This window comes from Nansenia antarctica, assembly GCF_963989245.1.
Source record: "Nansenia antarctica genome assembly, chromosome: 2".
In the NCBI taxonomy this organism is placed as follows: Eukaryota; Metazoa; Chordata; class Actinopteri; order Argentiniformes; family Microstomatidae; genus Nansenia; species Nansenia antarctica.
Genome location: NC_137675.1, coordinates 70,897,434 through 71,023,516, shown reverse-complemented (window position 1 = coordinate 71,023,516; position 126,083 = coordinate 70,897,434). Strand labels below are relative to the sequence as shown.

General features: G+C 45.5%; 7 protein-coding genes across 8 annotated transcripts; 2 read left to right on the top strand and 5 right to left on the bottom strand.

The window, feature by feature from the left end:
- Positions 1-6,652: 6,652 nt before the first annotated feature.
- LOC308150539 (N-myc-interactor-like) lies at positions 6,653-7,853 on the bottom strand (the record flags this gene model as incomplete). Its single annotated transcript, XM_080523357.1, has 3 exons — positions 6,653-7,257; positions 7,463-7,572; positions 7,664-7,853. 3 exons carry the CDS (start codon positions 7,851-7,853, stop codon positions 7,045-7,047), a joined length of 513 nt encoding a protein of 170 aa, XP_080379483.1. The 3' UTR covers positions 6,653-7,044.
- Positions 7,854-11,557: 3,704 nt separating this feature from the next.
- On the bottom strand, positions 11,558-16,285 carry phb (prohibitin). 2 transcript variants are annotated; one of them, XM_080523753.1, is made up of 7 exons: positions 16,224-16,285; positions 15,529-15,634; positions 13,539-13,700; positions 13,032-13,174; positions 12,822-12,938; positions 12,628-12,723; positions 11,558-12,532 (listed from the first exon to the last, which is right to left on the bottom strand). In XM_080523753.1, the coding sequence occupies exons 2-7, from the start codon at positions 15,611-15,613 to the stop codon at positions 12,320-12,322; spliced, it is 816 nt and encodes a 271-aa protein (XP_080379879.1). In that variant the 5' UTR covers positions 15,614-15,634; positions 16,224-16,285; the 3' UTR covers positions 11,558-12,319. The 2 variants fall into 2 exon arrangements, with proteins under 2 accessions (XP_080379879.1, XP_080379880.1); XM_080523754.1 differs by having other exon boundaries at positions 16,228-16,261.
- An 11,866-nt stretch (positions 16,286-28,151) lies between these two features.
- On the bottom strand, positions 28,152-51,038 carry LOC308150959 (synaptic vesicle membrane protein VAT-1 homolog; the record flags this gene model as incomplete). The annotated part of the gene is made up of 6 exons (XM_080523748.1): positions 28,152-28,442; positions 30,846-31,087; positions 32,381-32,470; positions 33,628-33,798; positions 43,368-43,575; positions 50,589-51,038. 6 exons carry the CDS (start codon positions 51,036-51,038, stop codon positions 28,152-28,154), a joined length of 1,452 nt encoding a protein of 483 aa, XP_080379874.1.
- Positions 51,039-56,209: 5,171 nt separating this feature from the next.
- LOC308150538 (lymphoid-specific helicase-like) lies at positions 56,210-85,336 on the bottom strand (the record flags this gene model as incomplete). The annotated part of the gene is made up of 19 exons (XM_080523356.1): positions 56,210-56,411; positions 60,289-60,385; positions 60,529-60,688; positions 64,679-64,732; positions 64,856-64,953; positions 66,121-66,248; positions 67,220-67,357; positions 68,143-68,313; positions 80,944-81,050; positions 81,197-81,293; positions 81,517-81,713; positions 81,881-82,024; positions 82,236-82,418; positions 82,561-82,661; positions 83,257-83,368; positions 83,737-83,784; positions 83,872-83,934; positions 83,979-84,100; positions 85,330-85,336. The coding sequence occupies 19 exons, from the start codon at positions 85,334-85,336 to the stop codon at positions 56,210-56,212; spliced, it is 2,229 nt and encodes a 742-aa protein (XP_080379482.1).
- Positions 75,802-78,247, bottom strand: LOC308150961 (nudC domain-containing protein 3-like; the record flags this gene model as incomplete). The annotated part of the gene is made up of 6 exons (XM_080523750.1): positions 75,802-75,993; positions 76,402-76,590; positions 76,738-76,881; positions 77,042-77,174; positions 77,458-77,777; positions 78,050-78,247. 6 exons carry the CDS (start codon positions 78,245-78,247, stop codon positions 75,883-75,885), a joined length of 1,095 nt encoding a protein of 364 aa, XP_080379876.1. The 3' UTR covers positions 75,802-75,882.
- Positions 78,464-80,588, top strand: LOC308150968 (small ribosomal subunit protein uS3m-like). The gene is made up of 4 exons (XM_080523758.1): positions 78,464-78,660; positions 78,803-78,883; positions 79,552-79,663; positions 79,868-80,588. The coding sequence occupies exons 1-4, from the start codon at positions 78,649-78,651 to the stop codon at positions 80,149-80,151; spliced, it is 489 nt and encodes a 162-aa protein (XP_080379884.1). The 5' UTR covers positions 78,464-78,648; the 3' UTR covers positions 80,152-80,588.
- Positions 85,337-101,028: 15,692 nt separating the features above from the next.
- rnd2 (Rho family GTPase 2) lies at positions 101,029-125,018 on the top strand. The gene is made up of 5 exons (XM_080523755.1): positions 101,029-101,265; positions 102,042-102,129; positions 119,887-119,996; positions 121,881-122,015; positions 124,607-125,018. Exons 1-5 carry the CDS (start codon positions 101,164-101,166, stop codon positions 124,874-124,876), a joined length of 705 nt encoding a protein of 234 aa, XP_080379881.1. The 5' UTR covers positions 101,029-101,163; the 3' UTR covers positions 124,877-125,018.
- The last annotated feature ends 1,065 nt before the right edge of the window (positions 125,019-126,083 follow it).

The following is a 126,083-nucleotide window of genomic DNA, read 5'->3' as shown; positions in this document are numbered from 1 at the left end:
CTCACCCACGGAGAGAGCGCCCTCTTTCTCATTTCGTGCAATCAGAGTTGCAGGGATTCAGGACTGCTGCAGACGCTTCTGTTTCTATTCAGCAGTGTTTGTTTGATAATCCTTGCATGCGCGACTGCGTATTTGTTTGACACTGTCAGTGTGTGTATTTGTAATTCTTGGGTAATACGTAGCTGATTTCAAATGTTTGCAGGAGACTCAGTCATGCCAGTAGGACCATCGCTACGTGGCCCGGGCCAAGGTCTCGCGCGCACCACCGTCCCGCGCTCTGGCCGCTGTCTGGTTTGGGTGGGCGCGCGGCGTGTCGCTATTTTTTTCGTCTTCGCTCCAAACCAGACAGGGCACGATGCGCGCGCTCGTGTCTGTCCCCGTGTTTAGTTGGGATTGATTGATTGATTGAAAACTTTATTAGAAGATTTGCAGAAGTAGGTACATGAAAGTACATATTACATACAAGGTCAACTAACAGGATAAAAACCCAAGAAAGCCACTGGCTTATTTCAATTGGGGTCCTTGATTCTCAATTCATCGTTACATGTAAGACAGACAAAAAACTAGTACTATCTACAAGATAATACAGACAAATAACTAGTACTATCTACAAGATAAACATACATCCAACATGGGAAGAACAATACAACAAAACATAAGGTATGTACAGCGGGTAGGACAGGTGGGGACATACACCACAGGTGGGGGCGGGGGACAAAACACAAAGTATGTACAGTGGGTAGTTCGGGCAGGGGGACAGACATATAATATGTACAATGGGTAGTTCGGGCGGGGGGACAAAACAACAAGTATGTACAGTGTGTGGTCATGGTGGGGGGGGGGGGGGGGTACAAAAACACCAGTAGATTTAGGCGGGGGGGAGGGGGGGGGGCGACATAATAACATTGCGTTTGCTCAGAATGTAGACCAGGTAGGGGGGTGGGACAAAACAACTAGTATGTGCAGAGGGTATTTCGGGTGGGGGGGGGTGTGTGGGAGACATAACAACAAAACAACAAGAATATATAGAGTGTAGTCCAGGTGGGGGTGTAGTCTTTTAATTTGATTTTTGATTTAGAGGGTCCAGTTACGGATTGCAGCCTCCTGTAAATGTTTTTTGAGAGTGGTTTTGAAGGTGGGCAGTGTTTTGCACTCCTTTAAGATTATAGGAAGGGCGTTCCACATTTTTACTGCATAGTTTGCAAACGAGTTTAACCCCTTGTTTGTGGTGCAACGCGGTTGAAAGTGGTTCGTGGAGCTTCCTCTGGTATTGTATGTGTGGACGTTGTTCACTTTTTGGAAGTATGTTGACAGGTACTTGGGTGTCTTTGTGGTGTAGCGTATCTTGAAGACCAGGCCCAGTGCAAGCTGCTGCACTCTGTCAACTACTCGTAGCCAATCAAGGCTCAAAAAATGAGCAGCGGTTAGATGTGTCCTAGGGTTGAGGCCTAGCAGAAGCCTAACCAGTTTATTTTGGGCTGTCTGGAGTCTTGTTTTTAGGGCCTTTGTGGTTCTATAGTACCATGATGTTACGGCATAGTCGAAGTGACATTGAATGAGAGCTCCTGATAGGGTCCTCAGTGTGTTTTTACTGACAAGTGAGGATATCCTGTACAAGAATCTAGTTCTATGGTTAACTTTTTTGATTACTTTTGCTGCCATTTTATCTCCGGAAAGATTTGCCTCTAAGATGGAGCCCAGGTAATATCCTCTTTTCTTGTGATAGTAATGTTACCCACTTTTATATTGTAATTTACAGGCTTTCTGAGTTTAGATGGGGATCCGTATAGGATGGTTTCAGTTTTACCTAGGTGTATTGATAGTTTATTGTCAGCTAGCCAGATGCAGATTCTAGGGGAGAATGACTGTATGAACAGTTGACAAGGGATCGATCAATCAAACAAACAAAACACTGTAAATGTGATGACCATACGACATGACCATACCAGATGTTGATGGAGATGTCTGTGGGATTGAGATTACATTTTTGACAATACTACCTTTGCACTACTGTATATTGCGCATTGTACCTGCCTCTTTATATATATATATATATATATATATATATAGCTTCTTGGTATTCATCTGCACATACGCTATCTCACTGTATAAGCTACCTTAACTGTACAACTTATATACAGTCATGGACAAGAATATTGGACTTCTGCACAAATACTGCACTTCTGTCAGATAATGCACCACTACTGAAAATTGTTGCAATTACAAATGCTTTGGTATTGACATGTTTATTTCTTTTATTTGCATTGGAACAACACCAAAAAAGCAAAGAAAAAAGGCAGAATCTGATATGATTCCACACAGAACCCCAAAAATGGACATGACAAAACGTAATATTTGGTAACACACCCTTTGGAAAAAAGTTATTTTTTCTGAGTGGGGCAGTCCCACTCTTATTTTTCATTTTATTAGACAGATGTAGTGAAGACAGACAGGAAAGTAAGAAGAAGAAGGGAGAGAGGGCATCTCAGCAGGGCATGGGCCGGATCTGAACCCATGCCAACATGGGCATATGTGTGCGCTGTAGACCATGGTGCTAGACCACTGGACCACCCCAGGCCACTTCTTACATCTCTCTACTGGAATTTTGGACTTTTGCCAACTGCTCCAGGTCTCACATCTGAAGGGTGCTTTCTCCCAACTGCTGTTTTGAGATCGCGTCACAGGTGTTCTATGGGATTTAGATCTCATTGCTGGCCACTTCAGAACTCTCCAGCGTTTTGTCTTAAACCATTTCTGAGTGCTTTTTGAAGTGTGCTTTGTGTCATTGTCCTGCTGGAAGACCCATGACCTCTGACAGAGACCCAGCTTTCTGACACAGGGCCCTACATTGCGCCCCAAAATTCTTTGGTAGTCTTCAGATTTCATGATGCCATGCACACAGAAAAAAGAAAAAACACAGTCAAGGCATCCGTGGCAGAAGCAGCAAAGCAACCCCAAAACATCTGTGAACCTCCGCCATGTTTGACTGTAGGGACTGTGTTCTTTTCTTTGAAGGCCTAATTTCATTTTCTGTAAACAGTAGAATGATGTGCCAAAAACCTCTATTTTGGTCTCATCTGTCCACAGATCATTCTCCCAGAAAGTTTTGCCAAACTCCAGTCTGGCTTTTTTATGTCTCTGTGTCAGCAGTGGGATCCTCCTGGGCATAGACGGATCATGAAAAATGGGCCCCTGGGCCTGGACGTGTAGAAAGGCCCCCCCCTCCCCAGCGCAAACATTTATTTATTTTACAGCGCAAGTAAACACAATGCCAACAGCATATAAGACATAGCCTACGTTCACCTGCATCTCAACAGGTTTTACAGCGGAGGAACACTCAAAGCCAACAGCACAATAACTAGAAAAAATTCACCTGTATTTCAACGACACAGGATTTACAACACAGGCATGCCACACTCAATTGAAGCCAACAACAGTACATGTACAGTAACAAAATACACCGCTTTCAACCAAAAACAATTGGCAACACTATGGTATCATATATAGCAACCACAGGATGGCTTTATAAGACTAAATTAATCATAAAATAGTCTTACCTTATGCAATGCATTTTTTCCTGGCTCTGCTTCGTGCAAAATCATCCACGATATCCTTAAAGTCCAGTGATTTGGTCAGTTCGCTCTCAATTGCCATGAGAGAAAGAGCCTTGAGACGGTGTTGCGTCATTTTAGTCCGCAATTCGTTTTTAATCCTGGACAGCACAGAGAATGACCGCTCCCCATCGCAATTGGTTACAGGCAGAGTCAAAAATAGCCGCAGCGCAACATAGACATTTGGAAACATAGATTGCAGGCCACAATCGATAATTACTCGGAGTAGTCCTTGTGGGCTTTTATCATCTTCAGCCTTAATAAAAGGTCTGTAAAGGCTGGCCAGCCTCCACTGCAGAGGAAGAAAGCTCTGTCAGTCAACCTTCATCAGGCGCGGGGATGGTGTTGCTTGCCATGGCGTTTTATTTCTTTAAGCGTCTTTATTTTATTTTTATTTTTACTTAGATCCCGCTTCTGACTCCATGTTTCAGTATGACTTTTATTAAACTGCGGTTCCTCCCGCGCACGCCCACATACAACATCCGGGTCTTACATGCAACATTATCAGGTCACCCCTAGGTGTCCCTGTAACACAGGCTACTAACATATGCCTATATGTAACAACTGCTGCCTTTTGCAACATCGTACCTGTGTGAGATAGGCTTTTCTGCTGTTGAAAAGCTGTTCAAAAGCAAATACAGGTCGAAGTTGAACATTGAGAATGAACTGAGTGTGGCAGTCTCAAAACAACAACCCCGCTTTGAGAAGATTTGCAAGGCAAAGCAAGCACACACAAGTCATTGATCGTAATTGTGATAGGAATGTGAGGAGTAAGAATAGTGATGCAGTAGAAATTAGTTAATGTTGATATTTTGAATATTTCAGTGGCACAGGATAATTTGCCAAGCACTTATGTTCCTTTTCAACCCATAATAAAATATAAAACTATAGTTGGATATATGTCTTGTTATTATTAGAAGAGAAAATGTAATGTTTTTACAACTTTATACAATTAATTATATCAATCTAGGTGGGGACCGGGTTAGGGGGGGCTCGAAAATATTTCCAATTACCCAAGGGGGGCCTGATTGAAAAAGTTTGGGAACCGCTGCCTTAACCTATTCATATATTCAGCGGATATCAAGAAACTGAGAAAACAAACAAACAATATGTAGTATATTTTACTTAACCACACACATACATGGATTGTGGGCCTGTATGCTATGAAGGGCCTGTTCTCCTGACAAGGGGGGTTATGACACCTTGTAAACACATCCTTTGTTGGAAAGCCAAATGGTTGAGACAAAATGGAACCTGAAGTGACTATTATAAAATGGCTCCTATTTTTTTTTTTTTTTTTCCTACCACCAGGGGAGCCCCCCCTCCCAAATGTCGTTGTTTGGTACCTGTACTATATCAATGACAATAAAGACCATTCATCTTCATCATCATCATCTATGATCTGTGACCTGCCCCCTGACTTTAGGCCATAGTGACATCACAGGTGACTGCCCCATTTTTACACTCAGGTCACCAACTTCAGTAAAGGTGATAGGCCATTGTTTACAACTGTATTTGCATACTAATGTTTATAAATAAGGGTGTGGGCCCACGGGGCTTTCTCTTCTCTTCTCTCCCCTCTTGACCACGCAGCTCCCCTCTCTCTCTCTCTCTCTCTCTCTCTCTCTCTCTCTCTCTCTCTCTCTCTCTCTCTCTCTCTCTCTCTCTCTCTCTCTCTCTCTCTCTCTCTCTCTCTCTCTCTCTCTCTCTCTCTCTCTCTCTCTCTCTCTCTCTCTCTCTCTCTCTCTCTCTCCCCTACGACCAGACCAGAATCCAGCTGTACCTGTACTTTGTTTCAATAAATAGTCTTAAACTACTCAGAATTATATTCTTCATTTTAGTATCCAACAAGTAACTTAATAAACAACAAATCCCTTTGTTCTTAACACAATCAAAGTCTGGTACGATGTGCGGAAATTTCTTGGGGAAACACAATCACTAACATGCTTTATATTACTCCTATTTGGGGAAACCAGTTTCACTCCAGGGAGAGAAGACTCGGGTTTCCAAATATGGGCCAGTAAGGATTAAGGAAAGTACAAGACTTGTATAAAGAAGGTACTTTCATGTCATTTGAAGAACTAATTGCAAAATATGATATTTCTAGATTTTTTTTCAAAAATATCTGCAGCTAAGGAGCTTCCTCACAACTGCCCAGAATGAACATTTAAAAGAACCCCCATTGTCCACTTTAGAAAGACAACTGTAATGGTAGGGGTAGAATATCCGCTATATATACCATGGTAGTGACTGGCTCACTGGACTCATGTATAGACAAACTAAACAAAGCCTGGAGGGAAGAATTTCAAGAGGATATCACTTTGGATGAATGGAGTAGTATTATGCACAAAGGCTCAGACACAGACTGTGAGTACACGGTTAAAGCTATTACAATACAACTGGCTGATGCAAACCTATGTGACCCCTGTTAAGTTAAATACGTTTAATAACACTAATTCAGATGTATGTTTCAAGTGCAATCAATTTAAAGGTACTCTATATCACGGTCCCAGAAGATATTCCAGATAACATCTGTTGCCTTACCTCTTACTCCCGAAGTGTTTATCCTGGGGATGTACCCATCCAATTCTCATCTACAGCAATATCAACAATCACTCATAAACATGAGCCTGTTGCAAGCAAAACGCTTGATAGCTTTGGCTTCGAAAAATGTGAACAGGCCCAGTATTGCCCAATGGCTTAAGGAAATGTCATCCTGCTTAACAATGGAAAGGATATCATAAATGATTACGGGTAAACAAGACTCCTTTAAAAAGGTATGGGGACCATTTTTGGAATAATATTATGTTCAGCAAAATGATGTGGGGAACGTTGTTTCTTCTTAATGTGTGTCTGACTTTCTCGTTGGATGTAGTGTTGTCGTTGTGCTCCATGTTTTACTTTCAAGAAAAACAATAAATATATTGATAAAAAAACAAAATCAAATGACACCTCAGCCAGTTTGACCAACTTTATTACACAAACTTTATCATGATTCTAGCTTATCACAATTATATATCATGGCTACATCACTATGAATATACAACAGAAAAACCACAATTTTAGAGTGAAACAAAATGAGTATAACATGATTGTATGAGGCTGATCACATTCACAACAGAGTAGAGATGTTACTCATCCCAAAGAAATATAACTTTTCATTGATAATTTTGTTCGTTCAGTTATCAAAGTTGATTGATTTCAAACAAGTAAAATGAATCAGTACAGACATACTGTCTGATACATACAATCAATCTTACTGATTTCTAACAATGATTTAAATTAGACAGGTTACAATGGAGGTCATATCTCTACAGTATCTGTAAACCAGGCCAGTATTAGATCCTCAGCCTAGATTTCTGATGTGACCCTGATCCATTGCTGAGATGGGGGTCAATGTGCAGCAATAGAAAGGTGTCATGGTTGGGTCTTCTCACTTACTGGAGCTTTCATTAGGGCAGTCGTCCTCAAACAGGGCCAGGAAGTTGTGACCCAGAGGGTTGTAGATGATTGCGTCCACCTCGCCACCACCGTTGCTGGCCTTCTGAAAGTGGATCTGCAGCAGGTCCTGGAGGGTTTCCTGCTCCATGATGATGGCAGGGATTCCCGTCAGGAGCACTGTGCAACCGCATATTGAGATGCAGGTCTGAGAGAGATGGAAGAGTGGGGGGATAGATTAGGCTGAAGGTTATCACCTTACCTACACACTGTAGACACAAATACTTGGGCTATACAGTCTTGATTTGTGTTTGTTAGTGACAAAATGTGTGGGATTTTGCAATATAGGGGTACTGGAAATGTGTATATGTTATTTTCCCTCTTCATGTAACAGGAACATAAAATCTGTTTACGTTGAAATTCGTGATCTCACCGGTCAGGAATGGAGTCACTTTTACTTTGTGTTTTTTTCCTTTGTCAAATTGCACGTCATGGTACTGCTTATCGGTCAAGCCTTTGGCAACTGTGTGGGAAGAGAGCATTGATGATGACTGATGAATTTGAGTCAAGATTAATACAATTAAATAAAATCATTTCAAATTTTCTTTGTGTACCATCGCTCTCTGTAAAAGTGATGACTACATTGCCAGAATCATGCAGCATGTCAGTCTCCTCCACATCCCCGCCTCCATTCCTCTTCCTGGAGAAGTGGATGTCCAGTTTGTCGAGCCGACTGTCCTCCTCAATCTTATTCTTGGGCAAGTTGGACACCAGGATACGCCGAGGACACACCTTGGTGTCCATCTGAGATAAAGACAGCCAGATATGCACTTGAGAATCACACACAGGAAATCAAATCTTCACTTGTGGCATTCATAGACGGATCATGAAAAAATGGGCCCCTGGGCCTGGACGTGTAGAAAGCCCCCCCCCCCCTCCCTCCCCAGCGCAAACATTTTTTTTTTTTACAGCGCAAGTAAACACAATGCCAACAGCATATAAGACATAGCCTACGTTCACCTGCATCTCAACAGGTTTTACAGCGGAGGAACACTCAAAGCCAACAGCACAATAACTAGAAAAAATTCACCTGTATTTCAACGACACAGGATTTACAACACAGGCATGCCACACTCAATTGAAGCCAACAACAGTACATGTACAGTAACAAAATACACCGCTTTCAACCAAAAACAATTGGCAACACTATGGTATCATATATAGCAACCACAGGATGGCTTTATAAGACTAAATTAATCATAAAATAGTCTTACCTTATGCAATGCATTTTTTCCTGGCTCTGCTTCGTGCAAAATCATCCACGATATCCTTAAAGTCCAGTGATTTGGTCAGTTCGCTCTCAATTGCCATGAGAGAAAGAGCCTTGAGACGGTGTTGCGTCATTTTAGTCCGCAATTCGTTTTTAATCCTGGACAGCACAGAGAATGACCGCTCCCCATCGCAATTGGTTACAGGCAGAGTCAAAAATAGCCGCAGCGCAACATAGACATTTGGAAACATAGATTGCAGGCCACAATCGATAATTACGCGGAGTAGTCCTTGTGGGCTTTTATCATCTTCAGCCTTAATAAAAGATCTGTAAAAGACCTGCACCAGTGTGACCTCGTGACCTGTCCCCAGTACACAAACTTTAATGGCGCCCTCTAGTGTCTAGTTTATATAGCCTACTCATTAATCTAATGGGAATGTAGCCTGTATTCGCATTAGAATCTGAGTAGGCTATAGAAACTATGTAGCCCACACAAGCTTCTCTTTTTTTTTTGCAAGACGTGGGCCCCTATAAATTATACAAATTATAAAATTATACAAAAGTATATTCAAAATAGTTTTTTTACGTTCATATAAGGAATCTCATTTGTCCCAGTTACAGTAGGACATTTTCTACCGGCATCCCTGCGACAAGAAATGCAAAGGGCCCCCTGATCTCTGGGGCCCCTGGGCCTGGTAGGCCCGTTCAGTAATATGTCTTTGCTCCTGGGTCTCCTACCATAGCGTCCCATTTCATTCAGATGGTGATGGATAGTGCGAGCTGACACTTGTACCCTGTGTCTGCAGGTCAGTTTGAGGTCCAATTTGTTTGGAAGTTGATCTAGGTTTTTTAACCACCATTCGAACAATCCTTTGTTGCAATCTTTCATCAATTCTTCTCTTCCATCCACGTCCAGGGAGGTTAGCGACAGTGCCATAGGCTGTAAAATTCTTGACGACATTGTGCAGTGGACACAAGAACATAAAGATCTCTGGAGATGGACTTGTAGCCTTGAGATTGTCCATGCTTTTCCACAATTTTGCTTCTCAATTCCTCAGACAATTCTTTGCTTTTCTTTCTTTTTTTCTTTCTTTCTTTCTTTCTTTCTTTCTTTCTTTCTTTCTTTCCTCCATGCTAAGCAGCATGCAAAGATGCTAACACAAAACACTAAGTTGAGTCAACTTTTCTCCATTTTAACTGGTTGCAAGTCTGATTTATATATTGCCAGCACCTGTGACTAATCACAGGAAATGTATTTAAATAAAAATTAAAGGAGCATTACATGCTTGAAATACAATTAATTGTTTAATAATAATACAATAACAATAATTTTGTCGAGTCCATTTTAGGAGTTCTGTGTGGAATGAATCATATGAGATTTGGCTTTTCTTCTCTGTTTTTTTGTGTTGTTCCAATGTAAACAAAATAAATAAACATGTGAATACCAAAGCATTTGTAATTGCAACAATTTTCGGGGAGAAGTGGTGCACATTACATTATTAACTGTACATAACTCATAACTGTATATACCTATAAACTACCGTACACACACACAGCTGAGGAAACTCAGGCTGCCGAGGTCCATGATGGTCCAGTTCTACACGGCCATCATAGAATCCATCCTCACCCACTCCATCATCACCTGGTTCCCTGCTGCAACGACCAAGGACAAGGCCAAGTTGCAGCGGGTGCGACGTTCAGCAGAGAGGGTGATCGGCTGTCCCTTGCCCTCCCTCAACTCCCTGCATGACACCAGGGCTCTGAGGAGGGCAAGGAAGATCATGGCTGACCCCTTCCACCCCGGCCACGGCCTCCTCACCCTGCTTCCCTCTGGAAGAAGGTTGCGGCTGCCTAAGGCACTTAAGGCCCGCCACAGGCTCAGCTTCTACCCCTCAGCCGCCAGGCTGTTAAATGACTCTGGCTTCCCCCGCCCCCAAGTCTGCCCAGGACTGAACTGGACTCACTGTAAAAAACTCTGCACTGCACTTTACTTTATACCGCACTATCCAATGCACTGTTGTCTGTCCTGTGTTGTTGTTGTGTTGTCCTGTTTTTTGATATGTGAAAAAAGTATAAACGCACTTGCTGTGGTGACGAAGCAAATTCCTATATGTGTAATGCATAGTGGCAATAAACGTTATCTCAATCTCAATCTCAACCTTACTGTACCTATCACTATCATTGTCATGTTTTTAATATCATGTTCTTATATCACTATTTGCACTTCTGGTTAGATGCTAAACTGCATTTTGTTGTATAGTACTTGTACTTTGCAATGACAACAAAATTGAATTATATCTAATTAAATTAATTGATTGTCCATTGACCTGAACATAAACCATTTTTGCATTTCTTGCTTTCTCTCTCTCTCTCTCTCTCTCTCTCTCTCTCTCTCTCTCACACACACACACACACAAACTGATATGGAAACATAACACAATTTTTAAAGTAGAAATCCCTCTCAACCAATATTTTTCAGTATTATTATATAAGTGCAACAGGATCATGAGCTTGTTCATTTATTTCTCTTTCAAGGTGTAGTGCCCACAACTGTTTGTGTGAGTGAGTGTGTGTAAAACAAACAGGAAACGGAGGCTTACATCCTGTATAGGATACAGAAAATAGTGCACTGTTTATAAAGCTAAATTCTGGAAATATCTTTGCTAAATGTGACTACCTTCAGATGTTTTAAGTGCAATAAAGGTTATTACAGGTGAAATATATTACATATCATGTATAGGAGGCTATTTGTACTTTACCCAAACCTCTGGGCTGGTATTCCCAAAGTGTGTCAGAGTAGGAGTGCTGATTTAGGATCAGTTTAGTATTGTAGATCATAATGAATAAGATTATATGGACAAGTGACACATGATTCTAGGTTAGCACTCCTACTCTGAGATGCTTTGTGAATCATGCCCTGATTTACAACCGTTTTTTTGAAAGACAAAATACAACAACAGATTACATACCATGACAGAGGCTAAATATCAATTATCTACTCTGATGCGTTTTGTTAAGTATTAAGCTTCCTTTCTAATTACTATGAAATTCTTTCTTATGAATGTTCAATTTCTTTATGAATCTACCATAGGGCCCTCTAGTGGCTATACATGGAAAAAACTATTCAATCTGATAAATTTACCCTGATAATAAGATTCTGTGTCTACATTTTTGTGACCTTTATCAAAGCATTCATAGGTCAGAGATCAAGATACAGTACACACAAAAAAGTCATCACTATACTGTAGAAATAAGACAATTTTATTGTTGAGACCTTTTGGTGGTATGGGGGGACTTGCATATCCTCTGAACAACATAAGACACAACCAAAATATGTAAAGAATGACGTATGATTACCACCCTCTACGATTTATGACAGGCATGTTTCATTCCACCAGAAAAGGGGACATATGGTATGTCACTGGGGAGGGAGGATTTGGGCTTGCTAGAAAAGCAACCGTGATTTTGTTGAGGATCCAACCCTCAAATCCTAGTACAGGAAATACAGCACTGGTATGACTAAATTGGCAGGATTTTAGATAAGCCAGTATATTTCAAATGCTACTGCTACACAAAAAACTCGGATCACTTCAAGTTTGTATACAGGCATATTAAATAATGTGAGAAATGTATGCACAGTCCTGAATTTGCCAAGACATATCAAAAACAAATCGAAGGAGAAATGTACTGCATCTCAAATGTGGTAAATCTGACACAAAGTACTATATAGTTCACAATAAATCAACTCCCTCAGCTTCCCCACACACTCCCCAGACTTCAGACCCTCATCATAGACCTCTCCTCACTCAGTCTCCCAAGCCGCCATAACGTCGCTTGTGACCAGTCTATAGTTAGTAGTGGGGGGAGTGGGAGGAGAGAGTGTGTGAAGATGCAAGGTGGAGACCCCCCCCCCCCCTACTGCCTTCTCCTCTACACACCCCGTCCAAGGCCCAGGTGGTAGCTGGTCACAGGGAGAGGGTGGTTAGCTTCTCAGTGGGGTTCACTGGGGCAGCTGGAGTAGCGTGCCCTGGCCTGAGGGCAGGTAGGTGATGTTGCGAGAACGGGACAGCTGGAAGGCGATGTCCTCGGCAGCCTCCAGCTTACGCAGCTCTACCAGACCATCACCAGCCTCTTGTAGGGAGTTAGCGATGAGCAGGGCGGCCTGGGAGTCACCCTCTGCTGAAATGATGGCTGCCTGCTTCTGTTGCTCTGCCTGGGGAAGAGAGGGGGAATACCTGTTGACTTCCATTCATCCTTTATTAAAGGTGTGCAATGCAAGACACACACAAAACAAACAAATACTCGTACCTTCTCCACGACAAACCTGGCCCTCTCTGCCTCCTGCTGGGCAACCTGCTTCATCTCAACAGCCTCTGTGAATTCCTTTCCGAACGTCAAGTGTGTCTGTGGGAGGACAAGATTTGGTCTTCCATCAGAAACACAGAAGACAAGTACACACTGAACATACTGAGACCCCTGTAGGGTAAATAGCAAAGACGTACCAGTGAGACATCGTCCAGGATGAGGCCGAAGGTGTTGGCTCTTTCTGTCAGGTCTTCACTGACTTGCCGAGACACCAGCTCTCTCTGGGTGATGAGCTCACCAGCATCGAAACGGGCCTGGGAGGAACAGAACCCACAAATCAACATGTATAGATAGAACATAGAAATAAGAGCACAAACCCCTAATGCTGCTCTTTATCCACTACTTACCACCACGGACTTGAGGACCTCAGTGGTAATGGATGGCAGCACCCTCTCATCATAGTCCTCCCCAATGCCGGTAAAGATACGTGGGAGCTGGTCAGTCACCGGCCGGAAGAGGATACGCAGTGTGATGTTTACATTCTGCAGATCTGTGGGGAAGAGTTTCAGGGGGAAAGGGAGGGATTATTGAGTGAGTATTACACACATACCGGTAATTAAGACATTACACAGGAGGAAAGAGGAAAAAGGACAACATTCAAGAATGGACTTTGAAATTAAAAGACACAAAGAAAAAAAACAAAGAAATGAGAGACTTAGTAGTCTGTGGAAAGGACAGTTGTGATTTTTCCATTGCCATGACAATTACCTGTCAAATTAGATGAGCCATCTAACAGGTAATTGACATGGCAATGCCATAATCACAACTCTTCTTTCAACAGATTCATTCCATTCCAATGCAAAACATTTAAGTACTGAGAGGGTATGTGATGTCCACTTGCATTCCCCATTTACCTTTGCTGCCTGTGATGACAGGCACGTTACGTGGACGGGAACGACAATCAAAGATGATTGGCTTCTGCACCCAGGGAATAAGGAAATGGGTGCCCTCGCCAACCACAAGGTCTTGCACCCCCCGGAACCTGTCGAATATCACTGCCCGATGTCCTGCATCAACTGAGACAAACGGAATACTTAGCACCACTTCAGGCTCACAGTAGAAACTCCCTGATAGACATGTACATAATGGTGCATATCTAAGATTTTGCCAATGAGTGTTTTGCTACAGGCAAGCAGTTATGGACATATCCTTATAGTGAGCAACTGATTATTCAATGACAGATGAGGTTCATTCAGTCACTCACCGTCAGGGTTGCCACCCGTCCCTTAAAATACGGAATCGTTCCGTATCTGACAGTTAAAAGATGCGTCCCGTTTTGAACCAATACGGAACGCTGTTTGTTCCGTATTTTCAATCCACCAGCATTGCGTGATTCCTCCAATATATCATACAGAGCTGCCAAGTCTTTTATTTGTGAAATTCCTTTAAATAAAGCTACCGGACACGAGTTTCGTGGCATCTTTCTGCACGCGCGTTAACTTGAGTCTGCAATCGAAGCGGGAGGCGCGCGCTGCTGGAAGAACCTGTGTTCACGCGAGCTGCACGTAAGTCTTAGAACGTAGCAAACAGTGTTGCCAGATTGGGCTACTTTTGGTCACACTGGACGGGTGGATTCGGCAGCTTTTAGACTGGTTGGGCTGGAAATGGTCAATTCCGTCTGGCAACCCTGGTAGCAAAATATGTGCATGTATACGTATCTGGTAGCCTGGTACTTTCAAATCGCAAGTTGTTTCATCCTCTGTTCTCTTTTTCGGGGTGATGGAGGAGAGATTGGCAGTGAAATATCCATGATGGGACTTTGCTCATCATCCTCCGTCCTCACACTCATGTTTTTCCCCCTCCATTAATCTTCTGTTATTCAACACGAGTGTGAAAACGGATTGTATCCTTTATCTCAAAGACACTATGGCATACCGTTTCTAAAATTCACTTAATATTCACTTAATTTGGGTGAGATGATAGGCCTACTTTGCAACTTTACAGTTTTGGTAACTGTTTTTTGTTTCTCTACTGTAACATAATATAACATTGTTATTATTATTATTATTGTTAAATACAATGTACAATACAAATACAACAATTGGGGGTCCCTCAAAAAAATAAATCTGGTATGTCCTGTATAACATGATAGCCATCTATGAGCAATGCACTGACACTTTAAATGAATGTGCAATAACACTATGTGCAATATGACAACCCTAGTCGTCTTATCTGTACAGTATAGTATAGTGGATAGTGTACATAGCCTTTATTTATGTAAACCAGCTCCTTTCCCTTCTTGTTTTTTTTAGTTCTTTTTTTCTTTCCTAGCACCAGGGGAGTCACCCCTCCCAAATTTCGTTGTTTGGTACCTGTACTATAGCAATGACAATAAAGACCATTCATTCATTCATAAGATGATGACCAAGGGTCTTTCTGCTGCTGACCAAGGGGCTGAGTCCTGTTGATGGGGCCCAATTTTCTTTTAGACTCTGTAGGCTACTGTATTTGTTTATTAAGACTTACATAAAATGATATATTGTCTGAATTTGTCTTGTTTTATCAAATGTTACAATAATTTTTATTTCTTGTGCTGGTTTATTATGAACAACATGTAAAATTGCAGGAAACTAGCACAAATAATTGTGTGGGAGAGAGGGGCCGCCGCTGCCAAAACGTGCACAGTTTTGGGTCGCTCCACCGCCAAAAAATCTCACTCCAAACTTTTGGTGAAACTTGGCAGCCCTTAAGGCTTTATTGAAACGATGTTTAACTTATGATTTACTAGCACTGGCGCCCCCACCCCACCCTTGGGCCCGTGGCGGTCGTGGTCCCGAGGAGCGGGGCCCCTACTGCGAGGGGTGTCCCTTATTTCTCTGACTGAAAGGTGGCAACCCTACTCACCGTTGAAGAGGGCGGAGTTTGCAACGCCACCACCAACGGCCAGGGCCAGCCCCAGCTTCCCGATAGTCTCAAACAGTTTGGCCATGACAGCAACAATGCAGCAATTCTGAATACAATAAATGGTTTAAATGTACAGCCACAGTTGTCTTAATACAGCCATCAAAATCTGTCAATGATTTCATGCCCTAAAAAAACATGAATGTCACAGTAATGGCTAACAGAAAGTATGTAGTATGGCAGACAAATCTGCTTCTGCTTGTGGGTTGGTAGCTTGTTTGTTTCCCCCCTTCCTGACATGACTGCATTGCCATTGGCCTTGGTCTAAAGTCAAGGCTGCACATCGGCTAACAAGCTAGCTAGCTGTCAAGCAAGCATGTTCTCTTGTATCCAACACAATGCTCTAACATCAATCCGAAACGAAACGTAGAAAACTCATCATTCCACCAACTTTGCCAAGAGGAAAACAAAATATGACAAGGATACATGTTGTATTACATGACAATGTTGTTCTAGCTCAACGCAGCTTGATGGACTTGATGGTCGCTCGTGTCCAATGCTACTCAAAGCTCTCGAACCTTCTCGTTTTACTGATTCACACATAGCTAGTCTACTCAATAGTTTAACCTCAACGTTAAGCTTATGAATACGCTATACTGGAAAAAGATATGGTTAGAACAAGTCATCATTCCACTCACCTACGGTTTGGTCAAATCTTATCTGTGACCTCCACCAGTGACGCCGTAGGAACACATGAATTTGTCTTTCTACAGGGCATGCGCGCAATATTTGTAACAACCACCTCCCTGATTGGATGGATTGTGCTTTTGGTGCTCTATATTGCTGTCATTCATTGGTTAGTCGGACTATCGCTGAGCATTTTTGTTCCTGAAGTTCATCAACAACTCGATTTAATATGTGCTCTAATCATTATCTGGGGTTGGCACGATTGAGAGTTAGTTCGTTCAATCTCTATTATGATAGAAATTGCCTTAGAACAACAAGTTCTACATTGCACATTATTCTCTCTTTCATCAAGAGGACAGTGTAGAATTGTACATTGGCAAAATTAAGGGCAAATGTCATCATTGCAGAGCCCACACGCACGCACGCGCGCGCGCGCGCACACACACACACACACACACACACACACACACACACACACACACACACACACACACACACACACACACACACTTGTGCTAGTCAGCTTGCGAATAAAAACGTCATTGCAGTACATATGACATTATGAACTGAACTAAAATGTCTCACTCAGTATGCTAGTAGTTAGTGCGAATTTGAAATGTAGTTCGCCATCTGGCGTTTGAAATCAAGGATTACACTGAAGTCAACCCATTAGTTTCACTTTTCATCCATGTTTTCAAGATCTTGCAACTACGTCCACGTCTTTGGTGCGAGACGAGCGATATGAGAGGCCTTTAAGGTAATCCCAACACTTTAGCATAAGGCGCTAGTAATATAGTTGCATATCGCTATCGACGTAAGAAGCGCGTGCCTTAGATTCATAGATACACAGATTTTAGAAACAGATTTGATCTACTGGATTTTGCACTTCCTTGAAGTTTCATTCTCTCTATACGCAGTCAGTCACTCCACTTGTTTATTTTATGTTACGGTATCACATAAGGCAATCTGTTTCTAGGGAAAGATCTGTGTGCAGTGCACCAATATCTTTCTGAATTCTTATTTATTACAATTGATGAAAGTCAAAGCACACTGATTGACGTTATCCTATTGTGGACCTGGAACCCACAAACAATTGGCTGCATGAGCCACACGTGTGCAATTTTCCAGACGATGTTTATTATTATGATTTTGTCATGAGAACAGGGCATCAACTTACACTTCCATTAAACTGTAGACCTCGACAGTTGACGTTTGTGTTTATGAGGTGTCCTGGCAACGTCCAGTAGAGGGTGTATCAAATAATCTAGGTTCTCTAGACCTGTTGTCAAGGCATGGCATTATAATGTATGATCAGATATAATTGAAAAGAGGAGAGGCTTGGCGACCAGGCCGTTATTGCCGAACTAATGCATGTTATTGTCTTTAAACACAAAAATGATCAAACAAATATGTATTTTGAATTGTCTCTGTAGTCCAGTTGTGCCCACCAGATGGCAGAACAGGGTCAGACCGTGAGGGTGAGTGGGCTGCCTACAGATATCGAGGATGACCGATTGACAGACAAACTTTGCATTCACTTCCTGAGGACCAAGAATGGGGGAGGGGAAATAGCATCCGTCACCATCGTCAAGGCAACGCCCGGCTCTGCCCTCATCACCTTTGAGGACAGCGAAGGTCAGCAGGGGTCGTGTGTGTGTGTGTGTGTGTGTGTGTGTGTGTGTATGTGTGTATGTGTGTGTGTCTGTGCTTGAAATGTATAGGGGGTAGGAATAGTTGGTGCATCATGTAGGGTCGGGATGGGTGAGAATGATGTATGATCCAAGATGTATGTAGATTAGAGAAGAGACAAGACACTCGGTGATGGTGATAAATATCATCTATTTTACTGTAACACAGGGGTATTCAAGTACTTATGATGCGTCACGGTATTTGTGCCTCTGCAAAGATATCCATCACTAGATTGCCTGGCTGTTTGACCACTGCCAACCCTGGACTTAATTTTGCATGCGTTTGCACAGTATGAAATGTAAGGTATAATGCTTTATCACCTGTCAACATTGATTTACCCTGAGCTGAAGTGTTGGCATACATTTCAATGGAGAGGCCAGGGGGTAGTAGTGCTTAGTCAGGATGTTCACAGACTGAAATTGATTTAATTCTGGTGACCTCACACAGTGGCCCAGAGTGTGCTTCAACATGGACGACACATTTTGGAAGTGAACAGGAAGAAGTATGAACTAACCCTAAGTGAGCACCACAAAGATCTGGACCCAAATAAGGTATCCTGACCCAATAGTGAGAACAATTCTATAAATAAAAAAAACATGTTTACTTAATTTAATACCTGACAAATATATGTACAGTATTTGTTTACTCTCTCTGTCTCTCTCTAGGTCATCTTGAGCATGTCTGTTACTGTAGATTACAGCCAGCTACCTCAAGGGAAGATTGCAGTGATGAGCCTGCACAGGAGCCACCCTGATGTCCAGATCAACTATAACCCACCAGAGGAGCTCTGCACCCTGAGGGGCCTTTACTCCGAGGTCCAGACTGCAGTGGCCCAGCTACTTGGGCTCCCGAGGTCTTCAGGCTCCCCAGACACACCCTCCGCTGGCTCAAACGGTTCAGAGAGAGTCTCTACATGCAGGGGGTCAACAGTCCATCGCAGGAGAGATGATGAACAGAGAGAGCGTACAGAGCAGGCATCTGGACTCATCTCAGGGGATCTGGGCTCAGGCCCATACACAGACTTAGCGTCCAGAGATCACGGTTGGGAGGTCTCAGGGGAGGAAGAAGAGGCTGGCGCTGTGGGTCTGCGGCTCCCCGAGGACCTCACCGTGGAAGAGGACCTGTCCCTGATCATGGATGCCGACATGTTCCTCTACCTGCAGAGGCACTGCAGAGAGGAGTATCAGCACATCCTTAGACAGCATGGGGTGGAGGTGGTGGACGAGACGTCCCAGGGGGTGACCACACTGTTCCTGCAGAGTGGGGCAGCAGTGGGGGAGGTGGGCCGCAAGCTGGAGCGTCTGAGGGGGGCCCGCGGGGACCTGAGCCGGCTCTACCAGGAGAACGAGGCCAGGCTTCGCCGAGCCCAGCTGCCCAAGAGCGTTCTCTGCCCCAGGGGAGGACTACAGAGGGCCATGGAGAACCTGCGGGTCAGGCTGCCCAAGCTGCTACTCAGTGAGGATGACAGAAACGTCTACATAGTAGGCAGCAGCAGTGACGTGTCAGATGCCAAGCAGTTTCTCCTTCTGGACGAGGGGGAGCGAGAGGAGGGGGGGGACGATGTCGCCAGCTTGTTGAGATCTCCTTCATACCCGTCTACTTCTTCAAGGCTAGCGCAGGAGGAGAGGCTTACGCCGACTCTATCCCCCACAGCAGGAGCACTGGACCCCAGGATAGATAAGATGCTGAAGGCATACGAGGCTGAGAGGAAGGCAGAGGGGGCCAGAGGGTATAAACTAGCAGCCAGGTTTAAGGACTCTGGGATGGGTGGGCTAGGTACCCGGCCTGGGGACACAGTGACAGCAGGGGTCCCATCTCCAAGTATTCGGTCAGGCCTTGGACCCATGTTGGGCCATGAGCCTCTGTTTGGCTCAGAGAGAGTAGGGTTAGGTATCGGAGGAGTCAAAACCCAAAACACTGGGGAGGACATCTTGTTCAAGAGAGGAGACCCTCTGGTCTCTGCTACCACTTTGGAGAATAGACCCTCCCTGAGCTCAATACCAGTGAGTAGTGGGCAGAGGGATGAGACATGCTCACTCACTACAACTCAGTACCTCTTGTCAGGGGGCACCAAAATTCCACCCTCTGGGTCTGGGACCACCCTAAAGCGGGCCAGTAGTTTCTCAGGGCGGGCCAGACCCAAGGCCCAGGATACAGGGCAGAGTGAGGCTGGAGAAGAGACAGGGAAGGCCATCACCAGAGTCAGGGCCAGGTCCAGTAGCTTTAGTAACCGAACCGGGAGGGACAGACAGGACATCTGTAGTGCAGAGGTGGCGGTTCCCACGGTGATGTGGAACTACATGAAGGAGGCCTATGCCACCCGTCTCCAGGACATGACCTCTGACCTGCAGATGAAGGATAGCCAACCAGAATCGAGCCGAGAATGTACTGTTACCTTGAGAGGGGCGGAGTCATCCGGGGTGCGGGCCTGTCAGCTGGAGCTACAGAAGCTGGTTACCATGGTTGCCACAGACTTTTGCGTGCAGGAGTTGCGCTTGGCTGAGTTGGGCGTGGCCAACTCGACAGATGAAACATTAGCGGTGTGCTGTGCAGAGGTGCGGTGCCGCTTTAAGAAAGTTTCCATACAAACATTGAAAGAGAGCGTCTTTCTTATTGGCCCCAAGCAGTTGTGCATCCAAGTGGGTGCAGCACTGAGGGAGGTGTTCTCTGGAGAGGCAGGGCAGAAGGAGGAACAGGATTTCTCTGTCCCCTCTACCTCCACTTTGAATCAGTCCATACCTCCCCAGGTAAATGGGGTCCAGAACCCCACACTGTTCCAGAATAATCGTCCTCAGCATAGGCCTGAGACCCAGAAAGGGGAAGAGGAGGGGACTGGTCAGAGCAGGGAGGAGAACAACGTCCAAAGGAATGATTCCACTAAGACGCAGAGGAACAGGGAGTCAGAAGGCAAAACTGGCGTGGTTAGCCAATCATCAGCCAGAAAAGAGCCTGTCATCGACGAGAAGGTGGAGAGGGGAGGGACCAGTGAGATGGATGGCAGCAAGACTGATAAATTCCTCAACCATTCAGCAAAAGGGAACAGAGGAGGGACAGGACCAGTGAATGGTGCGACCCCAAAAGATAGCAACCTCAAATCCAAAATGACCCAGAGGGACAACAGACAGTCCGCTGGAGCAGAGAAGCAGGAGGAGTCAGGGGGAGCTCTAACACGCCACAGCCCAGAGATGTCCAGTCTGTCCAGGAGACAGGGGAGGATCTGTGTGTGTGGAGAGAGTGGAGCTTCAGTGAAGAGGACAGGGTGTGGGGTGAGTCTGTGCCCACAGTGCCTGCTCGTTGTCCACGTCCACTGCAGGGTTTGCCCCAAAGCTGAGGCGATGCCACAGGGTATCCAGGGAAACATGACCTACTCCGAGATGGCCTTCACCCTGCAAGGTCACAGCAGGGACTCCACTGTGAAGATCACCTACTGCATTCCTGATGGCATTCAGGGGGTAAGGGCCATGGTATCTTTACTAGTTGTCTGTTGGGATATTGACATACTGCACGTCATCGTCCCCTTAATGTATCATCTGTTTAACGGTCAATTGACGTCCTAGTAGTATCTCCTTAGATAAAAAAATATTAAACAAATCAATTAATTGCATAACAGTGTGTATCTGTTTTTACAATTGTTCACTTCTCACTGTTGGAAACTACAATTCGAAACAAATGAACTGTTACCTTTGCTCCCTTCTGTGATAGGCTAGCCACCCCGCCCCTGGGGCCACCTTTCAGGGGGGCTTGTTTGAGGCCTACCTGCCCCACTGTGAACGGACCACGAGGCTGCTGCCAAGGTTGGAGAAGGCCTTCAGACTGGGGCTCACCTTCACTGTGACAGGCAAAGGGGATGAGGCCAGAGTCATCTGGGACTGCATCCCCCACAAGACAAGCCTTCAGGGGGGCAAGTCTGGGTGAGTAGAGTCACGATGAGTCAGAGTTCTATGCCTCTATTTGCCCTTTTAAGTCCCTTACTAGTGTTCTTCTTGGTCAACCCAGGAATGGTTACCCAGACTCCAGCTATTTGAGTCGACTGTCTGAAGTTCTGACGGCCCATGGGATTGAGGAACCTCCAGCCAAATCTCACCACACAAACAAGGCCTGACCAGGATCGTTTTATCTATTTTCTTTTTAAAGCTGGATACATCCTGTAATCCAGGTTTAAAGCAATTGAATCTGTATATATTGCATGTCCCTACACATTTTGCAGATTTGGTGTTCTCCCTCCCTGCATAAGCCAATGGTTTTTATTGCGGTTTATGACTCATACACATTTATATACTGTGGTCCGTTATTTGTACTGGCAGCTATTGTTGATTTTTATCTTGTCTTTTATCCTGATCTTGATGAATGTAATCAAGCTACCAACCCTTTCTCCTTCAGGTGAAAGCTCAAATTTCTTTAACAAGCGTGTGGTGTTCCCTAACATTCAACATTTAAAATAATAATAATGTTCATAAAACATGATAGTTTTGCATTTTGTTGTCCAACTCAACTCATGGAAACATCCAAATGATTGAAATAAAGACACCGCTCCAGGTCTGATGTTTTTTTGTTATGCTTTTTTATTAGTCCTGGAAAACATGTAAGGCATATGGTAACATTACACACTGAAGCGTTACAAGCTCTAGGGCCCATGTGGACAACATGGCACCACGCAGTAAACCCAGAGTCAAGCACAGAAGCAGCATCAATTCAAAGGGTTTAAAAAACAAAGTGGAGACAAGAAGAAGTGTTTGCAATTGGAAAACAACACTAAGAGAGAGTAGAGAACAGAGGGAAAAACTAGCATACAAATCAACCTGTACGATGCCTAGAGGAAAAATCACCTGTTGGAGACTGAACTGTCACTAGCAGGTGACAACCTGGACGGGTAATGAGAGTGAACCTGTTTCAACCTGTTTCACCCTGTTTCTCTGAGGCATTCCCAGATATTGGTTAATGGTTACTGGTCTTGTGAGACTGACCCGACAGTGCCAATTGGAGAGGACGGGGGGGCGGATGGCACAGGGGCAGTGATTTGGCTGCTGTTGGCACCTTGATTAGAGCAGAAGGGCAGCCCCCTCCCACCCCCCTGCACTAATCCAGTATGTGACTACTGAACTCTACTGTGAAAGAAATCGTTAACTACAGTGTACACATGTCTCTTTCCTGGTCATCTACACATGGATCCTGGTGTAATGTACATAACAAGCCCAGCCAAATGCACCAAGCACTATCTCAGCACTTCTGCTGCCGCATTGCAACAACTTAAAGTGAGTGCTAAGAGAGAACCAGTCGCAGCCAGAAGTGGTTGTTTTCTTTTAGGGAACTGTGTGTGTGGGTGTGGAGGGAGGCGGAGTGGGTGGGTGGGTGGGTGGTTGTGTGTGTGTGTGTGTGTGTGTTTTAGAGTGGATGAGTGAGGCCTGTAGCTCTGGATGTGGCAATGATCCTAAAGGCAGTCTTCGGATGCCTCTGTTAAAATAGTAATAACATACATCAAACACTGATATTAATACGACGGTGGAAAGCATAGAGAGCAAGTGAGTGAGATGCAGCAAATCAAAATTGAATTAATTACTCATGGATTCTCATGGATGAATGCAAAGTTAGTCATTTCTGATCAATGGAAAACTGCTGTTTGGACTGACCTGTGAGAAACCATCTAACATAACAGTTCAAACTGGATGGTGGTAGCCAGTAGGGGGTTTTCAGCTATTGGAATACTGTGCACATTACAATAGAACACTGATTCAGCCCTGGGGTCAAGCTGTTGATTGAATCCATTTAAAATCCTTGACTGCAAAGTCAATACAAAGAATGCCAATCAGCTGGCATTTGTTAGGTTTTTAACACAGCACTTTATTTAGCTCTATATGTTTTATGTTTTCCAATGCATAAAATTACTTGGTTTCTTTAAAGGAACATCTATGGTTTTTCTTGCATAAGAATGTCTGTCTGTCTGGAATAGCATTTCAAGCTGACATACAGTACAATGGAGATTCACCAAGCTGGAAAAGTAATCAGGCAGCAGGGGTGGGTTTTGACTCAGCCAACAGATTCATACTACTAGCCTCTCCTACACACAGTTACACCAGAGCCCTGGCCATGTGTTACACCCACCCCTGTGACTGAGTTCATCCAGAAGACATTTTGGTTCAATAAAATGAGCGAGAAAAAACATGAAATTAAATGACATACAATCTATTAACCACATACAATTGAATGCGTGCAATTTCATTCCAGATGTCAAAGTAATGTTTGTGCTCTATTAGAGTGTGTATGGCAATGGGGGAGGGTGGGGATTTTGGAAAACTGATAATTGACTACAACCACTACGGCAGCCAAGAAGCTCTTGAGGTGCGACGTAGGAAAAGTGGAATGTCTTAAATCGGAACTGAGATCAGCTTTAGAGGTTATAGGACATGTTGCATCTGGGACACCCCAGGCCTGAGCTGAGCTCAGCCATGAAGCTGGGTTACTGTGCAGCTGTGCCGTGGCAATGACATCCCTACACAGCTGTGTGAAAACATCTGCTCCCACACTCACTCACATAAATCATTTGAAATCTAGTTTAAAGAAGCAGGAATTTTGGAGCAGTTCTCATAAGGACAGACTGTAGAGAACCATGGAGGTCATTTATAATTTGATTGATCTATGTGCCTTTATAGTTGGGATTTTTTTTGTGTGTGTGCCAAACCTTTGATGCACTCGTCACTGCAATAGAGTATATAGTGACAGTATAGTTGTAAACGTTGTAAACGTATGTCTGAGGCCTGTAAACATATTTCACTGACCCACAATCAGCACAGTGAGAAGTTTGGATATGGAGGGAGGTGCCTCGTGACGAGGTAAACTGATGTGTGCTAAGATCTAGGCACAGTGAGCACATAATAGCAAGACTCCAACCAATCAGGAATGACTGTAGCCTTTCATAAACTGTAGCAAAACTATATCAGCACCAATAAGCATTTTGGATGAAAGTAATACACACAGTAACAACTTTTTTGTGTTTTTGTTTTTCTACAAGGTCATAGGAAAAGTATCCAGAAACAGATTTTTCTTTCGGTTTTTTTTCTTTTCATTGAATGCACTGTTGTAGTCAAGGCATTGACAGAGAAAAACAGTTTGGCACAAATGGTCAGGACCAACAGAAAAGCTTGTCACATTTAAAAGGAATGTAGTTAAGCAGGTCCCCACCTAAGAGTATGAACTTTGAACTTTAAACCCTTGGAAAACAAAAACGAAAAAAACAAAAAGGTAAAATAAAATAAAAACAAAGATAACATATTAAGTAAAACATCCTTTACTGAAGCATTTGTTTCTCACATGGCACTCGGAAAACAGAATCCACAGGTTCACAACGGGAGCCCGGCAGATCAGAACATAACACTAGCCAGAGCCTGACATGTCACAGTCACTCCCCCACACCAGCATGGCAGCGACACTCCTGCCCAGCTCACTCTAGGCCACCCGGGCTTTCCTTTTCACAGCAGTGGGGTGGATGAATGGCTTGATTTGAGCTGCTACCCAGAAAGAGTTGGCCTTGGCAGAGGATACAGGAGGGGATCTGTGTTTTCTGTGTGTGCCACCTTGAACAGATACAGTGTGGTCTCTTGCGTAGCAACAAATCGGAAAAACCCGGAGTGGATTCGAAGCTTGTAGGACCGGAGCGGGGCTGCCATGCTTGTAAGTGCATTAAGATCAGCGAGCGGAGTGCAAAAATACCAATACCGACTGTCCTCATGACATAGGCCTCTTATCAGAGAGGGGGAGAGAGAGAGAGAAAAAGAGAGCGAACAGAACAGGAGTGTGAGGGAGGTTGTAATGGGGGAGCAGGAGGGAGTGTAAGGTTGCTTTTTCTTTTTTAACCTGACAAACGACCTGAGGACACACACACATCTTCACACACAATGACACACCACACAACACACGAGGGAATCCACTCATGCTAACACAACAACTTCTGAACAAAGTCACTAGTCACCATCTGAGTCTCCACACAAAGGCCCGACCCACAGACAGACAGACAGATAGATGAGCCCTACCGTGAAAAAGTGTGTGAAGTGCTCGAAATCTAAACCTAAAGGGGATATGTGATATGTGCAGTGGTAGTTGGCCCAGCACCCTATTTAAGTATTGATCTCTGACTTGAGAAGGGATGTCAGAGTCATTCAATATAATTTAGAGGATGTGGAAAACAGACCCCTGCATCCATACACAGAGGTCCCCACTAATTTTGAAAACCAGTGTTGTAACAAATTATGGCCACTAGGGGCATCCGTGCACCCATTTAGGGAGAGGCCAACTATTGATAGGGGGCCTTGCTACTCCCCCCAAAAAAGAGACAAATGTCCCCAAAAGGACCCATGGTCAAGATTTAAATGTCCAGATTTTACATTGATGCTGGAGTTCAATACTAGGATGTTACCACCATTTAACTGCATGGTATTGTAGTTGAAGCCTGGATTTCATGAGACGCTTTACAGCTCTATAATACTGGTCAGAGAGAGACAGAGGCAGGGAGGGAGAAAGGGAGAGAGAGAGAGACCACATTGCCATCTCTGAATAGCCTCAGCCTGTTGCTATGCCGACCACAGAGACAGAGAATGAGAGGAAGAGAGAGTGGGAAAAGGAGAGAGGAGGGAGGGAGGGAGAGAGAGAGAGAGAGCAGAGTGGGTAGAGCAGAGAGAGGAGGGGTAGGCTGGGTATGTATGCCAATAGGAATGTTTATTTTTATTTTATTCCCCTCTTCCAGGTCACGGTGAACGACAGGCGACCGGTCACTGTGAAAGGAGTGGAATGCCTTGGAATGCCAGAGAAGGATCAGGGAGGAGTAGTGCCTGATCCCGAGGAACAGAAAGGCATTCACCTCTTTAGCTTACTCATTTCAAACGTTTTCCACATTCTGTGTGTATCTGTGTGTATGTGTCTGTGTGTGCCTGTGTGTTTTAAACAAAAAACGAATTCTCTCCTAATTGGCACAGTGCACTGCTTGCCAACAGTTGGTTCGTTAGGAAAATCTGTAACTATAGCACCAAGCGAAGCAATGATTCACCCTCCTCATTCAATACTGGACAAACTGGCTCATTAATTCACCACAATACTGGTAGTTCCATCCTCAGAGGAAAGCTGCCACACTATAGGCCCGTCTCTAGTGCGTCGCCTCTAATTGTTTATGGGAAATGTAGTGTGGTCTCAGCTTTAAGGTGATGCGCTCAATACGAATGCTTAAATCAAGACAGAGTAGTAATTAGCAGGGAATGCGGTTGGTTACCTGCATGCGACTCCACTGGCCGAGTGAGTCAAGCATCACACAACCATGCAAACCTGACCATGGAGCTGACAACCAATCGTGGACAACGCTGACTCATCCACAGTGACGTAACTAAGCACTGGACCTTATGGGCTTGTGGGTGGGTGTGGTTCTGTCTGTCTGTCTGTCTGTCTGTCAGTCCATCAGTCCGTCAGTCTGTCTGTCAGTCAGTCCGCCTGTCAGTCCATTTGTTAGTCCGTCTGTCAGTCCGTCTGTGGGCCTGGACCTTTGGGGTGGGGGGTGGGGGTGCGCTCAGTAGAGCGAGAGGGGAAGGGGAGGTGGCAGGTGGAAGTCAGCGCAGAGCAATCAAGCACAGTGGGAGTGGAGGTGGAGAGGGGCGTAGGGGTACTGTGCTAGTTAGAGTGGGAGTGGGATTATCGTTGTCACGGCAACAGCAATCCACCCCAGGCCTGAACATTACCCACAGTCCTCTGTGGCTCTCTGTCTCTGGGATCTCATTATGCACACCTTTGGACTATTTGCTATGAGTCAAAGGCGGGCGTAGTGGTTATTTTCCCATTCTTGTGAGGCAGGGAGCTGTTTTAAGAGCACAGCCATGGTTAAGGTGCACTGGGGATGAGGGGGTGTGAGGGATTGAAATAAAGTGACCCATGCCTGAGTGAGGGATGAGAGGGGGTGGAGGGGAGGGGATGGGGCCAGGCCTGAGTAATCGCTGCCAGAGTGGGATGGAGAGAGGGTTGAGAGGTGGTAGAGATGACATATTGACTGCTGTGAAATAAGACTGTAAAACCAAACCCCCTCCCCTTAATCCACCCCGGCTCCCCTGATCCCCCACAAACCCTACCACACCACCTCTACCCCCCCTTCCCATCCACCCCACCCCACCCCTGCCATTCCACCCCCCACCCCCCTTCCAACCCCCCAAACTCTCAAACCACACCCCTGCTCCCAGGACATGAGCACCCCGATGGTCTGCCTGACTATCCATCCCTCACTCTCACTTCGCCTCTTTCTTGGGCGCCTCCTTCTTCTCTTCCACTTTCTTGGCCTCCTCCTTCTTGGGCTCCTCCTTCTTGGGCTCCTCCTTCTTAGGCTCCTCCTTCTTGGGCTCCTCTTTTTTCTTCTTGTCCTTCTTCTCCTTCTTCTCCTCCTTCTTCTCCTCCTTCTTGGGCTCCTCCTTCTTCTCCTCCTCCTCCTCCTTCTTCTCCTCCTCCTTCATGGGCTCTGTGATGAGGATCACTTTGCCGATGTTGTTTCTCTCCTGCATCCTCCGCATGGCGTCGCCCACCTGGAGAGAAGGAGAACAAGAGGAAGACATTGTCAGAGAGAGAGAGAGAGAGAGAGAGAGAGAGAGAGAGAGACATGAGAGAATGGAAGGTGGATAGTAAGAGGGGGAGGAGGAGAGACTGAATCCATCTGCCAGGACAAAAATGTATCCAGGGCAGTCGATTTGTCTCCCTCACAACGCACACTATAACTCTTCCGGCCATTTTAAGGACATGATGCCAGGCCACCACGAACATAAATTGTCTTCCACTCTTTGAATATAATATAAGCTATAGAAAGGCATGCATCAGCGGGACAGGAAGAAGGGGGCCAAGTTGATTATTAGTATTTCAGTGGGGAGGATTGATGAATACTGTAGATGGAGGAGTTTAGGGGGAAACACAGAGAGAGAGAGAGAGGGAGGGAAGGAGAGTGAGAGAGGAAAAAGGAAAAACTACTGGAAATATCCTAAATGTGCTGCCATGAATGTTATAATGAAATATTCAAATGCATGCATCAATTATAAATGATGTTATCCAAAAATTAGGTATTCTCAATTGAGGATTCTTTATTTTAAAACTGCACTTGTCACCTCTATGTATAATTCAAACGCCAAGATACCAGGACGGGTTCTCATAGAGAGGTTGACAACATGACAGTTTCATGTCACATTTACATTATTGACTGGTTCCAAGGTGCCTGACCCCCCCCCTAGGGGGGTGACACCCCTATAGGGTTAACGACTGGTTGACCCACAAGTTCCTGCCTGTCCGTCATAGTGACAAGACGGGGAGGAGCCCAGCCGGGCAGGCCCCACCCTCCTCTGACCACTTAGGTCTGCTCAGTATCTGTGTCTGTCTCCATCCCATCCTTCCTCCCTCCCTCCGCCTCCGCTCCCCCTGCCCCCCACCCACACTAGCGCGCGCAGGCAGGCAGACCACCTAACGACTAATGCCACGGCAACAGAGGGCCATCTCCTAGCAACGCAAAGCCTTGCTGAAGCCTGGCCCTGACGACTGAGACACACACAGACACATGGGGAGAGGGGGAGTGTGGGAGTAGAAGAGGGGGAGAGATGGAGGAGCAACTGGTGCTCTTCAGATGGAGGGAACACTTATGACAAAAGGAGGAATAAGAGGGAGGCAGAGGAAAAGGGAGAGTAATTGAGTGAAAGGAGAGAGAGAGAGAGAGAGAGGCGCTAGGGAGTTGTAACTGTAGCTTGTGTGAACGAAAATCACAATGAGACCAATTACTGAAACACGGCTATTATTCCGTCCACTCCAGGATCCGGGCTTTATTCACAGACTCCCGTGTCTATTTGTTTGCCATGCTAACGTCTCACTGAGAGTGTCCTCTCCCACTGTGAGTGAGTGTCTACCTGCAGTGCACGCAGACAACTACAACGACGACAACTACAACAATAGCATATTGATATTGATATTGTACTATATGAGTGAATGAATCTACATGTTAGCGTAGAGCATAGTGCAGACGGGTGAGTCCAGGTGCCGTGATAGATGGCGTCAGGGCGTGGCGCCCGGAGCGCTCAGGTCACAGTCATACATACCATGTCCTCCATTCATGCTTTTTTAATTATTATTTGAGAGAAATACACATTAAGAGTTCTTATCGACAATGATGACATATCTGTTTCTGCTCACAACCTATATCTTCCCCACCAAACTTCATTCATCAAACGTCTCGACAGTCCTCCAATTCACTCTTGTTTAAATGGCTCACTCCTGCATCCCTCCCCCATCTCTCATTCTCGTAGAACGCGGCCCCTCCCAAAGACAGACGCACAGGCAGCCCGAGGTAGGTCTCCATAGCAACAAGAGAAGAGAGAAAAAGAGAAAAAGATACACTAAGAGGAGGGGAGGGAGGGAGAGAGCAGATAGGATAGAGAAATAGATAGATAGAGTACAGAGAGAGAGACAGAGAGAGAGAGAGAGACACACAGAGAGTCTGATGGAGGATACATCCAGGGTCAGATGGCAAAGGCAGACAGTGAAACGCTTCTCTCTGGTCACTCTCATAGGGCCTGCCATTGACCGGCTCTGGCATGGCAACTGAAGATGTCAGCCGTGTCTTTTTTGCTCCCTCGCTCTCTCCCTCTTTCTCTCTCCTTCTCTCAATCCCTGTCTTTCTACAGCATCTCTTTCTCCGGGACAATCTGATTTCTGTCTCTCGCTTAGTAAGAGATCTGTGTGTGTGTGAGAGAGTCAGTTGTCTTTTTTACTGACTCTGTCTGATAACTGAGTGTCGTCTCATGCAGCCATGGCCAAATCCCTCAGCCTCAACTACACGCACGCACACGCGCATGCACACTTGCACGCACACACACACACACACTCACACTCACACTCACACAGTACACACAGTACACACAGTACACCCACACACACTGTACACACTGTACACACACCTGCTCGAGGTGCCAGGTCGAGTCGATGCGGGGCTTGATCTTCCCCTGTCGGTAGAGGGCCAGGATGGTGTCCATTGCCTGGCTGATGAGCTCGATCTCCCCATCCAGGTAGCCCAGGTGGAAGCCACACACAGACTTGTTGCCCTGGATGAGGCTGAGTGTGTGGATGGAGAACTGGTGGTACCAGGTCTTAGCCACGGCCAGCAGGTTCTTCTTCTGACCCGCCAGCATGTTGGCAGCACCTGTCAGAGAAGGAGGGTGGAGGAGAGAGTTAAAGGCTGTCACCTCATCAACTCATGTGAAAACAAAGATTTATCTTCTGCCTAAGAGAGCTATGTTGTATGAGAGTGTGTGTGTGTGTGTGTGTGTGTGTGTGTGTGTGTGTGTGTGTAAAAGCGTGTGAGGGGGAAAGGAGGCTGGGGTCCAGAGGTCCTTTTGATTCCCAGTAGAGGGTCAGTTTGGGTCTCTGTATAATTGATTCACGGATCAGCCATTGTTCTGCAGTCAAGTTCATTTACTGTCACATTATCTTTTTCCCACTACCTCTCTTGTACCCTTGCCCTCTTTGCCCCTAACTTCAGTTTTTCCCCCACTGTGTCCCCCTCTTTTATCTCTTTCTAGAACTCAATCTCCCCTCTATTCAGTCTGGCCCATTTTCAGTGCCATGTCCAATGGACAGTTCTAATGCCAGCCTGAGGCCCAAACAGGTACCATGTACAATACCCACCCACCCTCTCTCTCTCCCTCACTTGCTCCCTCGCTCTTTCACTCCCTCTCTTCCCCCCCCCTCCCCCCCACCCTCTCTCTCACTCTCCTGCCGCAAACCAAGACACAAAGCGTGCTCAGAGAGAGGAGAGCGAGCTGGAGAGGGACCCAGTCTGCTACATTCAGACACATTCCAGGTTCCGTGTGGATAGAACGTCCATTGTTCCACCATGCATAGTTCTGATAAGCTGGAAGAGGAGCAGGAGGGAGCAGTATGGGGGGAGGGGGGGGGGTTAGCAGAGGCATTGTGGGGAGGGTGCAGTAGAGTGTGGGGCTGGTTGGGGGGGGGGAGCGGTTGAGTGGACGGGGGCGGGGGCGGGGGACACCATGCTGAGCAGTGTTTTTTTGAAACATGCAAAGGCAAGGCCCTGTTCCTCATGCATGCCGACCCAGCCCACTGGTGCATGCTTGCAGGCTTCCAGATTGGCATCATCACAGAGAGACCACCAAGGCCTTCCCACGGATGACACACAGCACACTGAGGACATGGACCTCTGCAGAGAGGCCAGCAATGTGCCCGTGGTGCAACAAGAGGACCCACTGCCTACTAGAAAATGACTGAACCAAAGTGCGCTGCAATCACACTTTTGTGTCTATCTACTCTTCTACTCTATATTTCTCTAGAATACAACTGCACACACAGTGTTGGAGAGTCGTGAGACAGTTAACCAAAACTAGACTAGACTATTCGTTATTTGTCTCTTTATGTTTGTATGTATGCTTTTCTGTTATATACTACTGTCGAAGGTATTTGGTCTCTGCTCTCTCACCGTAGGTGATGAGCTTGCCCATAGGCTTCAACAGGTTGTAGGCTTTGTGGGTGTCTGAGCCTCCGAGGGGGTCCAGAACAATGTCCAACCCTAGAGAAATGGAGAAAGAAAGAGAGAGAGAGAGAGAGAGACAGATTATTAGCATTGACTACACTCTGCATAGCAGATTCAGTCTGTCTCTGTAGTCCTGCCTGATCCCAGAATTCCAGGGTTCACTTGTTTTTCGAGGGAGTCGGCCAAACGCCAAGAAGAGGAGAGAATGCAGGAATTCAACTTATTTTCATGTCACAGATAAGATGAGGGGACAACATATTTGTCTTCTCCCATCCATGTCTGTTACGAGTTAAAACCATCCCATTCCAGGTAGTGATGTCCTCAAGAGAATAGCACACTGATGGTTGAGTCCAGCCATTCTATAGCCTTGCCCATAGAGTGGCTATGTGACTTGTTATAAATCTCTACCCATGCAGGCTCTCTCCTAATGATGTATTTTCTTATGCCTGAGGGGCTCCTTGAAGCCCTTCCCCTAGGCTACCCCTCCTCGGTCTGTTAGCCAGCGGTTCTATTGATTGAGGCTTCTCAGCAGGACACTGTTTCACCAACACCACAGACAAGCAGACAAGACTGACAGCCTGACATACTGACAGAGCGACAGCCGGCGAGCAAGGCTTCACATCGATCCACGGGCTCTAATTAGACATATTCTGTCTGAAGTGTCAGTTATATCTCTCTCTGTTCAGAAAAGGACATGGAGGATGGGGAGAGGGAGGGGGGGCAGGAGGGGGAGGGGGGGGGCTTGTACCAAGATGAGCCACTAGTATAACATTCACATCCTGCCATGAAAGCTGTTTTAAATGAGAAAAGAAACGGGAATTGGGAGGATGTTCTGTTTTTCTGATGAGTAACCAGGGTTGAGTCTTGAATACCAAAGCAGGGGCTTGATTTAAACCACCTTGGGGAGGTGCTGGGGGATCTGATCCCAAGTGAGTCATTGCCTACTCAGTGTTTTTCTCCTACTTTAACAAACCTGTCTATCTGCTAACATTCCCCACCATGGCTGATGGTGCACCATCAGCTAAATAGAATTAGCTGCACCCAGCAAAATAGAATTGAGTGAATTCAATTCAATGTATCAACTTTGTTATCTATTAACAAATATATCTAGTGTCAAAAGCTTCACAAATATAGCACTCAAGACCGTATCCTTCTTGGCCAATGGGTGAACGGCTCCGTCCCTGACCCCTCACCTTTGGGGCTGATCTTGCGGACCTCCTCCACGTAGTCTCGTGTGCGGTAGTCGATGGGGTGTGTGACTCCGCCCTGGCTGATGGTCTCGTGCTTACTGGCCGACGCCGTGCCGAACACAGTCACGTTCTGCACCGTCTGACACAGTTGGGTGGCCGCGATCCCCACACCACCTGCAGAAAAGGAGAGATGGGGGAGAGAGAGGGGGGAGGGGGGAGATGAGCATGAGTTCAGGTGTAATTCAGAGCCAACCCTGGGTGCATTTCCTTGTTTTTCCGGCATATTGGTTTCCCAATTGTTAACTCGAGAGAGATCGTAACTGTGAGAGACTGTCAGCTAAATTAACCTCAGCTGATATAGATACCCTTTAAGCAACCCAAAGAATCCCATTCCAGGGATGTATACCACATCAGGCAAATGTGATTTGTATATTTTGTTTACTGTCACAGACAGGCCACTCAATAAGAGTGGTGCTCAGGGGTAAGTAAGGAGAACATTACAAATACAATCACATTACCTCCGCTGGCCTGGGAAGAATGGGATGCCCACACACAGAGGTCTGGCACTGGAGAAAGCGCTCATTGTACCTCAGATGACTGGTTAACTTCACCCTGATACAAGGCGACCTGCTTTAGATTCCTCTAGGAATCCTCCATCCAGATTCCTGCGGTTCAGCTAAGGTACGTGTTTTTGTCAGGGCAGGAGAAATGGGAGGCCTTTTCTCGTTAGAGAATCTAAACCGAATCGTAACGTTGCCAGTTGTAATAAAACGTGTTAGAGACAATCAACAATGTATTGGCTGTGATGACCTTTGAAAACAAGGAGGCAGTTGTGTCAGAATATAGGTTTCTGTCGGTGTGTACCGGTATGGTGCATGTATGTGTGTTTTATACCATTCCTCATTCCATTCCATTCATTACAATAAGCCCGTCCTTCGATTTCTGCCTCCACCAGCCTCCCCTGATGTATGTGTGTCTAGGCATATCCAAGCAAACGTTTGCCAAAGCGGTTAAGCCAGGTTTCGCCTGGTGACTGATAAGCAGTAGGCTTGTGGACGGAGGTCGACCTGACGACTTGAACTGAAAGTCGTCTATAAAGGTCATTCAGGCCTGACCAAGTAAAGGGCACGTCTTATCTGACGCCAGAGAGAATAAAGCAATGCAAACAAGAGCCCTCACAACATGGGCATTTCAATGGAAATGGCGACCCCGTTCTCAAATCGCATAGTCAAGCTGCTAGACTGTGGTCATCAACATGTTTTTGGATTAATTTGTGGTCCACCAGTTTGGTCGCACACACACTCTCACACATGCCCGAGCACAATCACACAAAAGTAACCTAGGTGAAGTTTCCCCAAACAAAATGTACTGCCGGTGACTAGGTTTTACAGACAGAATCCTCTCCTTTTGACACTTGCGAGAGGATAGCGGAGAATAAGAACAAGTTCCCTCACAGTTCTCATCGGAGGAGACCTTGAGCTGACAGAAACTGAATAGACATTTCTCCCTCACTGTAACCAACCAAGCCTGAGAAAAAAGACGGAAAGACTTGATGAAATAACAAGAGCGCCGCTGTTGCTGTTGGATCGCACTGTCATCCAGTCTGCCTCTCTAACAGCACTATCTCTCCCTGTCCTCGGAGGAAAAGCAAGTTTGCGTTGCCAAGGAAACCCAGGCCAAATTGGCAGCGATGAGTGAGCAAAGGGAGCCATTTTGTTCCATTGGCTGTACTTCCCTCTGGCCTTTGGGAGACATTAGGTGGCAATCATACTCTAACATTTGATGGATTGGCTCTCATCATCCTCCCAATAACATACCAAGAGTTCGTTTTTGGGAGTGTTTGTGGGTACAGGGGTTTGTTCCAGTGTTGTGGGGTGAGCTAAGGCAAGAAAGCAATGTTTGATACTAGCTACTGAAACTTCAGCACACACATACTGTGTACGTTACTATGAACCAGTAACCACCAAACACGATCAATAAGCAGTGCTTATAGTGAGATGTACGACTTGGTGTGGAGTGTATGTTTGTAATGCTAGGTTTATTTCACCTATAAAAAATATGTTTGTCCACTTTGTCCCTCTACTCCATATGCATTGCGAGATGGAGAAAGGAGGGAGGACGGAGTAGGGAGGAGAGTGGAGGGGGGCACCTGGGTCTGGATCCCCCTGAGAACCAGGACCAGTCTGCAGGCCTTGTGACTGATCCCCCATCACAAGACCCAGGGTAGCACTGCCAAGGGCCCCCTTCCCCCACCTTTCTCACACACACACACACACACACACACACACACACACACAGCAGAGGAACGGGCGAGGTGGGAGGGAGACTGCAGTCTGGAAAATCTGTTCATGATCTGCTAATCTTAACAAATATGTGAAAAGATTAAACCATTAACCCATCATTAACCCATTGCTTTGGATCCCATTGCTCCTAGTATTTCTGCTGTGTCGTCGTCGTGCCCTCACTCCCCCCTAGCTAACAGTGAATACGGACCAGGAGGTTTCTCTCTCCCCTCCTTCTCTTGGCAGTGTGGTTTCAGATGATTCCTGAACACTAACCCATTGCCTGGATGAATATGGCAATTTAAACAAAATTCCCACAGCTAATTCCATTCGTTCTGCGCGGGATTCGATTGAATTGTTGACACTGGGAAATGTCTCTCTTTCTCTCTCACTTAGCCAGGGTGTGTGAGGAGGAACAGTGGCCTCTATTCCTTTCTGCCTTGTCACACACACACACACACACACACACACACATTTTGTCACCAAATTATACTCAACCTCAGTAACATGATTTTCTCCACAGTGAAGAGGAATTTTCAACAAAACACCGTGGAATTCAGTTTTGACATTCAGTCCAGGACTATCTGAGTCCACACCCAGGGTTCAACATGAGGAGAGGGTGGGGACTTTCAAAATGTTTTGGACATTTTGCCAAAAGAACTGACCATGGATCCAAGAATCCCTTCCAACCAAATCTCGCAAGGATCTCTGACAAGAGTTGGACGTGATTGTGGTCGAAACCTTAGTTAGTAGTAGCCCTGTCTAAGGCCAGCCTGTATCGACCTTGGTGTGTAGAAACTGAAAACCTTATGAGGCATGAGGGATCTTGAATGGGCATTGAAGGTGGCTGTTTGTGAATGTCTGCTAGATTGAGGGATTACTCTGTGTTACGTAACCTGGTGTTTTTCTCTGCTCTCTGTGCTGTGAGCTTGATGAGTGGTTTAATATGCGCTCTGCTATCGTTGGTGGCTCCCTGTGCCTCGTAGAGGAAGCTCATTTTTAGTTACTGGGGTGAGTGAATTAAAAAAACATCCTGTGCCCGTGTGAGAAGGCAGTCACTGCGATTTCCTGAGTGAAAATTCTCACAATGCTCTCAGACACACACACACAAACAGACAGAAACACACACACACACACACACACACACACATACACACACACACACACACACACACACACACAGGGAGACAAACATGATCTAAAAAAAAATCAGCTGATAAGCATGCACAAACAAACACATTCTTCCTACCATAAAACCTCACGCTGAAAAAATAAACACATACTGAAGTGCACTGCACACACACACACACACACACACACACACACTCACACACACACACACACACACACACACACATACACATACACAAACACACACCTGTGAATGTGTGCGTGGGGAGGGCAGTTGAATGGGGTCACGCAGCAACGGCTGCAGCCGTGCTGTGTGCAGCGAGAGAGTGATTCTGATTGGTGGGTCGCTTGGAGGTTGCCCTGGTTTCTCTTCTCCTATCAGTGCAGCTGATCTGCCTCTGGGTATGCCAGGGCCCGGGGAACACAGAGACGGTTCAACCTCACAGCCGGGACCCCTGTCTAGCGCTCAGGGTGCATTAGCATTCACAAAACTAGGATAAGACCTCCGGTAAGAAAATCATCAGACTATTATAAAAGACAGACAGCTTAATGGCTCCTCCTTGCTGTTACAGTAGTCGTAATTGGATCTTTGATCTGCTGTTTAAAAACAGCCGACGACTAGATCTCAAATTGAGTAACGAATGAAGATAATAATGAAAAAGAAAGTGAAATCTCCCCCCTTTTTACGTTCCTGTCATCGTATCTCTCCTCTCACTCTCTATAGCTCTATTTGGGTTTTGCTCTTTCTCTCCTCCTCACCCTGTCTCTCCTCATCCATCATACTTTCCCCTCATTCCCCCTGTTTTCTTCTCTTCACTCTCCTCTCACATACTCTTTCTTCTCTCTGGTCTTGGTGCAGTGGGCAGTGTTTGCCGGAACACACAGGCCATATTGTAGCCCATGAATACGTGTGTGTGTGTGTGTGTGTGTGTGTGTGTGTGTGTGTGTGTGTGCGTGCGTGTATGCATGCATATGTTAGTGAGTGAGTGAGTGAGTGAGTGAGTGAGTGTGTGTGTACAGTATGTGAGTGAGTGTGAGTGTGGGCGTGGTGGCTGGACTGCTGGACTGCTGGCCCAGGCTTATCCATAAACCCGGAGGCCAGTTCAGGGAGAGGTCAGAGGAAAGGCTCTTGGCTGGGCATAGTGGAAGCCCCCCCAAGACACATCCAAATGTCACTGCCCTTCCCCCCCGCCCCGTCCCACTGGAGAAAACAAAGAGGGAAACGTGCGCACGCTCCCTGATGACGAGGTGTCAATCGCGGATACACGAAGGTCACGAGGACCCGTCGCCTCCCCTCCCATGGGGTGGGGGGTGGGGGAGTCCTCTGTGTGTGGGGGGGGGGCTCTCAGGACGGAGGATGCAGATGTGCTGGCCCAGCGGAGAGAGGGGGCGGGATGGGAGGAGAACAATACGCCATTGTTTGGGGAGAGGGGACGGGAGTGGCCCGGCCCACGGGCCCACGAGAGAGGCAGCTGAGGACGGGTCAGCACCGGGGCTCGCACTAGGCAGACAGGACTGGCCGCTCGACACGCAACACCAGAACTCTCTACTACAGCTGTCCCTCTCTGGGTCTCTTGGAGGGGGTGGCGGCAGCCTAGAGGTCAGAGAGGCCGGCTAGCAAACGGAAGGTCTCGGGTTCGACCCCTGCCTCAGGAGGGAGCTGCATGTGCCCTTGAGCAAGGCACTTAACCCCTAATTGCTCCAGGGGTGCCGACTATGGCTGATCCTGTGCCGAGAGCAAAAAATACCAAATTCCAACAATTGACTGATAAATTGATAGCATGGCAATAAAACTATTATTATTATTATTATTATTATTATTATTATTTAGACTTTCACTTGGCTGAGGTCTCCTCAGTTGACTGTAGAAAGACAGCATGGGTTTGGAAAGTGAGTCGCTGAGAGTCACAGCGTCGGCAGTGGAGACACACCTGATACAGAGTCCACAACGTGGGAGACTGGTGGAGGTAGAAATCAGAAGACGGGCTCATTGTAATGCATGGTGAGCCCTGCATGGTGAGCCTCCACCAGCCTCTCCTGGTCCTCAGACATCCTAATATACCCTCCCTTATTCAGCAGCACGGCTCCACGGGTCGATGGAGGGGGGAACATTCACCATCATGTTCCACTGATGACGAGATTGATGACAGCGGAAGGAGAGAATTGCTTATTAAATAGAGTCCCTATGGTTGCTTTGATAAGAAGCCAGGCATTGATCCATGGGGCAGCCAATAAAAAGGCCTCCGGATAAAATCACATCTGTCAGGCCTTTCCCTGAGACTGCAAGTGAACAATTACTCCCCCCTGTACCTATACCACCCGCATCATAATGTTATTATTGAGCAGTACAAATGGATCCAGTGAATCTTATTGAAAGCTGACTGTCTCTTGTCTGTGTGCAATATGAACAGCATGCATCTTGATTCTAGGTACAGGGCAGTGCTGGACAGACAGTGTGAATGAGGAACTATGAGGTAGGCGAGGCTAGAGGTCTGAGCCAGTAGAGGGGTGTGTTGTGTTTAATTGGGGTGAGTGAGCCAGACACTTGCAGTAGCAGCAATAGTTGCAAAATCCACAACAAAATCCCGCATGACTCAAAGCCACACACACACACAGAGACACTCAATTATTTAAAAACACAATAACATTTACTGTGCATACACCTAAAACACTCACACAGCGTCGAGCTTCACGGGAAACACACTGATTCACACATTCGACTTGATCTCAGGATATTCTTCGGTGCCCATGTTAAACATGCGAGTAGCCATCACAATGGGTCCGCACACACAGACACACACACACACACACACACACACACACACACACACACACACACACACACGCACAGAAACACACACACAGAAACACACACACACACACACACCCTCTGTCTCTCTCCTGGCGTCTGTCACAGCAGATATCTCTGTTCTCTGACACTAATCAGAGCCTAAAACCAAAAACATGTTCTGACAGACTCCCAGGCAGAAGCTATATTACCCAACACCCCCTCCTCCATGTGAGGAGACGGCCACATGACTCTTGGCGAGGTGTTAGGGACAAAACAAGGGTTTGTGTTTATATCAGGTCCTGTTACTGCTGCTGTTTACTGCTAGCAGGACTAGTTCCTTTCTTTCTTTATATATTTTTAGGGCATTTCTGCTTTATTGGGATAGAGACAGTACAGATTGACAGAAAGGATGGGTGAGAGAGGAGGGATGACATGCAAGATATATCGCATCACACGTGTTTGATAGCATTCCTCATTGTCATACCTTTCCAAATCCCATCCCATGCATTACAATGAGCCTGCTACCTCCACCAGCCTCCACTGAGCTGCAGACACTTTTGGCGGCTGTGGCTCAGGAGGTAGAGCCGACGTTTAATGATCGCAAGGTCGGCCGTTCCGCGGCTGGCCAAGTGTCGAGGTGTCCTCGGGCTAGACACTGAACCCCAAATTGCTCCCAATGAGCAGGCCTGGCCTTGCATTGTAGTTTGCCGCCATCGGTGTGTGAACGTGTGTGTGAATGGGTGAATGAGAGGCCATTGTAAAGCGCTTTGGAATAAGGTGCTATATAAGTGCAGTCCATTTACCACAGCAACTGTAAAGCTGCTTCTACACAACCGTATTACTGCAACAGCAAGTAACAAGCAACTGCCTTCTACAAACGGTCAAGAATTGATGATTAATCTAGAGATTTTTCATGACCCTGTGTGGGCAAGAGTGTTTATCATGATGAATCTCAAAATAAAGAAAGAGCGAAACAATGATGCTTCAGGCAGAAGAGCTCTGAAGCAAATGTTTCTTGTCATAGATTCAATAATCCTCTGTTATAATCCTCATGTCCGGACAGCTGGAGAGCCCAGCCTGGCCACGTGCCATGAGAAACCAGAGGCTCTGCCTTGACTCAAACATGAGAAACCAGAGGCTCTGCCTTGACTCAACCAGGGGGACCGCTTAGACCGACGCACTCACTGGTCCTCAGCGATGGAACCCATTACACTCTCACTGGGTACAAAACACCCAGGCAAACTGAGTTACATTTTACATTTACATTTTAACCATTTTAGCTGACTTACAATTAGAGATTACAGGGACAGTCTCCCTGGAGTAACTTAGGGCTTAGTGCCTTACTCACGGGCACACTAGTGGTGGTGTTGCTCATGACCTTCTGATCACCAGTCCAACGTACTATCCACTACGCCACCACTACATGAAGCCCGCCAGATCCATGTCAATGGATGATATCAGCAAAATGATATTGAGGAAACCCAGTGGCACTGTGGCCTTTCATCAGCTGATAGAGACAAAGTGATCATGTTCCCATGAGACTGTGATAGACCAGAAACCCACTTGTGAATACTACAGTTGGTCATTATAATGAATTGAGTGATGCATTTCCTCTGCCTGACATCGCCAGATGTAGATGTATGGTTCATCTGAGCTTATTTGTCATGTCTCACCCACACACATTCTGAAATAAATAAATACCACTCTGATGACTCCCACCGCAAATGTCTTCTGACTGACACACACACACCAAGAGCACATACATTCTCTCTTTTGGATAACCCTTTCCCCATTCTCCCCATCTGGCCTGATCTTATACACACAGCCGAAGCATTCCCTTCTCTCATGCTTAACACTCCCTAACCCAGGTGCTTTCGCCCACTCACTCGCACTCCCCCACCTTCCCATACACCGTGCACTCTGACCCTCAACTGCAGGTGCCAGGTGGTCTCCAAATCCACCCTCTCTAAAGAAGACGAAGAAGACTACTACTACTACTACTACTACTACTACTACTACTACTACTACTACTACTACTACTACTACTACTACTACTACTACTACTACTACTACTACTACTACTACTACTACTACTACTACTACTACTACTACTACTACTACTACTACTACTACTACTACTACTACTACTACTACTACTACTACTACTACTACTACTACTACTACTACTACTACTACTACTACTACTACTACTACTACTACTACTACTACTACTACTACTACTACTACTACTACTACTACTACTACTACTACTACTACTACTACTACTACTACTACTACTACTACTACTACTACTACTACTACTACTACTACTACTACTACTACTACTACTACTACTACTACTACTACTACTACTACTACTACTACTACTACTACTACTACTACTACTACTACTACTACTACTACTACTACTACTACTACTACTACTACTACTACTACTACTACTACTACTACTACTACTACTACTACTACTACTACTACTACTACTACTACTACTACTACTACTACTACTACTACTACTACTACTACTACTACTACTACTACTACTACTACTACTACTACTACTACTACTACTACTACTACTACTACTACTACTACTACTACTACTACTACTACTACTACTACTACTACTACTACTACTACTACTACTACTACTACTACTACTACTACTACTACTACTACTACTACTACTACTACTACTACTACTACTACTACTACTACTACTACTACTACTACTACTACTACTACTACTACTACTACTACTACTACTACTACTACTACTACTACTACTACTACTACTACTACTACTACTACTACTACTACTACTACTACTACTACTACTACTACTACTACTACTACTACTACTACTACTACTACTACTACTACTACTACTACAGCAGGGGAGGCTGGTGGAGGTAGAAACCGGACAGGCTCACTGTAATGCCTAGAATGGATTCCTCATTTGATTCCATGCATTACAATGAGCCTGTCATCAAATGTCTACCTCCACCAGCCTCCGCTGTACTACAGTGTACTGTAGGCTTAGGATCTTAGTGTCTACTATGTCATAATCCACATGGTAACGATACAGCTTTCAACACATAATGGGATATTCAGCAACAGCTGTAACTCACTTTCGAAACAATGCAGACATAAACAGGAGCTATAGAACAATACATCTTGGCAAACAGGACAAGGCATTTCCTCATGACCATAATTCACACACAACAATTTTACTTGAGTCTGGACTAAGCTAGCTTAGATACACAGTGTAGCACTGTGTATCATTCAAAACGTTTCACAATGATTTCACAATGTATCCTCCCTGTTCTTTGGACCATTACAGACACCCTGAAGGTCTCAGTGTGTCCTCGGTAAAGGGTGTCTCAGGTTTCATTGTCATGCAATGCAAGGGAATGAGGAACGGTATCCGACACATTCATCGTTCCTCTTCCCATTCCATTGTGTTACAAAGAGCCTCGGGTGTCTATCTTCCGCTGGTGTGTGTTTCGTCCCCTTACCTGCGGCCGCATGGATCAGGATGCTCTGGTTGGGTCGCAGGTTGCCGAAGCCGAACAGCATCATGTAGGCGGTGACGTAGTTGACGGGAAGGGCGGCGGCCTCCTCGAAGCTCATCCCCTCTGGGATGGGGAAAGTGTGGGTAGCGGGCACCGCCACCACTTCCTGCCACATCCCACACCGGTTCAGCACCAGGACCGTGTCGCCGACCTGGAGGAAGACAGAATCACAACAGAGAGGGGAGGGGGAGGGGGAGTTGATGAGTCATGAGCTTTTTAACTGGGTTGGGTTCCTTTTACAGCTTTTGTCTGACCACAGGGGAGTTTACAACGAAAAGTGACAGTGAAGAATTCATTTCTTGTTTTATCACGACGGCTGCGACATTGTGTCGTTCCTCTTTGACCGCAACCACCACATACGGTCAAAGAGGTGAAAAACAACAGTCTGTGGTATGACCGCCACCACCACTGCTGCAGCTCACACCCACGCCTGGCTCGTCGTTTTTTGGCCGCCGAGCCGCCGTGTCCCGAGGTGCACTTATCAGAACAGGATCCTCCGATACGCTCTCGTGTGTCTTTCCAGGAGGAAGAGCCACACTGTAAACTTCCCCCACTGTTGCGAGACTGTCCAATTAGGGGAGGGCCCCACGAGGGACACAGGAAACACAACTGACCACTGCATTCTAATCCTTTTCCTGTTTTCTTCCTCCCCCCCCTCTACCCCACCTCTACATCTAATATAACTCCCTCCCTCGTCCTCTTCTACATCTAACTTTCCCCCTCCCCCCCTCCATCTACTCCCCCCCTCCTCTACATCTAACTCCCCCTGTACATCTACTCCCCCCCCTCCCCCTCTATATCTAACTCCCCTCCTCCTCCTCCTCTACATCCAACTCCCTCCCTCCTCTTACCCTTTCCCTCAATCTAAGTCACACTATCTCTCTTCCTGTCTCCCCCCCTCCCTCCCTCTCACACTTTCAGTCTCATCCTCTCTGTCTCCATCTCCCTCTCACTTTGATTGTACAGTATCTCCTCTCCCCCTTCGCTGACTCCCCCCCCCCCCCATGCTCTCCCTCTCTCTCCCTCTGACTCACTCTTTCAATCTAAACCCCCCCCCCCCACACACACACACTTATTTCTCCATCCATCTCTCTGTCTCACACTCCCTCTCTCCCTCCCTCCCTGTGAGGAGTCGGCCGTTTCCCCTCTTCCTCATCAGTGAGACAGGACAATGGAGCCCATCTTCTCCCCTGGCCGCTCTCCACTCGTCAGTGGCGCTGCCAGATTCTTCCCCATGGCTGAGCACAAGACAAGCTCTCTCCTCCTGGGAACAAACCCACTCCGCCCGGGCCTCTCTAATGGTCTGGAGGGAGCCGTGCGCCTCGCTGTCTATCCACTCCAATTAGAGACATCTCTCCTTTTTCACTCTCACTCCCTCTCTCTCTCTGTCTCTCAATCTTTCACTCTCTCGTTTTTTACCCCCCTCATCTCAAAGATGGCTCGTTTTTTTATTTCCTCCTTTTTATTTCCTTCTTCACTTTCACCCTCAGTTAACATCCTTCCTCTTTTTTTCTATTATAGTCCTTGAATTTTCTCTCTCTCTGTCTCTCTCTCAGTTGTGAGTTCATTGCCTTCGCTCTTCTAATTGGATGTACAGTGTTGTTGAGATCAATAGGCGGGGGTGTTGGAGCCTCACATGAAACACACTGATGACTCACAGATCACATTCAACTACTTCAGCAGTTAGTCTTCGGTGCCCACGTTAAGCATGTGATTGGCCATCACAATGCGCATGCGCGCGCGCGCACACACACACACACACACACACACACACACACACACACACACACACACACACACACATATTCAAGGCCAGACAAGCAAGCCTTGTGACAGGTCTGTCACAGCATCTGCCACTATGTGACCCCCCTCCTACATCTCTTGTGTTGCCGTCAGCCCCTTGACTCTACCACATCCAATGAAGTCACTATATGGGGGAGAACTTCTGCACAAAGAGATTTCCAGTTAGCTGGACTTAATAAGCTGGTGATTCAATGTTGGGATATGTGGGCAAGAAGTCAGTAGTTCTGTGGTTTGACCGTCTCAGCAAGAATCAAGGAGTTTTCACTCAAACGGTGAGTATGGAGCTATTGTACTGTGGCACCTAGTGCCCTCATGGGGTCCATCAATTTGATTAGGAAACAATTAACAATTCTACTGTGTCAGCAAGGCTGCCCACCAGTCTTTAATAGTGTTAGACGTGTGAAGGTCAGTCTGTGTCAGAGCCACACTGCCCCGCCCTGTTCACAAAGGGAATGTGTCATAAGCCTATATCACACACACATACATACACCCCCCCCCCCCCCGCTCCACACAGACACAGACACACATAGGGCTTACACACCGGCAGTTCCGAATGCCGGTTCCCTTTTGAGTGGAGAAATTGAGAGGACGTGCCCTATTGGCTGCCCTTCCAATGGTCTAAACTTGCCCATGTGCCCCCATAGTTGAAAACGGCACGCTAAAGTGCCCTTTTGAGTGGAGAAATTGAGAGGACGTGCCCTATTGGCTGCCCTTCCAATGGTCTAAACTTGACCATGTGCCCCCATAGTTGAAAACGGTGCGCTTAAGTGCCCTTTTGAGTGGAGAAATTGAGAGGACGTGCCCTATTGGCTGCCCTTCCAATGGTCTAAACTTGACCATGTGCCCCCATAGTTGAAAACGGTGCGCTTAAGTGCCCTTTTGAGTGGAGAAATTGAGAGGACGTGCCCTATTGGCTGCCCTTCCAATGGGAAAACATAGCATGAAAATGTATAATAATTAATGTGCCCCCATAGTTGAAAACGGTGCGCTAAAGTGCCCTTTTGAGTGGAGAAATTGAGAGGACGTGCCCTATTGGCTGCCATTCCAATGGTCTAAACTTGACCATGTGCCCCCATAGTTGAAAACGGTGCGCTTAAGTGCCCTTTTGAGTGGAGAAATTGAGAGGACGTGCCCTATTGGCTGCCCTTCCAATGGTCTAAACTTGACCATGTGCCCCCATAGTTGAAAACGGTGCGCTTAAGTGCCCTTTTGAGTGGAGAAATTGAGAGGACGTGCCCTATTGGCTGCCCTTCCAATGGGAAAACATAGCATGAAAATTAATAATAATTAATGCAACCCTTTTAATGCAGTCTGCTCTAACCTGGAAAAAGGACACATTTACATTTACATTTTTGGCATTTAGCAGACGCCTTATTCCAAAGCAACTTACAATCAATACATTTGAATACTAAGCATGTGAATCAGCAGTCCACCATTCGTTGCAGGAAGAGTACTCTAGCTCGGGCCGGGGGCCACTGATAGAAGGAAAAACCTTCTCCCTATTATCGCCTTCTACTAAACTTTTTATTTATTTATTTTTTATTTTTACTGGAGAAACTGAGAAACAGTACAAGGGGGGCAATAGAAGTTCTAGGGACACAGTAGAGGGGAAAGCGGGTGTCTTTAGGAGACGTAGAGGTGAGGGTCGGAAGATGTCTCAGGAGGAGCAGTTAAGATGTAAAGATGTTAAGATGACACCCTTTGTAATCCCCACTGCTACCTAGTTAACTAACACTACTTTACATTGTTAGCAGGCTCACAAAACAAGCTGTGGGTTGACTAGCGATGTGTCATTGATTTTCAACGTTTAGCTCGCGCTTTTATTTTGAAGTTGCGAAAACGAAAACAGAAGACTATAATGTCATAATGTGCCTCTTGTTGTCTTTCAGAGAACAGAAATGTTAAACTGCCGACATGTTTGCTGTAATTATATGACTTGGCAGTAGGCAGTAATCACTCAACGGTCGTCTCATTCACAAAACAGCATGGGGTGCAATGATACTAAATACAGTGTTTCGTCCAGGATTTTTCACATTAGTGGTGGAGCGGTTGCGTGCGATTTTTTTTTTCTGCGCGATTTTTTTTCGCGTGATGGGGTCCCATGTTGTGCAGTAGGTGCCCTTTTTTTCTTTTCGCCCCTGCCCTTCAAACAGCCTGAGTCCGCCACTGCACACACACACACACACACACACACACACCTCACTGTACTGCTGCTGCTTCAACTATGACCACTGAAGCAGAAGCAGCATGTCCTCAACTACCTTAACTAGGAGCGGCTATAACAACACAAAACAAATACTGGCTCCTGAAATAACCACAGTTGTCACAACAGTATACTGTTCCTACTGCCAGAGCTACTGTGCTGCAAGCATGAGTTCAGATTTAAATAAATATTATGGCTGACAAGAGTATCAAAAACCCATCAAGAGACCCACAGGGAACTGAACCCGAACCCGACAGACACACACACACACACACACACACACACACACAAAATAGAAAGCCTGTTCGTCTCCAATGTTCTCAGCGTCTGACTTTCTCCTCTCTTCATTTGTGGCTGACTGTCAACTCAGACTGTGCAAAAAGCATGCTCTCCGTCTGTAGCAGAAAGGACGAGAGGGATAGAGGGATAGAGGGAGGGAGGAGGGACGGAGGAAATACCAGACTGACAATGTGGGCCAGAGGGAGATAATTGAGAACATATGGGTCAGATCCGACTAGAGCTCAGCTAGAGCTAACTCACATAACGGAAAAAAGGTCGATGAAAAAAGTGCTGATGTTAAGTGTCATGGGTTAGTATCATTTTGTATATTTCCCCCTTATTCTCACTCACTACTAGATATTTCCCTTTTCCATGCACTACTCATGAGGACGTTCAGGTGATGTCACTGTATTGCTGTAACCCACTTCTAGCAATTTGACTTCTGACACTTCTGACACTGCAGCCTCTGCAAGAGAGAATGTGTGTGCATGTGCGTGTGCGTGTGTGTGTGTATGTGTGTATGTGTGTATGTGTACGCATTTATGTGACAGAGAGAATGTGTGTGTGTATGTATGTATGTATGTATGTGTGTATGTGTGTGTGTGTGTGTGTGTGTGTGTGTGTGTGTGTGAGAGAGAGGGAGCGAGAGACCGGCAGTAAGGACGGAAGCCTCCCAAAAACTGTCACTGCAACCAGGGTCAACACATTCCCTCCAAGCTGACTGCCTGCCAAAACACTGAGATCTCTATCCATTAGGAAGATTTGGTCTAATATTTGGAGTTGGGGGAAGGCAGGGAGAGTGTGAGGACTGAATAGGACTCTGTGTGTGTGTGTGTGTGTGTGTGTGTGTGTGTGTGTGTGTGTGTGACCTTTTAAATCCAATCTATGACTGACTAAGTGCAGTGGCCAGGCAAATATTAATAGGACCAGGTTCATAACCTATTATGTTGTCTCAGGGCTATTGGGCTGTCGAAGACCAATACCGAACCAATAACTCCACGCTCCTTCATATGCTCATTTGTCTCCACATCGTAAGGTCCATTGGTTAACCAAGTCAGGAATCTGACTAGACCACTCCCGATGAGATACTCTGATGCTGAACTCACACCAACAGAGCAGCCGTAGAACACAAATGCAGTCTCCAAGTAAATGCATTTTGCAATATACAATATACAATATACAAGGGTGTGAGCAGTTGCAATCAGTTAGGGCATACACAAATCTTGGACTGACTCTTTGCTATGCTTAAAATGGTGATGGAATGTTGTGCTTAGTGAACAATGCATTCTTCCTCATTGGGCCATTGTCATCAACCAGTACAGGACATCTCATAAGGAGCCCTAAATACCAAGAAAATAAATATATCAAGATGTAATATAATTAGGATAATCTATCTCTCCTATAATAAGGAGATGGGTGTGGTATAAGGTATAAGATTAGTTTGCTATTGCAATACGTCTGCATTGTCTGACTTGCTGATGGTGGTAATTGAATTGAAACGGCATGACTTTGCTTGGTGTTGCCATGGCTAAGCAGCCCAACTGACAGTCATACATGACTCATCACACTATTCAAACAAGGTAGAGGTAACAATGGCATCAAAGCTATACTTACCAATGATTCTAGAAATATTATAAGACATAACGGACATGATGTGCACATGTAGCCTATCATAGATAAGCAAAATAGGATGTTTTTTGAGTAATTGAAAATAGGCTATAGTGGGCTATGTTGAATGGGCGTTGTTACTGTAGGCGTAGCCTATAGGTTATTGTTAAGAATCGCTGAATTAGGAATTGCAATTAAAAACACATTGACTCGGTGGTTGGTGATGTGTGATTTCCCAGACACAAAGCGATGCCTGTTGACAAAGAGCGCGTGTAATCATTTACATGTCGTCTTCTCGTGGTCTCGCGCCTCGCCCTTTCCGTTCGGTGCGCGTGTCGCTCTCGGTAACAAAGGCAACGGTGACTGTCGCCACACCGTCGCTCTCACGTCAGCGCGCTATAGGCTACTCTGCATTGGGCTATTTATTTGATTTATAAAAATGTTTTTACAGGTTTAATAGTCCCTATATGAATCGTCCAAACGTAAGATATGCAATAAATCTGAATATCTCCAAACAGTGTAGAGGGAGTAACCTAAGCCTAATACACCCGTCACGGGAGGTCGCTGCCTGTCGCGACTCCCAACTTGGAGGTGTCAATCTCTGGCGCGCAAGGCAACAACGCATTTTGATTGCCCGGAGACGAGGGGCGCTGGCTTCTTTGAACTCATTGCCAATTAGACAATTGGTCTTCAGCTGGAAACATTTTTTTTTTTTTAATGCATTGCTAGCCTTGCAACTTTCCACGAGTAATGTGGTCTCCATTTATGCACCAGTGAATGGGCTGGCTCAATAACTCCCAAAAGAACAGGCTTGGAAATTAGGCTGCAGTATATAGCTTCATCATTGTTACAACTATCTGATCACTGTTAAACTGTGGACGAATGGCTTTGAAGGCATACTTCATACTGCAAATTGGATTGAAATTAATATTAAACCGATAGTGTCGATTAGCCTACATAGTGATAATGACAATTATGATGATGACATTAATGTTTAGATATCGCGAAATATAGGCTAGCCATATTTGTCTGGCTATCAATAGCAAAAATTGACACGCCCTAAATCAAACAGATAATGTAGGCTATCCAACTCCAATGCCACAATAAATGTAAAAAAAAAAAAAAAAAAAAAACTCAACACATTGGCATCGAAATTAACAAGCGTCTGGTATCACAGTTATAAGTGAATCGTTCTTAAGAGAATGGCTTCAGACTAGACAGATGCACTAAGTAATAATAGGGTGACGAAAGAGCTGAGAGGATGCGCTTACTTTTCTCTCCGTCACCTCTTCTCCCACGGCCTCGACCACCCCGGAGCACTCCATCCCCGGCGTGACGGGCGGAGACGGCAGCCGGTCGTACAGACCCTGCCGGGCCAGCAGGTCGGCGAAGTTCAGCCCGCATGCCTTGACACGCACCAACACTTCTCCGGCTTTGAGTGTCGGCTTCCCCTTCTTCACCTGCAGCTTCACTTTATCATAGCCCCCGTAGCCGGAGAGCACCAGGGACCGGTAGGTGAACACATCTTCTTCGGGGACCTTCTCCTCGGTCGCCGCGGGTGTAGCTGCCGCCTCGGCACTGGCACTGGCACTGGCGGGTGGAGGTGTCTCGGCTTTCGGCTTGGTCTCAGAGGCTTTCGCAGGCTCCTCACTGGGTTGTTTGGTCTCTTGCTTTTGTTCTTCGGCGTTTTGCTGCGGAGCAGGTGCGTCCTCGCCAGACATTGTGAAGAGTATTTAGTAGAGACAGTGACAAGTCTTGAGATTTTCCACTTCTTGTGTTTTTCCTTCTCTTTTAGCCTAGAAGGCTTTCTTGTTTTACCTTAACAGAGTAAAGGATAAGAAAAGCAAATGAAGTGAAAACCTAAATGTCAGAGGTTCTTTTCACCAGCCTTGCATTGGGGGATACAGACCAGAGACTGTGTGTGGGGCTTCAGCTGAGGAGAGAGCAGGCTGCCTCGCGACGGCTTCAGTGGCCAGAGGTTGTCAACTCCGCGCTCTGACAAAGAGTGTGTGGGACGAGACGGAGGCGAATTACAACACCCGGAAAGCAGAGTAGGAGGAGGAACGAAAAGAGGATAGGCAACACTTTTCTCTCGCGGGAGTGGTGGCCTGGGAAGGTAACTAGCCTATAGGACTAACCTAATAGGGGCGGGGGGGGGGGGGGTGGTTAATACAAAAACATGTTTGTTCCCAATCCAGAACAGCGTCATCACGCACACGCACACACACACACACACACACACACACACACACACACACACACACACACACACACACACACACACACACACACACACACACACACACACACACACACACACACACACACGCACGCGCACACACACACACACACACACACACACACACACACACACACACACATCTTATTTTAAACCCTTTCTCGTCTTCACTTCTCCAACTCAATACTCTCCTCATCTCTATATCTGAATTCCTTTTTTCTTTATTTTCCTTGCCAGCTATCCCCTTTCATCTACCCCTCTTCTCATCTGTAGTTCTCCTCTAGATTTTCTTCCAAAGCCTTAGCCTCTAGCAGAGAGTTATGGTTCTGGAACACAAGCAGTCCAGAGGAAATGTCTGTTTATGCCACCCATTCTACTGTATGATTGGCCGGAACCTACAGCATGTTCAGGACTCATTGTTGCAACTTCCCAGTACAGGCGGCTTATAAAAACTATAACTGCTTGTGTTGAGATCCTGACACTATTTGATGAAGTTCTGTACTCTACTCAGTTATGGTAGAGGAGATGGTACACCGTGATATCTTCCCCACTACATTGTGGGTGGAAAGCATGCAAATAGAGCTTTTCCACTCACATGTCACATTTCATTGATGACCTTAATAAAGTAACATTATTCTTATTTTTACAAATGACAAGGTGTGAAAGAGATGGCTCTGTTTCTCTCCATAATCAACACAGTAACAGACCAATAAAGGATGACAAGAAATTGAATCAGAAATAAACAACAGTAATACAAACTGATTGATTTATTGATCAGCTGTTGTGATATCCATACCATGTTGATTGAGATTCAGGGATGCTACTGATACCCTTAGGACGATTTAACATGACCGTGGGATTTCAAATATCTCAATCTGGGGACTTGTGTGGTGTTTTCCATGTTCTGCAATGCACATTATCACTTCATGCATTTACGTTGTGGGGAGCTCTAAGGTTTGCTGAGTGTCCAGATCTTGAGTATACGTACAACCATGTCAATTTGCACCAAAGTGACCACAGACAGCAGTGCGGTAAGGTCAGGGGAGGCTGGTGGAGGACAAAATTGGAGGACAGTCTCATTTTAATGCATGGAATGGAATGAGGAAGGGTATCCAACACACATATCAGATACCATTCTTCATTCTATTCCATGCATTACAATGAGCCTGTCCACCTTGTGGAAGTTAGGTGAAGAGATGTTCCTCTCGATCCACAGGATCTGTCCCGGGTTCCTTTAAGACAGCCAGAGTCAAGCCACTTCTCCCAAAAAGAACTCTTGACCCGTCTTCTGTCCACAACTACAGACCGGTATCCCTCCTCTCCTTCCTATCTAAAACTCTTGAACATGCTGTATCTAACCAACTATCTCACAATCTCCTTCAGAATACCCTCCTTGACCCTCACCAATCCGGCTTTAAAGCTGGGCATTCTACCGAAACTGCCCTCCTTGGTGTCACTGAGGCCATTCACTCTGCTCAAACTTCCCCCCTCTCCTCTGTTCTCATTCTCCTTGACCTGTCTGCTGCCTTCGACACAGTAAAACCATCTGACACTCCTCTCCTCCCTCTCAGAACTGGGCATCTCTGGCTCTGCATTCTCCTGGTTTGCATACTACCTTACCAGGTGATGTGGGGAGGATCGATGTCCTCTCCATGAGCCCTCACCACCGGTGTCCCCCAGGGCTCTGTCCTTTGACTTTATTGTTCTCCCTCTATACCAAATCTCTTGGCTCAGTAATCTCCTCACATGGTTTCTCCTACCACTGCTATGCAGATGACACTCATCTTTCCCCCCCTTCCGACTCACATGTGACAACACGTGTCTCTGCGTGTCTTGTAGCCATTTCTGCGTGGACGTCAGTCCACCACCTCAAGCTCAACCTGAACAAGACTGAGCTACTCTTCATCTCTCTGAAAGCCTGCCCTCGCCAAGACTCCGCTCCTCTACCCCTGCTGGACCACTGGCACCACCGCCTTATTTTGTCAGATCTTATATCCTACTTTTTAATATGTTACTGTTGTTTTGTCTTGATCGAGTACTCATTTTTATTTGATTAAAGTTCTTTATTGTTGTAAGTCGCTTTGGACAAAGGCGTCTGCTAAATGCCCTAAATGTAAATGTCATGGCATTCATTCACCTCAGTTGTCATGACGAGGGAACATTAGAAATCCCCCCTTTTCCTTTTTTAATTTTTATTTTCTCTAGCTTGCATTTATCTTTTAGATATAGGAACTCTTATATCTACGTGGTTGTTGATGGTGGTAATGCCCCCCCCCCTTCCCTCATTGCACACACATTTTTGTTTTATTTTTGTTTTTGTCTCTTTGTTGTGGGTTATTGTCTTGTTAGTTTGCTGTTGTGTTTTGTCTTTTAATTACTTTATTTTTCTTACTTTCTACTTTATGGAGTTATTTGTTTTCCCTTAATGTCTGTCCTTGTTGTGACGTCTAGATGTTTGTTGTTTGAAAATTTCCCAAAATAAATAATAAAAAAAAGAAATAAAAAAAGAAATCCCCCCTGTTGGATTTGTTACACAAGCACAGACTAATGGCACAGACAGGCTTGTCAAATGGGACTGTGGATGGCAAGATGAAAGTGATGAAAGTGAATACGAATAAGGTCGACCTAACTTCATGTAATGAGGGAGAGAGGGATGGTGTGATACAATAACACTTTTTTTTATTTTTTTCATTCAATGCTGAAATACAGGGCTAAATTGTTTAGACAGACACACCTCAGTAGGAAGGGCGAGAAAGCAATGTATAGCGAGGAACCTGAGGATGTATGAAGGACAAAATATATTGAAATGTGTAATCTACCATGTATTAGTATTGTGAAGAGGAGTGATAGCACTGTATTCTGAATCAAGATGAATTCCCCCAGGTTTCAATTCATAACATCAACGACTGTCTACTGATCAGTCTCCATCAGAATGGCCAGGATAGTATTGATCTTACCATAACGCGTCTGGCCTTGGTTTCCAGGGGAAACTCCTCGAACCACATCACTATCTGTTCAAAACAGGCTAGTTTGAAGTGTGCCGGGGCTTTGGCAATGGGCTGTGGATTGTTCTGAAGCCCAAGCGGACAAGGAAGGTATAAAGGAAGCTTTAAGCACACATGTAGGCTACAGTCATATTCACCTGCTCCTCTGGAGTTCACTGTGGTTGGAGGAGGAGGAATGCTAGAGTACCCTATACCACCTGGCTGAACCACTATCATGGGCACCATCTTGGGGGTCTCCGTTTTAGGAATAGATGTTGTTGGTGAAGCCATAGGAGGAGGTGGTGGAATTGTCTCTCTCTGAAAAATATCAACAATATGTTAAACCAATTTGGAAATATGACAGGATCAGCCTTGAAAAAAAGTAATACCTCGCCCTGGGGCTTGCTGGTGTCCACCCATCTGTCTATGTTCTTATCAAAGACGCACTAAGGAAGGACATTAAAGGGATGAGAATCAAACAACAAAGAAGAAAACCAGCAACCCCTGGCTTGCTGCTTTCAGCCTCTCTGGGTCCAGCTTGGCTGGCTAAGGGCTGCCTGCTGAGCTAGGAACACGAAATCAACATACAGTACCTGGTCCTTACATCTGAAAAGAAGGAAAACCTCTGCTCAGTACAGCATGACATAAAGCTCAGTTTCAGTATAGGACAGATAGTCTATTGCTATTGCCCTCTTTACCCCTCAGACGCACACTACTTTTGTTAGGAACTGTCCCTTCTCTTCACAGACACTCAGACACACTCTCAGCACACACTCAGACACACTCTCAGCACACACTCAGACACACTCAGACACATTCTCAGCAGCCAAAATAGGACACACTTTGATTAATAACATGACACTGTCACTGATACTTGGGCCCACCTTCTTTCCTATATTTTATGATTTATGATTTATTTGCATGAATTAATGTAAATGGTTGGATTTTCAAACTTAAAAAAAATTGTTCTTATATTTTATATGCACTATGCAGTATATTGCCATTAAATTAATCTTACTCTGGGAAGTCTGTGACGTCTTTAAAAATAGTCTTACATAATTTATGCAAAGTATGCTAATGAGGAAAGGTTGCATGATTTAGTTATTGGCAAGAGATGAATTTCTGGACAACACAAACATGGACTTAGACTCTTAGGGCCGGTTTCAGAGACAAGGCTTAAGCCTAGTCCTGGACTAAATCACACTTTCAATGTAAAATCTCCATTGAAGATGCTTTTTAGTCCAGGATTAGGCTTAAGCCATGTCTGTGAAACCGGCCCTTAGACTCTTAGAGGAAAAATTATTGCCTTTTCCAGTTTTTAGCGATTAATTAGCATAATATGTTAATTACTCAAATTGCCCAACATGCAACTCTTAGCAACCAAGTTGAATTTCATCCACTAGGCCTATAGATGACATTTCAATCATAAAAGTTCATAAGAATCACCATTTCTGGATCCAAAAGATTTCCAGTTGACTATCTGGGTAACTTTGTCAAAGAGGACTTTTTGGTCCTCCATGGGAGCTGCAGCTGCGGCTGCAGGGGGGACGCATCCATATCAATGGCTTCCGCATGGTCCCTCTGCGCGCACAGGCCCCCCTGCGGAGCACTTCCCTCAATGAGGACAGCCTTGTTGTGGTCCTCCTGGGGAGCTTTTTCAGGGAGGACATCATACTGGGGGAGCACACTCACAGTTCCGTCCTCCTGGGAGGGCACACACTTCGTCCCTCTGGGGAGCTGTCTCAAAGAGGACCTCCTGGGGAGCTGTAGCAATGGCGTTCTGCCTGCAAAGCAGGGCATGGAAACACCACTGGGCATGTTGCATTAGGGACTCCAGTGACATGGCCTGGGCCATAGCTCTCATCTCATCACTAGAACAGAGAAAACACACATTGTTTAACAGACAGGAGAAGCACATGTTTTAGTTTAGTTTTATTGACAATTTTAAACAAGCAAGCAAGCACACATGAATATAAAAACATATACTGTATGTTCTTAAAACTTAAACTTAAACTCAATTACAATCGCACGATATCTCTAGGTAGATGTTGTTAATTAATGTTGTGAAATGCCCCTACCTTGTCAGAGGGCCAATGGGGGATGATGAGGCAGCTCCCTGCCCCTGGAAACCTTGCTGTGGTGCAGGGCTCACTATGGAGGAAAGTAACCACAATTACCGAAATACCACATTATGACCAAAAGGAGGCAGTGGAAGCTTGCAGAAAAGGTAAACCAGTTTCCAGTTTTCCAGTTTCAGACCTCTCACTGCTCTTTTAATGCTATTATTAACTGACATTTTGGGGGCTAGACCCTAACTTACCTTAGGCCCAATGAGTGATAGCATCTAGTCATGTACGCAGGGTCTTGTACTGGCTTTAGCTACTACACTGTACTAAACACAAAAATGTTTGCTTTATGGTGTTTGGTTACTTTAAAACGTCACAATGCATGTTTGGCCACTGGATTCCGTCACAAATTAGGGTTATTTTGGGTTAATGTTATGATTATGACGTGAAATGATGTGCGTTTACTATGCACATATCGAAGTTATGATATGAACTATTGTACAGGTTATATCAATCTTTGTAGTGTCAATGGCCTGCAGTAAATGATGTTTATTGCTCAAATAAAGAACTTACCAACCACCACCTCTCGTGTTCCTTTCTCTTAACTGATGCACTGGCAACCCACAACCTCATCCAGTCCAGACTATTTCACTAGGAGCAATAGGATCAAGCTGAGCTTTGTGTAACAAACCTGTATGAGGCCCGATAGCAGCTCCACCAACAGAGTTAACTACTTTGGCATTGCTGTTAGTATGGCCGGTTGATAAGCGTTGTTAGGATTCAAGACCCGTTTGGGGCAAGTTACTCTCCCCTCCCATTTCGCTACATTGGTGGCAGTGGTGGGGTGGCGACTGTGAAGGTCATTGGAGAGGCGTGTCCACTTGAGGGACTTGGTATGGTGAAGTGTGAGGCCCTTCTCTCCCAAAAAGGGGGGTTAGTGTTTGTTTGTTTATTAGGATCCCCATTAGCTAATGCCATGACATTTGTCTGACACAAAAATCATATTTTAACAATTGTCAACATTATATACATAGACATTTTTAAACATGTTATACATACATACATCACAATAACAAAAGTTTAAATAAATAAATAAAAACCAAAGAAAATAAATGAAATACAACAGATCAGCAAACGAGATAAATCATCTGTAGATGTGAGATACTCAGAGGACTAGTGTTCCTGCATTTTGTATTCTCTAGTGTTCTTTGCATCTTCCTTTGTTAAATACCAAGTAGTGGCCTATTTTCCTTTGAACTGCATTCCCTCGTCTGGTCTCCTCTCTGTGCCTGGGTTTTACACCATACAACCTCACAATTTATTACAATCTATTATCTCATGTTACATAATGTCACGATGTCATGAATATCAGGTGTATAAATACCCGTTGTATAAACCCTATGTTCTGCAGAGTCATGGAATTGGGTGACACTTTTTTATTTCTTACTTGTCTGTGGAATAAACAATTGGCACCACCTACTGTTTGCTAACAATGGTTCACTGAAGGACAGATGAGACTGGCTTACCAAACACTAACCCAGCACTCATAAAAAGTATTTGTTGTAAAAACAACAAAAATGGTTTTGTAAAGTGCATTAGACAGTCACTGTCTGGATGTCATTTGTCGAACTTCACTGGGCCTACTGCTGTGGGGCAGCTACACTCAGGGGTGAAAGTGGTTTGAGTTTCTTACAGGAACTATAGGCTACTACCCCAACCTTCATCGTTTCATATTGTTCTCCTCCTGCCCCCAGCTTCATGCATCCCTGAACACACACATCGTGGTGTTGGTGTCGAAATTAGAAACACTTTAGGGCTGCCATGTTTCACCAAAAGTTTGGAGTGAGAGTTTTTGGTGGTGGAGCGACCCAAAACTGTGCACGTTTTGGTAGCGGCGGCCCCTCTCTCCCACACAATTATTTGTGCTAGTTTCCTGCAATTTTAAACCAGCACAAGAAATGAAAATAATTGGAACATTTGATAAAACAAGAGAAATTCAGATAATATATCTTAAGTCTTAATAAACGAATACAGTAGCCTACAGAGTCTAAAACAAAATTGGGCCTCATCAAGTGAACTCAACCCCTTGGTCAGCAGCAGAAAGACCCTTGGTCATCATCTTATATACAGTGCATAGATGGCTATCATGTTATACAGTACATACCAGGGTTTTTCCTGGGTCAGAATCAAGCCTTGGAGGTTGATGTTGTGCGCGCGCAGTGCGCCCACATTTTCTTTGAGGGACCCCCAATTGTTGTATTTGTATTGTAAATTGTAATTATTATTATTAATAATAATAATAATAATATGATGCGACTTGAAAGTACCAGTACCAGATACGTATGCACATATTTTGCTACCAGGGTTGCCAGATGGAATTGACAATTTCCAGCCCAACCAGTCTAAAAGCTTCCGAATCCACCCGTCCAGTGTGACCAAAAGTAGCCCAATCTGGCAACACGGCTTGCTTATGGAAGCATATAGTGGACTAAATTCAAATGTTAATGCAATTTGAGATTGCATTTGCATGTTCCACTTTTGCATGCATTCTTTCAGACAATATTCAAATTCAAATGCAATTCTAATGAGCGGATGTGTTTCCTAGAACATATAAATGCAATTGCTAATCACATTATTGCATTACAATTTGAATATTGACTCAAATAACACAGGCAAAAGTGGCAAATGAATATGCTATTTTGGGATTGCATAGTCATTTTCACATTAGAATGAAAATTTGAATTTTGTCAGCTACAAAGCGGATGTGTTTACTAGAACATGTAAATGCAATTGCGTATCACATTATTGCATTACAATTTGAATATTGACTCAAATAACGCAGGCAAAAGTGGCAAATGAATATGCTATTTTGGGATTGCATAGTAATTTTCACATTAGAATGAACTTTTGAATTTTGTCAGCTACAAAGCAGCGCATGACTTTGAAAATTAAATGTCAAATGGCTTTGCATTATCATTTTAATATTGACAGCGAATGTGCACATCAGGTACATGAAAATGGAAATGCAAATCATTAGAAATGCATTTGAATTTGAATATTGTCTGAAAGAATGCATGCAAAAGTGGAACATACAAATGCAATCTCAAATTGCATTAACATTTGAATAAAGTCCACTATATGCTTCCATACGGCGCGACTGTAATCCCGGTCGGACTGTCTCAGTGCCCAGTGCTGCCCACCCAACCACGTCGCGTCGCGTCGGGTCTACTGTAAAGCGGGTTAACATGTCCTTTTCAAAGGTATTAAAATAGACGCAACGAAACATAACGTCAGCCATGTGTTTCCTTGTTGGAAATTATGGATCGTGAATCGTGATTGCTTCTGCACTCTGCAGCAATCGGATTTTGATTGACAGGCAGCTGCATCTCTTCCCCCAACGGCGTTCCGGCACAGAAAGTCTTGCCGGAACGCAGCACCGGACCGTTCCGGCCCACTTTCACCTATGGTCCATACGTTATGACATTTTTATCATGGCTGTGGAGGTAAGAAAACGTCACGTGGCCTCATGTATTGTTGCTTAAATAATAGTATAGTCCTGACAAAAGTACATAACATCAATCTTATCTCTCAGAGTTTCATAATGAGAATATAGAAATACGAGATCCAATGCATGAAAAGGATTACTGACGCATCAAAAAGCAGTAGAAAAATTGTACAGTACTTCTCCAAGTCTCTGGATTTGAGAAGGTCCATCAGCTCAGAGACATCGACACAGCTTTTGTTCAGTTTGAGGTCAGCCTTCCCTCCTTTGAATTTCTCTGAGGAACAAAAAGGTAAAAACAAGTGAAACCCATGCACCGCGTTCGCTTAGCCTCCAACAACACACTCTACTACAGCACCGTGAGATATTTGGCTGTGCAACAAAGCCGTTTCAGTCCTTGATTAAAGGAATGGTCCTCACTCTTGTGAATGACCATCTTCTCCAGTTTCCTCTTGTCTGAGGCCCTCTCAAAGATCTTCTGGTCGATGGTGTTGGCGGTGACCAGGCGGTACACAACCACCGGTTTGGTTTGCCCGATGCGGTGGCACCGGTCCTGGGCCTGCAGGTCTCCCTGAGGGTTCTGAAAGCAGAAGAAATTGACTCAGTGTGGCACGAGAAACTTAAAATCCTAACATCTTCATGCGCACTCTCACAATAAATCAGAGGATGACAGTGGACTTTTTTGGAATTACAGCCATGCTGGATATTTGACCCCTCTAAAGCAACTGATGGGTTGAGCATCAGTTATTCTTGGGTGCCCCTGTATTCCTACCATGTACTTAACATGCTTCTACCAATCAGTCTAAAGCCTTTTCTCAACACGACTCCTCACATCCTGTCCTCCATCCTCCACTTGTCTTACTGAAAAAGCACTGGAGGAGCAGAGGTTCTAGGTTCCTCTACCAGTGTTTCCTCTATATGCATTTATTCGTGGCGGGCCGCCACGAATACATTTTCTCCGCCACTAATTGATTCAGTCCACTTTATGACCGGAGAACACAAAAAAATCAGATTGAAGCTAGTTTAGGCCGCTTTCAGACCGACATTTCGTTCCGATTTAGGATGTAGTAAGTTACAATATGTTACAATGTTGCAATTAACCTCGTCGGCGACGCGCTTGCAAAACAGTTTTGTGATTGGTCCGAATTTAGCGGTTCTGGAAATCCCTTCCCTCTCTCTTCGCCCGTCGCTTTAATCCCGTATGCGTATCCTAATCGAAAATGCAACATCATCAGCGACGACTGTGGGTTCTTGCATTTACTGCTGTTCTCTGGTTCATGTTCTTATACCAGTGCTCACTATAGAGTATTTTAAATGAACATTCGTAATGTAGTCTAGTCTCTGATGTTCATGGTCAACTAAATCAGGTTATTTTGTGAAACAAATAATGTTCCCGAGCAGCCTCGCATCTAACGCTAGCTTCGAACTATTCATAGCATAAACGTTGGTAAATGTCACAAACGACACAGTATTGGCAGGGGGGAAGAAGGGGAGTCGAATTTTTATTGACAACTTACATGCTGGAAAAACATGCAGCTAAAATTCAGGGAACATTTGGACAATAAGAGACACAACGTAGCTGTGGTCGCGTGGTCTAATTACAGGGCAATATGCGCGGGGCAAAAATTATCTATTGCCTCTCAAATCACCACGAACAGAACGGCGGAGGTACGGGTAAACAGGGCACTTTTTTTTTATTTTTATGTTGCCACCCTCTAGTTTTCGGTAAAATTACGTCTTTGTATTGAGCGCCAGTGCGTGTTTCATGCTTAAAGGGAATTATTTTCACCGGACATTATGACCGAAGAGGTTTAAATATGTCGGACTTCAACATATTTTACCGGACAAAGACCGGTAATTACCGGTTAACGGAAACCCAGGCTGGATTAGAATGAAGTTGCCCCTGGACACATACCTAAGGCCACACAGCCAGTGAGGATCAGTAGAAATAGACTGACCAATTGTCTTACAGTCATGTGAAGAAACTAGAACACCCCATGAAATATTTAGTTCTTTTTTAAAGAAATATGGACATATGAATATTAGGTCTTCTTTCAAATAATATCTATAGATAAAGGTGATGTAATTGAACCAAAAACAATGAACCACCCCATTACACAAATAATCAACCAATCAATACTTGAGGAAACAGTCCCTAGTACCTGGAAAACAGCTATTGTTTCTCCCATCTTCAAGTCAGGTGACCCCCAGGATGTTGGTAACTATAGGCCAATCAGTATTTTACCCATTATCTCCAAGGTCACTGAGGATTGGGTTACAGAGCAGCTCGTTCACTTTTTAAGCAATAGCCCATTTCCCCTTCATCCAATGCAGTTTGGCTTTAGGACCCTACACTCTACAGAAACGGCCAACTGCTACTTCCTAGAAAAGGTCAAAGGTATGGTTGATAGAGGAGGTGTTGTAGGTGCTGTGTTTTTAGATCTCCGCAAAGCCTTCGACACAGTCAATCACCAGGTCCTTATCACCAAGCTGTCTGCCTTTAACTTCTTGCCATCAGCCCTTAAATGGTTGGACTCATATCTCAGTGACAGAAATCAGCTAGTCCAGATAAACAATCAGCGCTCACCTACCATCATGTCTTGCACCGGGGTACCACAAGGCTCCATACTTGGCCCACTCTTGTTTAGCCTATATATCAACGACCTACCATCTGTCTGCCCAGAAGTGCATGTACAAATGTACGCTGATGACACTGTTTTATATGTGCATGTAAATTATATTTAAGTTATAGGTTGAAGTTAATCAAAATCGTTTGCTTTTTATCATTTGGTTAAGTGTTTTGAATTGATTTACCCATGGCTGCATACGGTGTGTAGTGCCCCTAGTGGTGGTTGGACTGGCCGCGTTTAATGTTTTGACGAAGGCCACCTTAGCTCACCCCTTTCGTCTTTGTGAGCGGTTGAGATGGTATGTTAAAGTTTGTGCTCCGGTCCCGTTTTATATTTCCTTTGATAAAGAGTTGCCACTAATATAAACCGAATGTATTATTTGAGATTAATGTTTACCATTGGTTTTTATGCCATTACTTTTGAGTTATGTTTTGTTTATTTGTATTTTATGGATGGATAAAGTTGTGAGCTAACTAGCTAACAGCTAGCTAACAGCCATCTTAGCGTGAGCTAAGATGGCGGCAATGTAGCGTGTTCTGAATGTATTGTTTTGCTGACATGCAGGGGCGAGAGCTGTTTTGTGCTGGAGCCTACCATTAAATAACCACCATTTTGTTTGCACATTCAGGTATGTTGTATGTATGTTGTATCCATGGGTATGGTTTAGTCTTGTGTGTTATAATGATATGAATGGTATGATAACTAATAATTATTTGATGTTATGACAAAGGCAGAGCCCTTTCGTCTTTGTGAGCGGTTGAGATGGGGCGAGAGCTGTTTTGTGCTGGAGCCTACCATTAAATAACCACCATTTTGTTTGCACATTCAGATAAATAAACAGCTTGAAAGTGAACCTGTGTGCCTGCCTGGTCTGTCCGGATTGTGAGGGGTTACAACTGGTGCCGCGACCCTGCGACTTCAAAGGATCAGCCCATCGCCGATCCAACATCCTACGGACCCCAGGCCGGCTGTCGAAGAGCCCCATAGATGTATTGAGGTTCCATGAATGATACAGTTATATGTATAGCAGACAAGTTTATCAGACACAACGCAGAACGAGTACTACAGTAATATTTAGCAGGCAATTGAATAGTTAGTCTAGTACTGATCTAGTAATTATTTAGCTTGGGTAGCAGTAGAAGTGATTTTAACTGCCATTTGCCATTTGCCTGTCACTAATGGTTTACAGTGAGTGTTTTTGTTTTGGGTCGGTCATTATTTTATACACTGAGTGATTTATTTTCTTTTGGCACAATTTATTCAGTCAATATTATGTCATACGATTTAGATACTAGTGAGTAGATATGGCAGAGGGTGCGAACATGGAGTTTTGTGATTCAGAACCTAATGGTAGGGGTGCAAGTCCCAAAGTGAGTTTTGGTAGAGGATTTATTACACCGATTAGCTCAGTATCCCTGCCTGGTTATGTGGGTTCTCTAGGGCGTGGTAGGGGGATTACTGACTTGGATGAGTACAGTAGGGCTAGTCTCTTGGTAGGCCAGAGTGCCCAGGGTCCTTACGTTTTACCCACTTCTACCCCTGCCTATCACCTGCCTAGTGAGGGTGACACTACTATCCCTGTTAATCATGAGCCTAGTGAGACAGACACCCCTACCCATGTCTATCGCCAGTCTGGTGGGACAGACAATACTCCTCCGATACATCCCCAGCCTAGTGAGACAGACAACACGTTGAGGGAACTAGGTGTTTTGATCACAGAGTTGGGGAGACACATTGGAGATTCAGTTACAGCTAGGCTTCTGTCAGAAAAGGAGAGTACCAGTAACCGTAGCGGATGTACACAGGCTTGTGGTGCGTCAGTGGACCTCACGCAGTTCAGCATGGCTATGAGGTCTAGTGCCAAGGAAATTCCCATCTTCCGAGGTGAGTCAACTGACAAATGCTCTGTCCACTATTGGATCGACTTGATGTCTATTTACCTGAGAAAGAGGAACGTTAACATTGGGGATCAGTCTGATGAGATTATGTCCAAGCTGATGGGGAGAGCCAGAGATGTGGTGAAGATAGGAATACGCAGTGACACATCTCTTGGAGCTGACCAGAAACCAGACGCCATCTATGCTATCCTGAAGCGGCATTTCAGTGACCTGACGTACTCGGGCATGCCACTTGCCGACTTCTACAGTACGCCCATGAGAGTCCCCTAGATTACTGGGTGCGCCTGAATAGGGCAGCTGATGTAGCAGAGGAGGGTCTGCAGCGCCAGGGGAAAGGGATGGGAGATCTCAATGGGGAGGTGGCTATGATGTTTGTTAGATACTGTGACGAGCCTTCCTTGTCTGTCGTGTTCAAGAGCAAGCTGGCTAGCAGCTGGACAGCCAAAGAGGTCCAGGAACGGAGTACCATAGAGAGTTGAAGGCCAGGCCCAGTAGGCCCGCAGCAGAACGTAGTACCAGGCAAGCCGTTGCTGTGATGACCGTTGATGCACAGGGGATGGAGAGACCGGTGCCGGATGTTGTGCAGTCCCACAAGCAGAGTGTGAGTCGCCCCCCACCGCGCCAGTGTGTGAGTCAGCCCCCACCACGACAACCAGAGCCAAGTGTGGAGCTCACCTCAATCCAGAACAGCATGGACAAGATGGCTGGGATGCTTGATGAGGTATTGAGCAGAATGGCGAGAAGTCCTGCCGCCAGGGGCCGCTACTACTCGTCCCGGGAAGGGGGAGCTTCAGGAGCCTGTACAGTCTGTGGTGACAGTTCTCACACTACCACTGCTCACTGTAGGCAGCACAACCTGTGTTTCTCATGCAAACAGCCAGGGCACATGAAGTTACAGTGCCCGAATGTACACCCCCTCCCTGCGCCTCTGTCTGCACCAAGTGCCCCAATCTTCTCGTCTAACCAGGAAAACTAGATAGCCTGCATTTGGAGAGGGGCAATGTGGGCTTAAGTGATAATACCCTCAGTGATGATCTACAGTCAGTATATGAGTCAGTCTGTGAGAGTGCTCCCAGTCGTCAGACAGTCATCCTTCAGAACATACAGCGTCTAAATGGTAGTGATAGTTTGTTTTACACACCTGTGGCTGTTAATGGATGTGTAACAGTGAATGCCATGTTGGACACAGGTTCGATGGCATGCTCTGTTAGTGAGGCTGTTGAACAGCGGCTCATTGCTGCTGGCACTCTAGACAGTGATGTTCAGAGTGACTTAGATATAGTACTGATAGGATGTGGAGGAAAGAGAGTCCATCCTAAGAGACTTTGTGATCTACAGTTTGAGGTTTATGGATGTACAGTGACGGTGCCCACACTAGTTGTCCCGGGTCAGGTAGATGAGCTCATCATAGGGACAAATGTGATCAAGTATCTGACTCACAAATTCAAGGACTCAGACACATATTGGAAAATGATCTCTGAGACAGTTGGTCCTGTGGCTGGGGGGCGTGACGACTTCCTTGCTATGCTCTCCGGCATCAATCGGTGGAAGGGTGATGATGTGCCCGACGTTGTTGGAACAGTCAAACTCAACCAAGCCGTCACTCTCCTGCCTGGACATGAACACCTGGTGTGGGGGAAGCTTCCAGAGAAATCACGTGGACCCCCGGGCTGCACCGTGGTGGTTGAGCCAACAAAGTCACATGCAATCCCGAGAAACGTCCTGGTTGGCAGAGTGGTGACTCCTCTGTGGGGAGATGGATGGGTCCCCATGAAGATCATAAACCCCACGGACAAGCCAATAACGATGAGAAGAAACGCCAAGTTGGCAGATGTGTATCCATGCCTGGCTGTTGAGGAGCTCCAGCCCGCTGATGGTCCATGTTTAAAGTCCAATAGTCAACATGTCACAGCTGAACGGGCCCCACCTCCGTCTGACCTGACGGGAGCTCTGAGAGAGAGTGGCCTGAGTGACTTGGATCTCGATTCATGTGAGGTCTCTGAGGACTGTAGGCAGGAGATGTGCAAGCTCGCTCTCAGATACTCTGACATCTTCTCTAAGGATAGGCTCGACTGTGGGGAAGTGAGGGACTTTGTTCACAAGATCCACTTAGTAGATGAGAGGCCATTCAAGCTGCCGTACCGGCGCGTGCCGCCAGCGCACTACCAGAAGCTCCGGACAACACTGAATGAAATGGAGGAAAAGGGCATCATCAGAAAGTCAGCTAGTGAGTTTGCCTCTCCACTTGTCCTCGTCTGGAAGAGAGATGGCGAGCTGCGCATCTGTACTGACTTCCGCTGTCTCAATGCCAGGACAGTGAAAGATGCCTACCCTCTTCCACATCAGGCAGACTGCCTGGCAGCTCTAGGAGGGAACGTGTTGTTCAGTACAATGGACCTTACCAGTGGCTTCTATAACGTCCCCTTGCACGAAGACAGTAAGAAGTTCACTGCCTTTGCCTCGCCTGTCGGCCTCCATGAGTATAACAGACTTCCTCAGGGTCTGTGTAACAGCCCAGGAAGTTTCATGAGGATGATGATGATGATCTTTGGGGACCTCAACTTCATGAACTTGTTGTGCTACCTGGACGACTTGATGGTATTCGCGGCCAGTGAGGAGGAGGCCGTGAAGAGGCTGGAGATCGTCTTCGAGCGTCTGCGGGCATACAACCTAAAGTTGGCCCCCAAGAAGTGCCACCTACTGCGCCGCTCTGTCCACTTCCTGGGGCACATTGTGGACAGTAGTGGCGTGTCAACAGATCCAGCTAAGGTGGGAGCCGTAACAGAGATGACCAAGTCAGACCTGATGTCCTCCGACTGCCAGTCCCCATGCCCCAAGAAGATTAAGTCATTCCTTGGTTTGGTCATGTGGTACCAGCGGTTCATCCCTCACTGCTCCACTCTAGCTAAACCTCTCTTCAGACTGACGGCTGAGGCGAAGACGGACAAGAGTAACAAGGGGAAGAGACAGAAGCGTGTGACCTACAGGAAACTGACAGCTGCAGACTGGACCGCAGAGTGCGACCAGGCCCTCCAGAACCTTAAAGAGGCCTTACTCAGCAACGTCATGCTGGCTCACCCTGACTTCTCAAAGCCGTTCATCCTTTCCACCGACGCGTCGTCTGACGGCTTAGGAGCTGTGCTGTCTCAGGTTGCCTCCAGTGATGGGCGGGCTCGCCCAATAGCCTTTGCAAGTAAGACCCTGAACAAAGCTCAGAGTGTGTACCCTGCTCATCGGTTGGAGTTTCTGGCTCTGAAATGGGCTGTCTGCGAGAAGTTCAGCCACTGGCTGAAGGGCCATGTTTTCACCGCCTGGACAGACAACAACCCTCTCGCTCACATCCTCACTAAGCCCAAGCTGTCGAGCAACGGTGGGTTGCAAAGCTCGCTGCTTACGAGTTTGACATCAAATATGTCCCAGGGCCACAGAATGTCGTCGCGGATGCCCTTAGTAGGGAGCCTTTTGCGGGAAGGAGAATCGGTGGGCGCCTGATCAGTGAGCCTTACGAGTGTCTATTGAAGGAGTCAGAGGGTCTGTCTGGGGATGGTGTCCAAGAGGCCTTCAGGTGGTCCAACGCCCGCCAGTCAACCCAGAAAACCTCTCGGAAAGACCAGTCGACAGCCTCCAACGCAGCTGTGCCCTCAGTCAGCTCCATGTCCCAAGATGAAGTGTCAGCTCTGTTTGAAGGTCATAACAATTGGGACACAGCTGCGAGAGTCAGGTCCACAGTCCTAGTAGACCACGTCCAGAGGGTCATGTCCACTGGCCAAGATGTGTTACCGTCTTTCTCTAAGCAAGATCTCAGAGACAAGCAACGGGAAGATGCTGACATAGCGAGAGTGGTGTTCTACGTCGAGCGGAACCGGAGACCTTCAAGGAGAGAGAGGCCTGGTGAGACTGCGGGTGCTTTGAGGCTTATGAGGCAGTGGGGCAAGTTAGTGATGGAGGATGGTATCATGTATCGTGTGTCCAGAGATCCGGTAACCAGGAAGAAGAGGCAGCAGTACGTTGTCCCTTCGTCACTGAGAGAGGATGCTCTGCGTGGGTGTCATGACAATGCGGGACACCAGGGTCAGGATAGAACCTTCTCCCTCATAAGACAGAGGTTTTACTGGAGCTCCATGGAGCGAGATGTAAGAGAACATGTCAAACGCTGTCCCAGGTGCGTTGCAGCCAAGACCCCAGAGCCAGAGGGCCGTGCGCCACTCGAGAGCATCAAGACTACAGCACTGTTGGAGTTGGTGTGCATCGATTTCTGGACTGCTGAGGATTCTAAGAACCGTCCTGTGGACGTCTTAGTTGTGACGGACCACTTCACAAAGCTGGCTCACGCCTTCTACTGTCCTGACCAAACCGCTAAACAGGTGGCGAGGAGATTGTGGGATGACTTCTTCTGCTACTACGGTCTACAGATACATTCAGATCAGGGCGCCAACTTTGGGAGCGAGTTGATAGCAGCCCTTCTTCAGGTGTCCGGTGTTAAGAAGTCTCGTACCACAGCCTATCACCCGATGGGAAACGGATCAGCAGAGCGTTTCAACCGCACGTTGGGGAACATGATCAGGACCCTCTCTCCACGAGCCAAGCACGTCTGGCCTCAAATGTTACACACACTGACATTCGTGTACAACAGCACCACGCATGAGACCACCGGATACCCGCCGTTTTACCTCATGTTCGGCCGGGTTCCACGCCTACCGGTTGATGTCCTGTTCAAATCCGCTCTGAGAGACGACAGTGAAACCTCGTTCCCACAGTACGTTGAGGAGCTGAAGTCAGATCTTCGTGAAGCTATGGTGTTGGCAGAAAGACACACCAGTGACGAACAAAGGCGTCAGGCCAAGATCTACAACCGGAGAGTCAAGGGAGTGGATATCGAACCCGGTGACAGAGTTCTCCTGGCGAACAAGGGAGAGAGAGGACGCAGGAAGCTGACCGATGGGGAGATGTGGTCTATGCAGTGATCAGCAAGAACCCCCTGACTCACACCTATGAGGTGCGGAATCCGGTCTCAGGCCAGTCAAAAGTTGTCCACCGTAACCTGTTACTCTGTGTGAATTTCCTGCCAGTCCTGCCCGAGGATGATGATAGTGCCTCAGTGATCTCTGATAGTGCTTCTGAAGATAATGGAGCCCTGGATATCTCATCTGAGCAACTCACACAGCTTGACTGTGCTTCTGAAGAGAATGGAGCCGTGGATATCTCTGAGCAACTCACTTGACTGTGCAGTGGGACACACCTCCCGTACTCGGCACTGGGTGTCCCAGATTCCGGTACACGAGGAGAGTCTTCGTGCAGTGGATAGTAACCCTCCCACCCCTCCCCATGAGAACAGACCCGATCAGGACCAGGATGGGGGCGTAGTGGCCGAAGAGGTTTCTGGGAGGACAGTTCTGGAGTCGATCGGCGTGTCCACCTGTCCGCGGACGGAGGGAAGCTCTGAGCACACTGCATCCATGGTTGGTCCACATAGCCACGCTCATGCTGATACCAGTGCCTTGCTAGCAGAATCTAGCCATGTTCACGATGCTGACACAGTGGTATCCAGAGTAGGCCGCGTCATCAAACCGGTGAACAGGCTGATTCAAACCATGAGCAATCAGAGGGTGTTGAACGTGCAGACGCAGAAACTTAAGATGTGGGCTAGCTCCTTATTTGGCATAGACACACTGGGATAGGCTTTCTTGCCTTTGAGATGTTGTTTTGTTTGTGTTTTCATACCTCTTAGCAGTGCCATTGTAGTTGGCTGGTCTTGAGTTTGAATTGAATGCGAGAGGTGTATAAAGGCACTTTTTACGTCGTCTGTGAAGGGTTTGTGATATGCGCAGCACTGCCCTCAGGAGTTCTTTATTGAACAGTCTTGTGGCTTGACAGGGCACATTGTTGTATATGTGTGTTATTCATTCAAAGTGTTGCTTATGGGGTATGGTGGGATTCTTTGACACTTTCATGGTGCTAGTTAGTCCCTCGTGTTTTGGATGTCTTTAGATTTTATGTTACTCCCCCGTTAGTCTCGATTTCGTTGAATTCAGGCGGGGAGAGTGTAACAGGGTTATAAATTATATTTAAGTTATAGGTTGAAGTTCATCAAAATCGTTTGCTTTTTATCATTTGGTTAAGTGTTTTGAATTGATTTACCCATGGCTGCATACGGTGTGTAGTGCCCCTAGTGGTGGTTGGACTGGCCGCGTTTAATGTTTTGACGAAGGCCACCGTAGCTCACCCCTTTCGTCTTTGTGAGCGGTTGAGATGGTTTGTTAAAGTTTGTGCTCCGGTCCCGTTTTATATTTCCTTTGATAAAGAGTTGCCACTAATATAAACCGAATGTATTATTTGAGATTAATGTTTACCATTGGTTTTTATGCCATTACTTTTGAGTTATGTTTTGTTTATTTGTATTTTATGGATGGATAAAGTTGTGAGCTAACTAGCTAACAGCCATCTTAGCGTGAGCGGTTGAGATGGGGCGAGAGCTGTTTTGTGCTGGAGCCTACCATTAAATAACCACCATTTTGTTTGCACATTCAGATAAATAAACAGCTTGAAAGTGAACCTGTGTGCCTGCCTGGTCTGTCCGGATTGTGAGGGGTTACACATGACAAGAACAAACACCTGGCAGCTGCCAAACTTAGCTCTGCTATGGAAAAGGTCACCAAATGGCTCAACAGCTCTTGCCTCCAGCTCAACGTTAATAAAACTGTAGGAATGTTCTTCTCCAAACAACACAATATGACCACGGCAAACATAACCATTTCAGGGCAAAACATTAGTATAGTTCCGTCATTCAAATATTTAGGGATCATCATTGATTCAAACCTGACTTTCAAAGAGCACATCAAGAAAGTGTCTGGTAGGGTGAAGTTTGGCCTGGCAAACTTGAGGTACATCAGAAGCTCACTGACCATGAGTGCTGCCAGACTATATATGGACACATCAATTATGTCGCACCTCACATATTGTTTGACAAGCTGGGGCCATGCATACAGCACTTCCCTAAAGCCATTAGCCACCCTATACAAGCGGACCCTTAAGGTCATGGACCAGAAGCCCAACAGCACACACTACTGTACCATCCTAGACAAATGTAAATACCTTAGCTGGGAAGACACCATCAAATACAAAAACATCTGTCTCATCCATAAAATTCTGCATAACAAAGCTCCTCCCCCGCTTAACTCTTTCATAAACCAGCGTGACCACAGCTTACGGCCCACCAGAAGCACCTCTCATGGCGACCTTATAGTTCCATTCAGGAAAAGCACCTTCAGTAAGCAATCCTTCTCAGTGATAGCAATAGAAAACTGGAACTCACTACCCAACCAACTCAAAGACATACATACTTACTCCACCTTCACAACACACAAGAAAGCCTGGCTGACACAGAACTATACTTGTCCTCATTAATCCCTCTCTGTGCATCCTCCCCATAATGCCTTTTTTTGTATGTTTTGTTTTGTTTAATGTATTGCTGTTTGTAAGTGCTTAATGTTGTGTGGCCTGTAATTGTCCTGTGGCTTCTATGTGCTTGAAATGTCGCTGCCCCCATAAGTGTGTATGTGGTGTTTGTTGTAGCCCCTTCAATCACCTCAACTTGCTTACGTGTGTTTTTTGTCAAGTGTGATGTTGGGGTACCTTGTCTCAGCCACGTGTTCTTAGAATATTAAGGGCCGGTTTCACAGACAAGGCTTAAGCCTAGTCCTGGACTAAATCACACTTTCAATGTAAAATCTCCATTGAAGATGCTTTTTAGTCCAGGACTAGGCTTAAGCCTTGTCTGTGAAACCAGCCCCAAATGTTTTATTTTAACTAATGACGTTACTTTTCAGGATGCCATGTTGCAACTGGCCGGGGACTTCAGCTGAAAATTAGCCGATTAGGCTAACGCTGCCTTTTTTACTGTATTTTATATGGTTCATGTATTTGGATTGTCCTCGATATAATAAACTAATAAACTAAACTAATGAAAATGTAACTTTCTTAAATTCTCTAATGTGTGTGCATTCATAATACAACCCATTCTCACTGGTCAAAGGATTCAATCAGGAACCTGCATTTCTGTGATCTAGAATAGATGTATCCACAAGGTATGTTAACTCAACCAACAGCTTCTGAAATATAATGTCTGAACAGTTTACCCATCTCATCCTAATTTAAATGCATAGTGTAGGAGGCCAACTCAACTTCCTTCATGCGGAATGGAAAGATGGGGGATGTTGGCTGTCCTGGCTGTGGTCTGTTCTTATCAATTATCATGTGGACCAGACCTCCATGGAAACCTCTTCTCTCACACACACACACACACACACACACAGGACTCTAATTTTAGCCATTTTAAGTAGTAGAAAATGTGTCCTAAATTTTTCCTCACAACGAAATTGCATTTCTATTAACTACATTTTACAAGCTATTTTTAAAAGATTTATTTTCTGTTTTATTTGTTTAGTTATATTACCTCCAACTCTCAATATTTTTTGAAATAAATACATACTATCCAATGTCCATATGTTTTAAATATATTGAAAAAGACAACGGTTTTCATGGGGTGTCCTATCTTTTTCACATGACTGTAGGTGTGACTCAGATACAGAAAGACACAGGTGCTGCATAGAGTTGTCATGTGACAGGTGTCATGTTCAGCTCCAGGTATGTTCAGTTAGCAGACAGGTATTTGTACAGGTACTCAGAGGGTTAAACTGGTACAGGTTTATGTTTATGTTTAGGTACGTTACATCAATCACAACACAGTAATGGGGTTTTCACCCATGCTATTCAAAACGTCCTCAATCTTTTTAAAATGCAAAAAAAAAAAGTTTGTCCCTAGAGTCCATAGACTCGTTTCAGGGTAAGGAACCAAATGGTGATTTTGTCATTTTGGTGAACTAACCCTTTAACAGTAGTCCACTGTGGAACTAAGTGGAGGACCTCCTTGTATTAAAGAAAACTGTTAATCTTTCAACTCAGTGTGTGCTAATAACTACATTAACAACACAATCAGATATGTATTATAATAAGGCTCTATAATCCATTTGAGAACCCTGGGACTCAGACATATTGTTGCGGTTGATTTTCTTTTTTTTCCTTATCTTTTTGTCAAATTTGTCTGTGTAGCCTCTTAAACTTGTAGAATTATGTGAATAAACAGCAGAACAAACTACTCAAACAAACAGTAGATAAACAAACACTTAAAGGGATACTTCACCAAAATGACTAAATCACTTATTTGGTTCCTTACCCTAAAATTAGTCTAGACGGATTTCGATCCACACTTTGCTTCGTGGTTAGGAAGAGTGTCTAGGTAAACAGAACCACAGTGTGGATTGAAGTTTGTCCCTAGAGTCCATAGACTCGTTTTCAGGGTAAGGAACCAAAATGGTGATTTTGTCATTTTGGTGAACTAACCCTTTAACAGTAGTCCACTGTGGAACTAAGTGGAGGACCTCCTTGTATTAAAGAAAACTGTTCAAATCCAATCAACTGTAAAATACCACTCGAGTGTGTGTGTATGGGCAGGGATTAAAGCAAAAAAAAATCTCCTGACTGAAAATTTGTTCAAGCCAAGTCATATTCTCATTTTAACCTCCACTATATGTTTGTATTTTATAACGTTAGCGTTTTAAGGGAAGAAGATTCTTTTGAACAGCTTTTCTATTGCCAGTTTGCTTTTATGTGATACGCTCGGCGGAGAGGGTGATTGGCTGCCCTTTGCCCCCCCTTGAGGCCCTGTTTAAAAGTAGGGCTTTGGGGAGGGCCAGGAAGATCATGGCTGACCCCGCACACCCAGGACACGGTCTCTTCGCCCCGCTCCCCTCAGGCAGGAGGGTGCGGTCCCTAAAAACTGTGAAGGCCCGACATACAAACAGCTTTTTCCCCACAGCCATCCGGCTCCTAAATGCCGCTGCCCCCCCCCCCTGACCTGACCCCCTATCTATCTATCTACCCTCCCTCCACCCCCACTGGACTGTCTGGATATGAACACTTGAACACTTGATCTCTGCACTTTATATTTATATTAATTATGACTCTTGCACTTCGATGTTGGTTTGCACTGTCTTGTCCTGTCTTGCACCTGTCCTGCTGTAAACCGTGCTCCATTGTTCCAAACCAAATTCCTAACATGTTTACATGTCATGGCAATAAAAGTCTTCTGATTCTGATTCTGATTTATGTGATATCAATGCTGTTTTCAATTCATGAAATAAAATTGATACTTATTGCAAGGGTTGACCCTGACATACAAATAATCAGATAATGGGTGTGGCTTAGACAATTAGGGGGAGTGGCTTGTATGAAAGTGGGTGTGGCCTGTCGGTGGGGCCGAGCCGATTCGTAAAATATCTGAACCGTGTCTGTGGCACTTGTGGTTGCTGAGCTAAAGTCCTTTAACCTTCCTTTAACCACTAGGCCGGAAAAGCCTTAATTAAAGTGGGTGGCTGCTGCTGGCGTACGTTTGGGCCCAGGGAACGGGCATGGAAAGAGTCACAGTCACCAAACTCTACACACTCCTTGATTGTATCCCTACATTGTACCAAATCAACTTTCAGAGTCCTAGGCCATTCCTGGGAGGCCTTGCACGCGAGCTAGCGGGAACCTGTAGGGAGCTCTAATGCTTGATGTGAAGTGCCTAGTGTAAAAAGACATGTTCTCACACGTACAGGGGTACAGGGAGTACAACATGTTGCATTTTCATGCCATTAGGGTTAGGGCTTCCTAGGGTTAGAGATGCATTTGGACTTCTGGAGTACCTCCACTACTTTCAATGGGTTCTGAAGGTCTGAGAGCAAAGGGCTTTCTACCAGGGGTAACTAACCCTGGGTAGAACCTTGGGTTCAAATCTGGAGTGTGTGGGACCAAATGTGTAGATGTGGTGAGCTAATGAAGCTCTTTGAGATTGAGATGAGAAAAGGGCGCTTGTCTCTTTAAGGCCAGGAGGGAGTTAGCGACTAGCGATGTTAGCTTAGCGCCAGTTTAACAGAAGTAACTTCACTTTTAACATGACTTCCCGTGGTCGTAGCGGGCTGGTTGACGGCTTAAAATGACCGTGGAGACCTGTAGACCTTATCCAGCCATAGTCTTGTGTTTCTACCCCGGGGCATAGCCGGTGTTATTCACGGACAAACACTCCGTAGTAGAGTGGTTCTAGTACACTGGACATATGTAGCCAATTGACGGAAATCCGTCGCGACTTGGAAAAAATTGACGGAAATCCGTCGTAGCGACGGAGAACTTTAATCCCTGGTATGGGTGTCTTATAACTGCACAGCGCTGGGTGGGATGTCAAACATGGAGGGGTCAAACTCCTGGCCTTGAAATGGAGATCCCTCAGCATCCCAGCCCTTCTTCAACATATCATGCGCCTTCTACAGAGAGAGAGAGAGAGAGAGAGAGAGAGAGAGAGAGAGAGAGAGAGAGAGAGAGAGAGAGAGAGAGAGAGAGTGAGAGACAGAGAACAAAAAGGGAATGTCAACAGACAATAACAAATACACAACTCACAACTACTCTCTCAATGTCTCTAGGACCCAATCTAGCACAGCGTCCTATCCCCAATACCGATACCGACATTCATCTCCAGCTTTATCTCTAGTCTCACCCTTAGCTACTGTCCATAACCCTCTGACCAATACCAATCCATACTTCTATCCCTGCCCTCTCACTCTCACTGCCCTATTCTCTGGGATTGTTCCCACATAGTTATGAGCCGTGTGTGTGTGTGTGTGTGTGTGTGTGTGTGTGTGTGTGTGTGTATGCGTGTATAGTGAGGTCCTCACCATCTCGTGGCTCTGCGGCTTGCCCTGTAGTTTCTGATGGTAGTCAAAGGTGAGTCTGTCTAAAACGGCATGCTCCTCCTCATCGACCGTTGCCATGGAGCGCTCCCGGTTAATCAGGTTAACATCAATCTCCTTCTCTCCTTTCAACACTGCATTCCACCACACCTCCCCGGTCTTACTGAGAGATAGCTGTGAAAGAGAAATAGGAGTCAGTGTGTGTGTTTCAGTAGGTTTGTAAATGTGTGTGTGTGTGTGTGTGTGTGTGTGTGTGTGTCATTGTGTGTGTGTGTGTGTGTGTGTGTGTGTGTGTGTGTGTGTGTGTGTGTGTGTACTCACCACCACGCAGCGTCCAGGCTCAAGGTGCCATAATGAGTTCTCAGTGTTGACCTTGTGCGTAAATTCTCCCTCCATCAGCACTTTCTCTCCTGCTCCGTCCCTCAGGCTCACACGGACAGTGCCAGGCTGCAGGTTCACACACACCTGAGCACAGCAGGGACAGAGACATCAGACACAACATGACAAACAAGACAACATCAATCAGTAACAATGTCTTATGAAATGGTCATGAGAATAGATTAGAGATACTGGCACCTCTATGAGATGGGTGTAGAGAGAGAACAAAAGGGCTAACTGTGGTTACCTGTCTGCCCTTGACAATGTTTTTCGGGACGTGCACGCGAATCTCCAGATCAGTATAGTCCTGGGACCAACTGTATGCGTCCCTCACTGCCCCATTGTAACTTTCTGGATTAGACTGGTACTGCGACTGACCACTGACAGACACAGACACACACACACACACACACACACACACACACACACACACACACACACACACACACACACACACACACACACACACACAATTAGGACAGAAAATAAACTTGTTTGCTAATCTAATAATCCACATTGGAAAATAATATAATGTTGATTCATCCCCAAACTATTCCTGGTGGTGACCCTCCTCAGCCTTCTGAATAAAGAAAACCATGTGTCTTGCAAGAACTCAATCATTAACAGGCCAAAGGGGAAACAAGTATATTCATAAGGACGAACGGTGCTGCTGGTACTGAGTCCGTTCTTGCTGCAGATGCCTGGTCTCCTTGTGTCGGCTGGGCGGCACTACTGCTTGGCGGTTGTGGACAGGAGGCTTGGGTGGAGCCAGTGTTGGAACTGGGAGCAGGGGCACGATTGGGCTCCCCAGCTTCTGGGGGAGAGCTCTCTGTCTGGGCAGGCTCTGTCTTCGGTCCCCTGGACTCTTCTGGCTGTGCAGGCACCTCCTCCTCCTGAACTGCAGGAGGCACCACAGGTACCTCTCTTTGCTGCAGCTGCCTCTCTCTGTCCTGCTCGGCCACTCGCTCAAACAGCTTGAATGTCTGGAGCAAGAAAGAGGTCAACATCAGAGCCAAATATATCATATGTCTCTAGCTATGACTGGTCAACATAGCCTCTGGCCTCCCTAATAATTGATTTTGGGAACAAAAACACTGATCTTAACCTAGAATGGAAAACATAATTCCTGACCATAACTCCTGATTCCTGAGCAGTGTGAACTAAGCTGGCTACGTGAATTGCTCATAGTTATCTTACAATTTCGGAGTTTGTCTAAATGTTTTGGTTGTTTAGATCGTAAACTAAACTACGTCACCTTGAGGACCATTTTCTCTGCCACCCCGGGAGGGAAACCCATCCGGTCATTGGGAGTCGACATAAGGAGGTAGTAGTCCGTCTTGCGGTAGAGAAAGCCAAAGTACACCTGCAGAAAATTCTCTATATTTCCAACATGCTGCAAGATGCCTAGCAGAGCGTTGTCATACAATTCTGTCATTTCCATTGGCGACGCCATAGTAGGTTTAAACCTTTAACAAAAAAAAGACTGTCCAATTTCGATACAATTTTCTTTATCACAAAAGTGAACAGTTGACAGTTGCGTGGTCTGACTTGGCTGGTTGCTAGGTAGCTATATTTTGATTTCACACATCCTCCTAGTACGATCTGAATAGAGTCCGTAGGGAACCAATGACATGGACAAAACAAGTGTTCCACATGGCAAAACCAAACATAATAAGCCGTATGTATGTACGTCATGTTATGTTCCCTTTTATAACCGAATATTGAAAATTATATATATTATTGCATTTATACATTAACAGATTTCAATACATTTCAATATAACAATAATAATACTGTCCTTCCCACAAAGCCTTTCGTCTATCAAAAATTGCTGCGTCCTTGAGCAATAGGACTATGATGTTATCGGTAAGTAAGAAGTTATATTTGACAGCTATTTAGGTGTAGTCTACATTTTATGTGAATTAACTTATTGCTGAAAAACCTATGGAAAAAACAATTAGTCACTATAGTCAACTAGACGATCTTTGCCTTTCTCCTCTTTCCTCAGAACATGCTTATCAGAGCTGGCACCTCGGTGTGCAACAACTTTGGAATCCGAGCACTTCATGTCACTGCAGTATGTTGCAAGGTACAGTGCTGTATTCCTCTACTACTTAGCTGCCAATTCCAAGCTATTGAATATATATGCCATTTAGCTGACGCGTTTATCCAAATCGTTATCCTTACATTGCAGTGAGTGCATTTCAGTATATATGGTCCCAGCTGGAATCGAACCCACAACCTAAGTGTTGTTAGCACCAGGCTCTACCAACTGAGCCACACTGGACCATTGCCATCTGCTTGAGTAGATTGACACACCGATGCTCTCAATGTATTACCTGACTGTAGACTTCATGCATGAGTGGTACTTGTTTGTTTATTTATTTATTTATTGCTTGTTTTATCTGTGTAAAACGAAACTGGTACAATCCGCAAACCGTTGATTCAACATTTGTGACAGCTGCTCCTGCCTCCTCCAGTTGACTGCACATCTCACTCACACTGCTCCTGGCATAACCCTTAACCCAAACAAACCCCAGAGTCTATTCGCTTTCTTACCTACAACCTAAAATAAAGAATAACAGTAAAATCCAGGTACATGCGACCACTTGAGATAGTAGGCTATACAAATGTGCTTTTAAAAACGCTGGCTTGTGAAATTTCTCTTCCAGACATGGTGAATAGACTAAAATGTTTGGCTGGTAGATCAAAACGTTTTATGCCCTGTTTCTGATATACCTTATTTTGTCTTTGCAGAACAAGGCAGCCCGTATTCGTGTGGGGAAAGGAGACAGACCACTGAACTATGAGCAGGCCCTTCACCCACATCACATTGGCCACCGCAAAGGCTGGCTCTCCCAGCACACCAGTGAGTTGCCAGCCTTCCTGCCTCTCACATTCTAATTCTGATATTTAATTATTCAACAAAGCCATCAAGCAGAAAACTGTCTATGCTCATTTCAGGCCTCAACTGGAAACTTATCAGTTACCTCTTATTTGTTATGAACGTGAACAAACTAACTGCTGTAGTACAGTGTGTCAATGCTAACCCTCACATCTTTTTCTCTCTTAGGTAACCTCAAAGGGGAGGGAGGAGCAGCTGATCGTACAGTAGAGGATGTGTTTGTGCGACGCTTCATGTTCGGAACATTCCATAACTGTCTGGCCAATGAGCTTGTGATAAAGAGGCGAGGTAATGTGCTGGTGATATGTGCTCTGATGCTGCAGAAACTGCCCCCACAAAAATTCTACTTCCTGATTGGCTACACAGAGGCACTGCTCTCCCACTTCTACAAATGCCCTGTGAAGTTGGAGATTCAGACACTGGAGGAGAAGACAGTCTACAAATATCTTTGAGAAGCCACTGCTTAAGCCAGACTCAAGGGACTTGAATGGGAAAGACTTGCCGGAGTACTGGGTACAAAACCTGGATGTCCCCCTTTAACATAGGTCCAGCCGACTATTTTCAGGATAGCCCCAAGTGTGTCAATGTAATTAGAACTCTACTCACACAGTTACAATCACCACCCAGTTACCATTGTTGAATAGAGGTTTACAAATGGAATATACTGGTCTGAAATGTGTTCATCTGCATTAATTGACTGTATGATGAATACAACTTGCATATTGACTTCTGAGACACAGACACATCCTGTATGAATGCAGTGCTCCTGTCTCTCATGTTGGCTTGACATTTCTCCTGTTATGTTGCCTAATAAATAATCATGTGTTGGTGTTATATAATGTACCAAGAATGCAGTCAAAATACATTTGATTTATTGATTTCTCACAATGCAGCCACATTCACATTGAACAAAGGAATAAGCTGCGTCAGTGCAAAAAGCAGGCAGATGGATTTAATCATGTCTTCATTCGTATTTAAGGTTAGAATCTGAAAAAGTCCCCCATTTTGCAACAAGAATGCACTCTGACCAACCAGGTTAACTTCATGAACTTAAATGCACCTGTGATTTTTTGTCTGTAGGTGTTGTTTCAGGATGTAGATTATTGCTCATGTCTGGACTGGATTGTATGTGTGTACTTTTAATGAGAGCTTGTGACTATAAATTCCAATGCATTTATTACATATTGCCAACAAATTTGAACCTGAGCCTTTATTGATGTAGCACATTGCAAAAAATTCAAAACGAGGCCTGTTTGGCAGTGAGAGGGGCGTACACAATGATCTCCTTTTTGGGCGGCACGTCCAACGTCACATCGGACTTCAGTCTCCTCAGCAGGAACGGTGTCAGAATCTGCAAACCGAGACATCCTGTTAGATGAACAATTACAACAGGCAACGGACAATCTGATTGCTGCCCATCTAAGCCGTTAACGGGCTACATCACTGACGGCGTCGTCTTCTCATGTGAACGGGGGGGTAGCCAGTCAGGGGACTAACCTGGTGAAGCATGTGCAGGATGCTGTGCTCTTGTTCGTTGGCAACAATGTTGTCCGCGTCGTCTTTGATGGTGTCGATGTCAAACCACGACTCAAAGCTGTAGGAGAGAGAGTGCAAATATTAACGCGCGCACACACCACCACCACCAGCACCAATCTTTGCTGTGCTGTGAACAAAAAAACAAGAACATTACTTCTTACTATTCACTAAATTGCGAAGTATAAAATAACAGATTTCATTATATTACATTACCGGTAATGTAATAAAATTCCATGGTGGAATGTATTTGTTTGTTGGTTGGTTCACAGAGACATCCGTACCTTTTGAGGTCATCGAACACCTCGGGCAGGAGGAAGTTGAGCAGAGACCAGAGCTCGGCCAGGTTGTTCTGCAGCGGCGCGCGGGTCAGCAGCAGCTTGTTGTCTGTGGGCAGCATCTTCAGCTCCCTCACCAGCCGGCAGTTCATGTTCTTGATCCTGTGGCCCTTGTCCACGATCAGGTATTTCCAATGGAAACGCTGTGTGTGTGTGTGTGTGTGTTTGGGGGGGGGGGGGGGGTCATCATTAAAAGGCTGTGCTGTGAGAACTAAAAACCAACAATTTCTCTCTCTCTCTCTTTTTTTTAAATAACTTTATAAATTCCAACCACCATAGATGACCATGAGAGACAGAGAGAGAGGCCCACCTGCAGATGTCTTCTGTCAATCATAGCTATCTCAAAGGAGGTGATCACCACAGGACACATGTTGAGGGACCCCTGGGGCTTGCGGATTGACTTCAATATCTTCAGTCTCTCCTTCTGGGGACCGTGGTACAGCTGCACTGAAATCTGATCACACGGACATGGGGCAGAAAAAGCCTTTAGGTAAAGAGTAAACAGTCATAGATGTCAGCTCAAATCAGGCAGTGATTGTAAATTAGGGGAAAATGTACAGTAGGACATTTTGCATGAGTGGTTTGATGTCAAGTTACCATACACTGTGTACCATGGGGCATCCACTTGCATTATGTCTGTACAATAGTATTTAAAACTATTGTACCTCTGGGGTGAATTTTTTGAACTCGCTGATCCAGTTGGACACAGTGGACAGGGGGGCGACCACCAGGAAGGGACCCATGACCTTCTTCTCGACCATCATTGCCACGTGGCCGATGCACTGAATGGTCTTCCCCAGACCCATCTCATCAGCCAGGATCCCATTGATCCCGTTCTCCCACAACATCTGCGCACGCGCACACACACACACACACACACACACACACACACACACACACACACACACACGGTTAAAAGAGCAAATGACTCCCTTTCGGCTTCGATTCAATAAGCAAGCAATAGGCATAATCAAAAGGACTTTCACTCACCCTAAGCCACTCGAGGCCCTCTATCTGGTAGCATCTCATGACACCTCCAGTAAAGAGTTTGGGCTGCTTGGCAGGCACGGGCTGGCCGTTCACCTTCCTGTCTGGGTCCAGGTTGAGATTGAGATTGAGATAACGTTTATTGCCACTATGCATTACACATATAGGAATTTGCTTCGTCACCACAGCAAGTGCGTTTATACTTTTTTCACATATCAAAAAACAGGACAACACAACAACAACACAGGACAGACAACAGTGCATTGGATAGTGCGGTATAAAGTAAAGTGCAGTGCAGAGTTTTTTTTGAGTCCAGTTCAGTCCTGGGCAGACTTGGGGGCGGGGGGGGGGGGGAAGCCAGAGTCATTTAACAGCCTGGCGGCTGAGGGGTAGAAGCTGAGCCTGTGGCGGGCCTTAAGTGCCTTAGGCAGCCGCAACCTTCTTCCAGAGGGAAGCAGGGTGAGGAGGCCGTGGCCGGGGTGGAAGGGGTCAGCCATGATCTTCCTTGCCCTCCTCAGAGCCCTGGTGTCATGCAGGGAGTTGGGGGAGGGCAAGGGACAGCCGATCACCCTCTCTGCTGAACGTCGCACCCGCTGCAACTTGGCCTTGTCCTTGGTCGTTGCAGCAGGGAACCAGGTGATGATGGAGTGGGTGAGGATGGATTCTATGATGGCCGTGTAGAACTGGACCATCATGGACCTCGGTGCTTGGCACGGTCTCTCACAGCCTCCGACAGGCGACTCTTGATGTCTGTGTTCGAGTCGCTCATCATCTCTATATCCTTGACTTCCAGCTTTATGTGGCTGGGGATCTCCTCCTCCTGTTCGAGAAGAGGGAGAGCTCAGAAGGTGAGGATCTAGGTCCTAGGACATCAAAAGCTAGGCTGTGTTTTCATTTCAGCTTCAAGTTTATTTTGGGTTAAGAGTTAAATGGATGGTTCAGCCTTTTTTATGTTTAGGTGAAATCTCATCTTACAGAGTTATCCTCATAGGTAGGACAGTAGAAAACGTCATACAGGATTCCACTACTGGCCTATGAGGACAACTGATACTATGAGAACCGATGATATTTCACCTAAACATGAATATAGGTTGAACCATCCCTTTATGGTGGTTCAGGCTATAAAATAGGCTGAAAACTATCAAATGTATCCCTTACATTGTGATTACAATTCCTTACCTCTTCCTCTTCCTCCACTTTAGCTATTTTGGCCTTAGACATAATTTCCTGAAACACAAAAACATGCAAAAAAGTCAATCGAAATGAAACTATTAACTAGGCCCATTTGTCCCATTTCAAAGTATGTTAGCCTACCTCTTCAGACTTGACATCGGCAATGTTGTAATCTTCCTCACGCCCACCCTTCTTTTCCTCCGACTTGAAAATAGAGAAAAAATAAATGACGTTAGAAGAAAACTAACACTCGTCTCTTTTTTCACTCGCTCCTCCATCAACTGCTTCTCCTCTTCCTCCATGTCCTTAGTGAGGAGAACTTCAGGGACTCCATCAGGGACTCCATCTTCCGTCTTCACACTTGCTGCAGCTAGATTTACACGTATTGTAGACAAACCTGACGTTAGAAGAAAACGAACACTTTTTAAAGACCATTCATTCATTCATAACAGCTATGATGCAGATTCCTCTATCTCTATCAGAAGGATGCTATGTCTATTCCTCTATACCAGAGAAGCAGCTCAACTCCTGACTGAAGAAATACGCTCCTCAATGTCAATCAAGAGTTTAATGACAAAGATGAAGAAGCCCTGCAGTGATACAAACAATAGAAGCATGAACTGAGACAGTATTGAATTGAATTGAATTGAAAACCTTTATTGTCCCCAATGGGGAAATTTTGTTGTCAAACAGCTCAGTTAGGGCAGAAAACATTCAATACAGAAAACAGAAAACATTCAATAAAGTACATAAAACCGTGCAGGCTCAATAAGTAAAAAGTTCCAAAAGTTCCAGCTCCAGGTCTCCCCCACCCTGCAGGGCCTGGTTGTAGAGTCGGAGTGCAGCTGGAACAAAGGACTGTCCAAATCTTTTTGTACTTTGACGGGGGAGAACAAATCTGTGGCTGAACTTGCTCCTCATCCCCGCCAGCTCGCAGTACATCGGGTGGGAGGGATTGGCCAGCATGGCCGCCAGTTTTTTCCCCATCCTCTGTTCTGCCACCACCTCTAGGCTGTCCAGCCCGGTCCCCACCACAGAGCTGGCCTTCTTCACCAGTTTGTTAAGCTTCGCAGCATCCCTGGCACAGATGTTTCCACCCCAGCAGGCCACGGCGAAGAACAGAACGCTGGCAACCACCGACTGATAAAACATTTGCAGCAGCTTGTTGCAGACACCGAAAGACCTCAGCCTTCTCAGGAAAAACAGTCTGCTCTGCCCTTTCCTGAGAAGAGCCTCGGTGTTGTCAGTCCAGTCCAGTTTGTTATTAATTTGTACTCCCAGGTACCTGTAGGAGTCCACCCTCTCGACTTCCACCCCCTTGATGGTGATGGGGGCTGGGGTCCTTCTCTTCCTCCTAAAATCCACCACCAATCCACCACCAACTCCTTTGTTGCTCCTTTGTCCTTTGTATGCTAACTCTCACATCTGAATATAATACACTCATGATAATATAACAATATATATATCATGTATAAAGTATAAGCAGGGTAAATGTATAATATGTAACTTAACCATAAACATTCGAATACCAACTAATCAACAATAATAGAAATACTGCCACCTAGTGGACGGCGGTATACCCTTCACTGACCCTGTCACTGGTCATCTCCCGCCTTGATTACTGACACACACTCCTCCGACAGCAGCGCGAGACCAGGCGAGGTTATTACATTAAATTAAACTATACTATCCTACCAACTACAAAATGGGCGATCGGGAGGACTTAGTGTACCAGGCGAAACTCGCCGAGCAGGCGGAGAGATATGACGGTAAGAAAGAGACACGATTTGTTAAATTAAATTCGATGTTTATTTTGTTCAGCGGCTAGATTACGTTAGCCTAGCATAAGCTAGCCTCCACAGAAGTCTCTCTCTTCCCCTCCCATTGTTGTCTTATTAGTTTTATGCTGTTAAGTTAACATTCGCAGGAAAAGTGTTATACAAATAAAGGTTATTATTATTATTATTATTATTATTACAGCTGTGCCTGTAACAAACCATCTCTAATTTTGAAAATCGCTTGTAGGCTAGCCTATGCGAAACAGCGGTAATAGTCAGATGCCCCATGGGATTGATGCCAGATGGGATTACAGCCTAACCAGTCTATTACCGCTAAACCCAGTAGCCCATTCGGCGGTAACCCTGCCCATCTGGCAACCCTGTCAACCCGGCCACCATAATAATACGCAAACGTTGCAGCTCAAAGTGCACCATAGCGAGCGATTAAATTAATGTAAACATGGCAAGACAAAGTAAGCTTAACAATTACTTCATGAAACCAAGCAACAATCAAGGACCCCAATTGAAATAAGCCAGTGGCTTTCTTGGGTTTTTATCCTGTTAGTTGACCTTGTATGTAATATGTACTGTCATGTACCTACTTCTGCAAATCTTCTAATAAAGTTTTCAATCAATCAATCAATCAAATGAGTCTGAGGAGAAGTCTGGATGAACTTCATTGGCATTATCATTGATGAGACAGTAAATATCACCGTGGACAAGAAGCTGATTATATACGTGAAGAAAGTACACAAGACTAATGTGTAACAGATCTACAATGTATGGGTCACAATGTATGCTGTCTCCGATGGGGGTGATCCCCCCATATATTATGGCATTTGTTGTGTCATTTTCTTTTCTGTTTATTTCTGATATGTGACATGGCCTCCTCCCCCCCTGTTTTTGTTTGTTTGTTTTGTTTAGTTTTTCTTTGTTTTTTGTTTGTTTAAAAAAAAAAAAAGAGAAAGAAAATTTTCTGTTATTGTTTATGGACAATGTACTGCATAACAAAGTGCAAAACTAGTTTTTTTTTATTAATTACTATTAAGATAGTGTTATCCCCTGAAAGGATATGACAGAATATTTGCAAAAATCTAAAGGGTGTACTCACTTTTGAGATATACTGTATATCTTTTTCTGGAATTTAACAATTTAAATTGCAGGAGAAAAAAAAAGCATATTAAATTAAAAAAATTAAAAGAAGATCTAGAGATCATGCAAACAGCCCTATATCAACATGTCATGATTTGATCTGCAAAACAAACCAAAACCAAACATAACTAACTAACTATCTTGACATCCTAGACAGAGAGTCAAACATACCCTAGGGTACATAAGGGTCAGAGAATAGGAAATGTTAGAATAGGTATAGCATAGCATAGAGTACAGCACAGTGTTTTATTTGTATAGTATCAAATCGTAGGTAAAAAAACATTTAATTAATTAGCCAGATGTTTATCTGAATTAAAACCATTGAGAGTGCCCCCCCCCCCTGTTGCCCTTGACCTCTGACTCCCATCCCCCCAGAAGAAGCAGAAGGAGGTAGAAACGAATTTTGGGATATGGCGGTCGACCCACTGGACGACCCGCTGGACGACCCGCTGGACGACCCGCTGGACGACCCGCTGGACGACCCGCTGGACGACCCGCTGGACGACCCGCTGGACGACCCGCTGGACGACCCGCTGGACGACCCACTGGACGACCCGCTGGACGACCCGCTGGACTGGGACGACACCCTGGGCTGGGTCCACTGCTGCTGCCAGTCCAGCAGCAGCAGTGAGGAGGAGCAGCTGATCTCCCTGCAGGAGATGCTGGACCGCAGCATCAAGCCTCCAGATAAGGACGCCTCCTCCAGGGGAGCTGGAGCCATCTGAGTAGGTGTATGCATGTGTGTGTTTGTGCTCATGTGTATGTGTGTATGCATCAGTATGTGAAGGAAGAATAGAACCAATTCAGATGTTATGCTTTCTGCTATTTTAGTTTTTCAAGGAGAGGGCTTGCCTGGAGATGAGACTGCTGATTAACAAGAGGAATACACACAGAATAAAAAGAGAAATAACCCCTTCCCACCCCCCCTCTGGCACCCTACTCTACACACACACACACACACACACACACACACACACACACACACACACACACACACACACACACACACACACACACACACACACACAGTTATATGACATGAAATTATATGAAATGAAATGTGAAATAAAACAGTTTATAATGTATCTTTGCATGTTTTTCCTCATTCTAATCAGTAATATGTACTATTGAAAACCATGGTGTTTTAGTACCCTTGTTGCGCATTGTTGCCCTGGGGCAACAAACCAATATCTGGTTGGGGGGGTTGGAGGGGTCACATTTTAGGATTGATATATTATCAGGGACCCCCAAGCTCTCAAAACGTGGGGTGAAATATTTTTTCCACCCTAAAATAAAAAGTCATGCCATAGAGGGTTAAAATAAATGTGAAAAATGCAATTTATAAGAGAATCTTCTTGGCTCTCAGGTACAATACGTCATGTATACACACTAGTGTGCTTTGTCTCCTGAAATACCACGTAGGACCAAAAGGAGGCAGTGGAAGCTTGCAGAAAAGGTAAACCAGGTTCCAGTTTTCCAGTTTCAGTCCCTCTTGCATTGAACAATGCTGGTGAAGTTGATATCTCATTCATAAGAACAACAGCAATACTTCAAACGTGGGCGTTTCAATAGAAGAGCCTCCCAAATTGATCTGGCTGTGCTGTGAGAACTAAAAACCAACAATTTCTCTCTCTCTCTCTTTTTTTTAAATAACTTTATAAATTCCAACCACCATAGATGACCATGAGAGACAGAGAGAGAGGCCCACCTGCAGATGTCTTCTGTCAATCATAGCTATCTCAAAGGAGGTGATCACCACAGGACACATGTTGAGGGACCCCTGGGGCTTGCGGATTGACTTCAATATCTTCAGTCTCTCCTTCTGGGGACCGTGGTACAGCTGCACTGAAATCTGATCACACGGACATGGGGCAGAAAAAGCCTTTAGGTAAAGAGTAAACAGTCATAGATGTCAGCTCAAATCAGGCAGTGATTGTAAATTAGGGGAAAATGTACAGTAGGACATTTTGCATGAGTGGTTTGATGTCAAGTTACCATACACTGTGTACCATGGGGCATCCACTTGCATTATGTCTGTACAATAGTATTTAAAACTATTGTACCTCTGGGGTGAATTTTTGGAACTCGCTGATCCAGTTGGACACAGTGGACAGGGGGGCGACCACCAGGAAGGGACCCATGACCTTCTTCTCGACCATCATTGCCACGTGGCCGATGCACTGAATGGTCTTCCCCAGACCCATCTCATCAGCCAGGATCCCATTGATCCCGTTCTCCCACAACATCTGCGCACGCGCACACACACACACACACACACACACACACACACACACACGGTTAAAAGAGCAAATGACTCCCTTTCGGCTTCGATTCAATAAGCAAGCAATAGGCATAATCAAAAGGACTTTCACTCACCCTAAGCCACTCGAGGCCCTCTATCTGGTAGCATCTCATGACACCTCCAGTAAAGAGTTTGGGCTGCTTGGCAGGCACGGGCTGGCCGTTCACCTTCCTGTCTGGGTCCAGGTGCTTGGCACGGTCTCTCACAGCCTCCGACAGGCGACTCTTGATGTCTGTGTTCGAGTCGCTCATCATCTCTATATCCTTGACTTCCAGCTTTATGTGGCTGGGGATCTCCTCCTCCTGTTCGAGAAGAGGGAGAGCTCAGAAGGTGAGGATCTAGGTCCTAGGACATCAAAAGCTAGGCTGTGTTTTCATTTCAGCTTCAAGTTTATTTTGGGTTAAGAGTTAAATGGATGGTTCAGCCTTTTTTTATGTTTAGGTGAAATCTCATCTTACAGAGTTATCCTCATAGGTAGGACAGTAGAAAACGTCATACAGGATTCCACTACTGGCCTATGAGGACAACTGATACTATGAGAACCGATGATATTTCACCTAAACATGAATATAGGCTGAACCATCCCTTTATGGTGGTTCAGGCTATAAAATAGGCTGAAAACTATCAAATGTATCCCTTACATTGTGATTACAATTCCTTACCTCTTCCTCTTCCTCCACTTTAGCTATTTTGGCCTTAGACATAATTTCCTGAAACACAAAAACATGCAAAAAAGTCAATCAAAATGAAACTATTAACTAGGCCCATTTGCCCCATTTCAAAGTATGTTAGCCTACCTCTTCAGACTTGACATCGGCAATGTTGTAATCTTCCTCACGCCCACCCTTCTTTTCCTCCGACTTGAAAATAGAGAAAAAATAAATGACGTTAGAAGAAAACTAACACTCGTCTCTTTTTTCACTCGCTCCTCCATCAACTGCTTCTCCTCTTCCTCCATGTCCTTAGTGAGGAGAACTTCAGGGACTCCATCAGGGACTCCATCTTCCGTCTTCACACTTGCTGCAGCTAGATTTACACGTATTGTAGACAAACCTGACGTTAGAAGAAAACGAACACTTTTTAAAGACCATTCATTCATTCATAACAGCTATGATGCAGATTCCTCTATCTCTATCAGAAGGATGCTATGTCTATTCCTCTATACCAGAGAAGCAGCTCAACTCCTGACTGAAGAAATACGCTCCTCAATGTCAATCAAGAGTTTAATGACAAAGATGAAGAAGCCCTGCAGTGATACAAACAATAGAAGCATGAACTGAGACAGTATTGAATTGAATTGAATTGAAAACCTTTATTGTCCCCAATGGGGAAATTTTGTTGTCAAACAGCTCAGTTAGGGCAGAAAACATTCAATACAGAAAACAGAAAACATTCAATAAAGTACATAAAACCGTGCAGGCTCAATAAGTAAAAAGTTCCAAAAGTTCCAGCTCCAGGTCTCCCCCACCCTGCAGGGCCTGGTTGTAGAGTCGGAGTGCAGCTGGAACAAAGGACTGTCCAAATCTTTTTGTACTTTGACGGGGGAGAACAAATCTGTGGCTGAACTTGCTCCTCATCCCCGCCAGCTCGCAGTACATCGGGTGGGAGGGATTGGCCAGCATGGCCGCCAGTTTTTTCCCCATCCTCTGTTCTGCCACCACCTCTAGGCTGTCCAGCCCGGTCCCCACCACAGAGCTGGCCTCCTTCACCAGTTTGTTAAGCTTCGCAGCATCCCTGGCACAGATGTTTCCACCCCAGCAGGCCACGGCGAAGAACAGAACGCTGGCAACCACCGACTGATAAAACATTTGCAGCAGCTTGTTGCAGACACCGAAAGACCTCAGCCTTCTCAGGAAAAACAGTCTGCTCTGCCCTTTCCTGAGAAGAGCCTCGGTGTTGTCAGTCCAGTCCAGTTTGTTATTAATTTGTACTCCCAGGTACCTGTAGGAGTCCACCCTCTCGACTTCCACCCCCTTGATGGTGATGGGGGCTGGGGTCCTTCTCTTCCTCCTAAAATCCACCACCAATCCACCACCAACTCCTTTGTTGCTCCTTTGTCCTTTGTATGCTAACTCTCACATCTGAATATAATACACTCATGATAATATAACAATATATATATCATGTATAAAGTATAAGCAGGGTAAATGTATAATATGTAACTTAACCATAAACATTCGAATACCAACTAATCAACAATAATAGAAATACTGCCACCTAGTGGACGGCGGTATACCCTTCACTGACCCTGTCACTGGTCATCTCCCGCCTTGATTACTGACACACACTCCTCCGACAGCAGCGCGAGACCAGGCGAGGTTATTACATTAAATTAAACTATACTATCCTACCAACTACAAAATGGGCGATCGGGAGGACTTAGTGTACCAGGCGAAACTCGCCGAGCAGGCGGAGAGATATGACGGTAAGAAAGAGACACGATTTGTTAAATTAAATTCGATGTTTATTTTGTTCAGCGGCTAGATTACGTTAGCTTAGCATAAGCTAGCCTCCACAGAAGTCTCTCTCTTCCCCTCCCATTGTTGTCTTATTAGTTTTATGCTGTTAAGTTAACATTCGCAGGAAAAGTGTTATACAAATAAAGGTTATTATTATTATTATTATTATTATTACAGCTGTGCCTGTAACAAACCATCTCTAATTTTGAAAATCGCTTGTAGGCTAGCCTATGCGAAACAGCGGTAATAGTCAGATGCCCCATGGGATTGATGCCAGATGGGATTACAGCCTAACCAGTCTATTACCGCTAAACCCAGTAGCCCATTCGGCGGTAACCCTGCCCATCTGGCAACCCTGTCAACCCGGCCACCATAATAATACGCAAACGTTGCAGCTCAAAGTGCACCATAGCGAGCGATTAAATTAATGTAAACATGGCAAGACAAAGTAAGCTTAACAATTACTTCATGAAACCAAGCAACAATCAAGGACCCCAATTGAAATAAGCCAGTGGCTTTCTTGGGTTTTTATCCTGTTAGTTGACCTTGTATGTAATATGTACTGTCATGTACCTACTTCTGCAAATCTTCTAATAAAGTTTTCAATCAATCAATCAATCAAATGAGTCTGAGGAGAAGTCTGGATGAACTTCATTGGCATTATCATTGATGAGACAGTAAATATCACCGTGGACAAGAAGCTGATTATATACGTGAAGAAAGTACACAAGACTAATGTGTAACAGATCTACAATGTATGGGTCACAATGTATGCTGTCTCCGATGGGGGTGATCCCCCCATATATTATGGCATTTGTTGTGTCATTTTCTTTTCTGTTTATTTCTGATATGTGACATGGCCTCCTCCCCCCCCTGTTTTTGTTTGTTTGTTTTGTTTAGTTTTTCTTTGTTTTTTGTTTGTTTAAAAAAAAAAAAAAGAGAAAGAAAATTTTCTGTTATTGTTTATGGACAATGTACTGCATAACAAAGTGCAAAACTAGTTTTTTTTTATTAATTACTATTAAGATAGTGTTATCCCCTGAAAGGATATGACAGAATATTTGCAAAAATCTAAAGGGTGTACTCACTTTTGAGATATACTGTATATCTTTTTCTGGAATTTAACAATTTAAATTGCAGGAGAAAAAAAAAGCATATTAAATTAAAAAAATTAAAAGAAGATCTAGAGATCATGCAAACAGCCCTATATCAACATGTCATGATTTGATCTGCAAAACAAACCAAAACCAAACATAACTAACTAACTATCTTGACATCCTAGACAGAGAGTCAAACATACCCTAGGGTACATAAGGGTCAGAGAATAGGAAATGTTAGAATAGGTATAGCATAGCATAGAGTACAGCACAGTGTTTTATTTGTATAGTATCAAATCGTAGGTAAAAAAACATTTAATTAATTAGCCAGATGTTTATCTGAATTAAAACCATTGAGAGTGCCCCCCCCCCCTGTTGCCCTTGACCTCTGACTCCCATCCCCCCAGAAGAAGCAGAAGGAGGTAGAAACGAATTTTGGGATATGGCGGTCGACCCACTGGACGACCCGCTGGACGACCCGCTGGACGACCCGCTGGACGACCCGCTGGACGACCCGCTGGACGACCCGCTGGACGACCCGCTGGACGGCCCGCTGGACGACCCGCTGGACGACCCGCTGGACGACCCGCTGGACGACCCGCTGGACGACCCGCTGGACGACCCGCTGGACGACCCGCTGGACGGCCCGCTGGACGACCCGCTGGACGACACCCTGGGCTGGGCTGGGTCCAGCTCCAGGGGAGCTGGAGCCATCTGAGTAGGTGCATGCATGTGTGTGTTTGTGCTCATGTGTATGTGTGTATGCATCAGTATGTGAAGGAAGAATAGAACCAATTCAGATGTTATGCTTTCTGCTATTTTAGTTTTTCAAGGAGAGGGCTTGCCTGGAGATGAGACTGCTGATTAACAAGAGGAATACACACAGAATAAAAAGAGAAATAACCCCTTCCCACGCCCCCTCTGGCACCCTACTCTACACACACACACACACACACACACACACACACACACACACACACACACACACACACACACACACACACACACACACACACACACACACACATGTGAAATAAAACAGTTTATAATGTATCTTTGCATGTTTTTCCTCATTCTAATCAGTAATATGTACTATTGAAAACCATGGTGTTTTAGTACCCTTGTTGCGCATTGTTGCCCTGGGGCAACAAACCAATATCTGGTTGGGGGGGTTGGAGGGGTCACATTTTAGGATTGATATATTATCAGGGACCCCCAAGCTCTCAAAACGTGGGGTGAAATATTTTTTCCACCCTAAAATAAAAAGTCATGCCATAGAGGGTTAAAATAAATGTGAAAAATGCAATTTATAAGAGAATCTTCTTGGCTCTCAGGTACAATACGTCATGTATACACACTAGTGTGCTTTGTCTCCTGAAATACCACGTAGGACCAAAAGGAGGCAGTGGAAGCTTGCAGAAAAGGTAAACCAGGTTCCAGTTTTCCAGTTTCAGTCCCTCTTGCATTGAACAATGCTGGTGAAGTTGATATCTCATTCATAAGAACAACAGCAATACTTCAAACGTGGGCGTTTCAATAGAAGAGCCTCCCAAATTGATCTGGCTGTGCTGTGAGAACTAAAAACCAACAATTTCTCTCTCTCTCTCTTTTTTTTAAATAACTTTATAAATTCCAACCACCATAGATGACCATGAGAGACAGAGAGAGAGGCCCACCTGCAGATGTCTTCTGTCAATCATAGCTATCTCAAAGGAGGTGATCACCACAGGACACATGTTGAGGGACCCCTGGGGCTTGCGGATTGACTTCAATATCTTCAGTCTCTCCTTCTGGGGACCGTGGTACAGCTGCACTGAAATCTGATCACACGGACATGGGGCAGAAAAAGCCTTTAGGTAAAGAGTAAACAGTCATAGATGTCAGCTCAAATCAGGCAGTGATTGTAAATTAGGGGAAAATGTACAGTAGGACATTTTGCATGAGTGGTTTGATGTCAAGTTACCATACACTGTGTACCATGGGGCATCCACTTGCATTATGTCTGTACAATAGTATTTAAAACTATTGTACCTCTGGGGTGAATTTTTGGAACTCGCTGATCCAGTTGGACACAGTGGACAGGGGGGCGACCACCAGGAAGGGACCCATGACCTTCTTCTCGACCATCATTGCCACGTGGCCGATGCACTGAATGGTCTTCCCCAGACCCATCTCATCAGCCAGGATCCCATTGATCCCGTTCTCCCACAACATCTGCGCACGCGCACACACACACACACACACACACACACACACACACACGGTTAAAAGAGCAAATGACTCCCTTTCGGCTTCGATTCAATAAGCAAGCAATAGGCATAATCAAAAGGACTTTCACTCACCCTAAGCCACTCGAGGCCCTCTATCTGGTAGCATCTCATGACACCTCCAGTAAAGAGTTTGGGCTGCTTGGCAGGCACGGGCTGGCCGTTCACCTTCCTGTCTGGGTCCAGGTGCTTGGCACGGTCTCTCACAGCCTCCGACAGGCGACTCTTGATGTCTGTGTTCGAGTCGCTCATCATCTCTATATCCTTGACTTCCAGCTTTATGTGGCTGGGGATCTCCTCCTCCTGTTCGAGAAGAGGGAGAGCTCAGAAGGTGAGGATCTAGGTCCTAGGACATCAAAAGCTAGGCTGTGTTTTCATTTCAGCTTCAAGTTTATTTTGGGTTAAGAGTTAAATGGATGGTTCAGCCTTTTTTTATGTTTAGGTGAAATCTCATCTTACAGAGTTATCCTCATAGGTAGGACAGTAGAAAACGTCATACAGGATTCCACTACTGGCCTATGAGGACAACTGATACTATGAGAACCGATGATATTTCACCTAAACATGAATATAGGCTGAACCATCCCTTTATGGTGGTTCAGGCTATAAAATAGGCTGAAAACTATCAAATGTATCCCTTACATTGTGATTACAATTCCTTACCTCTTCCTCTTCCTCCACTTTAGCTATTTTGGCCTTAGACATAATTTCCTGAAACACAAAAACATGCAAAAAAGTCAATCAAAATGAAACTATTAACTAGGCCCATTTGCCCCATTTCAAAGTATGTTAGCCTACCTCTTCAGACTTGACATCGGCAATGTTGTAATCTTCCTCACGCCCACCCTTCTTTTCCTCCGACTTGAAAATAGAGAAAAAATAAATGACGTTAGAAGAAAACTAACACTCGTCTCTTTTTTCACTCGCTCCTCCATCAACTGCTTCTCCTCTTCCTCCATGTCCTTAGTGAGGAGAACTTCAGGGACTCCATCAGGGACTCCATCTTCCGTCTTCACACTTGCTGCAGCTAGATTTACACGTATTGTAGACAAACCTGACGTTAGAAGAAAACGAACACTTTTTAAAGACCATTCATTCATTCATAACAGCTATGATGCAGATTCCTCTATCTCTATCAGAAGGATGCTATGTCTATTCCTCTATACCAGAGAAGCAGCTCAACTCCTGACTGAAGAAATACGCTCCTCAATGTCAATCAAGAGTTTAATGACAAAGATGAAGAAGCCCTGCAGTGATACAAACAATAGAAGCATGAACTGAGACAGTATTGAATTGAATTGAATTGAAAACCTTTATTGTCCCCAATGGGGAAATTTTGTTGTCAAACAGCTCAGTTAGGGCAGAAAACATTCAATACAGAAAACAGAAAACATTCAATAAAGTACATAAAACCGTGCAGGCTCAATAAGTAAAAAGTTCCAAAAGTTCCAGCTCCAGGTCTCCCCCACCCTGCAGGGCCTGGTTGTAGAGTCGGAGTGCAGCTGGAACAAAGGACTGTCCAAATCTTTTTGTACTTTGACGGGGGAGAACAAATCTGTGGCTGAACTTGCTCCTCATCCCCGCCAGCTCGCAGTACATCGGGTGGGAGGGATTGGCCAGCATGGCCGCCAGTTTTTTCCCCATCCTCTGTTCTGCCACCACCTCTAGGCTGTCCAGCCCGGTCCCCACCACAGAGCTGGCCTCCTTCACCAGTTTGTTAAGCTTCGCAGCATCCCTGGCACAGATGTTTCCACCCCAGCAGGCCACGGCGAAGAACAGAACGCTGGCAACCACCGACTGATAAAACATTTGCAGCAGCTTGTTGCAGACACCGAAAGACCTCAGCCTTCTCAGGAAAAACAGTCTGCTCTGCCCTTTCCTGAGAAGAGCCTCGGTGTTGTCAGTCCAGTCCAGTTTGTTATTAATTTGTACTCCCAGGTACCTGTAGGAGTCCACCCTCTCGACTTCCACCCCCTTGATGGTGATGGGGGCTGGGGTCCTTCTCTTCCTCCTAAAATCCACCACCAATCCACCACCAACTCCTTTGTTGCTCCTTTGTCCTTTGTATGCTAACTCTCACATCTGAATATAATACACTCATGATAATATAACAATATATATATCATGTATAAAGTATAAGCAGGGTAAATGTATAATATGTAACTTAACCATAAACATTCGAATACCAACTAATCAACAATAATAGAAATACTGCCACCTAGTGGACGGCGGTATACCCTTCACTGACCCTGTCACTGGTCATCTCCCGCCTTGATTACTGACACACACTCCTCCGACAGCAGCGCGAGACCAGGCGAGGTTATTACATTAAATTAAACTATACTATCCTACCAACTACAAAATGGGCGATCGGGAGGACTTAGTGTACCAGGCGAAACTCGCCGAGCAGGCGGAGAGATATGACGGTAAGAAAGAGACACGATTTGTTAAATTAAATTCGATGTTTATTTTGTTCAGCGGCTAGATTACGTTAGCTTAGCATAAGCTAGCCTCCACAGAAGTCTCTCTCTTCCCCTCCCATTGTTGTCTTATTAGTTTTATGCTGTTAAGTTAACATTCGCAGGAAAAGTGTTATACAAATAAAGGTTATTATTATTATTATTATTATTATTACAGCTGTGCCTGTAACAAACCATCTCTAATTTTGAAAATCGCTTGTAGGCTAGCCTATGCGAAACAGCGGTAATAGTCAGATGCCCCATGGGATTGATGCCAGATGGGATTACAGCCTAACCAGTCTATTACCGCTAAACCCAGTAGCCCATTCGGCGGTAACCCTGCCCATCTGGCAACCCTGTCAACCCGGCCACCATAATAATACGCAAACGTTGCAGCTCAAAGTGCACCATAGCGAGCGATTAAATTAATGTAAACATGGCAAGACAAAGTAAGCTTAACAATTACTTCATGAAACCAAGCAACAATCAAGGACCCCAATTGAAATAAGCCAGTGGCTTTCTTGGGTTTTTATCCTGTTAGTTGACCTTGTATGTAATATGTACTGTCATGTACCTACTTCTGCAAATCTTCTAATAAAGTTTTCAATCAATCAATCAATCAAATGAGTCTGAGGAGAAGTCTGGATGAACTTCATTGGCATTATCATTGATGAGACAGTAAATATCACCGTGGACAAGAAGCTGATTATATACGTGAAGAAAGTACACAAGACTAATGTGTAACAGATCTACAATGTATGGGTCACAATGTATGCTGTCTCCGATGGGGGTGATCCCCCCATATATTATGGCATTTGTTGTGTCATTTTCTTTTCTGTTTATTTCTGATATGTGACATGGCCTCCTCCCCCCCCTGTTTTTGTTTGTTTGTTTTGTTTAGTTTTTCTTTGTTTTTTGTTTGTTTAAAAAAAAAAAAAAGAGAAAGAAAATTTTCTGTTATTGTTTATGGACAATGTACTGCATAACAAAGTGCAAAACTAGTTTTTTTTTATTAATTACTATTAAGATAGTGTTATCCCCTGAAAGGATATGACAGAATATTTGCAAAAATCTAAAGGGTGTACTCACTTTTGAGATATACTGTATATCTTTTTCTGGAATTTAACAATTTAAATTGCAGGAGAAAAAAAAAGCATATTAAATTAAAAAAATTAAAAGAAGATCTAGAGATCATGCAAACAGCCCTATATCAACATGTCATGATTTGATCTGCAAAACAAACCAAAACCAAACATAACTAACTAACTATCTTGACATCCTAGACAGAGAGTCAAACATACCCTAGGGTACATAAGGGTCAGAGAATAGGAAATGTTAGAATAGGTATAGCATAGCATAGAGTACAGCACAGTGTTTTATTTGTATAGTATCAAATCGTAGGTAAAAAAACATTTAATTAATTAGCCAGATGTTTATCTGAATTAAAACCATTGAGAGTGCCCCCCCCCCCTGTTGCCCTTGACCTCTGACTCCCATCCCCCCAGAAGAAGCAGAAGGAGGTAGAAACGAATTTTGGGATATGGCGGTCGACCCACTGGACGACCCGCTGGACGACCCGCTGGACGACCCGCTGGACGACCCGCTGGACGACCCGCTGGACGACCCGCTGGACGACCCGCTGGACGGCCCGCTGGACGACCCGCTGGACGACCCGCTGGACGACCCGCTGGACGACCCGCTGGACGACCCGCTGGACGACCCGCTGGACGACCCGCTGGACGGCCCGCTGGACGACCCGCTGGACGACACCCTGGGCTGGGCTGGGTCCAGCTCCAGGGGAGCTGGAGCCATCTGAGTAGGTGCATGCATGTGTGTGTTTGTGCTCATGTGTATGTGTGTATGCATCAGTATGTGAAGGAAGAATAGAACCAATTCAGATGTTATGCTTTCTGCTATTTTAGTTTTTCAAGGAGAGGGCTTGCCTGGAGATGAGACTGCTGATTAACAAGAGGAATACACACAGAATAAAAAGAGAAATAACCCCTTCCCACGCCCCCTCTGGCACCCTACTCTACACACACACACACACACACACACACACACACACACACACACACACACACACACACACACACACACACACACACACACACATGTGAAATAAAACAGTTTATAATGTATCTTTGCATGTTTTTCCTCATTCTAATCAGTAATATGTACTATTGAAAACCATGGTGTTTTAGTACCCTTGTTGCGCATTGTTGCCCTGGGGCAACAAACCAATATCTGGTTGGGGGGGTTGGAGGGGTCACATTTTAGGATTGATATATTATCAGGGACCCCCAAGCTCTCAAAACGTGGGGTGAAATATTTTTTCCACCCTAAAATAAAAAGTCATGCCATAGAGGGTTAAAATAAATGTGAAAAATGCAATTTATAAGAGAATCTTCTTGGCTCTCAGGTACAATACGTCATGTATACACACTAGTGTGCTTTGTCTCCTGAAATACCACGTAGGACCAAAAGGAGGCAGTGGAAGCTTGCAGAAAAGGTAAACCAGGTTCCAGTTTTCCAGTTTCAGTCCCTCTTGCATTGAACAATGCTGGTGAAGTTGATATCTCATTCATAAGAACAACAGCAATACTTCAAACGTGGGCGTTTCAATAGAAGAGCCTCCCAAATTGATCATATCTCTTTCTTTTAAAAGGTAATTACGGGTTTGTATAGTGCAGAGATACATTGATGTGCGTTCGGAAGAATTAGCACACCCAACCCTTCTGGCTGGATGATTCAAGATACTGTAATTGGTTACTTTTAGACCACAATTTACATTGTTCTCTGTCTCAGACCATTCAGGGTTTACCAGTCCCTAGCCATCGCCATCTAGTATGTACGGTAATTTGTGGGAGGCAACATTCTACAGTAGTCCCTAGTGGTAGAAATTGCCACCAAAAACGGTTATATCCTTATTTGCTCGGAGAAGTTGTAGTTTGATTGATTGATTGATTGAAAACTTTATTAGAAGATTTGCAGAAGTAGGTACATGAAAGTACATATTACATACAAGGTCAACTAACAGGATAAAAACCCAAGAAAGCCACTGGCTTATTTCAATTGGGGTCCTTGATTCGGAGGGGATAGTTAATAGATACTTCTGATATGATATTACGTAGGAATCAACACTTATCAATTGATCACCAACTAATTTAGTGCAAATGTAATTCAAAATAGCCCGTCATAGGCAAGGCAAATGTATTTAGCATATATTCATACAACCGAATGCAAACTCAATGGGCCAGTTTCACAGACAAGGCTTAAGGCTAATCCTGGACTAAAAAGCATCTTCAATGGAGATTTTACATTGAAAGTGTGATTTAGTCCAGGACTAGGCTTGGACTAGTCCAGGACTAGGCTCGGCCCATAGTGTTTTACATAAAAACATTAAAAAGTGCAATAAAATAACAATTAACACAATTGATAAAGATGGGGCTGACCTAATGTGAGGTAACCTAATTGTGATAGCTTGGATAGGTTAGAATAATTCACTCTTCCTGTGTATGTATGGAAAGCATATCAAGGTATATTGTGTAGGTGAAATGTCATACATAACGAAAAAACGGTAACAAACACGTTAATTGAATGGGCTATAATGCACAAGGACCAACTCGCTCTCTCGTTGGACGCGCGTAGCGGCTGGGCGTGGCCAAATCAAAAGTGGAGTTTGCAGAGATCCGCGTGCTGCTGAGGCGGGGGGAACCAGGCAGTCAGAGAGTCTCTATCTAGTGGAACCGTGGAAGCCGAGGTCTGCGGGGTGGACTGAGGAGGAGGACAAGCGGGAGAGGACATATAAGTAAGCCTCGCAATTGGCACATGCATTTTTGCGGGTTTTCTTTTAGTTACAGTCTTACATTATCGTTATCGGATGGTGAATGAAACACTGAAATACTGACTGACAAAGATGGAAAGTCAAGGCAGCCGCTGTAAGATCGTGGTGGTCGGAGACACGCAATGTGGTAAAACGGCGCTCCTACACGTTTTTGCGAAGGACTGCTATCCAGAGGTATGTGTCCCGATGAATTAGTATTAATAATCACATTAGGATGATGATTAATCAAATGTTTTGGATAATGTCAAATGGGAAATGTAACGACTGACGAAAAGGCATGGGTCGATTTGATTCTTCTGCAACTCAAGCGCAGTTTGTAAATGGGTGTCATTGGTTACTTGCATCACTAAACCAGATTCAGCTTCTAATTAATCGAGATAAGGACACTTATTGTTATCTCTATCTCTTTTCAAGTTTCTCCCAAAAATATTCAGCTAAGGTGACTGTGAAGGCACCTGCGTTGGGCGAGCTGTGTGTGTGTGTGTGTGTGTGTGTGTGTGTGTGTGTGTGTGTGTGTGTGCGTGCGTGCGCGCGCGCGTGTTTTCTGTGTGTTTATTTGTGTTAATGTATGTGTGTAGAGAGAGAAAGAGTGTGCGTGCGTGCTCCCCCGTGCGCGATACCCCACCGTTCGCATCAAATAGGCCTATTGTATGGAGGAGCTAAACACTGTGACTGATGAGTGTCTAAATATGGTTCGTTATCTTTAATTGGTCCTCATCATCACAACAGTGATCGTAGCCTATTCTTTAGTTATTTTATTTCAATAATGCGTAATAGCGTATGGCTATTGTACCGCCCCAATTTGTATAGGCCCGCTCTGCACATCTCTAATAGTCCATCTATTTATTGAACAAACAATAAACTTGCCGTGTTATAAGTGACAATCAATTAGAATAATATTTTGCCTAAATGTTTAATTACTGTTGTAAATATTAAACCTTTCTTTTCAGAACTATGTCCCGACGGTCTTTGAAAACTACACGGCCAGTTTTGAAATCGACAAACAGAGGATCGAACTGAACATGTGGGACACATCAGGTAAGACTATTAGGGTCTCGGCTTCTTCTAAAGGTTGATCAATCTTGCTGCAGCGGCGACAGTCCGTGTCTGAGACCGTGGGAGGAAGGGAGGGCTGCTTCAATCAGTTCCAAGTTTTCAAGGAGCCTTCTAGGCCTATTTGACGAATTGCTATGACCTTGCCAACTTGTGACTGACGTATTTTTCCCCGGGGCATCTGCTATTTATGATTGTTATCTTTGCTGAGAACCTCGTGCCAGCCAGTCATTTCTGTCAGCGCACCGTATTTGCATTCCTCGCTGCGCGCTGTGTGTGGTTCGCTGTTCCCATACGCTGCACGGGGGCCAGGCAACTGTGAGGGGGGTCCTGGCTAAATCAGTCTGAAAACTGTTAAACGATCTTGCTGTTTCAAACATTCTTAATGGATGTGGTTGCACCCGTTCGAAATCCTCAGCGTCCATATCAGTGCCAAAAGGAGGAGGCTTCCCTTGGCTTCTGATGGTCTGCCTTTGGGTGTGAACTAATTACCACTCCTTTGTCTAGCTAATGGGTCTGTGTTTGATTCCAGCTATGGGCCTACTGAGGGGTTTCAGAACAAGGATGCATGCACTCTGTGGTGGAAAACCAATTTGGGGGTAACACTCTTGGGTCCCACACCTCCAGATCTGAAACAGGGTGATACCCCTCTTTGTGGAATGGCATGTTCTACTTTCAGTCCAGGCTTGTCAGGCTGGGTTAGCTTCCAGCTCAGAGTTGCAGTGATGCTGTCTATCTGACTATACAGACCTCTGACTCGGCCAGGGGATGGATCCTCCAGGGGAATTCCCTGCAGTCTAAACATTCTCAAACCTAAAGCATCCTCCAAAAGGATTATGTGGTATTTCCATGTTACATGGTCATATGGATAAGAATGTTTTCTTTGGAGGGGATTTTTTCTGGAAACGGGTGGGACCTCTTCTTGACCCTGAGAGTAAATCTACTTTTGCCTTTCAGACAGGGGCAGGGGTTAGGAGGTCTCTATGAATGAATGAATGAATGAATGAATGGTCTTTATTGTCATTGCTATAGTACAGGTACCAAACAACGACATTTAGGAGGGGTGGCTCTATGGCTTGGAGACACAATTGTTTCTTATCTCCACTTTTGGGGGCGTCTGACTTGGTAGCAGTGTTGTCCGTCTGCATCCTTTGATGTCCACTTGCAATGTGTGATTAGTCTTTAATCTTCAACAAAGAAGCCCCCCCTCCCACTGTAAACAAGATATCACCCTACCAGCCAAATTGCAAGTTACATAACTGTGTGTGTGTGTGTGTGTTTGCTGTCTGATTCATAGCAAACACAGATGTTCATATTTTCATCCCCCATTCATTTATCTTTTCCCTCTCTCTCCTCCTCTGACCCTCTCTCTTCCTCTCACTTTTCTCGTACTTCCTTCCCTCATGCACATTGGCAGCATCAGTATTTAGCCTGGGGCCCGCTCCTCAGCTGCCTGTACTCTCTGGGTCCACTGCTGTAATTGCTGTTGAAGAGATGCATTTGCATAATCTCCACTGCCCTTCATTAAGTAGAGCCAACTACCCCACCATATATGTAGCTAGTCTCCTAGACTGTCAAACTATTCATTAATTTATTTATTTAAAAAAAATGCTTTTTAATGCTTGACCAAAAAATAATAATTTCCCAAACCCTATTGATTTGACTTAAGTGAAGCTATTTCAGGAGCTTGAGTCTAGCCCTGTTCACACTTCTAAAGCCCCTGTGGTCTGGTAGGACGTGTATTGCCATTTAACAAGGTCATAGGTCCCATTGTTTTAGTGTGGCAGAAGACCATTGATTAGTTTAGCCTCATTGATTTTGTTTTCTCAATATGGTCTAGTCCTCTCAGGATGAATGAAAACAAGAGGTGAGATGTTGATGTAATTGAAGTCATTAGTGATCTTGATACTCAATCTATGCGTGTGAGCCGGGGCCTTAAATGAACAGGATGTTTATTTTAAAGCGGTATAAACAGAAACAGGGCCCTTCTGGCTCCTCTGGACCAGAGGCCAACTTTCAGCTCTGCTTTGTATTCCACCCTGCACTCTACTGGGAACCATCTGGAGAATTAAGTCAATTAGAAGCCGATTGAGTGGAATGCAAATGTCTGTGTGTGTGTGTGTGTGTCAGTGTGTGTGTGTGTGTGTGTGTGTGAGGGAGAAAGAAAGTGAAAGGGAGGGAGAAATAGAGATTAGAGTATGTGTGTGTTTTCTGTCTATTTGTGTTAATATGTGTTTTGCATCTGTTCGTCTCTGTATCTGGAGCGCTGATGTATAAAAAGACAGCGACAACTGACCGGCAGTTTATCCTTGAGTGTAAATGTCACCATTCCGAAGCTCAAATTCCAAGTTATGATTGGTCATCCTAACAATGACACTGGGTCACAATGGGTCTGTGCACCAATCAGTGACCGGTGCTCACAGGGGGCACAATGGTAGCCAGCCAGTCTGAGTATCCGCCCAGCCTGAATGCTGATGGCCCCCTCTTCCTCTTCCCAATATGGTAGTGCTGCATGGGAACTATCCCCTCCGACTCTGGCCCCGGGAACATTCTCCCACTCACAAGATTGAGAATGTCTCCCTGAGAATGTCTTAACTCATGACAGCCTATCTTTCCCACACTACAGTCACATCTCTGTTTTATGTTCTCTGATTTATTGCTTCATCCAATCCCAATCTGGAAAGTGGAAGCCCTGTGCCGCCGTTCAGAGAGTTAGTCTTAGTCATACTGTATCATTCCCACGTGTTTTGGGAGATTATCTCATTCATGTTGCTCAGCCGGTAGTGCCGGTGTCTAATGATCGCAAAGTTGGCAGCTTGGCGGTTCAAACCCCGGCTGTACTGCAATGACAAAGGTTGAACCTTCTCCTGCAGCTCATAAGGAATGTCAAACAGGTCCTCTCCGGATAAGCTGTGTGTGTGTGCTAACCAGACACATATACAAATGATTTTACCTCACACACCCAGTCACTCACAACAGGTGTCTCTATAATCACAGGTGTGATTTAGGTTTTTCATTTTTTAACATAATGGCTAGTCAGTGCTCACCCATTATAACCTCATTCACATATAAGAGATTAAGAGATTTCCATAAATTCCATGGAATTTAGCTGGTAAGGGGCATGTGTGAACGGAATTTCAAGGGAAATCTGCTCAGGCAATTTCCCTGGTCAAGACCTTGTGTAATTCCATGGAGGGAAGGCTTATGTTGTGAACAGAAGCATGAACATTGCCTGGTCCAGCATGTCTGACGTATTTCTGACGCAATACGTTTTCACGTGGAACAAGTGAACCAATCACATTTGTTGTTTGTGGGTTACTACTGTTAATCATGTTTAGGTTTTTTGATAGTGAGCAGTGAGCTAGCTAGCTGGTAGCTAATGAGCTGATTAGCTAGTGATGCATACAGCTAGTTAACGTTAGCTGGTGTATCAACATTAGCCTGAACATGGCGACTTGCTAGGTGGTGTAAACGCTGATGAAGGCCCGAGGGTTGAAATGTGTTTGTTGTCTGTTGTAAACATGCATTAAACACAGTTAAAACTTATCCGAGAGTGTGGAATTCCCCCTTTTTATTGACTTTGGGAAGTCGCCATGTGGGCTATTGTTGTTGATAGTGAGCTACTACTGGATCTTGTGCTAACCCGGGAATGCGGGAAAAAGTTAGGGCATTTAGCTCATGTATGAACGGTGAAAATCACTGGCAGTCCCCGGTTGGGATTTCATGTAATTAACAGGGAAGCATGTGTGTAAAGGGCTTATGTCACCCGTATCCTAGAGCGCTCTCACAACACCGCAGACATACAGCCTCGCAGATCACGCATGCACACTGACTTTTCAACATTCCTGCTGTCTTTGTTTTTGTTAAAAGCCACATTCTCAGTGCACTGGACCATTAGTGAGCCCCGAGTCCTGTATCAACAGACTTAGCTCACAGGGCTCTCCATTCCCTTGCCCTTTCCACGTGATGAATGTTTAATAGCGAGTGCATGAGCTACAACCACGATGCAGAGATGAAATAAAATCAACAGACCCCCCCTCTGCCTCCTGCTCTGGTAGTGGCGTAGCTCGAAGGCACTCGGAGAGCAGGCCCAACATGAAACGAGACGCTCGTCTGCTTCACTGTGCTGATGGACAGGGAAGATTTGGAAGGCTTACACCAGTGGTTCTCAACCTTTTTTGGGCCAGCGCCCCCCTGTCCATTATCCAGGTCTCTTACCACCCCCCATCAAAAAAAGTTGGCTTTTTTTCTTCCCTGAATATTAATGTTGACTAATATTCTGTGTTATATCATTTAAAAAGCATGTCACTGAATGCCAAATAATAGATTTTATTTAACTGGGCAGTTGGAATATCATTATCATTAGTTTACCAGAGAGCAGAAAGGCCATGTGAATGTGAATAAAAATGCTGTTTATGAGTGTTAAACAAACTCAGACAACATCAGAGAATACAAACAGACTGTTTTATGATGCTAATATTTATTAATTGTTGATTGGACTTTGTTAACAAAGTTCCAAAGTTCAGAGCACTGCGCTCTGGGAGCGCTCAGAGATGGGTGCTCTGACTGAAAAGACGGTTTGCCCGAGCGAACTGACCGTTCGTGCATTTACTAACGTACCTACAATAACACTGCTGACAGCTGATCAATCGCAAGCAGACAGAGTAGTGGTTTCCTATAGCAACAAACGTTGACAGCTGTTCGGAGTGCTTATGTGTTCGTTTCCAGGGCATCACATGAGGAGCAACATATCACTAAAGGCGATCGTATATTTTAGTTTGTAAACGTTAAGACGAACACATCGCAATGCTAACCTCAGAATGGCACTAGGGATAACATCCACAACAACACTTAACAGTAATACATTTATGTAATATACTGTAATGAACCTGCGAGGGGAGGGGACATTCGTAGCTGATTTCTCCAGGTTAGATTATTGGTAGGCTAAGCGACAGAGAACTTTCCGGACTGGTTTATTACAATACGATCGCTTTTTTGAGATAGGTTGTTCCTGCTGTGATGTTCTGGTATGGTGGTATGGTATTAGCACTCATTTTAACTAAATTAAATAAGCTGTATTGAAAGGAAGCGAACGCATAAGCGCAGAGGGTAGTGTGTACACGCGGGGACTGGGAGTGAGTATTTGGCACGACAGGCTTACGTCACCGGCGGGGACATGGACTGAGTATCAAAACTAACATAAGAAATATTCTCTCGCTTATAGCCAACAATTACAATGAGCCTACAAACTGAAACACATGTCACTCAAGCATAGCCTACAAGGAAAACACTCATAGAAATTAAACAAGACTGTAAATTAAACTACACCGTATCGCTGTTAGATGAGCAACACAAATTAAATAGCCTAGTATTCCTCATAAATCTTCGCCAACTGGCTAAATCCAAAGACAATCAACTATTTACAGGTATATAGCCTATTCTACTCCGTGTTCATTTGCGGGTGCTATGCAAGAAAAGGATGGCAAGGGTTGAAAGTTGGCTTGTGCTAGCATTAGCTATGGTGCATCCATGGTCAACATGACATTACAGATGGGATGAACCGGGGTTCTTTCTATCGTAGACTAGCATATGCAATTCTGCAATTTCTGCACTGTACATGAACTGTCAAGTTTCTTCTACAATGCAGCTTACCCAGACACATTGGAAACTATCAAAAGCTCTGCCTTTGCTAGCTGAGTTTTTAGCTTCATCTTCTTGATGACACTTTCACTTTTATTTTTTGGGGCGCTGCGCTACGTGTGTCTGCGTCACAGAGCCCGGCCAAGTTCAGAACACTGCGCTCTGGGAGCGCTCAGAGATGGGTGCTCTGACTGAAAAGACGGTTTGTCCGAGCGAACTGACCGTTCGTGCATTTACGAACGTACCCGTAATAACACTGCTGACAGCTGTTTTTCATGAGAAAAATACTTTATGCGTGAACGCCCCCCAAGAACACCTCAACGCCCCCCTTTAAAAAATATTTGTTCCAGCGCCCCCCGATGTTGTCTGAACGCCCCCGTTGAGAAACTATGGCTTACACTCAGTGCTCAGTACACTCAGACTCGGAGCATCAATCACCCGTTTGGCCTTCCTCATTCCTCACTGTAATTTAGCACCCATGGCTTCCTTGTCCTCATTGACATATAGAGGTAAACAACAAATTATTTTTTAGGTATAATAGTCTATAATGTTTTTAAAATGTTTTGTACAATCCTGAATTCAACTGTTTATGGGTAAAGAATCATACCACACAGAAATGACAATGTCCATGTCTCAAAACCATAACTGTCAATATTGCTGTTGTCAACATCCTGAGAGGGGACGAGAATGTCCTAGAAACTAGTTGTTGACATACATACAGCTGCTGCAGTGAACGAGCAGTTTGATCACTTGACCAGCCTGAGGGAATAACTGCCGAAACCAAAAACCTGTTTTTAGGATGCGTGGCCGACACGCCCGTCGGCAGGGTACACATACACCTGTAGATGCCTGGTAATGAGGGCCTGCAGCTACCGCAGGGTTATTGGGAGGCTTCAACATGCCCCCCTCAACACCCAGAGGATGTTGTGAATGTGAGAGGTGTATAATATCATGGATGCTATAAGATTTTGGACACACTTCCCACATCCATTTGAAATGTATCCATTTGAAAGCCTATTGTCATTTCTTTTACACTATCATTATGTTCCTGTGAGTGTAATATCCTGTGCATGAATATAGCATAGCACACATGAGCTGTATGACTATTGTTTCAGATGAGCACCAGAAATGGAGGGGATGTTTGCTCCTCATAGAAATGAAGGAGGTGTTGCCCATGCTATTTTTAGGGCATGAAAAGGCATGTCAAGGCGCGGCAGCATTAACATGCAGTCAGAGCATAGGAGACTAGAGGATAGGAGAGGTGAGCAGAACTCACGGTAGAGTGTTCACGTTAGGTCCCATTTTGTGTCACTGCCATGTTTGCCACATTTTAGCTAGAAATACAAGTGTGCCATTTCCAGGCTCACAGAGACAATGTTGGAATTCCTGTGGAGGTATTTTGGGATGGAGGGGGTGACTTGGCTCTCCACTGCGTCCCTGTGGGCCCAGTTACGCCTTCTGGGGGATTATGTCTGCCCCCCCCCAGCGGCTCCCACTCCCTGCCCTGTAGGTTTGGGATGAGCTCCTACCAAAAGCAGCAGGCTCTACCTGATTATCCCAGGGATTACAGTTGTACAAGTCAAATGGCCATAACTGTATATGTGTAACACTGGAGTATATGCACTGTATTGGTGTAAATCATGTTGTATACAGTGCAGTGACGGTCCAATATCCTACCTATTTTATCAGTCCAATATCCTACCTACTCTTCACTGCATAGGGCTCCACTAAGTGCGAGTGACCATGGAGTCACCCAGAGGGCCTGGCTGCAGAGCCTGAAGGAGACCCCTGGGTACAGGCTGCAGGGATGGATGTCTCACCGACCCAGTGTGAGCCCCTAGGTGGGCATTGGGGAAAGTGTCTCTGACAGGGCTCACTGGGTCTGGCTCATTAACGATGACACTGGGGTCAGTCACTGTGCTGGAGGGGACTTGGCCTGGGTGCCTTCTGCCCACATGCCACAGAGCCAATCATACCGGGGAAAGGGGAGAGGGAAAAGACATCAAGACGACAACAACAACTACAAGTAAAGGAGAGAAACCAAAAACAAATGATCTGTGTCACATGCCAGGATTCAGACAGACTGATTGAAGGTGATTTTAAATGTATACAGCTTCCACTCTCTTTCTCGCTCTCCTCGTCTCCCCTCCCTTATTCTCCCTCTGTGCAATAGCTCATTAGTCAAGGCTGCTGCTGAAGCATAGCGCTGATCTGACCTGGAGTCAGGGACCACGTGTAGCAGAGGGAGGCCACGAGCTGTGTGAGAGCCAACCTTACTGACAGGAACACACAGGCTATAATTAACACACACACACACACACACACATAGAATATGTCCCCGCCTCACAGAAAGAGGCGCGCGCACACACACACACACACACGCACACACGCAGGCACATGCCCAGGCACATTACCGGAACTATTAACCACTGACTGGACTATATGAATCATGTTCACACACACACACACACACACACACCCACACACCGCAGGTCAGGCTCATCGCCGTGCTTATGTGATGCGTCCTAATGAGTGGAACACAGCCCCATGGTGAGACCGGCCGCTGTTCCCCTCTCTGCCTCCCAGGCCCTAATCTGAATGTCACATGGCTGCTTCTGTGGGAGTCCAGACAGGTCCCTAATGACAACCTCCTAGTCCCTCTTCTCTCTGATCTCTGGTTGACTGTATGAACCCCAACACAGACATGCCGTATGTACTGTAAGATACATCTCTATAGCACGTCATATTCAGCTGGATGCCAGACACCACTGCTCAATATACTGTATAGTCTGCTTACTGATCATATTTTCTGCTGGACACTGTTTTATGAAAAATCCTTTTTAGATTTTAGACGATTGGACCACTATTAAGTTATTTCTATTTTAAGTTATTTCTAGGATGTATTACTGACTGAGAGACCCAGACGGAGAGAGATCACGGAGGAAAGACAGACAAAGATAGATAAGTAGAATAGACAAGAGACAGAGGATTACAGAGGAAGAGAGAGATAAGAGATAACGAGATACAGTATACTGAGCGTGTGTGTGTGCGTGTGCGCTCGTGCCTGCCTGTGCATGTGTGTTAGTCTATGGGAATGCCAAGAGCCCTGACCCCCTCACCCCTGCTATTGTGTCTCAGCTGACCAGAGGAGGGGTGGGGGAGGGGCCTGGGGGCCTGGGGTGGCGCTCGGGGGGCACAATGAGGCTGGGAAGCATAGCAGCTGGGGACTATGGAGGGGTGTGGGTGAAGGGAGGGAGCAGGGAGAGAGAGAGAGTGCTCTCAGAGTGAAGGGCTTGTGTTCCGTTCCAGTGAAACGTGGGGGAAAGGGACAGAAGGAGAGAGAGAGGTGTACAGCTGGCCCATTCCCTTCCTCCCAGGCTGTGGCTGTGTGGAGCCCACCCCTCTGAGCTTTGTGATGTGTTGTGGGTCAGGTTTGTTGGGTGTTCCCTGGGGACAGGACCTACCACCCCCCACCCCCCCGGCTCCTCCCGGTCCTGTGGGAGACTCACTCAGTCATACACAAACACTGACTGTTGTTTCACCCTTCAAGCTCACTCTATTTCACTATGTACTCACTCTAAACTCACACACACTCACACACACTCACACACACTCACACACACTCACACACACTCACACACACTCACACACACTCACACACACACACACACACACACACACACACACACACACACGCACAAAGACTCTATGGACACAGTAGGTTAGTTATTGATCCTAAATAGAGTCATGTGAAGAGCACATGGCTTCCAGTGGGAGAGTATAATGAAGTGAGGAGGTATTCCATGCTTTACCTGAGGGAATGAAGGACTCTTGAAGAATGAAGGACTGTCCTTCATGAGACAGCTTTTGTTTTTGAGGTTTCCCTGTCGCGTGACACAAGAAATGTTTTAGCTCCTTCATATTTGAGATCATTCTCTGAGGCTTTTCTTTCACGTATAGACGCCCCCGTCAATCTGAGTATAGTCCTCTGTGGCTCAGTTGGTAGAGCATGGCGCTAATAACGCTTAGGTTGTGGGTTTGATTCCTGCTGGGACCGTATATGCTGAAAAATGTATGCACTCACTGCAATGTAAGTCGTTTTGGATGAAAGCGTCAGCTAAATGGCATATATGGGTAAAAAAAAAAAAACACACACAAAAGCTTGGCGCACACTCACTCAGACTGACCCTCAAACACTTGTCTGTTCCCTTCCAGCAGCATCAGCAGCCAGACTTGTCAGGCTCGCACAGTAGGAAGCTCACGCTAGTAGGAAGCTCAACACAGGAGACCGGGGGACTGCTGGTCTCCAGGCCCGGGCCCCTCTAGGTCGAGCGCAGAGGAACTCGCCGTGGCACCAGCTTTGATCCGTGCACATCAAACGGCCTCGCCCGCGTGGCTCCCAGGGCTAGCCTTCAGCTCCCTCCCTCTCCCCCCACCTCCACCAGAGCAGACCCCTCTCAGCATCCTCCCTCCCCCCCACCTCCACCAGAGCAGACCCCTCTCAGCACCCTCCCTCTCCCCCCACCTCCACCAGAGCAGACCCCTCTCAGCACCCTCCCTCTCCCCCCACCTCCACCAGAGCAGACCCCTCTCAGCACCCTCCCTCTCCCCCCACCTCCACCAGAGCAGACCCCTCTCAGCATCCTCCTGCAGCCCAGCCCAGCGGAAGGAGATACAGCCGGGTCCGTCTCAGAGCCTGCGCGGCCCCCTAACCCGCCTCACCAACCACCACCCACCCACCTTCCATCCCATACCTCAGGTTCCCATCATTTATGGATGACTTTATTTATAAAACAGGATCAGATGCTCTCTGTTTCTCTCTCCGCTGCCTTTGTGGAAGTGAAAGAGCACTCAACGCAGTCATGGAAGCGGTGCCCCATCTCTCCCAGACGCCACCCCAGAGACTTGTAGAGTGGGCCGGGCTGAGGATGGATAGGGCTATGATAGGGATGCGCTCAGACAGTTTTGGGGTGGTAGTAGAGGATATCCTTTCCCGCTCCTCACAAGTTGTCTTTTATGTGCCCATTATAGCTTTCTGAATATATCCCGTCTCTTTTTGTTATCAAACAGGCAGCATTACTACAGTTAAGAGGACAAAGCCGAATCTTCTCCCCTCCTCTCTCCCCCTCTCCTCTGAGAGAGAGAAAGAGAGAGAGAGAGAGAGAGAGAGAGAGAGAGAGGCACAGAGAGAGAGAGGCTGTAGTGCATGGTCATTTCCAGGTGAAAGGGAGGGGGAATTTGAATGCCTCCTGCGACAGAGGGCCTCTTCAGAAGGGAATCCATTATGGCATGGTAATCACCTCCTACTGGTGGTCACAGAATTACAGTTCATATTGTCTGTGCAGCAATCTTTTTCCTGGCCAGACCAGGCCTTCATACATACATCGATACCTCCTCCATTCCCTTCTCAGTGGGATGTGTGAAGGTACTGTGATGAACCAGGGAGGGGGGGGTGGGGTGGGTGTTTAACCTGGCTCCTCAAGCCTCCTGAAGCCTTTTGTCTAATCGGATCAACACATAATCTTTTTAGGCAGTGAAACCGGATATTCCCAGGTCTTCTCGCTTCCAAAATACCCCCCCCCCCCCACTTCTCAGTCCTCAACTCCCCCCCCCTCCCTGTGTCCCATGGTTTCACTCGCTCTGAACAAGAAGAGAAAAGTGAGACTAGGTTATGTTGTCTGGGACAGTTGGAATTAGCAGAGGGTTTGCATTGGCAGGTTTAAGTGGTGGAGATTGTGAAACAACAAGCGGCTTCTGGTTGTTCTCTCGAAGCGTCTCCTTGTCTGTTTTGAATGGTGTTATTTGGTGTAACTTGTCTAAACAGTGCATACCACTTTGCCACGATGACTCATCAATCCCAGTGTTGAAAGGCACGGTGCTTGAGAAAACCCAGCCGGCGAAACAACAAACCTCGGCGTGTGTTGCACATGTATATTTCCTCACTCACAGATTGTACATTCTTACACAAACACACAGGCTCAGACAAAATACAGACATAATATAGACATAATGGGTTTACGTCATAACAGGGAGTACACCACAGCTTATGGTCACGTTGCATAAAGGGCAGTCGAAAGAGAGAGAAAGAAGGGATAGAAAAACGACTAGAGAGAAGGGGAAGTTGTTTGAAGCTTTTAGAAAGAGACGAGCCTGTGTGTATAGATAGTGTGTATAGTGTCTTCAACCATAAACAGTGGTGCTGGACAAACACTTTTCAGGAATTTATTAAATATAGCAATTTATGACGGTTTATTGACAAAAAACATGTTATTTTCTAAACATCAGTGAAAAGCGGCTGGCTTTTCCCCCTTTTCTTTAGGGACCAAGCTTGCGCTCGCCATAACATTCTCCGTTCTGAGGAACACGTGACACGCCATTATGATTGCTTCTAAAGAGTATTTTTTGACAGGTTATTTATTTGACAAAATTACATTGTTTACAAAAATCACTTTCATGGCATCTTCAACCACACACTCTTAAGTTGTTTATTATATATAGCAATTTATGACGTTGTGATAAAACAATAAAAAACCAATACATTTCTTTTTTTAGTTTTATGACTGTTTTGAGACTTTTTAGGTTTAGAGACCCTGGTTTTCGGTTTAACCGTAAAACCAACCAACCCTAATAGTTAGACAGATAGATAGGGAGGATAACAATACCCAGCATGAGGGTGATGGAAGGCAAAAGACAGCACGAGACACATAAAACACAAAGACAGACAGACAAACAGAGATCAAGCAATAGGAGGAGAGGTGAGGAAAAATGAAGAGAGGAAAGGTGAGGTGAAAAGAGGAGAGAAAGAGAGGAAAGAGGACAGCCCACTCCCATCTCCATCTCCCTGGAGGCCATAGGATACAGACAGTAATCCTGCTCTCCACTGGTGGCCGTATCCCTCCATGTCCCCTGCCTGCGCTGTCAGCTCAGCGGCTAGTCCTGCTTTTGAACCTGTGAGTGGGAGGGAAAGAGACACAGGCATTAAACTCCCCTACAGTGGGGCTTTGAGCACATTCGTGCACTGCCCTCAGCGTCCTTCAAAGGCTCTGTTTCCTCCAGAGTGAAAGGAAGCAGAGAGCTTTGATCAATATCCCCAACGATGACGAGGCCACAGACAGGGGAAGGTTAATGGTCATTTAACCCTCTGTCGTCTCCACTGTCCCATCTGTGCTTTAGCGCCTTTGAAAACCTGACTTAGCGCTCTCTATTTCACAGGGCTTTCTTTATCATTCATTTATTTATTTATGTGTGTGTGTGTGTGTTGGCCTGGAAAAGTGCAACAGCAGCTGTGCACACCACTTCAAATTAAATGAGATTAGGAGATTTCTGCTTGTACAACCTGATGAAATGGAGAATACTGCAATTTGGCGGGCTGGCAGTCATGGTAAGTCGTCTCCTGAAGGTTTATCTATTGGCAGGAAACAGTGTTTCTTTCCCTGTTTCTCTCCCTTGTGTTGTTTAGCTTGAGGTTTGTTTGAGTGGGGGCACTGAGAGATTAGCAACCACGCCAATTAACAGCGCAACCCCCTCCATTACTAAAGGCTGTGGATGTTAGCAATGAAAGCCCCCAAAGGTCTGCTTGGCCACTTAAGAGCAGGCTCCTCGATTCTCCTCTCCCCCCCCCCTCTTTCCCTCTCCTCACATCTTCTCTGAGACACTTCCTGACCATCACTGCATCAGAGGCATTAGGGATACTCCCCGCTCTCCTTTCTCCCACTCCCTCGTTCCCCCAGCTCTCTCGCTCGTTTCCTCTTTTACTTCCTTTCAGGGCCACACAAAGAAGCCATTTGCAATCCCTCCAGGTTGCTACGATACTCAACCACCACAACTTGAAATGGTTTGCTGCTCTTTGAAGGTGGAATCAGAGAGGAATACAGCTGGGGGGTGTTAAGAGAGAAAGAGAGCTAGTTTCTGTGTGAGCAAGTGTGTGTATATGTTGGGAGTGTTTGTGTGTTTGGGCTGCGGCTAGTTAGATGATTGCTGATTACAGGACTGTGTGTGTGTGTGTGTGTGTGTGTGTGTGTGTGCGGACTCCACTCCATACCGTATGCACACATTAGAGGGCTTCTGGGCAAACGCTGTTATTTTCCCATCACTTTGCTGGGAGCCGTCACAATGTCCTCTTTCTCATGTGCTCCTGCACGTACATCACTGTAGCATAAAACCCTTTACTGTAACCAAGACTTAAGTCTCTGCAAGTATATCAGGGTTCTGAAAGGCTGTGGTGTTGCTGGTAATGGTAGTGCATTTAGTTTCTCAACACACTACATTATAATTGTACTATTATGGACAATTATGTTTTCATACACAAAATAAACACAATTGGTGAAGGAGTTACCTCTCCGAAAACTGAATGGACAATGGGACGGCATCACCTACTGCATATTTTACCACAAGAACAATCAAACATTAATGGTTTCTCTAGTCAAAGGTTCTTGGAATGCACAGTGCTGTATGTTTATGCTTTTTTATATGATCAGGAATAGCCTGCAGGCTAGATCATGCTAAACAAGAAAGACGGTCTTAATTAGCTGCAATCTAACTGTCAATATGAATGAATGAATGAATGGTCTTTATTGTCATTGATATAGTACAGGTACCAAACAACGAAATTTGGGAGTAAGGCAATAAGGCAGTATAAAAAGATTTGTGTCATGGCATTATGATGATGTGAGCAGCACGACTGTGTATCAGGAGACAACCGAAGACCTAAATGAAGTCATGCCAGAAGCCTTCGGGCTTGATTACTGTACATTAAGGCCTGTAAAGTCCTCTGGGGTGTGTGTGGTCTTTAAGAGTAGTACTGGACTCTTTCTGAGGAACACTCCTGCAAACCCCACCTCCCTGCAGAGTCCCTCGCCTACAAAGCCTGGGCTTTCGCTAATGAATGCGATGGAAATAACGACAGGCATCCACTCTCCCTGTCTGGGGAGGCTGGTGCTAAATCAGGCTAACGCTAGAGCCAAACGTTTTGTGAGGGGTATTTTATGCCTGTCCTTGGCACCGGAGGGCAGGGTCCCATTCCTTGGCAGAATTGGCAGTGCCAAGTCCTGACTGTTTCGGACTGGGCAGGGCTCTGCCCACACTCCACCCCCCTACCCCTCCCTCCTCCCCCACCTCCCCTATCGCTCCCAAATGCTACCCCATCCGTCTTGTCCCGTCCCTGACTGGAATTCAATTGACCTTTTGTTCTACCTCACAGCACATGACTGGAGCCCCACCCTCCTGCCATAGGCAGCCCAGAGCTCCTATACTTCTTTATTTGATCTGTCCTGTCCAGTGCTTTCATTACCTTACCCTGCCCCCCCGCCTCCACACACCCTCGCCCCCTCTTTATCTCTCCTGCCCGGTCTACAGAAACGGTTGGAGGAGGGCACATTATTGGCATGGCCGCTGATCTGTTTTACGAGTGGGAGAAAGCTCGCCTCTCTCCTCCTCCTGATGGTGATGGTGATTGGCTTTTATACGTGTCGGCACGGCTTGTTTTACACACAGCACTTTTCCTCCTGCCTTTTTTGGTCTCTCACTCAAAGGACTGTTCTGACTTTGTAGAAGTGCTGAGGCGGCTCCGCCGTCGTTCAGAGCCCGGGACGGTTCTGATCCGCAGTGCTGTGTCGAGGGCCGCTGTGCCCGCGGCCTGTCAATCATGTTTATCTGTGGGATGGACAAATTGATCCTCAAGGCCTAATTCCCCTCACTTTTCAAGCCTTTCATTACTTTTCTAGTAAAACAGGCACCTTTGTCTCAACTTTCTTTTCCCCTGACGTCTACCCATCCCCCCCATTCATCCCTTGGATTCTGTTTGAATTCTCTCCCCTCTCTCTCTCGCTCTCTCCTCTTATCCTTCTGCGCCTTGCCATCACCCCATTGTGAGAGCCATTAAATCTGTTTTGGCCTCTCTCCACACACCTCTCTCCCAGGCCGCCGCACCTCTTTCCGCACCCCTTCTCCCTCTATTCGCACCTCTCTCCCGTTGCAGGCCTGCTATGCTGTGATACCTAAAGACCACCATTGGCAACCACAGCAACTCGTGTGACCAATCAGAGCCCACTCTGCTGACTGGTGGACATGGTGTGGGTGTGTACGGGTGTGGGTGTGGGTGTGGGTGTGTACGGGTGTGGGTGTGGGTGTGGGTGTGTACGGGTGTGGGTGTGTACGGGTGTGGGTGTGGGTGTGTACGGGTGTGGGTGTGTGTGTGTGTGTGTGTGTGTGTGTGTACGGGTGCGTGTGTACGGGTGCGTGTGTACGGGTGTGTGCACGCCTGTCTGTCTCTCAGCAGTAAACACCACTAATCTCGTGACTGCATTAATTCGCCTAACAATGATGGAGTGATGACTTCCGGGTAGTGTGAGGACTGTTTCTACTCTCAGCTAAAGTGACCGCCTATGTGACCTGGTTGTTTAATGTTGACATGTCTCCCTGTTCCTTGTTATTCTGTTGAAAAGAATTCCAGCTGTCTAGCTTCGGCTGCCTGCAAGAAGTCAAATGTTTTAATGGGTTGCAGGAAGAAAAAAAGTAAAGCTTCCCTAGAATGTTTTGCTGAGCTTAATTTCACAGACACACACACTCTCTCTCTCTCACACACACACACACACACACACACACACACACACACACACACACACACTCCTACTCTGAAGTATGATAATCTGTGGCCCTTATGACAGGGTGGCTGTTGCAGTCCTTTGTCTTGACGGCTGAGGTCGGAGAAGAGCAGCCATCTGAATGGGCCGCGTGCAGCCATTGTGTAGGCCTCATTCCTCCGCTACACAAAGAGAACATAGTACCGCTAAAACAGGCGGTAACAACCATTGTGTCGGAGCCCGTTCCTCCGCCGTGACAAAGGCAGCAGTGCTTTAACAGGCTGGGAGGCCATTGTGTACACCAGATTCCTGAATACAGTAGCAATGCTAATGCTGGAGCGACGACACAATCTGTGTAGCAATGCTGCTGCCCTTGCCCCTCGCATTGTCATGCAAATGATATCTCGGGGTTGGAGTGTCACCCTTGAAACATCAGTTGCCCTTGAAACATGATGAAAACAACGTCATTCATATCTATATGGGGGGGTAGTGGTGGTCTAGTGGATAGTGTGTTGGACTTCCGATCGGAAGGTTGTGAGTTCAAATCCCGCCTGTAACCACACCACTACTAGTGTGCCCTTGAGTAAGGCACTTAGCCCTCAGTTACTCCAGGGGGACTGTCCCTGTAATTAGTAATTGTAAGTCGCTTTGGATAAAAGCGTCTGCTAAATGGCAAAATTAAAATGATATCCCCCCCCTCCCAATTCTCTGATATTTGTTGTGGAGGTAGGGTGCAGAGGTTGTTTTCCAAACCAACAGTCAGGGGAAAGGTGGGGGGGGGGCAGCGGCGGCAGGGGGGGCCACAACCCCAGCCACAGCCAGACCCCCTCTCTGCCCAGATCTGTTTTTACAAGACTAATAGGAGCATTGAGGAGAATCGGGGAGAGAGGGGCAAGAGAGAGAGAGAGAGAGGTAGAGAGGTGTAGAGGTAGAGAGAGGTAGAGAGAGGTAGAGAGAGGTAGAGAGAGAGAGAATTTGAAGGTGGTAAACTAGAGTTTGAGAAATGGAGAGAGAGAAGGAGAAAAGAGGTGGAAAAGGGTGTGATCTTTAGTTTGCCCTTTGTCCCGGTGACCGCTGTCATTTGAGATGATGATGTGAGGTGTGCATGTTCGCCCCCCCCCTCCCCCCCCTTCCAGCCCTGTGTTAGTGGGGGGCTCAGCTGGGCACATCTGTGTGCGTGTGATGCTGGGATACTGACAATCCACTCCCTGGCACACAGCTGTTAATAGCAACACAGGTTTGCGTCAGCAGAATGCAAGCCTGCAAAATCAAGCTGCACGATGCCCTACTAGTGCGTGTGATGCATCGGTGTGGCTATAATTGTGAATGTACAGATTGTTAATGCTCCTATGCTGCTCTGCATCATCATCATCCAGAGGCATGTGCATATAGGATTATAGGATTGGCAAGATGCCCCCATATATGGTTATAATGAGCTCCTCTTGGGGTCAAATGAGGATAACGTGCGTTTTTTCGGAGGCAGATCAGGCACTAACTTATGTGCATGTTTGTGTGTCCCCAGGTTCCTCGTATTACGATAACGTGAGACCGTTGGCGTATCCGGACTCGGACGCCGTGCTCATCTGCTTTGACATCAGCCGCCCGGAGACTCTGGACAGCGTACTGAAGAAGGTTAGTAATGGTCTTCCTCACCCTATTCCAACCAGGGTCCTCCGTCATGGCCAGCTTTTGGATTTACACCTTTTTTATGGATCAGAAGAATCCTATATTCACTTAAAAGACGTGTTTTTTTTCGAGTCATTACTACACACTTTCACCTCCCAACAATAGAGCAAATGAGAGCAAATCCTGAAGGGGGAGGGGGGGGGGGGCACCCCCCTGAAGCACCCACCATGAAATCAACTGAGGATACTTGACCCTTCACCCCACGGGGGGTTCAGACTCACGTTTGGGCTGGGTTTCGGGTGCAGCATCAACGACGGCACATTAGCCACGCCAACCCGATCAAACAACAGCTGTTGTGGCTCCTCCCGGAGAGCGAGAGGCATTTATATGACTTTGGGCGTTTATGTGACTTTCTTGAAATGAGAAGCTAGACACTGGTAGTTGTTGGGATGGTGGCCCTTAGGGTGTGTGATGTTCTAATACTGGGTGTGGGAACGTAGTCGGAGCCAAAGTGTGGTAAGAGGTGGGTGGAGTGTTGAAATGTGGTTATGGGCATGTTTTTACTATTCACACAGGCCCATGAGTGTGTGTCTGTGTGTGTTTGTCTGTCTGTCTGTCTGTGTGTATGTATGTGTGTGTTTACAGACACCTTTATTTATGGGTTGGTTTGTGCCTCAATGTGTCATGTAAAACAGGTTCTGTGCCCTCTCAGTCCTCTCCCATCTTGAGGCCATGTGTGTCGCGTCCCTTTGAACCGCTCCTCCTGCCAGTTAAAGACATTCCGACGGGCTTGTTGACGTGTTTAGTGGTCTGAGAGCTGCTAAAACACTCCCCGCAGTCTTTGTAGATCTAACCCTGGACACCTTTTTTTTTTTTTACCCACGAGTCTCACAAGCGTCAGTGCCCACCCTTAACAAGGCTTTTGGTTTTCCCATGAATTCCCCAGTTGGGGGTGCCATGACCTCTTGACCCCTAGCTGTGGTAGAGGTAATCTCTAAAACCTAGGCCACATGGAAACCTGTTGCACAATCACCATCCCAAATTAGACTGTTGACCCCGCATGACCTAGTCTGTCACCAAGGTCATCAGCTGACAGGCGCGCGGGGGGGGGTCGAGATGGTCAGCGAATATGGAAGAGTTTGATTGGACAGCATAGGAGAGATGGGGTTGTGAAAGGCTTTTTTTCCAGTTGATGGACGGCTCCACAATCCTGTGTTCTGCTGCTCCTGACACCTTACATGTTTGGAACTGTTTGGCATTTAGAGATTTAGATTTAGAAATGTGGCCCTCTGATTTAAGGCTGTGTTCTATCCAATCAATTAGGTGTGTGTATGTTTGTGTGTGTTTGTGTGTGTGTCTGTGTGTGTGTGTGTGTGTGTGTGTGTGTGTGTGTGTGTGTGTGTGAATATATTAGGTACAACTGAGATTGGGGTGAGCTGAGGTGTTGAGCTATGAGGTGTTGAACAGAACTACACACACGTGTCTGCACTGTACCCAAAATAGCTCAAGCCATAGCATGTCAACAAATTCAATGTGAATTCTGACACACTTTTACATAATTTACATAACTCATTTGAATTAGGCCCCAAGCGAGAGCGTGAACACCAGCTCATTATTCATTAAGACCAGTAGGCTTAACCAATGTCTTACAAAATGTAGGTGAAACAAAGAAAATAGTACTATCCTTTGGGTAAGAGGGTCCAGGGTCAACCACCCCCACCCAGGAGCTGAGGGGCCTGGGGGTCAGAGGTCATGGTATTTTGGCTCAAAAAATGTAAAGGTTCCCTGGGGGATTGTTCCACTGTTTCATAGAAGGACCTCGGCTGGGGTTCTGACTGCTGAGCACTGCTGTGTATTTACTGTCTTTCTGTCTGTCTGTCTGTTCCACAGTGGCAGGGGGAGACTCAGGAGTTCTGTCCCAACGCCAAGGTGGTTCTGGTGGGCTGTAAGTTGGACATGCGGACGGACGTGAGCACCCTGAGAGAGCTGTCCAAACAACGGCTCATCCCCGTCACACACGAACAGGTGAGGGATGGAGGGAAGAATGGATCGAGAGAAAGAAAGAGGGAGGGAGAGAGAGCGAGCGAGAGAGAAACAAATCTAGCAATAATACACAGCTTTGTGATTGCAACGAAGTCCCACAGGAGAGGAGAGTGACAGCCCTCCCCCTCCCCCCCCCCCACACACACACACACTTGACAACAAGACGGTAGAAACACATTATAAATCTCTGGACATGTTGCCATGGTTGGCATTTCAACTGCAATATGCTGACAATGCTCCGGAGGTAGTTTATTGTAACCGAGGTTGTGGGGTAGCAGACTGGGGGGTTGGTAGAGTTTATGTCGAGGGACACATTTTCACCCCGATATGAAATATTCATGCAGATTTAGGGATTTAGAAAATGCCGGATAAATAGAAAAAGGACTTTGATAAATGAGTGAGGTCTTTTATCGCATCCGGCCACGTCTTCTAAGCCAGCGGTATTGAGGGGAGGAGGAGAGGCTTGATAAACTGCTCCATAAATCTGTGAATTTTAATCAGCTTTTTGCGTGTTCATTTTTGTACCGTTCTGTGTCTTACATACACAAAGTAGTGGGGGGGCTCCCCCCCCCCCCCCCACCCCACGTGACACAAAAGCCCTCAGAACAAAGAGGCCTTTTTCAACACTGGCTGTGCGCTAGCCGCAGGGCAAAAACCATATTCAGCCCCCAAAAAAAGCAACTGGAAAAAACAAACAAAAAAACCCAGATCATGTAAATAAGATGCAGAAGCAAAAGATTGAGTGGGACACCGTGAAGCTCATGGAAAATTGCAGAGGACAATTTTGGAGATACTCACATTAGGCCATTGTCCTGTTTGACGTCAGGCACTATTTCGGTCTGAGGCAGCTACGCTGAGTACTGCTGGCTCCAGTATTGCCAGTGTGAATGTGTCACATACGAGACAGCAAGTGCTCCCGACAACACACTTTTGATGACCTAATCCAATAGCTTACGGTTGTCCTGCCGGTGCTGATCTCAAATTGAATTCCGATAGAGCCGAGGAGTCTCCGGCGGTTGTGACCACGGGGTGAACCCGAGACATTTCCGCCATAATCGGCCAAAGATCTGATAGAGCTTCCCTGCTAGTCATGGCCAACCCCTCCAACCCTACTCTAAATCCTCCGTTCCACCTAATGAAGACTTTTCCTCTCATATCGGCGGCTCTGTGCCAAAGCTTGATAAGATAAGATCACATCAGGCCTGTGGCTATCTAAGGCTCTCTCTGTGTGTGCGTATGATCCAAGGAGAGGGTCATGGGAAATGCAGTCCCATCTCATCAATCATTGCGTTAGTGCTTGTTGTCCCTGTATAACACTAGGTTTAAAGTCAAACAGAAGAGAGAGAGAGAGAGCCCAAAATGTAATTTGGGCCTGTGATTTAAGCCTGTATCCAATCATTGATTCCATCCAGCCAGACAGCGGGGTGTAGTAACACTACCCTGGAGTGAAACATCACTCTGGGCCAGTGTAGGGCAGAGAGAGGTCTCTCCTCTCTGATGACTGAACACACACAGACAGTAGTACCACTGCCCCACTGAGACCCCGTCGCTCGTCCTCCACAGAGAGAGACAGAGACAGAGACAGAGACAGAGACAGAGGCACAGACAGAGACACAGACACAGACGCTGCATTATTTATGTCACGGAGCAGGATCATCTGTCTCCAAACATGTTTACATCCAAAACATCTCTGTGCTGTCTCTGTTGGACAGGCTTGTCATTTACTACCGAAATTTGATATTTCTCGTATGGTAAATTAAATGATGCATTCTCTTTCATGGAAGTTCAGTTCAGTGACCTAGTTATGGGGTGAAATAAAGGACAGGAAACAAGAAGAACATTGTGGTGTTGTCAAATGTTTAGTTTTGACATCGTGCTGTAAACAGAAAGAGGGAGAGAAAAAAGACAGAACACTTTGTCATGATACTTGGAAAAGGATGATGATCAAAATGTATTTTACAAGAGCGTCCTGACCAAGACAGGCAGCAGCACAATTAACAAGGTTGCAGACATTATAACAAATAACAATTAACAATGAAAATAAAAAATAAATTACAGAATCAAAAATAACAAAGATATTAATCAATATTCATCATCAACATCTAAACAAACATGAATCAAACAAAACACCACCCCTTCCCTCTCTCGCTACACTCGACAACAAACATTATAGGAGACAGATCTTCTGGGATTGGATGACAGGGGCTGGTAGATGATTGAACACAGCTGAGGGCTGACTGGACAACGATGATGGACAGGACCCAACGACCAACAGGGGAGGAACCACATGCACACCACTTCACACCTAGGGGAAGACAGACAGAAGCAAAACAAAAACAGACACAGGACGTAACACAAAACATGTCTAACAGTCATCAACATCAGAGATCAAACAGGGGAAATATGAATCAGCCAAAACATCTACAGGCAGATCTGCCTGCCTCCAAGTCATTTAGAATGACTAAATGCATCCAAGATGGTGGTGATAATGATGATGATGGTGGTGGTGGTGGTGGTGGTGATGGTGATGATGGTCCCTGACTCCCTCCCTCCTCTCTCTCTCTGTGTCCCAGGGCAGCATGCTGGCCAGACAGATAGGAGCGGTGGCCTACGTAGAGTGCACCTCCAAGGTCTCGGAGAACAGCGTGCGGGACGTGTTCCACATCACCACGCTGGCGTCGGTGCGGCGGGCACACAAGCCCCAGCTGAAACGCAGCAGCTCCCGCCGGGGCCTCAAACGGGTGTCCCAGCTCCCTCTGCCCCCCATACCGGGACGGACTGAGCTCCTGGATCCCCCCCCTGCTATGAGGAAGGACCGGGCCAAGAGCTGTGTGCTCATGTAGAGACCCACTGACACAAACATATATAAATATACATATACACAGAAACATATGACAGAGGAACTCTATTTATTGCTTTCTTTTTTTGTTGTTTTTAATTTTGTTGATTTTGAAAAATCCTCCTTTTATTATTCTTATCTTTTGCACTGCTGAGGAACATGAAAAAAAAGAAAAGAAAAAGAAAAAAATGCGTTGTGGAAACCGATGCTTTTGTTTTTTTTTCTTTGTGCGCAAATCTTTTTCGTGTTTTTGGAGCTGTTTACATTTTTTTTGTTTTGTTTTAAGTGGTGTTGAAGTGAACATTTTCACTGCAGATGAAGCCTCTGGAGGACAGAGCAGTGGCAGCAAGTGTAGCATGGTCCTGGGTGTTGACAAGAGGATTCACTTCCAGAACCTTCACCACAGACGGATGTCACACTGGCCATTGCTGGTGGCTAACGGAGGACACTTTCACTTTTGTGGAGAGGGTGGAGGAAGCGTGTGGAATCAGAATGTTGGAGAGAAGCATGTGTTTATAGAGGAGACAACTGCTCAGTGGACATGGTTTCTGTTGCATATTTGCTATTGTGTAATGAAAACTCCTGTTGCCATAAAAAAAACTAAAAACAGTATGTAAAATGTGCTGAAAAGGGATTGTAATGAATGGGTTAATGATCGGACAGACCGAGCTAAAATCTGAAATGGCGACGATTGAAATGAATTGACTTGTGAAGGATGTGTGGAATTTATTTCAGATTATTGAAACCACAAGTGCTTTCTAGAAAAAGTCACGTTACATATCTTTTTTATTTTTATTATTTACTCTATTCTTCTTGTCAACTCAGATAATGTCATCTTGATTCACTGAAGTTATTGCTGTTGTCGCTATTTTAAGATGTTACTTTGTGGAAAATATAGCGGTAAAATGTTAGGGCTATTTTGCTGTATTTTCACTTACTCTGAGTCTAAAATAAAGCAACAGCTTGATGCTAGGGAGAGAATTCATCACTGGCTCATGTTTCTTCATGTTTCTTCATTGTTGTTGAGAAAATATCACTGCTGTCACTCACTAACATGACACATTCTTCAACTTTGACCAATTTTCTCATTATTGCTCAGATCAAACAAATGACTTAGTGTGAGGGTCTACCTCCTCTGTACAGAGCTGACTTCACAAAAGCAATTTTGCAAACCCACCGTGTGGTTATCATAAGAGAGCCCAGTTCCCTTT

Coding starts and splice junctions, on each gene's coding strand:
- phb (XM_080523753.1), bottom strand. CDS start 15,613: ATGGCCAAACTGTTTGAGACTATCGGGAAGCTGGGGCTGGCCCTGGCC. Junction 13,175..13,538: donor TGTCATCACAGGCAGCAAAG/GTAAATGGGGAA, acceptor TCTTCCCCACAG/ATCTGCAGAATGTAAACATC. Junction 12,724..12,821: donor TCCTGGACGATGTCTCACTG/GTACGTCTTTGC, acceptor GTCCTCCCACAG/ACACACTTGACGTTCGGAAA.
- LOC308150968 (XM_080523758.1), top strand. Junction 78,884..79,551: donor TCACTGCAGTATGTTGCAAG/GTACAGTGCTGT, acceptor TTGTCTTTGCAG/AACAAGGCAGCCCGTATTCG. Junction 79,664..79,867: donor CTGGCTCTCCCAGCACACCA/GTGAGTTGCCAG, acceptor TTTCTCTCTTAG/GTAACCTCAAAGGGGAGGGA.
- rnd2 (XM_080523755.1), top strand. CDS start 101,164: ATGGAAAGTCAAGGCAGCCGCTGTAAGATCGTGGTGGTCGGAGACACG. Junction 102,130..119,886: donor GAACATGTGGGACACATCAG/GTAAGACTATTA, acceptor GTGTGTCCCCAG/GTTCCTCGTATTACGATAAC. Junction 122,016..124,606: donor TCCCCGTCACACACGAACAG/GTGAGGGATGGA, acceptor TCTGTGTCCCAG/GGCAGCATGCTGGCCAGACA.